Source organism: Numenius arquata, chromosome Z, assembly GCF_964106895.1.
Source record: "Numenius arquata chromosome Z, bNumArq3.hap1.1, whole genome shotgun sequence".
NCBI lineage: Eukaryota > Metazoa > Chordata > Aves > Charadriiformes > Scolopacidae > Numenius > Numenius arquata.
Window position 1 is genome coordinate 45,198,343 of NC_133616.1, and position 141,355 is coordinate 45,339,697.

Genomic DNA, 141,355 nt, shown 5'->3' on the forward strand with positions numbered 1-141,355 from the left:
TCATCATTCACTTCAAATGCAATATTGTGCACGTCTGACTGATCCTACAGACATTCTGCATGTACTGTTTAGTCAAGTTTAGCTAAAAAGAAAAAAAAAAAGAAGAAAAATTACTTCCAGCAATTAAATACTGGTTAAATCAAATACATGGTTAAATCCTGTATCCAGCCTGCACTTCCAATGCCTTATCTGTAAAATGATTACATTAAATACTACTCAGCATTTATTTCTAAGGATAAGGCTATAACCGCCGTATTACTGTACTATGCCAAAGGAATTTGAACCCACAAGTGGCTTTGGCAGGCAGCGAGCCAAGGCCAAGTGTCAGCAAGCACATTTCCCTTCTAACAGCTGACATCGGCAGGAAAGTGGTGTGAGAGGTCTGGCTGACTACAGCACCAAAAGATACTACCACAGGCACTATCCCACCCTCTGCCCTCCACATGGCTTTCTCTAAAGCTGGTTCTCATTCCTGGCAAGTGCTGTGAGTGCCTGCTACTGCCATACAGCATCTACAAGCATAATTACTTGACAACCCTTGCTGCTACAGACGTGTAGCAAATGATAATTAAAGCAACTGATGTTTGCAAAGCATTTGGGGAGCACTAAATGAAAGTCGTTATATAAATTTAATTACCCTTGTTAAGTTTTTTTTTCCTTTTCTATACAAACTTGATTTTTTTGTTGGTCTCCTGACTTGGATTGTAGAGCCTCCCTTAGAAAAAGAAAGAAGAAGAAACAGACATAAAGAGAGGACAGCAAATGCTACCCATCATCCATTACCTCTGGTAGCTTACTGATCCAAGTAAGTATGTTTTCATGGTGCAATATATTACTGATAGGACTGCTGAACTTCTGCATTTCAAAGCTGAGCGGCAGGAATTCTAGTGCATATTGTGCAAGAAGCTGATGCAAAGCTCATGATTTTGTGATAGTAAATGTTATAAATTATTATTATTAAATGTGCATATCACAATACTGATATGCAAGTCAAGTTCAAGGTTTATAGCGCAATATACTGTACAAGTAAGGCCTTCAATTTCCCTGTAAAAGTCTTGAAGTAGTTTGAGAATTACCAAGGACTTTCCAGCAAGTGCTTTCTTGATTTCTTCTTTCAAATGTAGGTTTGGAGTACTTTTTTGTCTGACTGAAGAAAATTTACCAAACACGCTGTTACATATTTGATTAGTTTTGTTTTTGTAGGAAATCAAAACTCTTTGAGCTCAGAATTAAAAAGCCAAAAATCCAAAGGACTTTCTCATGCTACTTTAGAATATATATTTTGTCTTATGGAATATGTAATCCTATATGCAACATAAAGATATAGTATACTATTAAAAGTAGTATTTTAACTAAATGTAACAAATTACACATTTACCTTGCTGAAATGACATGTTAACAAAGTCTTTGTCAAAATGTTTTGACTTGGAGTAAACCTTCTTTTCAGGAAGAAACAGTTCTGCTAAAAATTTAATCATTTGCAGTTTGTTTTCTATTAAATAAATATACAGTAACACAAAGACCGAGCCTACATGGGAGAATAGTTTTAGGAAAGCTAAGTCAAAGAGATGTAATTACCATCTAGTTCTGATTGTGGTTAGTCATTATTCCTAGGTCATTTGTCAGAGGCTTTCATAATTCAGTTTCAAGGAAAGACCCATCCACTATAGATGTGAGTCTTCCCTTTTTCATCAAAAGCTTGAGTTTTCCAGCGGAGAAAAGTTGCCCTGTTGAGGGCATCTTCACAGAAGGAATGGCATACAGCTTTGTAACCCAAACTTGGACTTTGATTCAGAGAGTTGATGAAACATATGCATTTAAGCCACCACGTAGTTCAGATAATCTGCTATTTTCTGGTCTAAATCAGCCGTTTAATTAATAGCCTTGCTAAACAGAGGCTTCGTTGGGGGATGTACATGATATGGGCCCCTGATGAATAAACACATAAATTAGCAGATCCTAGATTAGCTGTAAATCCCTTGGGAGATGAAATAATTTTTTTTAAATGAGGAACTGACGTAAGTACCTAGAGAGTGTAAGAGGCAGTTATCCTTCTGTGGTGCTTTCAGAAGAGTGATGCCGAAAATTTTCTATGAACTTAACTCCTATGTGGCTTCCAAAAGACAGCAATTAAAATGAATTTAGCAATTTTTAACAAAATAATGTTTTGTTTATTGATGAAATGCTAAAAGATTACTTTTTCAGCCTGCAAAACTTATTCTGCACCTCTCAGTTGAGTCCAGTTACAGTACTGAAAGCGTTGCCTTGTAAAGCTACAGATCCCGCCGCCTTTGTCAGCAGCTTCAGGCCTTTGTGAATAGAATCGATGGATTCAGTCTACTTTCTGAGGGATGTGAGCCCTAATGACAAAAGTCACTGGCACATCTGGAGCTCCTTTTGTAGGAAAACAATGCTTTCGGTTTACCAAAACTGAGTGGCTCCATGACGCCAATGGCCACCCTCCCATTCTGGTGTCATCCCTGGTTTCTGATGGATACAGAAGAGCAACTTTCAGTGGCAGTAATCAGATTGCCTTGTGAGAAATTAAAATAGGCATGAAAAAACTATGAATCAGCACACAGAACATCACACACAACCCAGGGAATTGCTTTTATAGTCATGTCAAAAATAAATTCTGATCTCAAAAAGAAAACTATACACAGAACAAGTAATAGCCAGCCTAAGTAATTTATGTTCTTTGCTGTCTTACATTATCAGGAGAGACATCTTACCTGGATGACAGAAACAAATCAGTCATCTTGAAAAGATTTATCCTGAAACAACACACTCAATACACCTCCTTGTCTGTAAACTTTGTGTAGAAATGGCTGTGTACATTCAATAGCAAATTGGTCAAAGTGTGCTATAAATCACTTGACTTGCAGAAATAATGTAGTTTTCCTTCCACTTAACACCACTTAGGAGTACGGATGCTTTCTGCAAATTTGAATTCTTTGCAACATTTGTTGAGAAAACGAATGTTTGCTTTTCTACATAGCAAAATATGCATGTACCACTTGACGTAGTAACCTGGCAGGCAGAAATCACTCCTTTGAAAACACATTTGTTGTTATGAATTTTGCTCCTGATCCTCTTTCACACTAAAATAATCTTACTGACATCAGTATCTCTCCTGATTTACAACAGTATATGTAAGGGGTTAATCTCACTTTATGATTTCTGTTATGTTACAATAAACAAAAAATACATTGGCTTGAAATCATGGAATCATGATATCATGGAGATTTTGCTACTGACTTTAGTGGGGTTGGATTTCATCCCACGTGCTATTAAATTTGTAAGTGCAAACCACAATCACAATTGCTGAATTACACTTGACAGTAACTTAAAATTACTCTTCCCCTTTACTATGTGTGCATTCCAATATCATACTCATGGAAGTCAGTGAGTATTTTGAAAGCACATCAACGGGGCTGGGTTTTCACTTAGATTAGGTGTTCCCAGACTGCAAGACGAGTGCCATCAAGAATAGGCAGGCCTTTTCAAAGTGGACTGCATCAAACACAACTGGTCGAGTATTTCCCTGAAGAAACAGGAAAGGTGCTTCAGCTGGCAAATGTCTCCTTTCGCACCTGTGTATGCCATGGCGTGGATATGCCACTGCAGCTTTCTTCACTCGAATGGAGGATGACCCCTCCTCATGCACACAGCATAGTGACATATGCTGTTGCTGCTGCCGCAAGGCTACTCAAACACAACTCTCAGGCTCACTGAGGGGCCCGAACAACAAAACTCAGGCATCCCAGACCCAGATGGACAGGCAACAGGAGCAAGATTTCTCCCCTTCAAATGAAAAGAGAAACATTTTAAGTAATTCATTTTTCTGTTGATCTTATGCATCTCAGTAATTGTCTCAGTTATGGTGCATTGATTCCAATGTGCGCCTGCTCTTACTTGAATGAATAGCGAAATTTCAATTACTTCATTTAAAGTAGAGCTGTGTCATAAGGAGTAATACTGACTTGTGTGTTTGAGTAGCACTTGCAACACAAAATACAGTCAAGCTGTAATGAATGTTACTCTTGTATGAGCTCAGGTTGATCATAAAAAGTCCTGAAATGAAGAAGTAAAAAACATCTGAAGACAAAGCAAAGTTAGAGTGCTTCAAATTCCATGGGCTGGCTCCAGTGATTGGCCTCGTTTCCAGCAAAGGAAGAATCTCTAAAACTAAAGTGAACCTGTATCCAGTATTTGTTAAAAACCTTGAGCTGTGTTGAAAATCTGACAACCTAAAATGTGTGAGTTATGACTTTGAAAACCTGTAAGAGATAAATATGTAGAAGATGGGCTGAAGACAAGGCACAGCATCATCTTCCTGCACGTCTGGCTACAAATCAAGCAGTGTGGGGTGCGTAGCTCTGAATGTAACTCAAGTCTGAGGAGATGCTGCCATGCGGCCCTCTTTGAAGATGGCTTTATGTAAGTTCACATCCAGCAATCCATTCAAATGCCCTCCCCTCATCTTACAGATGACATCAGTGAAGGCACAAAAATTTTTGACGCTCGCCCAAGGTCATGCCGTGACTCACTCAAAAAATTTCAAGGCTTCTGTACTTGCTGCCCTGTACCCAAAGCAGGCCAGGCTCTCTCCAGTGCTATATCAAGTAAGTGTAAAATCGTATGACTGCACTGAACTTTTTTTCACCTTTGATGAGCAATTCTGAGAGATCTGAAGTTCAGACGGAAGCTAAAAGCTGTTCAGTTACCCGACATCATGTACTCACTCGACGCTGAACAACACAGACAGGAGGAAAACAGAGCAAGTAAGAAAAAAATCCCCTCCAAACCGTAAGGAGCAGTCGAAGTTCCAACTTGGCATGGGACCAGCCTGGGACCACAGGAAACACCGTGCTGGGAAGCTGAACCTGAGCAGCAGCAGCAGCACGTGCAGAGACAGGAAACGTTAATAAACGCCAAATATAAACTGCAGCACTCTGCAGGGGTGATTTAATGCATTTAGAAAATCCTTACAGTTGTTGCCCGGTGATAAAAGAACCCCTGCAAACGGCACCTCCGCGCTCGCTTTGCAAAGGGCCCAAGGGCACTGACGGCGCCGGGGGCTCCTTGCCCGCTCGGTGTGCCCCCTGCGCTCCCGCCTGCTGACGGGGGAGCCCGGCAGAGCTCCGGGCGGCGGGCGATGGCGGCGGCGGCACCGCCCCGCTCTGTCCCGCGGGGACCCGCTTCTGTGACAGAGCGGTCTGGGCGCAGGGCAGCGGGAAAGCGCGAGCGGGCGCGGCCGGCGGCAGCGCACACAATGGCGGCGCCGGAGTCTCCGGCGGTCCCGCGGCAGGGAGCGGAGGGGCGGGGCGGGCCGGGCCGGGCCCGAGCGGCGGTACGCGGCCGCGGGCTCCCCCCGCCGCCGGGGCGGGGCGCACCTGGCCGCGGCGGCGGAGCGGCGGCGGGGGGGGCGGCGGCAGGCGGCTTCCCATTGGCCGGGCGGCGGGGCCCCGCGCGGTGCCTGCGCGCCGGCCGGGAGCGGCCGCGGCGCTGTCGCCGCCTCACAGGTCGCGGAGCGGCCGGGGCGCCGCGGCGGCGGCGGCTGTGGTAGCGGGTGAGGAGCCAGCGGGCCGGCGAGGGAGCGGGCGGGGAGACCGGGCGAGGCCCTGCTCGGCGGCGGCGAGGGGATCCCCCGTCTCGCCCTCCCCCGGGGTCAGGTGCAGGGATGCCCAGGGGCTCCCGCCGCAGGCCCGGCGGCACGTCCCGGTTGACCGGGCAACGGAGCCACGGAAGAATGCGGCGGGCGGGCGGGCGGCTGGGCGCGGTGCGGCCGCCGGGAAGGGGCGAGGGGCGCCGCTTTCTTCTCCCGCCGCCCGAGCCGGGGCAGGGGAGGCGCCCGCCGGCCCGCGGTACCGCTTCCTCCAGGGGTGGGGAGGGCCCGGGGAGGCGGCCGTGGCGACGGGCGTTCACCTCCGCACTCCTCCGCAGGGCGCGCAGCCGAGCGCGGGGCGGCTCCGGGGCGCCGGTGATGAGGGCGCCGACCAGGGGCTGAAGGCGGCGGCGGTGGCGAGGCGGCGACCATGACGGTGTTCAGGCAGGAGAACCTGGAGGAGCACTACGAGACGGGCGAGGACCTCGGCAGGTGGGTGCGGGCCGCGGGGGGAACCCGTTGCCTCGGAGGGGCGAGGTCAGGCGGGGCTCCTGTCGCTTGGGAATGGCCGCGCGTCGCCATGCCACCCCCTCTCGGGTGGCCGGAGTTGGGTTTTAAGGTGCGGCGTGTCTGGGTTTGTAATACGGGTGTGGTGGGATGTTGGGGTCGGGCAGTGGCTGAGCGGTACCTTCTCGCCGCGGTGCTGTGACACCGCCGGGCTTGCCCCGGTTCGCCAGGCAACAGGGAACCTGGAAACGTGGCGGGTGTGTAGGGCAGAAGTTTGCATTGTGTCGGTAGCAAAGGACTCCGGATGTAGCGCGTGTCGGTTTTGCTTTAGTAACGCGATTAAAGAAATGAGGGAAACTCTGTGATTGCGTTTCAGCAGTCCTGCGGTGAAGGTCGCTTTCCAGGCATCACTCTTGGAACTGGGAGTCAAGTCAGGGGATGTGTAGCAGAGCGCTGCCTTGCTTGAACCTTGATTCTTGAACGCTGCGTAATGATCTCCTCATGCCACACTATTTGTGTAAAGAGCTTAAGCTATTAGTCGTGCCTTGGTTTTTTTCAGTGCTTTCCGTGTTTTAAAACTGTTAGTTTAACACTGCCTTGTGTCATGTTCAAGCCCTTTTCATCTTCCTTACCCCTTCTTTAAGGGGGAATCCGATGGCAGTTTAGCACACCAGTATGGTAGAATGCTTTTCTGGTGTTCATTTTGGCAATTTCAAAGCTTACAGTCAGCGTTTATTTACCACAGGGTGGTGGTTTTGGGGCAGATGATCCCATGTGAAGGGATCAGTAATAGCAAATGTTGCAAAGAAGGTACTGGCATAGGCAGGAACTTAGACATACAATACTGTGTCTTAAAAAACCCCAACCAAACAAAAAGTCCCCACGTTTTCAGAAAGTTCATTGGACTGTATTTAAAATGAACTTCACCCCATTTGTGTGCAAGCTTGTTGCCATGGCTTGTACAGGTACATGATGAATGCGTACTTTTATTTTCACATAGTGTTCTGGGTTGGCTTTTTCATACATCTAGAATGACATGCTGTGTTGGACAGCCAAGTTGTATTCATGTATTGGATGTCTAGTTAGAAAGATGTGTTATCCTCCTAAACCCCAAGTCTAGGCTGTGTGTTCTAAATATTTTGTTCAGTTACGTAAAATTGTTTGATTTGGTTTCCGTTTTTTTGGCAAGAACATAAAGTGTTCTGAAATTCAGGTTTAGGTTTTTGGACTCTTAAAACTATGCTTGTGCTTACAGACACTGATACATAAGTTACTTCATAGAAGAAAATAAAGACACAGATCTAGACATTATCTATCATGTTTTCTTAAGGTTCTTCAGGGAGAAGATGATGTCAGTATGCTAGTTCAGAAAGTGTTAACGTTTATGTAACCTCTCTTGTGTTTATTTTAAAGTGAAAGTGTCAACAACGGTGTTTGGTCCCCAATACATATTTATGAAATAGAACAACTGCCCTTAGGCCAGTCATATAAGAAATGTTCCAAACAAACATGCTTTGGAAGTCACATGATAGCTCCAGAACACAGCAGTGAAGACAAAGCACTTCATTTTTACGGTACAGGGAAGTTGTTAGCTTCAGAACACAGCAGTGAAGACCAAGTCTTTCATTTTTACAGTAGGGACAACTGCAAACACTGACTAATGCTATATAGTAAAAAAATAAAATAAAATTCTTCCAATTAGCAGAATATTAGGTAATGGAATTCAGTAAAAAAAATGGTATATTAATGTGATCAGTTACAGAGAAGGTATTATAGTACTGAGGTTGTTTTTATTCATCTTAACCCTATATAAGCTTAGCATTGTCTAAACCTAACATATTTTAAGAATTTAAAAGAATTTTAAACTCAGGCTTTTCCTTGAAAAATGTAAAGAAAACTAAGAACCTCATCAATTTTATCTACTTTCGTGAGAAAATGCCCGTGGACGGTAAAACATTGCGAAATGTTTGACAGGGCTTTTGCTTTAAAAATGGAATGCAGTTATTTAAAAGGTCCAAAGCTTTCACTTCAACATCACTTTGAGAAACTGGGATTATTCCGCTGTGAAGTGTTGCTGTAAAACATAAGAATAAGCAAATCTCAGGATAGTTGTTATATGGTTTAGTTCAGTGGTGTTTTTAACTTCTTTTTAAACTTAAATTTCTAGGGTTGCTTCAAATATCCTCTTGTAAATCCCATCGCTTTCCATTCCTCCTTTACCCCTTAGGTGGGTTTCTCACTGTTATGTTTGCATATAAATGTAGTTGCAAATGTCAACCCTGAGGCTCGAAACTCAGAAAGCGTGAATATTAAGAACACCTTTGACTTTAAAATTTCTTGTGTTTATTTGGGAACCTGGTAATTTAATACTTGAGTTAAGCAATGATGAAAGATGCCATCTTGCAAAATCAACCTAGTTTTTCCCCTTCTTAGGGAAGAATTCTTTTATTTCCTCTTACTTAGCTGCAGTCATGCAGCAAACAAGGTGAATAAATGAACAAATGAGTTTTTATTGACAGAGGTGTGTTTGAGCAGATCATGAAGTTCCTAGGCCAACCTGCCTTTTGAGAAAGCACACTGAGGATGCAAATACTCAGAAACTTTAATAATCTTCACTATTTTGCCTTGTAAAATATTTAGCAGTCTTTATAACCTTATGATATGTCTGACTAGAATAAAAAAATCTTTTGAATAAGAAAGTAATCTAAGAAGGGTGTCTTGAAGAGAGTAAATGGTTTGTGCAAATGAAGTTTTTCGTTGAAACTAATAGAGGAGATTTAAATGTTGCTTAACATAAAGCCTAGAGTTGTTAGAAACAAGGAGAAGGGACGTGGGCCTGGGTTGAAAAAAAATGCACTTACTTGTTTTCTGGTATTTCACAGTATCTTTGCATAAAAAGTAATCAACGGTCCTTATCCTTTTACCAAAACACTTTTGAGTTTTATTCCATTTTTTTGTTTGTTTTAATTTATGCCTGGGGAGAGTAAGAAAAAAGGGATTTGGGATTGTGTATACTGACAGGATCACCCTTACTTGTCCTGCCTGTTTGGGATTTCTTTTGATACATTCCTGACTGTTCGAGTTGGTTTGTCTTAAGCTTTTGTACCAAAACAGCTTGTGAGACTGGACCAAATGTTGTCTTCCACTGAATTTCACTAAATTTTTAGAGTTGGAAGGGACCATAAAGATCATCTAGCCCAACTCCCCTGCTGAAGCAGGAAACATCTAAGAGGAACATCTAAGAGGATTGTGCTCTAGATCGTGGTGTACATTGCATTGCTACACTTCTTTTTGTCTTGCACATTTGAATTGATTACATATTACTCACATTGTTCAGATGCAGGCTACCTACCAATGTGTTAAGCAGTCATCTAACCATGAAATTTCAAGGGGTGGTAGAGATTGTCATGAAAGAGCAACACATTTATTAAAGCTGTTTTGTTCATTTTAATTCTGCTTGCAGTGGCAGGCAGTGTGACTGTGCATTTTAAATACCCTGCTGCATTGCTTTTACATCAGTCTGCCCAGAAGACAGGATTTCAAGTTCATCAGTATTAAAAACCTCACTATGGTGAGCATGCAAGTAAAGACCTTGAAACCAGATCAAACTCATAAAAATATTTTTTACCCTCCTGTGACTGGCATTACTTGGGAGTTGCTACAGACTGTGAGAAATGCAGCATTGCTTAAATCATCACAGGGAGAGGTATCCAAACAAAGCTATGATATAGATGCATACTGTTGTTGACTCAAAAAGCAGGAAGAGGTATCTAACAATTTTAAACTTCAGGCTTGTTTGGAGCTGTTAGAATTACTAGGGAAGCACTTGAAACTTGTTGAATAAAAGCTATGATGAATCTCAGCAGTTTTGGAAACCCATTTCTGTTTCTGCTTGGTAGCTCACTAAGCAGAGATGCTACCAGTAAAAAGTAAGCTAACACTGCTATCTAAGGTGTCTAATTGCTTTATCAGTTGAGAGAGAAGAATGCATAGGGTAACATGCTGAAGATGCCGATAAGAGAGAACAGGGAGTTGTGCAAATGTGTATTTACAATCTGAAAAATGTTCTTTTACCTTTGAATGCTGAGTGAAGAGAGATTATTTTTTTTAATCTTTTTTTTTCTGAATGCTGGAAATGGATTTCTGTAGTAAGCAGGGAGAAAATGTAGGCAGTACATACACACACACACACATATATATATGTGTGTGTATTTTTGGTTATTCACATACCAGTTTTCAGAAATGCTGCTTTTTAGAACTGTGAAAGCTATCCGTCATCTATCCACACACAATTACTGTAACTACATCGCATCCCTTTGTTGGGAGGGAAGTGAAAATCCCAAACAAAAAATACTTGGATGACAACTAGAATTTGACCGTTGTGGTGCTTTTCAGACTTGACAACCTGAATGAATCTAGCCGATGTACTAAAATTGTGTTAAGTATTGTCAGTCTCTGTTGTAAGACGTATAGGATGTGAAATTTGAGGCGATACTTCCTTTCAAAATGGTCACATTTAAAACCCATGCCAATGGTCTTTAATAATGTTATAGTGTAACATTTTTTCCTATGAATTATCATATTAGAAAGTCAAATGGGGAGGGAGGGATAATATGAAAAATTATTTGGTAAGGCTAAAAGTGTTGCATGTGAGGTATAAAATTTTAAACTGTGATACACTGAAACTTCTAATTTTCCTTTTCTTCGATTTTCATGCTGTAACCTCATCTCTGTTGCTCTATCAAAAGGCATGTGCTAACCTTCCTTTTCATACAGAGGTAAAATGGTTAAGTACTGAAGATGCAGAAGGTGCAAAGCTCTGCGGTACCTTTCCTGTGTTATTTGTACAGGCACAACAATTAATAGTGTAAAGTGTGGAATTCACTGCTTCTATAACTAGGCATATGCAAATTCCAGTAGAACATGACAATTACTTACAGTAAATTGAACAGCCTATGTAAGTTTTTTAGGGACAAGAATCTGGGAAGGTATCCTGAAAACAGTGGCCACAAAGCCACTGTTTGAGCAGGAAACATGGTTGGTTGGGATCTTTGTGTTCTTTTTTTTTTTTTTCTTAAGAGTTGAAAATTGTGAAATTCGAATTACAGCAAAGAACCCTTTCTGTGCTGTTTGTGAACGGTGAAAATGTATCAGTCTTGTCAGCTTTCAGAGGAGATGTTGATTATTCCAAGCTTATCTGCAAGTCCTGGCCCTGGTGGTTGCGTGGGAACTGAAGAAGAAAGTCTCTTTACTGTGAAGCGTGGTGGCAGGAATTATTTTTCTGCATCTCAAGTCACTTTACCTTGCAGCCGTGCCTCAAAATGCTTCCTTTTCACAAACATGTAATAACCTGCAGGCTGCTGATTGCACAGGCTGTGTGAAGCTGTCACCATACAGTGATACTGGTGACATTTACTGCCTTATAAAATGTGCTGGAGGTTCGCTGCGTGAAAAGCACGAGAGGTGCAGGTGCTTTTTGGGTATAACAGCTTGGTCCTGTTTAGTTTATTACTTGCTGTGGGGGAGAATAATGCCTCTTTTGTAGGTCTTTTAAAAACAAGTGTAATTAAAACTAGAGCTTGCTGATTATTCTGTGCTTTCAGTTTAAATGCACAAATCTTTGTAAATCTAAACTTCTCAGGAAGCAGATAAAAATGCTCGTCTTTGATTTCTCTTCTAGCCAGGCTCAGTGAGGCAGAATCAGTACCAGAGCTGGTATGTTACAAGTGTGATGAAACTTTCATTCTGCCTTCCCGGGCTTCGCTTTTTTTGTCACGTGTGTTTGTGAGGAGTTTTTGGTGTTCCTTTTCTTTTTCCTCACCATTATCTTCCTTTACAGATGTTCGAGTATGTTATTTCCTCTGCTGGCACCGTGTGTACTGAGCAGAAATTGGCCCCTTCAGCTTAGGCAAAGGGAGGCTGAGGCTGTGTTTTCATGAGAGCTGTGTGCTGAGCTCCATCCACTCTGTCAGCAGCTGAAAGGGGCAGTATCACTTTCCTTTGCTGTGTGTTTCCGAGTGGTTTGGGTTTTTTTGAGGCAGCAGTACTGTCAAAGGGGGCAGCAGTGCACACTCAGATATATCTAATTTATGGCAGCAGCACACACTCAGATCACCTGAAAGCACTGTGAAATCTCAGCCTACATGGAGTTGTGATTGCCTCCATAAATCTACCTCAAGTTAAATATGTAGGAGGAGCAGAGATAAAGAGTCGCTTTACTACAAAGGCAGAAGGACATAAACCAACAACAAGGAAGTTAAGCTGGAAATTAGGAGAACAATTGCTGGTGCAGACGTTCTGGGGTAACCTTGACAAATGGTTGTTGCAGTTGGTCAGAGGTACTCAAAGGTGTATCAGTTTTTGGAGGAAATGGCATGTTGCCTGTGAGACCCACAGCTGGGCTTAATGGCCAGGTGTCCTTCTGGTTTTGACTGGCTTGGTTAGCAAACCAGTGCAACTTGTTAGTACGATTTTATATTCCAAAGAAAAGGTGCCACCTAAAGCAGTGGCTCAGTTTCTGTTTCCTGGACGGTAGTGGCTTGCATGAGAGCTCTGTCTCACATAAGACTGTTGTTTCTCAAACTGTATTTTGATGGTTTCTCAAACTGTATCTGATTTTGATGATCAGAGGGATGGAGCACCTCCCCTATGAAGACAGGACGAGAGAGCTGGGGTTGTTCAGCCTGGAGAAGAGAAGGCTCCGGGGAGACTTCCAATATCTGAAGGGAGCCTACAGGAGAGCCGGAGAGGGACTCTTTGTCAGGAGATGTAGTGACAGGACAAGGGGTAATGGTTTTAAATTGGAAGAGGGGAGATTTAGATTGGATATTAGGAGGAAATTCTTTACTGTAAGGGTAGCAAAGCACTGGAACAGGTTGCCCAGAGAAGTTGTGGATGCCCCATCCCTGGAAGTGTTTAAGGCCAGGCTGGATGGGGCTTTGAGCAACCTGCTCTAGTTATTGTGGTCCCTGCCCATGGCAGGGGGGTTGGAACTCAATGATCTTTAAGGTCCCTTCCAACTCTAACCATTCTATGATTCTATTTTGACCCCATTGAAGGAAGATAGGTGATGCAATGGAGGATTATCCAACAAAGCCGAAAAACGTTCACTGATTCAGCCTGCAGTATGGTAGATCCTACTTAACCATCACTATTTCATGGCTGAGCTAGACAGGAGCTGAGACAAGTGTGGACAAAGCCTGAAGGTCTACAAACCTAAAGTATTTTGTTGCATGTCTTTGTTATGCAGTGAATTTTGGAGTAACATAAATGGTGTGAAATTTAGTAGACTAGAATACAGAGGCCTGTGCCAAGGATTCCAGTTTAGGCACTGCTGTTAAACTCTTGAGATCTCATCACCTAAGGGGTCGTACAGAAGGAGTGGAACCTGCATGTTTTGGTCAGTTCTTGGGTGACATTCCTGCTGGTTTTGGTGCAGTTATGGAACAAGCTAATACCAGAGATGAACTGTAGGGGCATGTATGTCCCCGTATCCTTGTGCAATACCTTGCTACATCCTCCTTTACATGGTACTTGCAGCTCTCATCCCTCCATTTCAAAGAGCTGTTGAGCTCTAGAGTGAGGAAGGGCTGCTAAGGTGGTAAAGCTGTGGGAAGAAGCTTCTTCGGAGAGGAGACTTAAAACTTTGGTACATTTAGCCTTGCACCACAACGCTTGGAGTGGTATGGGTTTTTTATATACACTGGAAGAATGAAAATGCTTGGGGAATCAAAGAAACTTTGGAAACTGGATTTACATTTATGGTGTTTACAGATGAATCTGCAGGCTGGAAGTTGAAAGGCTGCTTGCCTCCAGAAGGGTGAACTTTGGGACTTTTCTTTGAAATGAAGCCAATGTGATCAGGAAACCTAAATTGTATCAAGTCTGAGCTTCTAAAATTAAAGGAAAAGATTTCATGATCCTGTCCAGGGGAAGAAGGAAGCTGATAAGGATACAGTCATTGTAGATATCTTAGATCAGTTTTAACACTCTCTTTCAGAGTTTTCAGGCATATTGTAGTTCTTGAGGATGTTGTTCTTTTTCACTAAAGCTGTTATATTTTTACTGTGTTGGGGTTTGGTGGGTTGGTTTGGTTGTGGCACACATTGATGTTGGGGAGAATGTCTTATAATAGATGCCTTTCACCCAAATCCGGAATAGTTCACATGGTTTAGGATTGCTGTAAAACACCACACTGAGTAATCCACATGATGGTCTGCAACTTTAACTCTTGGTTTTGATGTTGTATTTCCTTCCCCTTATTCCCTTCTGAAAACGCAAGCAAATGTGACAGACAATTTCCGCTTGAAGAGGGAGTACTGTTGAGGAGGAAGCATCATTGCACAGCTCCCCAGACGACACGCGTGTGTTCACCACCAGCAGCAGGGACCTTGCGGTGCAGCGGTGTGCAGCTCTTGACTAGAGCGAGTCTTCCCTAGTATTATCTGCCTGTAGGTACAAGTCTGTTTGTTTGTTAGGAGGCTTAGATGGTCTTGCCTGTACTTAACCTACAGGAAAGTACCTCTTATTGGGTGGTTACGAACATAAGGGAACAGATCTAAAGCTTGGAAGAGTTCACAGTCAGTGTAAATTATAACTGTGCATACAGCCTGATTGAAAGGTATGGTTTAATTGAATTTTCTGCTGAACTATGCAGAGGAGTAAGCCTTTGGAAAGGGAAAAAAATTGCTTTGGGCAGTAGCATTCTATGTGATTCTTGCTTAAACAGGATGCTAAGTTAGTCTGTAACTGAACTGGTGTACCTGAAATATTTACTTGTGAGCAATTAATACTGTGTTTCTAATTTCTCACAAGTTACTTGAGGATCCCGATTTTATGCCTGGCATGTAAATGGGCTTCTGGCCTGTTGTCCCTTTCATCAGTTTTCTCTCAAGTGTCATTAAGTAGTTGTAAGACTTCAGGCACTGGATGGGTGTGCCTGCAGAAGTGTTCACTTAGAGTACCTCATCACGTGCCACGGGAACTGATACCACAGGGATGTTTTCCCCGGGTCACACAGTCTGTTGAAGCTGTGGTGTTTTGCAGTTGTTACTCTTGCGGGACAGAGAAAGGGTGTTGGGCTTCCGGAGTCTTTGGTCTTGTGATTATAGAGAAGTGGTATGAGGCCTCTCATCTTTCTTTGTTTTCTGAAATTTTTAGTTTCATTGACTGTTGCAGTCTCATCTGCAGCTTAAGAGGATTGGACTTCATTGCTGAGATAGTCCTTTGTAGTCCTGTATTTCTAAATTAGATTAAGAAATACAATGCTTAAAACTTACGATCGTAGTACTCCGTGTGGTGTGTGTTACTTGGTAGTGTTTACTTTGCTTAGTAGTCATGTAGGTATAACTAGGTGGAGCTAACTTTTGTTAATTGATAATATTGTATTCTGTTCTGGCATGGTGTAACATGCCAGTAACAACTAAATTATTCTGCCAAGTTTAAGGGAGATTGAGGTGTGGGGTTTTTCCCCTTTTCGACAAAGGAACATAATATTAGTGGGTATTTTACTTGGGTCTAACAACTTTGTGGCCAAGAACTCAGCACTTTAAATAGCTCCATCAACGAAATTGGCAGTTTATAATTTCCTAAGAAAAAAAAGTACCTGGGAGTCTTGAATGGTAATAAATTTTAGCTTTCTTCTTGCTGACTCTGATTTCTTTATTGGGACACTTGTCTCCTGTTACCTTTAATTAAGATGATGCTGATGTCCCAGAGATGGATATTTCACCTTGCCTCCTTCTGCTGTCTTTATCTTCTTGGAGGCTTTTTTGGGGGGGCAGGGGTGGGGATTGATGTGTATTTGCTTGTTTTTTTTTTCTGCAAGCGTAGACTTCTAACTCCCATACCAAAATGTCTGGACTTTTTTTGGTGTATTATCTCTCTGGCAGTATTATCTCCATGAGCAGGGCCATCTGCAGAGAATCGCTGTTGATACCCTGGGAAAGGAAAGCACATCAGGGAACAGCTTAGTTCCTTATGTCTCATCTTTTCTGATTACTTTTTATTTGAAAAGGCCTTCTGATACTATTTGTTGGCAGTCCTGCCTAAAAGAAGGATCACTTTTCCTGCTTTTGTTGCCAGTTATAACATTAACTGGGGAACAAACCATTCCAGATTATATCTTATAAATCTAGTGCACTTCTGCTGCCCCTTTTGTTCCTTTAAAAAGAAAACTTTATGTTACTGTCCCTTCTAAAGGTGTGTTAGTTCCTGGTCAGCGATGCCCTACCTGCCTGCTGGTCTGCCTAGGTATTTTTGTGGCTAAACCGGCCTAAGGAGAGGGCCGGTGAATGCGCCGATCCTGTTCTTCACCAGCTGAGCTGCATTCTCCTTCTGCTTCTCCCGTGCTGGCACTGGCACCGGCACCATCCCGAGCACAGCCTGGAAGCAGAAAGGCATTACAGATTGAGCTCCCTGAACTGGGTCACTGCAGGCACATTGGGGAAGTACCAGTGCCAGCTGCTGGCATGGTGTAGGAATGCACGGACAGAGGGATGGGGAAGCCTCTGGCTGTGATGGCTGCTGGCTCAGTCTGCTAACTCATACCATAAAGCCCGTGCCCGGTGTGCTCTGCGTCAGTGGTGTGCAGGTGTGGCCGGTTAACAGCACATGGAAGAGCTGCTCTGAACTGGGAAGCAGAATCTGACTCTCAATTAACCCTGGACAATGAGATCCGTGACAGCACAGTCTGGGTATGTTTTCCGGCGGCAGCAGCCGTAGGCTGGCCAGGCAAGCCGTCTTCCACATGGAGATCTGAGAGGACAACTTAGAATGTATATTTTTTTTTCAATGTTCTACATTCCTAAGTGCCCAAGCTTGTCTGCAAGAATGAGTAGTTGTGAATAAAGGCTGACGAGCTGAGGAAGCGGACAATTATTTGGCTGTAAATAGCAGCTCATAAAACCATAATGTATATGGACAGTTACTAAGCCACTTGTGTATGTGACACAAACTGTGCTTTGTTTGTCATGTCATATCTTCTTAAAAAGCTGTCTTCAGTCAAGGAAAAGAAGTCTTTTCATGACTGGCTTAAATTTTTTATAGATTGTATTGCTTGGTGAGTTTCTTACGTATTTAGCTAACATCAAATTAATAACTGGAGAAGAAAACCTAGAAATTTTCCCATGCAAAAAATGGCTCTGCAATCTTCTGTGGAGTATAAGCTTGAGGCTGTATGTTTCTCCTTGTGCTCTGGTACTGAAAGGTTATTAAGATACCTGTGGATTTTACAGTGATTCTTCATACCTGATGGAAATTAATGAAATGTGGTAAAATCCATTCCACACTTTTAACTCTGTTGTTGCTTGGGAAAGCTGTGTCATAACCTGTTTGGGGCTCTGCAGTCCATCCTCACTTCTGCTTTCAGTAATCAGATTTTACCCTTTTTCTAGCAAGTGTTTGGTGAATGATCCATACCCTATCACCATATTAAATGATTTTTCAAATATACTGAAAAAACATTTTCTTGCATTAGTATTGTTTAGTGTATCTAACAGGTGCAGCTGTCCTGTGAATGTCATGCATTTGTGTATTTTTGTGTCCATTCAATGTAGATATCTTCCAGAGTCAAAATCTGCATAGAAATGCTGGCTAGAGGCATATTGTCACTGCTCATTAAGATCATAGGTCATATGCTATAAAACAGGGAGGTTCTGAAAAGGTGAAATAAAGGGAAGCTGCTCATTGTGATGAAAGAGGGGATGGCATAACTGAGATCTGATAAGCATTATCAATAGGCTCTTCCTCCCCAAGCTGAAGGACTAAACACCCACTTCAGTATGTTTCAGAACCCATTGCTACAGTAGAGAAGCAGGAAACTCAAAACATTTTAATTTTGAAATAGCAGCAAAAACAGTCTTAAGCATGACTAAAATCAAATGTTTATTGTGCTCATATGTTTTCATACTCGGCCCAGGCTCATCATTGATTTTTTGAGCAAGTGATGACTAAGCTTTTATGTTCCAAGTCAGATGTACTTCACATACATCTTTTAATATTTGCAAGATTAATTTATGATTTAATGTTAATTGCTGAGCTGGTTTACAAATTTCGCTAAAAGCCTAACTGAAGGAGGAAAATTAAGTACTAAGGAACAATAGAAGCATTAAGACTCCAACTCTAGCATTAAGTACTGTCACAGTATTTATTTATATGACTACATATTTAGGTATTGATCCTTTAAGTACCTGGATGTGCAGGCTCCTTTTTAATACCATAAATGGCAGTAAGGGTAGCACTTTGCTTGAAAATCTGTGCATTTCTCTGCATTACCCCACCTTCTTTCTGGCTTTTTCCTTTCCATCATAGATGAAGTTATTACATGAACTGTTTATAACTGTGAGTACTCTGCTTTTCACATTCTAAAATAATTTCTGGAAAGGCTTTAGCAGATACACATGTGTTCAGACCAAAAGGGTTTGAGCAAGCTCCAGCCCAAGCATCATTAATGGGAAATGGCAGACATCCAGCTGCCTTGGAAGCTTTACAGCCATACATATTCCCCCAGTTTATACATTAAATAACCACTACATCTCAGCATGGACTTCACATTGGTAATTTAAACCACTGTGTCTATAAGTAGACTTCTGTCTGAAGCATTTTCTTGAGTACTTGCTTGGGCAAATAAGATAATACCTACTTCTTTGCATTCTGTAGCTTCACAATCACTTAAGTGCTTGTGTTAAGGGGCTTGAGGCATGGGACCTTCCACGTCACTTTCTTCTTTGTTTTTACCATCTCCAAGTCTTACAAGAATGATACATGTGTGCTTAGACTGAGTTCACTTTCATACTGGTTGGGTGTATCTTATGTTTGTTACGTGATATAATGGACACCACATTCAGTGACTTTTTTCTTTCCGCTGCATCTTGACGAAGAACCAGCTCCAAAGTATTCTAGAATAGGTCAGTACTTTTTCCCATTTGTTACAGTGTTATCAATGCACCTGTCAAAGATCAGTGACTTGGAAGTGTTCATTCCGAGAGAGCCACGGGATACCCAGATTTGGTCAGTCTGGCACTCCACAGTGTATTGTGAACTGTAGAGTACATATGAGAGAGACAGTGAGAATGTTAAAGCGTGGTTTAGCGCTGCTGTTGTCTACATACTAGGAAGCTAAGGACTCTTGAGCTTTGTAGTGTGGCTTAGTGTCATATTAAAAATAAAATTTAAAAAAAAAAGGGATTGAACATACCATAGAGGAGACTGTTTAAAAACTAACTCTAAAGTCAAATTGTACGTGTAATACCTTTGCACTTGGGCCATCTCACATTGAACTATATTAGATTAAAAGTGAAAAGTAATCATATGGTAAAATGAATTCTCAACAAGCAACCATGAAAACCTCTTTCTCTCTTGAGCAGTGGGAAGTTTTACAGCTCCTAAAGAGAGCAGGTCACAACATATAGGTATTATGCTTTTGCTTACAAAGGAATAGCCAACAACCTGACTTCTTAAATTTTTTTCCCTAATAATGTTGTAATTGCCATTCCTGCCTAGGCAATAACTGGATCAGAGAACAGAAAAAATAAATAAATGAGTGTCTGGCCATTGCTCAGCCTCCTGTCTAAAGTTTCAGTCATGGTGATAACTTGCATTTCTTGTCTCGTCTACTGACACAATGACAAGCACGCATGTCTGGTGTTACCCAGACTGTACAAGTGAATGCTGGATAGATAGTATGAAACTGAGGACAGAGCTGAATTGTTTATATACATACAGGAAGCAGGGAAGGTTTTGTCTGTGCCTGTGTGGTGTTTGCCTTTCACCCACCTATTCAAAGACTATAGCATTATAAAGAGCAGGCAAAAGAATTTAGTCTTTGTTTGGCTACTTTCAGACTTAAATAATTCAGTGAACTTCTTATAGCAATCTGTAAAGTTGTTAGTATGTCTTTGTTTTGTATCTCCAGTAATTTATGGGTTTCGAGGAGGACAGAATCATCAAACCTTTAGTAATGCTTCCAGCTTTTTCAGTGTGCCTTCTCTACTGAACATCTGCTGCCAGTGAAGACCCAGAGTACTTTATTCATTCAAATTTGCATTCCAAAACCCAAATGTGAATAGAAAGAAAATCTGACATCAGAATTGCTGCTCATGCAAGAGACTCTGCTTTAAAAAAACAGAATTACAGAGCTCTGTCTGTAATAAAAGCATATAATATCTCTTTGTTCTGGTTAACAGGAACAAAAATCTGCTTATTTACCTGACTGTTGAGCCACATCAATGCATTGACAAAAGCGTAATTTAAAATGAACAAGACAGTACTGGTGAGCACATTGATATAAAGGAGTTCCTTTTTGTTTCTGTGTACAGCTTGTAACTTGGAACAACACTTTTTCTTTTTGTACACCGGTGCCAGATTTTTCAGTGCCAAGAATGTTCCTTTCATACACTGAAGTTCTAGCAGCAGTGCAACTCCTCTTTCTGGCAAGGGCTTTATACGTGCTTGAGAGTTAAAACAAATCGTTCAACTCCTTTTCTGCCTCATCTCGTCCACGACATGCTTTCATTCCTTGACCTTCAGCTGTGCTAAACTAATTTTCAAGAGCATGGTTTGACCTAATTGCTTAGCAGAGTATGATCGTGGAGAAATCCCCATATATTGTCTGATAACCCTGTGGTCATAACCTCTTTAAAGTCATGGGCTCCTTTGAAAGAAGATGACCATATTGATGGTCGGGAGGGCTGTGTACTGGTGCTGTCTGTGGAGGATTTCCTGCAAGATCTCTCTTTTTCTTTCATTGTCTGAAATACCATTGTCAGTGCCACCTTTTCTTGAAAACCCTTGCTGCACAGCACTTAAGAAGGAGGCACACTCTTGAATCTATGCCTGACTGAATCATGAATTTCTACTTTGCTCAAATGTAAAATATCTGGGCATGTGTTCCTGCGTGTTGCTCCTTAGAAGCCTTATATGCAGGCATTGTGTAAATTTGAAATGCTCTGATGATTTGAAAACAGGTAAATAATGAGACCAGAAGACAAAGTAATGACAGGTATTAGCCTGCTTGTTCTAAAAACCTTCAAAGCACAGCAGCGAGCAAACTTAGTGGGGAGAGAGGGAGTGCAACTTGCTCCTGTCTGTGTGCTCACACTTTGAGAGGGTCACCTCTCAAAAACCTGAAGCTGAAGGCTGCTGCAGAGCGAATCCTCCATCTCTTAAAACCTGTGTTTCCTGCCATCATTCGTTACAGGGATGAATGTAAGACTACGCTACACTCTGAAAACTCTCTTAACACACTTCTGGTTTAAGCTGTGCATAATGGTGACATAAATGAGTCAAGCGAAGAAATGTTTTCTCTGGCTCCTTTGTGAGGCAGATGGAAGTTATTTCTGAGTTTCTTGAGTATGTCTATCTGTACTAAAACAAGCCCCAAATTATAAGTGTGGATGTAGGAGTTCTTCTGGCCTGTGGAGTAAACCAGTGACAGGAAAAATCCATTTTCTAATAAGAAAGACCTTCAGTGTCAAGTGTGAAGTTCTTAAGGATTATTAAAGTTAATGGTCTGCAAACCATAGTGCAAGGAAAAGCAACAGTGTTTCCTAGCTGCAGTTGGATTTGTTAGCTAAATAAATTAATTGTGAGCTATTAATTTTTATCTTTTTGTGGAGGAATGATTGTAGGAGACTTCTCTATCATTGTGCAACTCCTGCTGAATTCAAAGCTCATCTGTTGTGGCAGAGTAGTATCCTTCATGCTGCCATCATGCCCCTTTTCATGAGGGGAGAAAGAAGGCTGAGGGGGGAGAGCTCTTCTGAGTCTCACTTTCAGTTGACAATTAAAATGAAAACTATGTTGATTTTTTTGTTTGTGTGTTACAGTATTAGTGATCCCATTTTTAATTTTTTCATAACTGCTTTAAAAAAAGTCAAATGTCACGTGTGTACTGTATGCCATGTGTTGTTAAGAGTGTCTTTTTAAATTAATATTATTTTTTTTATGCAATCCTATCTGTCTGTATTTTATACTGTAAAGGTGTAATGGCCCAAGGTCCTTGACCATACAGCCTGAAGTCCTCTCTAGCAGGTCTTTTGGAGGTAAGGAGAGATAAAGGCAAATAAGAATATATTTGAGGAAGCTTACTTGTTTTTTTCTTAAAAACAAGGGTGGAGGGGAAGAGGAAGAAGACTTTGTGTGCCTGTTTGTGGGAACATACAGGATGTATGTATGGTATTTGGGTTTCTGTACTTGTTTTTTCTTCTGTTTTTACCCCACAGATAAATTGTATTGTGATTGGCGTGTTTTGAGAGCTCTTGTGTTTAGTCAGCTGGATAAAATGGCTTAATAATAAAGTTCTGTTCCATCACCCAATTCTGTTGCTCATTTGGGGGGGATTACGAGTTTTTAAAAGCTTTTTGAGCTGTCTCATTTGAATGCAGCTTTCTTATATCTATTAAGTAATATTATCTTTAATAATGTTTCTGTGCTGGTGGGTTTCATACATCCTCAAGAACGACAAACTCTGCTGATGCAGAGAAAAAGAGGTATCTTATAGACATAGTTTCTCACCTACAGTTAGAGCTGAAACACTGGAAAAGGCAAGATAACGTAATGTGATGCTTCTTGAACTGAGAATTGAACCCATCCTTTAGGGGAAGGGGATGAGCTTTATGGATCTTGTAAACGTCACTCTGGTGGTTATAAAATGTGCATGCCTGTGTTTGGGTGTCAGGTACCTGCATGGAGGTTGTAGAAAATGCACATTTATCAGATGCACCATATAGTGGAGTGAGAGCAGGTTTAGAGCAGGTTTTTACAGGTTTTACACCAGGGGTGTGTAATGGCTGTGTCCTTGTACAGTGTGATTCCGTGAAGTGTCAGGTGCTGCCTGGAGTGGTGCTGCTCACCTTCTCTCTTCAGTAGCTTCCCTATGTTTCAAGGTTACACAGAGAGAGGCTGGTTAATATTTGTAAAGCTCAGACCAGGTTGTTAAATACATTTGACAGCTTGTTAGCTTCGTTTAGATCAATTGTTTTCCTCCCTTCTTTTGCTTCCTTGTTATATCAAGGTTTGGTTGTTTCTATATGCCATCAGAAACAGCATATCACTGCATTCTGGTCTATGTCTTGGCTGTTATCTTTGTTTACATTTGCTTTTTGTCCTTTGCCAGCTATTCAAGCTCAACATGATACTTGTTGCCTGTTGGATTACTTTTTTTTTTCTTGCCTGTATCTTGGTGTGTCAAAATGCACCATGCTGTCCTTAATCACTTAATAAACACCCAGAAGCTGGAATTTTACAGGATGTTCATAGTCATGAAAGGATGGCAACATCTTCATTTTTACTCTGAAAACATGTCCTTCATTTGTCATGTGCTCTTAGCCTGTCTTTGTCCAACCACCTGACTGTTGTCATCTCCATCAGAAATTTGTGTTGTGTGGTAACAAGCTCACCTTGATACGTGGTGAATTCTCATCTGTTGATTTTTGTGGGGTTTTTTTATGCAGTCATAGCTGTTTTAGCCAAAAGTGACAGGAATACTGCTACTTCAGCAGTCATCAAACAAGAGTGAAGCTGGGATCACTAGTATCAGAAGACATCTTGCAGTGAATTTTTGCATCCACCTTAATTAAAATTGCTAATTATTATTTGTCTTGTGTATGTAACTGATAGAAAGTTTCATTTCTCCACAGCCATTTAGAAGTTTTATTCTGAAAATTGTTAAGATAACTCTGTTTTTACATAGGGTAGGTAGATATTGAGGAAAAGAATTGGTGTAAATGCCTTAGTGTTTTTCACCTTCAGGTGTCTCTTCCTTGCCATTTGCAGTAGCTGCATTGCTTTTAAGCTTTTTCAGGTGTTTAGGATGTGCAGTCTTTTGCATTTTAGGCTAGAGGAGGCTACTCTGAACCTGAATGAGGAACTGTTTGAGAGATGGGGCTCTATCGTGGCCTTTTTATCTGCTCATAATGAAGCAACTAGTTAATCACTTGGTGTTGGAGACACCAGAGTTGGTGGTCCTGCAAACAGCCTCACTGTCCATACAAACCTTCCTGCTGAAATTCCCAAGTGTCCAAGCTTCACACGGATACTTTTCTGGAATGAGATGATTACATGGTAAAGGAGAGTATTTATTATACGAAGCATTTCTACTGGATTTTAGGTTACAGGGCCAACAGTGTGTTCTGACCATTCTGCTTACTTGAAGTGACCTCCACAACCACTGCCATGTGACCCTTTTGTTTTTCTGTGGAATTTGGGTGTAGTTTGCCAGGAGTGGAAGCTGCTGAAAACATTTGGCATTAACATGGCACTCTTTAACGTAGGTGTTTTGATGCTACTGCTGGAAAGTCAGCGTAACAAAGTGTAATCTTTTCAATTCTGTCCACTCAACTGTATAATTCAGGGAGGATGTCATCTACAGGGAAAATTTTCTGACCTGTTTTGCCTTTTTTTGTCTGTATTGTTTCAAAACAGTGAGCTTATGTTTCATTTTAGGTAATCCATCTCTGTAACTGCCCTATATAAAAATCAAATTTGGTATTTCTAGAATAGTATCCCAAATGTAGTGAACTAGCTATAATTTCTTTCAGCTTTGTTTCTTAACCTGGCAGTAATTAATTTTCTGTAGTTGGAAGAAACTGAGCACTGTGGAAAAGTACTGGAGCTTCTGACTGAACCCTGCATAAGTCCTAGTAAATACCTCCTTACTCACATCATATTGCATGACAAATAACCTCATCTTTGTCTTCACGGAGCATCTTAAAAGAATTAAAATACCAGAAAATTAAGGTAACTACTAGTTGCTGAGAAGCAAAAATGAAACAAAACAAAGGCTCTCACATGCTACCCCAAAAATACTAGTTCTAACTTCTCTGGCTAACATTAATGATTGGGATATGGCTGGCCAAACAGAAGAATTACGTGAGATGTTTTCTATCACAAATGAAAACTGGGGGAATAGAAAACAAGAACTCCATAAGTAGTTGCAAGCCACCTTTTCTTGTTCATTAAAAAGTGGTATAAAAAGTTGAAAACAATCTCTGATATATTCATGTTATAGTCTGCCCACTTCTCTAAGGTCTCTCCTGGCTTTAGAGTTCTGTCTTCCCAAGTCTAGTTGCAGGACACAGGGCAACACTGGATTCAAGAATTTCAGCTGATGGCCCTTGCATCCTAGGACTTCATGACTTGTGTGAACACTTTTTTTTTTCTAAATTATCTTTTAAATTGGATCGTTGAGCATTAATGGTTAGCAGTAAATTTTAATTCTGTGAGATCGGTTGAAGAAAAGGTGCGACAACAGGCACAAGCAGTTGGGCATGCAGGAGGGTGGGTAATGTCTACGCAGATATTTTTTTGAATCAGCTTCATGTTGAGACAGAGGAGGAACATGTTAGGAACTTTCTGCAGTGCCATATGCTGCAGAATTGCTACCATGCTAGCAATCCAGCAACAATTGTGTGTAAAATATATTAAGTTAATGTGAAAATTAATTAAACTGAATTAGGGAAAAATACAGTGCAGACTGAATGGAGAAAATTATAAATTTATAATAAATGGCATACTCTCTGACATAGTTGTTCTTCATAGTACTGCTTTTTAAAGTAATCTTATGCACTCTCCTGACTTACTGATGTCTGTTTAAAAGGCTCTAACTTTGGAGCAGAGCTTTAGAATTCCAAAAAGCTGCTACTTTCCCTGCTTTTGTTTTTAGAGTTCCAGTGTTGGCCTTTTTTATGCTATCCTGGTTGTGTTGACTGAAAGTTCCTTTTTCTGCTAGTCACATGGGGAGAAGTGTTTCACCATTATAGCATGAAAAATCATGTGAGGCCAGAAAGAGCGACTATTTCTTAGTGGTGTTCTGGTTTCCACATGGTTGTGGGTTTTCTGTAATGTCTTTGGAAGATGGCAGTCTCCCTTATGCTCACCATAATTCTAGTACCCACTGTACTTGCCGTCATGAGAAGAAAGCTGTGTTTGTGCTTAGGTGGTGCTAGCCGTAGTGTCTACAACCTGCTCAGCACAGATCATGTTATCTTTCCTGTGGGTGCTGCTTCAAGCCATTCTGTCATCTAGTTTCATGTTATCATCATGTTTCTGTCTCTGATAAACCATCTTCTTTCAGCACCATGGTGAAACGGTTGTGTGCAGGGTTGTTTATAGCTGCAGGGTAACTTTTCCCGATGTAGCCACTACTGTGTTGGGCCTTCCAAAAGGACGTGTATTTTTGAAGAGCCTTTGTTGGGAGGAGTTTCTACTCACTGTGACGACAGTTTATCCCCGCATCCCTGACAAAGGTTGTGTCTGGCTGCTTGAAGCAATGCCCAGGCTTACTGTGTTCACTACCTAGTAGAAGCCTGAACCCTATCAGGACTTCAGCTTGTTTACGCAAATGTTCTTTGAGACAATGCTTGAGATAAACTTTCTCTGATGCTTTGAGAAACCTTTCAAAAAAGAGCAGTAAATACCCTAAGTTGTACCTAGTGAGTGCATTGAGAATGGCAGTGAATTTAAGCCTGAGAGGCATTATAAAAGAGCTAAGACTCACTGGTGTGTCTGTTGTTGTTGCCAAGATAATGAAAAATAATTCAGAAGCTTTTCTGACTCTTCGGATGTGATTGTACTGTTTCAGACTGGAAGGTGTTTGGGGATTCCCTAATCCTTTTGACAGATTTCCACATCACGCCTGCAAGTTGATGTTTGACTGCCAACCCCGCAGTAGTTACTATGCTCTATGGCAGATGAGCTTCACTCTCTTTCTCTGTCACCACCAACACACTATCACTTCAGTGGCGCTTCTGCCAGCTAGACAGTCTTACGGTTACACTTGGAGTAACACCTGTGCAAACTCATTAATTGCAAGAGAAATTTCAGTGGTGTCACTGTAAGAAATAGGCAGGGAGCTGTCTTTATTTGGTGACCTAGCACTTTTCCATTTCTGGCAGTCTTTTTTTGGTTGGTTTTTTTTTTTTTTTTTTTTTCTAATTTAGTTTTTCTTCTCCAGAACTTGTTTTTCTTCTGGCACATTGTTGATCTTCAGTGAGGAAGCTGAGAGGCCAAAGCCTCTCTTGCTGTGAATTTGAAAGAAACACCTGACCTGTGAGGCAAGAGGGGCTTTGCCACGCAACTGTTGCTTTGCAGATGCAAACTCGGGTGCCACCATGTTTTCTGGGCGGGCTACCAAGACCACAAGTGGCTTTCATTATTTATTTTTTTTGTGATGCTGAGGACTGTGCCACATATGGTTGCTCATAGCTGGTCACAGTGGATGTACCCCACAGGATGCCGTAACAAAACAGTCTGTCCTGCAGTGGTGGACAGTCCATCCAAAACACTATTCACACAGTAGCACTCTTGCCTTCCTGACATGTTGTGACGCTCTTCACCTCCAAGCATGAGGCAGGCAAGGACAGTGGAAGCAAACAAGATGTTTTGGGGACCAAGGCTTATTCTCTTGAGCAAATGGGGTTTGGTTTGAGGCCCCATACCCTTGAACTACATTGTGATAGAGATGTTCCCCCGGTTCTGGGAGATGTGTGCTGCCTTGGTGCTGAGGGCTGTGGTCTGACTGCGGTGGCAGTGCTTGCGGAGGGCTGCTGGCTGGACATTTGCTGGCCAAACACTTAGTCGTGTTCCTTAGTGCATGCCAGGCTCTCTGTGGTTGCCCTAGTGGGAGGGAGTGATTTGGAGGTGGTACTGACCCCATCTGCGTATCATCTCCCTGCCATTGGTGGAGGGCCCTGCCTCAGGACCACCCCCTCAACCAGGGGTGATGCTGGCTCCACCAGCTCCCTGATCAGTGTCAAAAAAGGGCAACCTTTTCTGGCACCCAGGTTTTGGTACTTGGTGAAATTTACTGAGCAGCCAAAATACTCCAGAAACATGAGGTAGAGGGATTCAAAAGGCGGAGTTCCGCACACTGAGCAACTGAGAAGCGGAAACACAAAGTGGCCTTGAGGCAGGTTACTGAGACACCATTGATAGGGAGGGAGCCCTTCTACAAAATGCCAGGCTGTCCCCTGGCTTGACGGAGCTGCGTTCGAGTGCTGGCCTCCTAAGGAGCAGCCACTGCTGCCTTCTGTGGCTGAGTGTGAGACCTTTACAGGAGGTGAAACAAGAAAATGCTGCTTGCCAGACTCTGCCTCTGGCAGCATAGGTTTTCTTTCTGAGTACAGTAAGTTCTTCTTAAAAGAACTCTTTCTCCAGGATGAAAAAGGACAATTAAAACTTGTTGTTCTTCATAAAACTATTCTGCAAGGTCAGTTGTAGCAAATACACTATCACGCTGATCTCATGCACACTTGTAGTTCCTCTTTGATGTATTTTCCCTGTGCAAAGAGCTGAGAGAAATCCCCCATCAGAGCAATTTTTCTTTGTCAGACATTTCAACATGAAAAAGAACAAAACGAAGCATGACACTGGGAGAGAGCACATTGTGCTGCCTCCCTGAGACAATTTGTATTGAGCTGAAAAGCTGGTGGAAGGCAGCTTCAGTAGGGAAGACAGGCTGCTAACCATTTAACTGGTACAGGCGGGTACCTGCGGAAAGCTGTCAAGAGGCACATGGTCATCTGTGGGAGACTGGCTAGCTGAGAAGGGTCTCGTAGACATGGTCCAGCTGGCTGAGTGGGAGCTTGGGAAACATCGGACTCAGCTCCTGTAACTGCTGAGCTGGCAAGGACACCCTGTCCTTGACTGTAACTGTTGTACGATAACAGGGAGATTGCAGCTGCTCAGGCATGGGAAAAGAGGATGAAAGTAACTGTAAAGAAGGAGCTAAGGGCAGGGTTGAAGTTTGGAGGACAGGCCAATCAGAAAGATGTATTGCAGAATATGTATTAGCTAATTATAACGAAGCATAAAAGACGGCTGTACTATTCAATAAACGAAGCTTGCTGATCACTCATATTGAGTGTTCCTGTCTTCCCTCCGTCACGACAGTCATCCAACACAGTGGGTTTTGGAAGAGATTCGAGCTTCTGTGAGAAACAATAGCAGTCCCTGATAAGAGAAACCTTGCTCCAGGTTATGTTTCCAGTAGATGCAACTCTTGGAGGTGAATGCCAGCAGGGTTAGGTAAGTGATTTTCCCCCTGTTCTCGGCACTGGTGAGGATGCACCTCAAGTACCTTGTTCAGTTTTGGGCCCCTCACTACAGGAAAGACATTGAGGTGCTGGAGTGTGTCCAGAGAAGGGCAACAAGGCTGGTGAGGGGTCTGGAGAACAAGTCTTATTGAGAAGTGGCTAAGGGAACTGGGGTTGTTTAGCCTGGAGAAAAGGATGCTAGGAGAGACCTTATCGCCCTCTACAACTACCTGAAAGGAGGTTATAGCGAGGTGGGGGGGGTGTCAGTCTTTTCTTCCAGGTAACAAGCAATAGGACAAGAGGAAATGGCCTCAAGTTGCACCAGGGGAGGTTTAGGTTAGGAAAAATTTTTACACTGAAAGGGTTGCTAAGCATTGGAACAGGCTGCCCGGGGAAGTGGTTGGGTCACTATCCCTGCCAGTATGTGAGACACGTGTAGCTGTGATGCTTAGGGACATGGTTTAATGGTGGACTTAGCAGTGTTAAGTTAGTGGTTGGTCTTGATGGTCTTAAGGGTCTTTTGCAACCTAAGTGATTCTATGATTTTATGACAGAAAAAAGAAGGAAATGCATAAATGGAATTTGTGTTCTTGAGGCCAAAATAAAATGCCTCTGTGAATTGGTTTTGTAACAAAAAATGCAGCAGAAATTAGTCTCAGTCTTGTTTGCTTTACTGGAGCTTGAGTTGTTTCCTTCTGTTTCCTTTGGGAATACACATTTGTCAAGAAAGCAATAGATGCAAGAAAATTTCAGGAATTAGTGCTGTTTAATATTTAAAGTTTTTACTTGAAAAGTCTGTATCTATAAAATCAAAGATAAAAGTAGGCTATGGCTTGTGAAGTGAAATACTTCAGGATTGTCTGCCGTTTATTTCCATGCGCAAAACCACGTAGTAACTAGAACAAATATATATCTTCCATAAGGCAGGCTGTCATTTGTAGGCAACTTTTTAAAATTAGAATACCATGTAATACAGAAAAATCTCACCAAAACTTTCCGAAGAGAGCTTTGATGCAGAGTTAAAATTAACTGAAAGCCCATTGTACCCTTCCAGCATGTCAAGTGTCCCTAAGGCTCTGAAATTTATTACATAAAGAGTTAATGCTCTTAGGAAGTGAATTTCTTATATTATTTTTGAGGAAGTTGTGACAGCAAAGAGAGTGCAGTAAAATACATCTTGAAGGGTGGAGGGGGAAGTGATGTCCAGAGAAAGTGTATTGGAAATACTGAAATGCTGCTGGGCGACTGGTTCTGCTTTTGTTTTCTGCTGTTTTGTTTTCCAGGGATCTGCCCATCTTCAGTTGGGATGCAGGGAGGTCCAGAGTAGAGGGAAGATGAGGAACTGAATCTAGGAAGCACACTGCTGGTGGTAGCAATGGGGAAGAAGTACAGATCCCCTACTTGCTCATTTGTAACTCTGTGAAGCAGAGCACAGCTGAGGGATGGACTCAGATACTGCGCTCTGTAGGGGTTGTACCCTCTAGTTTGCCAGCTCTAACCAGAGTACCAGCTTTCTGGAAAAATATTCCTGTTACAGCTCCATTTACGAAGTCACTTGTGAATTCAAAAATCAGTGCTTTATATTGGAGCTGTGTTGAGGTGTGATACATCTCTTAACTTGGGGACACTTTGTTATCCCCCTTGTGTTATCTCTGGTGTAGTATTCCGTGTCCGTAATGTATAAAGCCAGAGGGTGGAGGTGGGCAAGGACAGGTTATGTATGACAGTTTCAATTCTGAAGTGCCTGCAGTCTGCATAAGTGCCCCTTGACTATAATTTCTGTAGTGTTTCCTATAGTCTGTGTACTCCTTTACTCTCAACCCTTGTAACAGGGGAGGAGAGGATTTAAATTGCAGCTTGCAGTGGCTGTTATGCTGATGTCCATGTGACTGCATTTTTATTCTGATGTCTAACTCTTAGTCTGAGTAAGAGCTGCAGTCCTGAAAGCATGTGAGTCTTTTGTAGACTGGCTGAATTACTGTAGAAAGTGAAACATTTCCAATGCAGCATCAGTGATTATAAATACACAGCTGTTTTGAATGACAAATCTGGCATCCTGTTAGTTAAAACCGAACTTAAAAAAAGGCTTTCTGTTTTGGCACAGAAGCTGAGTTTTAGGAAAACTCTTCTTAGTAACGCTGGTATGGACTTGCAACTCTCTTTTTTCTTTTTCCTCTTTTTTTCAGTTGTATTTCTTCTCACTGTTCATATTCATTGACCATACTGCTTGTATTAATAGAAACTATATACATTGTTTACAATGGCCCCTGACCTTTTGTTCAGTGTAACAGTTTTTGGAGCTTTCGTAAAGGTCACCAAAGTACATGTGGATTTTGGACTGCTTCAAAATACTGACCAAGTAAAAAATCAAAGTGTTGTTAGGTCAAAGCTCACAGAAGAGAGTTTCTGTGCACAACATCCACTTGCAGAAATGCGGATGGATTAGAGGAGGCATTTGTGTCCGCAGAAGATCACCAAGAGACAGCTACTGGTTCAGATGTATGGCTGCCTGCGCACATGCGGCCTTGCAGCATAGCCCCAGTCCTGCTGTACATAAGCTTTCTCTAGCAAGTTTAAGCTTAGGAGCTACAGAGTAGATTAATCTTTCATCCTAAGTACAGCTTGAAGCGAAAGTAAGGCATGGCTTGCCACTCGAGGAACTTAGCCCTTAAGTAGGTTGTATTAGTATTGGAAATATGAAAGTCTGAATCCCAGATCATCAGATTCAGGTAAGTTGTGGATGCTGCAGAGTGCTGCTGTCTCCAGAGATCCTTTTGTTCAAATGACCATAAATCTGGATCACTGCATCCTCCCTGATCTTTCTTAAGGCGCAGTAATTTTTCTACCTACGTCAAGTAAAATACAGATTTAGAGCATTAGGAAAAAATACACATTTTTGACAGTGAGCTTGTTTATGTGAAGTATAAAGCTGGAACATGATGACATCTCTAGAAATCAATCCACGTCTCTGCTTCAAAAGAAGAACAACTCAACTGCATATAAGCATAGAAAAAATGTTTATGGTATTCTCTGCATAGCAGCACTAACACTGAAAAATGAATCATTTAATGTACTTTTCTTAACTAAAGGCATATTGCTGGCTTTTTCATGATGGGTCAAAGTAAGTGCTTATAGGCAGAAAGTGTGTTAAAAGCTGTGCAAGGAAAATTAGATGTTTTTTGAGAGGAAGTCAGTATCACTAAGAATCTGGAACACAAATGAAATGGTGGTGGTGCTGTTACTTTAGTTCAGACAATTAAAGAGAGCCAATAGATGACTAAAATGATGGTGTACCTATTTCTCTTATCAATTTGATACAAGCTTTTTAATTTTCAGTGATCTGCTGTTATTTGCTGGAAGAAGTTAGGCAATCAGCCCTCTAAAGACTTTTTCCCCTCTTTTCAAATTCCATCTGAAGGTCTAACTGGAAGCCTCATTCTTGTTCCACAAGGAGCACTCGTGAATAAAACGCACGCTTAACCTGAGCCCATGTAATTATTCATTGATCGTGCTCCAAATTTGCCATCTCTAGTGCTACACAACAGCACTTTCAAATCCTACCAAAGGAAGAAAACACTGTGTTTTTAATGAAAGGAGCAAAGTGGTTGGTTTTGGCACCAGTGGTTTTCATCCGTTGCTTTTACTGTGATTGTTATTATAGCACAAAGTCCTAAAATGAAGTATTTTCCCTGTTAAACAAACCAATACCAAAGTAACAAAGAGCAGCAGTGTTCGGTTCAGCATGTTTCAACGTAAAAATGTATAGGTTTGAGTTGCTGGGTCACAGGCTCTGTTTTCCCTGGAAGGAAGGGGGTTTGGAGTGTTACATGTTACGTTACAGAGTTACAGGCATTTGCATAAAAATGGTTCAAGAAAAAATGCTTGTCACTGTCTTTCCCCTTCTCTCCCTCCCCCCAGCTGGTGAATCTGTACTTTGCACTGAGACTGGAGAGCATACGAATGCCCCAGCCCTTTCTGTCTTTAGAATAATTTTTTAAAAATTGTTTATATGCTCTAATTTAGAGCTTATATGCAGTAAGCCGAAGAAAAATTAATTTCCTGTGTTTTCGGATAATTGTTCCGTTTAGTTCAGTTATGGTAAGACTGTTGATACCAATACTTAAAATAATTGGGGGTGAGAGAGAAAGGAGCTAAAACACCTAAAGCAAACCAGCGGAGATAATGTTTACATCTTTGGAAGAATAATGGATTGGAATTATAAAAGAGATATGAAACTTCATAGATAAGAAAAATCCTGGAAGGGAAACATCTTGGCAAATACAGGAACTTCAGATGGTTTGTACTTTAAATGGGCCTGCACTTAAATGGACTGGCCTGGGCCCAAAAAGCAAACAGAGTAAATGTCCAAGAATTACCTACTGGAATACCATTGCCTGAGGAACAGATTTTTTTTTTTTTTTTTTTGTGCATGTGGGATGGGGAGGAGGAGAGAATACAGGGGAGTGAGGAAGGAAGGCAAATACTTTCTATATTGGTGCTGGTTATGCAGCAGGATTTGTAGATTAATCCTTTTGCCAATGCTGCAGATTGATGGGTAACCACATGATGTGCCATCTGCCACTTAGCTGTTAAGTTAAATTTAGACTTTGTGCATACATGTTTATATTTTTTATTTATTTCTTAGAGTACTTGCTATAAGTGTTACTCAGTTTATTAAGTTTAGGTAAAAGAGAGGAAATAACTTTGAAAGTAGTAGATCTGTATTTTTTTAATATGAGCTATGTAGAAGCTTTAAATTACTAACTCACAGTTTACTATTTGTTCTTTTATTTAGATTATAGTAAAGAATATGTTTAAAACTGTGTTTTAACTTGAACATGCTATGAGTTCACAGTTTCAAACATCCATAGTCGAGAACTCGATAGGTTCTGACTAATTGTTTTTCTCTAAGTAGTAAATAAGCTTCACTGAGTGTTAAAGGTGCAGGGAAAGTGTTGAATGCCATGTTGGGGGTGCAGCACTCTGTTTAATCCAGAAAGGAGGCATAATTGTCAGGGTTGGGTTGTTGGGTTTTTTTCCCCGAGTCTGTTTCTTTGATGTGCTTTGCCATTTTATTGCAAAGGTAAACTAGGCAAGTTGGAAGGAAACAAGTGTTTTGCTTAGGACATAGTATATGCAGCAAGAGGGTGAGGTGATTCGGAGAAGGGCGTCTCTGCTAGGAGAGACTTTGTGGGGAGTACTAATGCATTTCTTTAATTGTGCCTCAGGAAGAGACCTGAGTATGTGGACATCCCACTGGAGTCAGCTGAATGTGTGTAAGCACAGCAGTAAAGAAGAGAGCAGAGTTGGAAGGAGTGAGGGGGGGGGAATTTTGAATTTTTCCAAGTTTCGGATGCGATGGCTTAATTACTTAGACCCAGCGAGGTACAGCAGAGGTGAACTTGAGAGTGCTTAGGTTGGAAGCAAAGGTGGAGATGATAAAAATCTGGAATTAAGGGAGAATAAATACAGTGGGCTGGCAGTTGTGTAAATAATGAGAGGGAAACCTTTCAATGTTACTAAAAGAACTCAGTGAATGGGGTGAAGAGGGCTGAAGGTGATGAACACCAGAGATAAACAGCCTATGAAACTATGCAGCTTATTCAAAAATTAGTGTTTCAAAAAAAGTGAAAGGCAAATAAGCAGTGTTTAATTTGTATTGCAAAACTTTGACCCAAAAAGACTACTAGCAATAGGGCAAAATGAGTGGTGCACATTGCACCTTGTCTCATCATGTGTCCATAGTGGGCCGCCTGGTGACAGCAAGCCTCGGGCCCATTCATTGGATGTATTGTAACCAGGAGATAATTCACGATTGGGGTGGAAGAAAGGAAAGGAGGGTGAGTAGCAGGAGGTACCGTGCTCCAGACTCTCTTATATCTTGGACTTGTCAGTTTGTTGTCCCTGCCGTTACTTCTAATCAGGAGGAGTAAACTCATGACATGGTTGCAGCTGTATGTTTAAAGCAATATAACATTTTATTGAAAGCTCTTCACTGGAAAGCAGAGTGTAAATAGTATTACATTTAACACATGGGAGGTATTTCCAATAATCTTGAAGTGCTACCCAAATTACTTCATCGTATTGCTGCTGAAAAGAGAAATGCTACCCAGAGAAACAGTTTGAAGATTTCTGTGTGAATGCTTAAATCTTCTAAAGTATGTCAGTAATAAGTCTTAGGCATTTACATCACATTTTGTATGCGGTTGTTTTCTATCATGTCTCAATCATAAAGTAATAATTTCACGTGTGGATTTTTTCACTTATTTTGCATCTGAATTTTATAAATCCCTCTTCTGCTGGCTAGGAAAGAAAATTATAAGGGTTATTTTTAATGCAGTAAGAAATTCAAAGGTAATCGGGGAAAATAAAACTGACTCATAGCTATCTAAATTGAGGGAAATTGAGTCATAGGAAGTTTTTCTTTCCCTTAAAAAAGGTGAAAAATCAATAAAAGTGTTAAGCTGAATTTAAGACTGACTGATGTAGTAATTATATAGAAACACAGGCAGCTTCAGAGGTTACACTTAAGGACTGTTCAGAGGCTTTAAGATGCATCTTTCTTGCAAAGCATTTTCTTCTGAGCAGGCAGCTTCTGAAGGACTTACCGAAATCTTTCGTACATTATTGCATTATCATCTGCCAGTTTGAGTTTACGGATGTTAACTCTTACTTAAAGTCCTAGGTAAACTTAGTTATTTAGTCTTTTTATACAATGATGAAATGCGTTGGTAAGCCTTGACTGTGTCTCACAGTGACGTGCTTTGTGTGGCAGCTCCATTTAGATAATAAATATTTGTTGAGCTATTGTATATACAGAAGACTCGCATTTAGTTTTGTCCTGGGTTGAGAGACACAGGATTAACTTTTCTTCTAATGCTGGGGAAAATTACACTTTTAGAAGACTCTAGTGTCTGAATTGGTGAAAATATTTACTTTATAGCCAGCCAGGCTCTGTGGGATTCAAGGCTAGTGTTTTTGAGCCTTGCCAGGTGCAGGGACAAGGAGGAGCAAGGCCTGGGCATTTGACCCAGGCTGGCCAACAGGAGTATTTCATACCATGAATGTCACATCCAATATAAATTAGAGAAGTTTGCTGCGTAGCGGGCTCTGTCTCCCTGATGGTGGCGGTCCGGACAACTCCTTGCCCCGGTGCCGGAGCCCTGAGGCCTTCCCTTTCCTCCTGAAGCCATTGCGCTCCCAGTGTCCGATACTTGCTATCCACTGCTGGGAGTGCACAGCTTCCTGCTGATATAGATGGCTGAGTATAATTTCTGTATATCTTATATCAGTATCGGGATTAATACTGGTTCTTTAGTATTACTGTTAATTATTTAGTCTTAGTCTATTAAATCTATTTATACTTCAACCTTTGTGTTTTCTTTGTGTTCCCCGATTCCCCTTTCCGGGTGGGGAGGGATCATCGGGTGATAGAGTAATTGTCTAACGACAATAGATTGTTATGGGCTCTCTCAAACCATAACAAGTTTGTACAGAGCTTTCCATTCTTCACTGTAACTCCTGTATTATTGTTCCTCATTTTTAACTGTGACCAGTGGTATCTTTAAATAGAAACAAGTTTGTGTTCAACATAGAGTAAGTCTTCCAAAGTGATGCTCTTCATGTGATTTGTTTATATTAAAGTTGCTATACATGTTTCTGTTCTAGTGCTTGGTTATAATTTAATATCTTTGCCTTTATTTTGGGTAATGAAAGTGTTCTTCAGCACTATTTACTTTTTCCTTTACTCTGTGTGATACATCGTGACTCAAGTTAAACATCACTTTGAAGTAAGACACAGTTCAGTCACATCCAGTTAAATGCCAAGGAGGTGGACTACGTAAGGAAAATAAAAATGGCCTCTGTTTCAAAAAGAACCTATGCTGCTATTTTTTCAAGTGTTTTTGTAACTGTTTTCACATCGAATCAAACAATAAAGCATCTCTAACTTTGCTTTTTGTAATTCCTTCCGCTCTTCTCACCACTCTGAGGTCATATGCTTAACGCTTGGGAATTGCACAGAGCAGACCCATTTACAACTTCATGGGGAGATCTGGTGTTCCCTAGTCAGTACACATTTTGCACACTGAAATCCCATTCAGTTTAGAGCCCTGACTTGAAACAAAGCCTTCCTTAAAGTGAAAATATGTGAAGGCGCCCTCCTCGGATAAAAGGTAGGACCGAACTCTCATTTAGTTACATAGCAGCCATACTTGGCAAGGACTATGCATTAACCTTCAGGCAAAGTCATCAGCATGATGCAAATGTTGCAGGCTTTTTGGCTTTTCAAGGTGTTATGTTTCTAATTAAAACCCTTTCAAGGACAGCAACTCAGTTACTGCTCACAAAGAATATACCAAATATCTATCAAGTCACTCCACAGTGTAGTGTGTATAAAATAAGCTATAAACAAAATATCGTGCAGTTGTATTTTATTTTTGTATCCTGCTTCTACGGTGCTCTTGTCATGATTTATAGAGAAATACTGACATACGTACACAGAGTTTACATGTATTGCATGTAAACAGGAGCGAAAGAGCTGGATTTTTTTTTTAACTTGCCCTTTCTTCCACTTCACAAAATTAAGGCTAATCATCATGAGATTTTTTCTAAACTCATTGTTTCTAATTGTGAACAATTCTTTAGTCATCTGCAGTTGAAGTTTACTGTCAAACCGCTGATATGTAGGATCCACTTTCCACCATCTCTGTGTGATGGACTGTACTAGTCAATAACTGCTTTTCAGCTCAGAAAATATATGCACAGGTGTGTGCATGCGTGCATATTACAGCAGTTTAACTTGTTTCACATAACTGTGTTGGAAATTTTTTGTCGTAGTTCTCTGAGTAGAATGAGAAATCATCAGGTCCCAAACAGATCAGCCCTTCTCCCTTAGGTGAGGGCATTGGCGAAGGACTACGGGAAGGTGTACTGGTGTGCTTGGTCTTCTTTCAACATGTGAGTACAATACACTAAAAGTATTCCAAACCTAGCTCTCCTCATCCCTGTTTCTCGGAGTCAGCCAGAGCTATCTGATTAATCTGCTTGTGTTTAACAGCAGTTACTATTCTGGGGAGCTGTGTTCAGTGAGATGAGATCTTGACTGAATCTGTACATGGGTAATGGTATGGGCAATGTCAGTCACACCCTTGATTCACTTGCCTTTTTAAATGTTTGGCCCAGAAAGCAACGTTTAAACATACAGTTTTTCATAACGTTTTTCAGTATCATGAAGTATCATGAAGGCAATAGCATAGTCTTGCACTCAGTACTGGATACAAATACATACATGTACACAGATAAAGAAGTAGTCTTCTGTATTTCCATCTCTCTCTTAGTCCATCATCCCATGTAATTCTTCCTTTGAAATCTTTCATACATGACTCAGAGCAATATGAATAAAATAAGAAATAATAATAAACAGTAAACAATGTGGTATCTTTCTTGTGCTCTGCCATAAAGTTCTTTATCGTGCTGTTAGGTCCTCCCTTAGGACTGGTGGCTCCTCTGGGTTTGTAAGAATACCATGAAGAGACTGAAAAATCTCTTTTCTGTAAGCTTAGTAAACATCTAGCGTAGTCTGTTAGCAGCCTAATGAAATTGCAGAAAGGAACAGAGACTTCCGTTTTCATCAGTGTAATGTGCTGAGGCTGACAGTACAAGAGGATTTCTCCAGGAGATAAATAAGCTGAAATGCATGATGAGTTGCTTTTAAAATAACCAAACCACAAAAATATGAGGCATGAGCTTATAAAATGCTGGAGAAAAGAACAGATTAAACAAATTCCCTGCTTCTTTGATTCTTCACTTTCTGGTCATTCCTGCAATCTGACTTCAGTTATACAAAGTTAGGGTAGGTGGTATAGCCTATGGATATGCTTAAAAAGTTAATTTAGCCCACCTGCTTTTTCCAGTGATTTGAAACCTCAAATTCTGACTGCTTCATCTTGTGATACCATCTGTTATAGATACTATCAGAGTGTTTCTATTATTTTTATTAGTAAGTTTACAGTTACACTGTTCAAACTGTATTTGAATAGGCAGTACAGCAGAGTTTCAGCTGATTATTATACAGCCAAAAAATGGTATCTGATAATGCAATGTTTTTTCTAACTAGAAGTATTTCATAGAGTAATATCATAGATTTTAAAAGCTGTTGAGTTTGGTTTTTCTCTTAAAATACTACATAAGGTATTCTACATAAGGTCTTCTTAAAATATTACATAATACTACTACTACATACTACTTTTTAAACTTTGGATGTAAAATAATTTAAATGAAATATTCGTACTGAAAGATGATCAGACTATTTTATTATCTCATACATTGGGTCTCTATGTTGGGATCAGGCTACTTCTGAAACTTGATAATTTGACACCAAAAGATACTCTTAAGTCAGAAACGAGGAGAGGGAATTTAGGAGACAGTTAAGGAGTTCAGAAGTGTATAAACACATCTGTGCATAAGAAGAGATTCAGAAGTTATGATGTAACAGTTGTCAGTACATTTGTTTACATTTTCTTTATAGATCTGTCTGATTTTCCTCTCTGCTTCACCTTCCTTGCTGTCCTTTCTTTTTTTGGCTTGCTTTTCCAAAATATTCCTAAGTGTATCAGCATGCACTTTACTGATAGGTATGAATTACAACTTGTTTTAGACTCTGTACATGTTGGAAATGGACTGCACAATTGCATAATGTGTGTTTCTCTTCTGCCTTTGTAGTTACAGTGCTCTACTATTTGTAGTTTCATGGTCAAGTTTAATTAAGTCCTTCATATTTGCTTTTCTATATTAGTAGTAGTTGGAAAAGACGATCTCTGTGGTGCACCATCAGATTTCAGCTGGCTTATTCTCCTGCTTAGTCACTCAAGCAGCATTTGAGGAGTATTTTTCTCTTTAGCTTAAATCCTGTATCAAGTTTAACTCCTCTTTCACTTATTTTCTTTAGTACTGCTTTTTTCACACATCTCCCAAAATTGCTACTTCTATTGTGCTATGGCTAGTGTGCCCTTTCCTATAACAAGTGTTTATGTGCAGCTGAGACGTGTTTACGGTGATCAGTAGGCTTCAGGTGCTTGCTGCTCTTTCTCCTATTAAGTAGTGAGGGGCTGTTCCTTCATGTTACAGAGTGGTCAGGCGCTTTGAGTGCTGCCACTTAGACTCACTGTGGACTGTGAAAATGCGTTTCTCTGCCATGGGTGCAAAGCAGACACTTCGACTGTCAACTGAGAGATCTGTGTCTGCACTTAAAGTGTAAACTTGCTACTTACCTGCAAAACTGTTTTGCCAGAGCTGTTGAAAAACCAAGCAAGCAAACAGCCTAATGGTCTCTCCAGGTTCCATGTATCCTTCAGTTATAGGTGTCCTGCGATATTCTCACCTTTGTGGTGTTTGCCATTTCTTTTCAAAGCTCTACAGTTCTTGGAGGGCTTGCAGCTAAACCATCCTTCTGGAATGCTCTCAGCATCTGTGCTAGAAAATTAAACATTTCAGGGCAAAGCAAGGTGTGCAAAAAAAAAAAGGAGCACTCTTCAAGTATTTTGACTTTGCAGAGCCTAAATAAATACGGTACAAGCTCATCAGTCAGTTCTGCATTCATTCACTATTTGCCTGTCCTCTTTGGTTGACTGCAAAATTAAAAACATGATCTAGGGAAAGGGCCCTGATCTTCCGTAGAATGCCCTCTGGGGAATAAAAAAAGATGTGCATGCACACTTGAAGAAACTCTGCCTGGCAAGTTACCTTGTTTTAGCATATCTCGGTTTCTTTATCTGTTGAGATCAATGAATTATTTTTTTTCCTTGCAGGCCTAATGCTAGTAGCTAGCACTAAAGCTGCTATCTCATGAAACAGGTTGTCTTTTGAGCGTGGAACACATGAAACACCACCACTTCCCAGTCACATCTGCTTGGAGTGCTCTATTTGCCTGTTAGCTATGGTTTACCCCACCCTGTTAATGCTGATAATAGTTTATCTTAATGGGCTAAGTATAACACTTCGTGCTAGTGACTCTCAGCTGCGGTACTGTAAGAGTTTACATGCGAGAGAGGCTCTCAAGTGCCTCATAAAGTTTATTGTCTTTGGCAAGACCATAAACAGGGAGAGAGGAAGGAGGAAGAGGTTGCCTCCAATTTGGCATTGCAGCTGAACTGAAAATGTTGTTTTGCTTGAAGTAGAAGGTGCCAAAGGACTTAGTGTAGCTATAACCCTTCAGGTTGCCCAGGGAAGTTGTGGATGCCCCATACCTGGGCATGTTCAAGGCCAGGCTGGATGGAACTTTGAGTATCAACCTGGGCTAGTGGGAGGTGGCCCTGCCCATGGCAGGAGGCTTTAAGGTCCTTTCCAACCCAAACCATTCTATATCTCTGTTTCGCAGTTTGTGGAGAAGTCTTCCTTTCCTTTGAAAAAGACTCAGGTCCTGCTGCCGCACTGAAGTGTTTTGTGCAAGTTCACCTGTGGTGGGTTGACCCTGGCTGGACACCAAGTGCCAAGCCACTTTTATCACTCCCCCTTTTCAGCTGGTCAGTGGAAGAAAAATATGATGAAAGGCTCATGGGTCAAGATAAGGACAGGGAGGGATCACTCACTAGTTACTGTGGCAGGCAAAACAGACCCAACTCAGGGAAATTAATTTATTGCCAATCAAATCAGAGTAGCATAATGAGAAATAGAAACTAAATATTTAAAAACATCTTCCCCCCATCCCTCCCATCTTCCTAGGCTCAAATTCACTGCTGGTTTCTCTTCCTCCTTCCCCCAAGCAGCACAGGGGAATGGGGTATGGGGGTTGTGTTCAGTTCATCACACATTGTTTCTGCCGCTCTTTCCTCTTAACTCTCTTCATTTGCTTCAGCCTGGGGTCTCACCCACAAGGATCACAAGTCCTGCCAGGAAATCTGTTCCAGTGTGGGCCCCTCTGTCCACAGGTCCTGGCAGGAGCCTGCTCCAGTGCAGGCTTCCCACAGGGTCACAGTCTCCTTTAGGCATCAACCTCATCTGGCATAAGGTCCTCCACAGGCTGCAGGTGGATATCTGCTCCACTGTGGACTTCCATGCATGGGGACAGCCTGCCTTACCGTGGTCTTCACCACAGGCTGCAGGGAAATCTCTGCTTTGGCGCATGGAACATCTCCTCCCTCTCCTTCTTCACTGACTTTGGTGTCTGCAGAGTTTTTTCTCACACACATTCTGACTCTTTTCTGGCTGCTGTAGCGCAGCAGAGTTTTTTTCCCCCTCCCTAAATACATGATCATCATAGGTCCTGCCACCATCACTGATGGGCTTGCTTTGGCCAGTGGCAGGCCTGTCTTGGAGCTGGCTGGCATTGGCTCTGTCGGATGTAGGGGAAGCTTCTGGCATTTTCTCAAAGAAGCCACCCCTATAATTCCCCCCACTACCAAAATACTGCCACACAACTTCAGTGCGTAACCTTATTAGCAGAAGCAGCTCAGATGCCCTTGATGGCAAGCAGCAGTACGTGTGTGATGGTGGTGACCGATGGGCCTGATTGATACTGAGATGCTGCTGGGGGAGAAAATAACCTGCTCGATCAGCCTTCCCTGCTGCAAATCTCTAAGGAAAGACACAGATGTCCGCAGTCTGCTAGTAACTGTTTTATTGGGGAAAATAAATGGCTCTATGGTTGAGTTGCAGTTTCTTGCACAGGCTAATCTAATAGTATTATGTAAGTCTCTTTTTTGCTGGATTAGTATAGTTTTAAAAAGGAAAGCAGTCAAACAAATAGTAAAAGCAGTTGGATCTTAATATATCGCATTTTCAGAGTTGAGTAGTGAATACCAAATTTTTAACATAGAAAAAAAAGTGCCTAAGTGTCAGAGATATTACCAAGATGTCTTATTACTCTGATGTCAGTGTAACACCTTTTCCTTATTCCTGTGCCGTGCTGCCATTAAACTTTGTCTTTTGAATGCAGCCCTCAGAAGATGGTACAGCGAATTGCCCCATGCTTGCCCTGTTGTGGCAATAAATACTAGAAAACTGGTCCCTGAGGGTTACTTACCCTGAGGTTATCTCTGTGTCCGGCTTGGACCTCTTTGGAGGGTTCTTGGGGCAAGAGTTTCAATCCTCACAGAAGAAGCTAATTGGGAAGAGCTGTTGTAGAGGACTGGGGGAGGAATACAGGGTGTCTGACACCTCTAATCACTGTGATCATCCTTCTGGAAAAAATGAAAAGACTTTTTTTGGTTTTTCCCCTTTCATTCAAAAATGTCCATCTCCGTAGTTAAAACTGTCCATAATTCATGCTAATGAGTAGTTGTTTTGTGATCCTGCTAAGCCAGGACCAATAAAGGGTGGAGGATTCCATTACCTCTCTGCGTAACTTTTGTATACATATATATATATGTATTGCAAAGGGCAGTCTGTGTCGTCTTATGATGTAAAAAAGACAGAAATTTAATGATTAGGTAATGGGATCAATACTTGTTCTGAAGCTAGCCTGAAAAATCACTGAAAGTGAAGATACCATGCCAAGTGTCCCAAAAAGAGTGGATTTAGGATAGTAATTAACTGCTGGTTGGGTAAGGATTAAGAGATCACAAAACAAATTACTGTTATTAGCAGAAGTATTTGTTCTCACATCGAGCTGTCATCCTGCTTGGCTGTTTAACCTGATTCTGCCACATGGAAAAAAAACGATGTCATATACTTTATTAAGTGTGAGTTTGTGATTTACTTTTGTAATTTTTTTTTCAGTTTAATTGTCTCCTAAAATGGCAATCCTTTTTTGACTCCACTCACTTTAAATCAAACCTGAAACCTGAAAAAAGCAAGGGAACTTAAAAAACTAAAGGGCTTTTCTGGCTTTGAAGATGCTGTATGAATGAATGCTGGTTCTGAAACTGTAGGATCTGTGGGAGAATATTACTGGATATAAACACAGGCTTGACTTCTAGCAGCTCGTCACTGCAGTTGTACATGTTGAAGCCCAGTAAACACCATTTGATTTACACCTCTCCTCTGCTTTTAAAACAGGAGTTCAGAGGGAGTTATAAAATAGTGTGGCTTAGAGATCCCAGGCATGAAATAGCCCTTTTGATTGCAACTTAAATGTGATCTGCATGTGCAGCATTTAATAACAAACAGCTAATTAGGGGGTTATGTGCTGAGTACCACAACAGCAAGAAGTTTATTTGGTGTATAACTGCACTTACTCTATATACCTGTTAGTTGATAATTTCTTGCAGTCCTGAGCAATATCCAAGATTTCTGGAGCCTAACATCATAATAAACTGTGGATGAGACCAATCTATAAGGTCATGTGGTTTTAAACAACGTATTTGTCTTCTGATAACATTTTTATATTCAATTGTGGAAGCTCAGGATATCCTTCAAACAGGTGGTTGTATTTGGTGAAAGAAGTAAAAGACTGAAAAAATAAAGCTACGTTGCTCAGAAAGGGAGGAGAGAGGAGATCTACTTGTCTTACCTGGTCCCCTTTGTTTCAGTTGGTCAGCCTCATTCTGTAATGTCATAGTTGACACATTGCTAAAATAAGATTAAACATCCTTAGCCTTAAAGGCATTGGAAACAATGAAGTGGCTTTGGGGAATGGTGTAATTGAAATATGAATAATACTGTGGAAAAATCACCTTTCTTTAGCTTATCATAGAATGGTTAGAGTTGGAAGGGACCTTAAAGATCATCGAGTTCCAACCCCCCTGCCATGGGCAGGGACACCTCCCACTAGACCAGGTTGCTCAAAGCCCCATCCAGCCTGGCCTTAAACACTTCCAGGGATGGGGCATCCACAACTTCTCTGGGCAACCTGTTCCAGTGCTTTGCTACCCTTACAGTAAAGAATTTCCTCCTAATATCCAATCTAAATCTCCCCTCTTCCAATTTAAAACCATTACCCCTTGTCCTGTTACTACATCTCCTGACAAAGAGTCCCTCTCCGGCTCTCCTGTAGGCTCCCTTCAGATATTGGAAGGCTGCTATGAGGTCTCCCCAGAGCCTTCTCTTCTCCAGGCTGAACAATCCCAGCTCTCTCAGCCTGTTTTCATAGGGGAGGTGCTCCAGCCTTCTGATCATCTTCGTGGCCCTCCGCTGGACCCATTCCAACAGGTCCATGTCCTTCCTGTGTTGAGGACTCCAAAGCTGGACACAGCATTCCAGGTGGGGTCTCACGAGCGCAGAGTAGAAGGGTAGAATCACCTCCCATGACCTGCTGGCCACACTTCTCTTGATGCAGCCCAGGATGCCGTTGGCTTTCTGGGCTGCCAGCGCACACTGCCGGCTCATGTTGAGCTTCTCATCCACCAACACCCCCAAGTCCTTCTCCTCAGGGCTGGTCTCCAGCCATTCTCCGCCCAACCTGTATTTGTGCCTGGGATTGCCATGTCCCAGGTGCAGGACCCTGCACTTGGCCTGGTTGAACTCCATGCAATTTGCACGAGCCCATCTCTCAAGCCTGTCCAGGTCCCTCTGGATGGCATCCCTTCCCTCCAGTGTGTCAACCACGCCACCGAGCTTGGTGTCGTTGGCAAACTTGCTGAGGGTGCACTCTATCCCACTGTCCATGTCTCCGACAAAGATGTTGAACAGCACTGGTCCCAGTACCGACCCCTGAGGAGCTCCACTCGTCACTGGCCGCCAATTGGACATTGAACCATTGACCGCAACCCTTTGAGTGCAGCCATTCAGCCAGTTCCTGATCCACTGAGTGGTCTGTCCATCGAACCCATGTCTTTCCAATTTTGAGACCAGGATGTCGTGCGGGACAGTGTCAAATGCTTTGCATAAGTCCAGGTAGATGACGTCTGTTGCTCTGCCCTCGTCCACCAAGCCTGTGGCAGTATTGTAAAAGGCCACCAAATTTGTCAGGCACGATTTGCCCTTGGTGAAGCCATGCTGGCTGTCTCCAATCACCTCTTTATTTTCCATGTGCCTTAGTGGAGATTCCAGGAGGATCTGCCCCATGATCTTGCCAGGCACAGAGGTGAGGCTGACTGGCCTATAGTTTACTCTATAGTTAACTATAGGCCAGTTATATAGTTATAACTTATAACTATAGTTATAGTTAACTATAGGCCAGTCTGGCCTTACACTGGCTTGTAGCTTACGCGTCCACAGCTAGTGAATGTTTTAAAACATTTGCAGAATGTTTTTTATTTAGGAAGTAGCCCAAAAATGCATTCCTCTCTTCAGTGAAGAAGCATTGAAAGAAAAATTCTGTCATGGGCTAAAGATTGGAAATTCAAATACCAGAATTTTCCAAGAGTCAATGATACATGCTTTGCCAGTGAAACATAGATAACTCTTAATCCCAGTCAACTTTTATAATTGCATATTGGATATCAAAATGTGTTGTATGTCCATGTACTTTAGACTTACTTTTCAGTCCCAGCCTCTCCAGAGCTGATGTTAGCAGTAATTCTGTTTTTAAGTCTTTGGGGATTTTTTGTTGTTGTTAGGTTTGGTTGGTTTGCCTCATGGGGTTTTTTTTGTTTTCTTTTCTTTTTTTAAGGAAGCAGTAGCTGTTACCAGACTAACAAAGTGAGCATTGTTAAGAAAGTGGTTAGCCACGTAGCATTCAAGCCCATTGATGAATCATAAGCAGAAATATTTTTCTTCCTCTGTCAGGCAATTTAGGCTTCTAGCCTGAAAGCCAGCCAGGTGGCCCAAAAGCAAGCAATGGCTTTTTACTTCCTTCTAGTCCATGATCTTGAGTAGCTGTTCAGAGTTGTGGTGGTGCCTACGTCTGTCTACTGCCTGACTTTGCAGTTTCTCTGGAACCGTGAACTTTCTGAAAAGCTGGTTGCTTTTTAAACAAAGCTGAATACCTCTGTGAAGATGTGCATGTTGTGGGGGAGAACGTGAGAGAATCGCTGCTTTTAACCACCACACCACCAGCAAGGCCCAGAAGACTGTTTGTGTTTCTCTGCAGCAGTGCAAATACTTAAGTGCATGCTTCACTCTGGCCAGCTGTCCCACAGTGCGAAATTGCTCAGAGATCAAACCGAAAGCCACTGCTGCAGGAAGAGTCACTGTGGACCTGGACTGAACCAAGCAGGGAGGGTTGATGTACTTTAGCATACATTGTCTAGTTCTCTGCTGCCAAATTAGAATGACACAGATCTTCCAGAGGTTCTGTGCCTTATCTCCCAGTCTCATATGAATGCCTTAGAGCATCTCAAGAGCACTAGCTGACCAAGTTTAGGTAAGTGAAGCAGGTCTTCCAGCCTAGGTGTAATGGGGAAGAGAATATGGTGTGGTCGAAAGCACCGCTCTGTCTGGGGCTGTTTGTAATAATCACACGTTGGGCCCTGTCTGGTGACCGTGGCCGTTGATGACTTAGTGCAGAACTGGGGGGGATGGGTGCCCAGAATTTAAGGCAAGGATTTTTTTCATGCAGCACAAAGTCATCTTACAAGTTCATAAACTGATTTCATGAAAAATGGATAATAAAACTTGAAGACTGATCATAACATTAAAATAAAACCAAGCCAACCAATAAAACTTAAGACTGTTGACTACTTCTCTCAGAGTTTACTTCTCTCACTGCTTGTGGCTGCATTCAAAGGCTTCCCATCTGGTGACAGCTGCTTTAGAGGCCCTTTCTAGGAGATCACAGGAGAGGATTTGTCTTTGCCCTGCCTTCTGCAGGTGGCAGTTATTTATGTCCCAGTTCAAGACAGTTTGTCACTCAGGGGCTCTCTATGGAGTCAGCATAGTAATGGTGACAGTGATGACCCAGAAGCATAAAGTGATCTCAGCTCTTCAGCCCTCTGAATTCAAAAATCATGAGTGTGATATTCCCTTATAGCATTTTATTATCTTCATTTATTGCATAACACTGTTGCTGATCAGTTATCATCTTCTATCTGTCATGCATTCCTTAATTGCTTAATTACTTTGTTGGCGTATTTGGCACATGTTCATTCTCCAGTAATAAAGTAGTATTGTGCATTGAGTTCATGCATGAGATGTGTAGCTTTCAGTGATTCCCACTTGGCACTTTGTCATTATGTGATGCCCTTTTTACGGGTGATGCATCTTCCTAGATATCTGTCAGTTGTAATTAATTAACCACTAATACAAGTTAGCTCCTCATCCAGGTACTGGGTGAAATTATACATGCCTACGTGTTACATCACTGTGTAGATAGTGAAGCCTACTAGGCTTAGCTTTGATTTAACCACTGTTCTAAGTCTACTTCAGTGGACACCACTTCTCCAGTTAACAGGGTAGGCTAACTTCAGAAAATTTTCTCATTGGTATCATTCTATAATTCTGTGAATCCTTTGTACAGTGAGATAAACCAAGAACAGAATTGCTACAGAATCCTCAGTAAGAGATTAAGAAAACCTAAAAGGAAAACTCAACATTGTTAGAAGTACTGTTCTTGCTTTAATTCAGCATTAGATTCTTGGAGATTTCTGATCTGAATCAGTGTGTGCATTCATCTAGCAGTAACAGGCTTATACATCAATGATAATGTGCTGGAGTCAGCAGCTTCCTGGAGTTTCTTCTGGTTTGTAACACAATCACAGGCTTTTGTTCCTCAGTACTTTTCTCAACTTCAAAGTCTTCCTACTTAACAAGGTGATACAATAACTGTAATTCTTGATACTGCTGTATTTAGTGAATGCTTTTAAAAATAAAACCAAAGCAGTGTCCGGAAACATAGGATTATTTTTAAAACTTTAAAAAACCAAAACTTGAAGACAGAAGAAAGTGAATATTGACTGATCGTATAGATTGGAAGAAACTAAGGACTGTCTGTCTTGCAGATCAGAAACAATTATCCTCAGCATGCATGTGGAAAGAGAAATCCAGAAACCATTACTTTTCCTCAGTAATCCCGGATGCCCGTATTTGTCAAAAATCCAGTGGTCTACACAGGCGTTGTCTTTTACTCACAGATATGCTGAAATATGTGTGTATATGTATGTATGTACATTTGTGTGATGTAAAAGGGATAGCTTAACTTACCTTTTCTGCCTCCTCTAGGATTTTCTTCAGGTATTATTCTAGATTGCAGAAGAAGCAGTAACGCACTTCAGTTGAGTCAGCAATTCAGAAGTACAGCTGTTTTCTCCCATAATAGTAAATAGAGGTTACTCTAAACTTCCCTGAACTAGACACTCATCTTTATTCTTTCCCTCTTTTTTTTAAGTGGGCAGTTTGCTGTAGTGAAAAAATGCCGTGAAAAAAGCACTGGTCAGCAGTTCGCAGCAAAATTCATCAAGAAACGGAGAACAAAATCCAGCAGGCGCGGAGTGAGCCGGGAAGATATTGAGCGAGAAGTCAGCATACTAAAAGAGATTCGACATCCTAATGTGATTACACTGCATGATGTTTATGAGAACAAAACAGATGTCATTCTTATTCTGGAACTGTAAGTATCTTTAGAGACTTGGGGAGGAGTAACAGAATATTTGTTTGTGTATTCACTTGTTTTAAAAAAAATAGACACTTTCTCTGAGAATCGCACAAATTTAATGGATGCTCCTTATCACCCCAAAAGAACGTAGATAATAGCCTGAGAATTCTTTATTTTTAAGTCAGAGTTGTAGCTTCTTGATTTCTACACCTTTTTCACTGTAAATGCACTACAAAGGTTAAAAAAAAAAATCCAGCATATTTAGGAATCTTTTCTGCTTGTTACTTTAATCATTGTTGATGTTATGGATCCAAAAGAATAACCTGGAGCTGTATAAACTGATTTGGAGATAACAGCAGAAGGAAATAGAGATTCTAATGGAAGTAAGTTTAGCAAGTTTTATTGTGCTATATGTTGGTGTAAAGTAAAGTAGCATCACTGAATGCTTTTGCTCTTTTTAAGCCACATAACAGAGAACAGAATTTTCCCCGTTCTGTCCTAGTGAAATGTAAACTGAACTTTCATATCCTTGTTTTAGTTCCTATTTTTCATCCAAGGTTATTGTTAATGGATTGAGGTAAATATGTCAGTAGAGAACACTTCTGCATTGTTTCAGGTCTGGCTTCAAGTTCCTCAAAGATTGCAAGTTTAGAAGTTAACCATTACTCACCCATTACAGTTTGGCAGTGTCTGCTGGTGGGACGTCCATGTGTTTACATTGTTTGCATGCCTGACGCTGGATTATTGCCATACTTGCTCTGTATCAGTTAAATGTGCTTTAGAATAAGTATTTTGTGCAAGCAAATGATTTGGTACCAGAAACTTGGGCAGCACTTGTGTCCTTGCCTTGGCTGTTCATGTGATTTTTTTTATATAGGATATGTCTTCCTGTTGTTAGCTTTGGTAAATGAGATGCCCACTTACCTTATAAGTATACTTTAGTGCTGCATGCTTTCAGTAACACATGTATAGATTTAAAAAGAAAACTGGGAAGTAACTTCTGGAGTTTCATCTTTGCTATGGTATATATATGCATGATACTTCTTTATTACATTAAAACATATTTTTACACTTCTAGTCCAGCATGTGATTGTTTACTGTAATACTTGTTGTTGTCTGGGTTGGTTTTTTAATTCCATAAGTATACATTTATATTAATTTGTCAACTTTGGATAATTTAAGCAAGTATTTTTTAAAAAGAGCTAAATTATCATTCTGTGTGATGTAAAACTTCCTTATATTCCTCTCGAGAGTATCTACTTATGGTTTTTGTTCAGAATTCTTTAAATATGTCATAAATACAAAACAAAATGTGTGATGCTTCTTTTGCACCCACTTGATACTAGCTTTCACATTCTTCCCATCTATAACCTTACTGTCAGTGTATCACTGCTTTTGCAGTGCTTGCTTTCTGCTCTGTAATCTGTCCAGATGAAATTAGGCCAGTGTATGGACTGTAAAGCCCTGAGGAAGAAACTCAGTAATCATGGACAACAGTAGGAGGAATGGGGCCACTCTGCCCCAGCCCTCCCTTTCTACATGAGATAGGAGCTCTTTTGGCAGCTCTGTTTTGCTGTGTGTGTCTGTGTGTACCCACTAACATTTATTGAACGGAAACAGATACTGCTTCTGACAACGGGTGTTAATATTTTTTAAGCTTGATAGTGTGAAGCTCGCCACACTGTTTGCATTGCAATTTAGCTAATTGTTTTGCCTACTTAAAAATCCCCATATAGTTTCAGTTGGAGACTTTTTTTTCACTTTTCCAAACTTTTTTTTCAAGTTGAATAAGTGCTATTTGGGGCATCGCAGTTGTTTGTGTAGAGGGTCGAAGAGGAAAAGATTACACATTAGCGATACCTTTGTGAACTGAATATAGTAATGGCTATAGTTTTGTAATTCTCAAAATCACTATGATATTATGTAAAGCTATTGAAAAGGCAAAAGATTGTCATTTTAATCGCATGGTTAGACACTTACGTATGTAATCCCTTTCTCTTAAGGTTCTAACATTCACATTTTGCCTAGAGACCTACTCCCCCGACATTCTATGTTCTTACAGAACGTCTTCAAAGAAAACAGAAATAAAGCTGAAAGCTCATTAAATAATCTGTTTTGCTCCCTCAGAATCCATCCTAAGTGACCATTTTTCCTTCAAATTAGAACATAGCATTGTTCCTGGGACTTGTGTTCCTTTATGACTATAAGATGGGACAGTATACCACATACAGACAGGATTCTGTGTAATTTATCATTTCTAAAATTTAGAGAGAAACTAAAAATCAACATTCCAGCTATGTATGGGAAGTTCATATCAAAACAAAAACCCAGAAGAAACACTGATTTCTTATTAAGTGAATGTAATAACGTGAGCAGTGATGGGGAAAAGTATCTCTGGTTTCTGTTCTTCATAGAAGTTGCAGGTTAAAGACCTCAAGCCACTGCAGCTGCCCTTTTGGTGGCTGTCAGTAGATGTGAAGGTCCACAGTCTCAGGACAACGGTGTCTGTTGCCTGTTCACTATTGATTTTTGTCCCCTGGTTCACGAAGAGGTTTGCAGTATTGCATGCAGCCTCCTAAACGTTTTTCTGTGTTATCGATCATCTGTTTCTCAGAATGTAGAAGTGAGAAGTCAGAAGTTTCTGTGACTGTAGAAGTTTCCCCTTCATTCACTTGTAGCAAATACTATATCAGCCAGCAAAGTATTCAAGGTGGGGATCGATATGCAGAAATATGTAGACAGTTCATTAATTATTGCAGTGGCAAGGTCCTCAGAACACTGAATGCAAAACAGAGCTTTTTCCAAATAGGTGCTCAGAGGTTTTTCTCTCAACTACCCTATTGCAGGAAACTGACTAAAAAAAAATACATTTAATTTCTGAAACTTTTAAAATCAAATGCTTCCTTAAAAGATTCAACAGTCACATACAAGCGTGAGATATCCTTGAAGAGCCTTTCTTTATTACAATCTGTTGGTATATTTAGAGAAATTGAGCATTTTTTTGTATTTCTATGTCTCAGTGGCAAGTATGTCACTGATTTGGAAATAACCTTTGAAATTCCCACTCTCTGGACTCTTTTATCATATTGCAAGGAATGCTGTGCATAACACGTATCAGCTGGAGGACACTGTCTCTTCATCATCTAGTTTGAAACTGTAATAGGTATTTTTTCTTATCACACAAATAATTGAAATAGTCAGAATTTTGTAGTACTTTTTTCTCTCCAGCTGCAGTAACTAGTCTCTGCTATATGTTAGCAATATTAAGCTATTTGCAGTGGGCTCTGCTGAAGCCATCACTTTATGAGACTTCACAGACTTGAAAACACAGATGCCTCTGTTGCACAGTGGTAATTATTTTCTTTCCTCAAGCAGATTTTGCATCTGCTTGGTTCCCCTTTTGTGGCCTGCTGGTAACCTTAGATGCATAATCTCTGTTTCTTCTATTTTATTTTTCTTTATACTTTATTATATCTTCATTTAGACTGCAGACCTACAAAATACACTCAGTAAATACTGCTTTGTAGAGACTTGGTTATGGTTTCTGGGTGCAACGACAAAGAATAAGTACCCTTATCCTGAATTATACAGCAGTTCCTTAGAATCCTTAAAAGTAATGCAGATGGTGTCACCTTTTAAAATAGCTTGATAGCAGTAGCTGACTTTTCACTGGGAAGCTATAGATGGAGTTAGGTATTCATACGTTTCTCTGCAAAAAAACATACCTTCATTTCTGAATTAGAAATCTTTAAGACCATTAGCTCTTCTGTCATAATTCTGAATGATGAATATCTGTTTCTAAAATTCAAAACAGAGAAGAAAGCTTTGAAAGTCTTAGCTTAGAAAGAGAGAAATTACATTAACTTAGGAGAGATTGTGCATTAAATTCTAGGTTTTGTGCTTTTTTAAAAAGTTAATTCCTGTATGCTTTCTTTAAAATTTAGTCCTGTGCATCCCAGTGTCTCAGAAAGAGTTTCCATGTTATTGGTACCTTCATAATGTTAACCAAAAGAGAACAGAGCAAGGAGAGGATGATAGATCCATGTAAAAAATTCTGATGATGTCATGAGTTGCTCATTGAAGAGTAAATAACAGTAAATAAGGATGAACTCTTTGAATTCCTCTTCTGTTATAGTAGAGTTGATCTAACTTGTTACATTTATGACAGCTTGGCTTCCAGAGAAGTTTGAAGTCTACACCGTTTCTTTGCTTTTTAGTTGGCTTTTGATAAAAATAGCTCAGATGTTTTTGTTAGTTTTACCTGTAAGTCGTAAGAAAGTTGTTCTTGAGTGGCCTTGTACTGAATTTTGAGAGAAGGACTGAATCTTTAGTGCTTACAGGGATGTAACAGCAGGTAAGCAAGCTATGCACTGCTAACTTGTAGATGTTGTGTCACCTTTTGACTTCAAAATCCTGAATGGTAGACCTGCGGATAGATGCACAAAGGATGTGTAGTCAGGTAAGAGTGAAGGCTTGACAGGTCTGAAAAGAAAGAAAAGCCAGTGTCACTGTTCTACACACTTGAGCCTGCCTGAGAGGGAGAGCACTTGGCTTCTGCGCTCTGCAGCCCCTGAGCAAAATGCATGGTGATCTTGTATGGTAGACCTGAATGCTCTTCATATGTTAAATTTGAACATCTGAGGCAGGATCAAAATACTAAGGCGCTCCACTGGGCTGAAGTTTCGGTAACCATGTACCTTATCCAAACCCTGGGCGCTTAGGGAAATTCAGTAATGAAAACCTAAATGACAGCCATGTTTGGGTGCAGGAAAGATTCGCAGGAGTGTTCAGGTGTCCTTCTTAGTGAGACTTAACTGCTTAAATCTTTTGGTGCCTATGTTCTGTTCTGGCTGGCCATTCTAAGGCCAATGCTTCTTGTTCAATGTAATTGAAGAAATTAGGCAACTAAAAAGAGGATTTCATGACAGTTGGTGTCTCTAATAGAGGCTGGACAAATGAAAATGACAAGGCATAGTTACAAAGTAACATGCTGTGATTTTTCTGGTAGCTAGATAAAGAAAAAACAAAGTACAGTGTTGTTCAGCGGGTAGGTGATGTAACGAACTATTAGCCCTATTCTGCTCTTTCAGAATATTTGGTACACTGTACTTCTGAGGAGTGGGTTGGTAAGAGCACAGTTCATAAAGGCTGTGAAATGAAATGGATGTAAAACTCCGTAACCTTACATAAAACAGAAGTAGCAATATTTCAGTCTAGTTGTGGGCTGATAACTTCTGTTTCGAAATAATGCAAGGAGTCATACAAGAGACATTTGGCCACGGAATCCTTAGTGAAAACATCTATTTTGCAAGTTGACAGAAGAAAATTTTTTATTAGAGAAGAATTCAGATAATTTATGAAATTGAATCTGCTTTAAAATGGAATTAATTGGTTCTGGAATTCTTCCTTAACTTGACTAGTTTATGTTGTTTTGAAATCTAAGCAAAGTAAATTAAACCTTATAACTTCAAGGTCAAGTTTCTTCAAACAAGGAGTTTGGGCTTAGGTTTTGGGGTTTGTTTGTGTTCTTTTAACTTCATCAGAAATCCTTAGATAGTCTTTAATTATCATTTAGTGCTATTACAATATGAGCAATGTGATCAACATGGCATGTGACTGAGTTCTTACAAGGTAACTACGCTGACTTTGAAGGTTAATTGGTTCTAAGTTCCCTGGGTAGGTTCCCATAATGACTTCATCTGAGATCTGGTGATCGGTTCTGTAGTATAGTTGAGAAAGCCTGGCAACTTGTAAAAGCACTATCCAGAAATCCTTTTTCTACAGGCGTGATGTATTTTCTTTCCTAGAGGGAGATGTGTGGGTTGTAAACACATCTGTCAGCCTTCCCTTCAGGAAGGCTGGGAAATGCTTTTACCACTACTGCATTTTGTAAGAAAGAATGCAGTTGATCTGAAGCTTTATTTTACTTGTATGAGTTCAGGAAAGCTAGGACCTCTACCTAGAAATACCAGGGAAGCAACACATACCAGCTTTGTTCTTAGTGAAAATGTTCATACACAGTATTTTTAAAAACATGTGCTCTGCTACTTAAAAACAGTGCAAAATGTGGTCATGTTATAACAGTGAAAATAGATTTACTCAGCCCTTAGGGTTTTTTGTGTTATAACGTGGTCAATAATGTAATGTGCCATTTAGGGTTAAGATGTGACCTCCACCAATCACAAATTCTTACTTTATTGAGCAAAATATTTGAACAACCTCTTATGACTGCAAAGTATGACTGTGACTTGATAAAGGAACATTAAAGAATTAGTGCTTTAAAGGAAAACAGTATGTGAAGGTGAATATAGAGGCTTTGCAGGTGCAAAGGAATTTAGCTGTGACTTGAGTGTAATCATGTTCCTCTGTTAATCTGAAGGAGTATAGGTTATTGCTCATCATTTACTTGCTAGCAGTTTGGAGGTCAGAGTTGCGTAATAGCACAGATGAACTGCTCAGAAAGCTGTCTGGTAATTCCTACCAGCAAACAGAGAAACGGAACAGAAGGAAGCTCTGCACTTCAGGGGGTACTAGGTACAGACACTCCACAGTGCTTTACAGGAAGAAACACTCATGCTTGGTGAACCTCTTGCCTCTTCTCTTCAGGAAGCAGTCTTTATCCAGCTGGTGGCAATCTGTTAGACAGTGGCTGCATGGGCCCCCCTGCGGACCCCCAAAGGCAGGCTGGGAGTGAGTTTCCATGGCTCTGGAAACCCACACAGTGGTCTTATTTCAGACAGATTTCAACAGGGTTTTTGTGCACCAGAAACCCCAAAGCTCGCTTAGAAACAAGGCTGGGGCATTGTAATGGAGGTGGAACCAGTGTACTTCTTGGGAGAAGCCTTCAGAAAGATCAGTCATAGGGGCTGATGTACGGAGTTGTCTGCCCCATCTCCTTTAGATTAAGACTGCCTCTGTGTGTGCGATGTTCACGGGTACTTGGTGGAATGAGACTTTCTGCTTGGCTTCTGGCTCAACCTCAGAAAGTGACCATGGGGTAGTAAAATGTGCAGTGTTTATTTACCATGGAACTGTGTTATCTTGGCTGAGGTACAGGGCTAGACTTGAAAACCCAACAGCATTTCAGGAGGTTTGTGAAGACTGCAGTAGCTTATGTAGCCAGTGTCTTGGTGGCTTGTTCTAGCCCATTTCTTGTACGTGCTATCTAGAAGTCCAGTCAAGATCATCTAGTGATGCTCGGTGTATGATCTGGTTATGAAATCCATGAAAGAAGACTCTGCTGATAGACCTGGGGCAGTACAATCCAGTGAATTAATTGTGGAATTGAAACTTGTAAAGGATGTTGAGTGTGGACCTGTATTAACCCTCTGTGACTTGCTTGAGGTAATTGCTGTGCAGCGATACCATGGGTTTTTGTATACCTGTGTTGGTACAGCTTAATATCAGACCTGCCAGAGTCAGCAGGAAGGTTGGGAATAAGCAGTCTTCTGAGAAGCATGAAGAAGGAGCTAAAAACACAACCTGCATTCCTGAGCTCCCATGAGGATGTGGGTCGCAGTCCTTCATGTACGGGAGGGCCCTGGAGGCCGTCTGGAGCAGAGGGACCTTTCCGGGAAGCCAGACTTCTGTGAGCTTCAAAGTCATCTCATATGTGCTAGTTTAACACTTCGGTCATCGTTGCTATAAAACCCCATTTGTCTCATGCCTTATTTCCCTGCCAGTAAAAGTAAGCAGCAGGAGAAGCTGGCTGGGCACTGGGCTTGCCAGCAATGGCAGCACCCAAAGGGAGAACATGGAGTACTGAGCTTGCCCACCGCAGCTGAGGAGTTACCAACAGGAGATCACCGTGGCCTGCCCTCTGAGATGAACCCACATAGGATCTCACCCTAGGATTTAAGGGTGAGGTGAATAACGTGAAGAGGCACACAAAAATCCCGCAGACCAGAGGTACAGCTGCTTCTGGAACAAAGGTTGGAGTGTGTTACATCCAGTCCCTCCTTACTCACCTACTCCGTAAGCAAGGTTTGCCAAGTCACTAAAGAAGCGCACAACACTTCGGAAAGATCTACTACTTTTGCTAATTAACTTCCAATTTTAAGGGAAAAAAAATTGTATTTTTTTAACCTATTAGCTTCTCTGGACCTCAGTTTCAAGATTTGCAAGCACTAGGTATATTACTTGTGAAATACAAATAACATTTTATTTTGCGCTATGATATAATCATAAAACAAATGGCACTACATCTAATCTGTGGCACAGACAGGAGGATAGTACTCAGCAGTGCTAGAGAAGAACTATGTGTCATCTCATGCAATTAAATATTCACAAATGTGAATCTTTGAGATGCATGAAAATGAATGTACATCAAACTTGCAATTTCACATGGTCTAAACTTCCAGGATATGAAATTACATAAAACAGAATGGTTGCAGATAAGAAGCTGAATGTGAAGTGGTTCTTCGCATTTTACAGAAATATAGTTATGTTTCTTTCTTAGATATCTCAAAAATAAGTAAACTTTGGGAATTAACTCTTTCTTTTGGATCTTAAAGGAACTTGTGTAATCAGTGCTGCTGTTCATAGAGGGCTAGTAAGTTTCACAGAGACTTCTTCCACAGGATGAGCGATCTACATGAAAAGCAGACTGGATAACCGTGGTTTTGGTGCAGTTTTTCAGCTTCTTCCTCAGCCGAGGGTCCGGCTCCGCTGGCTCACCAACATGTGTGATGGTTAGCCCAGTGCCAAACCATGCCAAGTGCATAAAGGTGCTGGGTTTTTCTGTGACTGCTGCCACGGCTGGGGAAGGAGCTACAGTGAGTCTGACTGCTCCACATGGCATGGCCATGCTCCAGTTAACAGCCTCCTGGCAACTGCAGCAGACATCCACTTGGAAACATGTGGGCAAAAGTTCCATGTGACCTCTGCATCCCTTAGTCCAGTAGTTGGAAATGAAGAGAAATGCCAGCACTGTGTCACCACCCAGGTTTCTGTTCATCATCACAAAGTGCTGCAGAGGTACAGACCTTAGCCCAAAAATCTGCTATTTTTTCAGTCAGGAGCAAAGAATGAGAGAATATGCATGTGTATCCATTTGAAAGATGTTTCAGACAAGCCTCTGTAAAATAATGAACTGTATTTAATCTTTAGGAATTCCATTTTAATGTCTATACAACAACAACAAAAAAAAAGATTATTAAAATGACCTCTCTTCCTTCCAGTCTATAATTCTTATATTTAATGGTGCTTTGTTTCAATAATTGCTCTCATGCAGAAAATATTACAACACAAATAATACTCAGAACAATACTCTCATTATGGTCTAGGCAGCTCAGTGAAAGCTCCAAGAACTCATTAAAATACACTTTTCATGCAATTTGCATTACAGTAATGCAGATTAAGTCTCTTGAAAAGTAGACATGATAAAGAAGTCAAATGTATTTCCAGAAATTTGCCCAGACTGTTTAGCTGTTGTTATATCTTAATCCCATTATTTTTCATAAGCAGAACTTTAAATCATTAACTGATTATTTTTTCCCTACAGAAAGGCAACATAAATTAGGGTGTACTTTCTGAATTTTTTTAAATATCAATACAGTGCAAAATATAGCAGATAATATGACCATCTTTGCAGTCTCCAAGGCATTTCTATGTAATAATGTTGCTTTTATGAACAGCAAAAACGGTTCTCCCCAGTGGACAGTCATCTCAGTATATGTCCTTAAACTGAAAGGACATTGGTTGTTTTTTAAGAATAGCTTAAGGTCAGGTTTCCTATTTACTTCACTTCAGAATCTCTTTTTCTCTTGACAATTATTATCATCACTACTGCCAGACTGCTGACTGAGCTGCGAAAAGGGGTGTCTTCAGTTTATTCCTCTCCCTCAAATACAAAGTCTAGATGTGCTTATGTACTCTCTTCTTTCTGCCTGGGCAGCTAGAACACTTACTGGAAATACTCTTAAGGGCAGTAGTGGCTTTTCCTTGTAGGAAAGGTGTGGTATTGTTCAAGTACCACACACATGCTGAATGTAATGCACTGTTTCAAAGAACAGAATATATTTGCAAAGAGTTGAATGCTTTGTGGAGTTTAGAAACTGAATAGTAGGACAGCTACCAGTAACTATTTCAAAGAAAGCTTTAAATTTTTTATTTTTTCAATTGGGGGGGGTGGAAATCTGATGCTTTACTGGTAGTATGAGCTAATTCATGTTTTATTTTCTAGATGTCCCATCTAGTATGCTTTGAGTATACTTCATATTTAATTTTATTCTTTTAAATGTGCATGCAGAGGGTTGGTGGGTTTTACTTCATTTATATTTAGATACAGCCAGCCCTGGTTTTTTGGTTTTTTAAACCTTTTTTTTGTTCAAAAATAAGACTCTTACTGGATTCTTTTCAGGGGAAGAAGGGGTAGTTACTGTTTTGGGTATTGAATTGAGTAATTTTCATCTTTTTTGATACTGACAACATTTAAAGCATCTGGATCCTTTTCAGCGCTGGTCTGAGAATATCTATGCTAAAAGAAACCTGTTGGTTAAAATAAGCTCATTAATAACTCTGCTTTTGCTCTTCAAGTGTTGCAGGTGGAGAGCTCTTTGACTTCTTAGCTGAGAAAGAATCTCTCACGGAGGAGGAAGCCACAGAATTTCTCAAACAGATACTTAATGGTGTTCAGTATCTCCACTCGCTGCAAATTGCCCACTTTGATCTCAAGGTACGTTGAGCAGATAAAAAGTTTGACAACTGTAAGCAACATCCACTGAAATCCTATGTAACACCAGTCACAAGTCTGCCATCATGCAGATGTTGACTGTAGTTTTGTTTTGGTAGCTTATGTAGATGGGGGAAACCTCAGCCATTGAAAAGAAATTACTGAACCATAAATGAACCAAGCTCCCAGATGTTTTTAATGTAAGATTTTTCATGGAAAATGGTGACTTCCAATGAAATGAAACCATTCTGAGGAAGCAATCTGGAAATAAAAATTGTGATTATGATTTTATGGAATGCAAATGGGATCTGGATGGAACATTCTGAACAGGATGCCCTTTTTTCACCTTTTTTTTTTGTTGTATACATTTTATGTTCACGTGAACATTATAGATATTAAATTGAAACAGTACAGGCTTAAGTGGAAAAATTCTTGTGGAGCAGACAGAGCAGATAATTTCCTCTTTTTTATTTTTCAGGGCTTTTTTGTTTGTTTTTAGAATAACTGTTTATTGCATCCTCTTGGTAATGATAAGACAGGTTTTGCATCTAAACTCAGTTATTGCTTTTTTTAATGTTTTGATTTTAGAATGTTTTATTCTGTAAGATTTTTTTCAGAGGTAGACAGCTGGACATTTCCTGAAGTCTGCTGAAGTCAGCAGCTACGTCTTTAACAGGAAAGGGAGGCGTAATTATTCTATTGCAGTACACTTCTGAAAAGAGTGCTGTGTTCTGGGGATGAAATCGGAAAGGGAATTGTTTTCAGATTAAGCATACCATTTCCAGTCTCATCTTCATTACATACAGTAACATATTTGTGTGACAGCAGGAGACAAGAATTATGAATCTAGTAAGAAATAAATTTCTTACAATATGGAATGTAAACATGCTTACAACAAAACAAAAGCATCCTTACACAGGATACCAAGAATATATGAATTACAGTATGCAGAACAATACAAGTATGCAATAGAAATGCAGGGAGGGAAGGAAAAAAATTGCATTTGCACATTTCAGCCCCTATAACTGGGGAAGAAAGGTAAAAAAAGGATGATGATGAAGAGCTGTCCTTAATGACTCCAGAAGTCCTTAACAATGTGAGCAGGATTGATGTAGCTCCAGGAACTCTTCAGAGGATGCCAGCTAGTGGGCTAAGGTACATAAGAAGGTACATAAGTCCATGGGACCTGATGAAATCCATCCACAGGTCCTGAGGGAGCTGGCAAATGAGGTTGCTAAGCCACTTTCTATTACATTTGAAAAGTCATGGCAGTCCAATGAAGTTCCCACTGACTGGAAAAGGGGAAACATAACCTCCACTTTCAAAAAGGGAAAAAAGGAAGACCCTGGGAACTACAGGCCGGTCAGTCTCACCTCTGTGCCCAGCAAGATCATGGAGCAGATCCTCCTGGAATCTTTGCTAAGGCACATGGAAAATAAGGAGGTGATTGGCGACAGCCAACATGGCGTCACCAAGGGCAAGTCGTGCCTGACAAATTTGGTGGCCTTCTACCGTGGTGCTACAGCATTGGTAGATAAGGGAGAAGGAACAGACATCGTCCACCTGGGCTTATGCAAAGCATTTGATGCTGTCCCACACAACATCCTGGTCTCCTGGATTTGATGGATCAACCATTTGGTGGATAAGGAAGTGGCTAGATGGCTGCACTCAAAGGGTTGCAGTCAACGGTTCAATGTCCAAGTGGAAGCCAGTAATGAGTGGCGTTCCTTGGGGGTCAGTACTAGAACCAGTGCTGTTTAACATCTTTGTTGGTGACATGGACAGTGGGATTGAGTGCACCCTCAGCAAGTTTGCCGATGCCACAAAGCTGTGTGGCACAGTCAACATGCTGGAGGGAAGGGATGCCATCCAGAGGGACCTGGACAGGCTTGAGAGGTGGGCACATGCGAACATCATGAAGTTAACCCAGCCCAGTGCAGGGTCCTGCACCTGGGACGTGGCAATCCCAGGCACAAATACAGGTTGGGTGGAGAATGGATTGAGATTCTATGATTCTATGACAGGATGTGGAGACTGAGTAGCTGGTTCTGTGTGCTAGTTAAACTGATGGAGTGCAGAAGCAGTCTCCATTGATGATAATCTTGACATTTTATCTTCTTTATTCTAGTTTTGCAAATCTTTATTGTAAAATAATCCTAAATCCATATTCTAAAATACAGCTAAAAAAGACATGTGAACCTGCTCTTAATCCTCTTTTGTATGTTGAGCCTTAAAGTCTGGGAGCTGCACCATTCCTAAAGTTTCTTTTGGAGAGCCAAAGGGAACAAAATATACCTCGCTGATTGCTTGTGCATTGTGAAAGAAACCACTTTCAGGGAATAATGTTAACCAAGCCCAAATGCTAGTTTATAGGACTTTGTTTCTTGCAACCTCCTAGCACTGCTTGAATGGCCATAGCACAGGGGCTGTGGTCTTTACTGAAGCCAGCATGTTACATTTAGGACCTGTCCACATATAAACAGTAACTGTTTTATCTACAAGAAGTAAAATCTTGGCCTTGTGGAAATCATAGCACTTTGTCATGAACATGAAATCCTAGTTTACTGGAGTTAATTTTTAGCATATGTTAGATCATAATAGGAAAAAACAGGATTTTTCTGCTGAAGACACAATTCAAGAGGCTGAAGGGAGGTAAAGAGAAGTGTCCAATGCAGAAGAGTGCTGGTACGTGTCAGACATTTTGTACCTATGTATAATCTCTCTTTCTCTCCCCCTTCCTCCTTCTCAAAGCCTGAAAACATAATGTTGTTGGACAGGAATGTACCAAAGCCTCGAATCAAGATCATTGACTTTGGTTTAGCACACAAAATTGACTTTGGAAATGAATTCAAAAATATCTTCGGAACACCAGAGTTTGTTGGTGAGAAAACTGTTGTTTCTTCTAACTATTATTTCTCAGTCTGTGAAACGGTGTATGTGGCTTAGCTTGGTTTGGCTGAGTGATAGGTTATGTAATTTGGGTGTAATTCATGACATGAAATTTAAGTAAGCAATTTGTAGCATTTAGTTCCAACTTAGACCCCCATTAAGATGTTTTCATCTATCAGCATCTTAGCTTATTATCTCTGATATATGTAGGCTCAGAGTGACATAGCTCTATTCTTTGACTAGGTACTGATCTTCCTGCTTTCTCCTTTAGCTCCTGAAATAGTAAACTATGAGCCTCTTGGTCTTGAAGCAGATATGTGGTAAGTTATTGGATCTTACTTGAAATAAATCTCTCAGGTTTATTCTTATGGTCTAACCTTTTTTTTTTTTTCTCTCCTCTCTCTCCCTCCATCTGTTTCTCTCCCCTCTCCCTCATCCTTTTTTTTTTTATCTCTCTTTTTCCCTTCACTCCAGGAGCATTGGTGTAATAACTTATATTCTGTAAGTACCAAAATCAATGGGTTGTTCTTGCAAATGCTGTTTTTTTAATTCTGATTGTATCTTTTGGGTTTTTGGTGGTGTCTATACAAGTCAAACCCTTTTGGTTTCACTTCATGATTCAAGTTGAATGATTGTAAAAACAATAGTATAATTATTGAAAGAATGGCCATTAATCAGCATCGAGATAGCACAGGAAGCTGTCTTCAAATCGGTAGGTGATTTTCCACAGCGGCTTTACCTTAATATTTTCTGAAATTACAGCAAAGTTTTTGCACAGCTAGATCACATCTTCCTGATAGTACATTTGTGGTCTTAAAGCAGAAAAGAAAATGTTCTCTTTCTGCTGTTGTATCATCTCAGAGGATTGAAACAGCAATGTTACAACATGTGATGAGAGGAATATTCTGTCTTTCTTGCAGTCTAAGTGGTGCATCACCATTTCTTGGAGAAACCAAACAGGAAACATTAGCAAATGTGTCTGCTGTGAATTATGAATTTGAAGAAGAGTTCTTCAGTAATACCAGTGCCCTTGCTAAAGATTTTATACGAAGACTTCTAGTCAAGGATCCAAAGTGAGTTGTTTCTCTTGTGTATGCACTGTTGCAGCCTATGTCTCTAATATTTCAAATTACATCATATTTTGAAGTGTTAGTTTAATAAACATATAGCAGTATGATCTTTTTGCTATCTGAAATAGTTCTGTCTTTTATTCTGTTAAAGGAAGAGAATGACTATTCAAGATAGTTTGCTGCATCCTTGGATCAAGGTTAGCATGTAATTCATTCTTTGTTGTACTGTTTTTAATCATTCTTCATTTCATACTTACCTTTCACTTTTCAAGTTCCTTAACAAGGAAAATTAGCGTAATTGTTTAATATAACTTACTGTTTTTGAAAGCTGTCTGTGTGATAACTAATACATGCAGAATGTAGACTTCATTAACATATCCTCTATATAAGTTAGCAATAAGGAAGTAGTCCACTATTGAGATTAAAATAATGTTCAGGCAGAGAAGCTAATCCTCAGGGAGCATTGCACTGGCAAAGATACATTCTCTGAATCCAGTCCAGTTTCCTTTCATATTTGTCATCTTCTAATCACTTATTTAGATCGGGCAAAAAGGAGTCATCTCTCTTCTGTCCTCCTTCTTTAGACTGAAGAAAGCAGTTGATGCGGGGTAGTGGTACGCTTCTCCTTTCAGTGTTCCACAGTGTTTGGTTTGGATCAAGGTGTTGTAGGTTGAGAGGGAGTAAATGGGACCTATCTTTCTTCTTAATGTGTGCCACTTAATTTTTTCAATTCTATATTGGTTTTTAATAGTGAGTAGTAAACCTCTTCAGTGCCATTGATTTCCTAGGTCTTGGGGATGCATAGTGAGTATTTGACCTCATTCCATTTCCCAGAGAACCAGTTAGGATATTTATCTGTGCCACAGCTGCTTCAGTTCACAGTTCAGCATCCTAGGGCAGACATTTCTACACCAATATGCCAAACTACAGATTTGACTGTGCTTTGCTGACTTTCTGGCTGGGTAATCTTAAACAGTTGAAACATGTCGAACATATTGAAATGATCTTTTAAACTGCTGAAGCAAGTGTTAGTCTGTCAGGGACCAAGAACTCCACTCCTGCAGCAAGACATGTTGTTTCATACTCTGTTGTATTCCTTTATATCTTAATTTTCTGGGCATTCTCATCCCACTGGTCATATCCTCTTTTCTCCCTTTCCATCACTACCTTTATCTGCATTTCTCTCTAAAAATGACTTCAAGTATGGGACCATATTATGCAGAATTTGTTATGCTCCACCAGTAACTGGTGCTTAGTATTAGCTTATGAGAAGGTTCAAAGGGTGCAGCCTTAAAACTTGCTGTACATGTAGGTGGGATGTGATTTTTTTGGGTCTCAGCAGCATCCAGTTGATTACACTGACACTGAAACGAAGTTTGACTGCATTTAAAATCATCCGAGAAGACAAGATTTATCTAGGAGATGATAACCGTTTTCTCTGTCACAGAGGTGAAGGATAAAGCTGAATGTTCTGTTGGGTGTTGGCTTTTTTTATGTAAAAGGAAAAAGGACATTTTAGTGTTGCATGAAACATTCTTAGGTCTGGATTTCCTTTATTGCATTTTTTTCAAGAAATTCCACCTGCATGCCCCACTAGGCTGTGAATGTTAAAATGATGTGCTTTAATAATGTTATGTAATAATATTTTGTAATAATTACTTTATTATTACAGTATGATTACAGTGCTATTATACTGTAAGTGGAAGTCATCACTGAAGGGCAAGAGTCTTACGTACAGGAAGATGCTTTATGAAAGTTCTGTTTGTAATTGTGGGATAATTTACAACAGCTTTATTTTACTTTTGTGCATAGCCTAAAGACACCCAGCAAGCACATAGTAGAAAAGCATCTGCAGTGAATATGGAGAAATTCAAAAAGTTTGCAGCACGACGAAAATGGAAAGTAAGTTGTTCAATAAATCTTCAAAATGTTGATGACATACAGATGCAGTAACGTTACTTGCTCCAGGTACACGTCAGTGACTTTGAAAGTGGAGAAGAAGGAAAAAGAAACTCCTTCCTCTGTCATTTGGAATAAATTAGGTGTTTGAGTATGGTGGTATGGGAGAAGACTTCTTTATTACTAATCTGCATACAAATGCTTATGTGTGGATTGTTTGTTTTATGCATCTAGATGTATGCTGTCATCATTTGTCTTGGTAATGTTTTCAGAGAAAAGGCACTTCTAAGTGTAGGTGCGTGTTTTCGTGACAGTAATCCCAGTAAATCAAACATCCCTTAAGCAGGTCTCACAGAATTAATTATTCCAGTAGTTATGCCAACACTCAACAAAGGAAAGAAAAACTAGTCTTTTCTGCAAAGGATTTTTGGTCTACAACTGCCAACCTATGTAGAAGGCTGGCATTGCTTAATCTTTCCAGAAGTAGGGCAAGGTATTAGTTGAAAGCATTGATCTTTGCAAGGAGCAGTTGGGATAATGCAATTACCCCTTCCTCTTAAGCATCCTCCATGGGGAATTCATACTGATGCTAAGCAAGGGGAGGACTGTTGTACGAAAGATCTGTTCGTCGTGAGGAGAGATAACACGACACAACAGAAGCTGCTATTATTAGAAAAGGAGTTTTGTAACAGAGCCCAAGAAATAAGATGATTTTACTAAGCTATGGACCGAAGGCACAAAATATCCAGCTATGCAGTACAACTTTTTTGCCACAGTTAAGTGTCTGTGTTAGGTGAACATCTATGGTATTCACAAAATATAAGTACTATTCCGCTGCCCTAGATTGAAATGGTGGGTCTAGGAATATCTTAAACTGTTTTGTAATATGGCATTTAGAGGAATGCTGTCAGCTAATTTACACTGTTTAGGTTTTCTCTGTGTACATACTTTAAAATACATACATTTAAATATTTTAATGTGAACAAGAGGATGCAGTGCAAGTCTGTTTTGCTTTGTGAAATAGTAGCAACCCAAAAATATTATGTAGCTTTGCTTAGTGCATATGAATAGCCTATGTGGAATATTAATGTCAAAAGAAATTGACAGTTGAAATGCAATATAAAAAGGAGATGGAGGGCATTTAAGTCAAACCCCAGTTTGTTTTGCTAATACAACAGTATTCCTTTAAAATCTGTGGAATAGCACCGTATCACAAGTATTCTGTTTTGAGGGTTTTTTTACATGTAGCTTTTTTCTTCTTGTTTTTAAAAAGCAATCAGTGCGCTTAATATCTTTGTGCCAAAGATTGTCAAGATCTTTCTTGTCCAGAAGTAACATGAGCGTCGCTAGGAGTGATGATACTCTGGTAAGTGTGTACTTATATGCCTCAGAATGCTATATATGAAACTTAACATTTTCTGAAATTATTCTAACAGAAATACTGGGCTACAGAAAATGTGCATAATTATATCTCAGAAGAAATAGATTTTAAGGCTACATAGATCAGTTATCCATGGTCAGATCTTCCGCATGACACAAACCTCGAAATTTAATTTATTAATTACCATGGTGAGGCTGATAGCTAGTGCCTCAAAGTCATCTATTTGGGTTTTGAAGTTCCGAATCAGCAGGATTTTTTGTACTGTAGCAATTATAATGTGAAAAAGCTACATCTCTTTTATGGCACTGTGTACAGTACAATAACATTGCTTTTTTTAACATAATGTTCAAAATCCTTGAGACCCTCTTAGATGCTAGGCAGCAGTATTGCAAAAAGTAGTTGTTCAAGGAGGAAATTCTAAAGTTGGCCAGTATTCAGTTTGTGGTATTATATATGTCTACTAGATTTAAGTATTTAGGAGCAATTGCTGTATGCTTTATAATTACAAATGCTTGTAAATCCAAAAGCATTCTTACTTAGCTTACTCTCCAGGTTTTAATACACACTTCACAATTTCCCTGTGATCAGCAAAGTATGTATGTTAATATGGATAGAGCTGGGTAACCTCAGCTTTTCTGAACATTAATAGGATCAAACTTCAAAAATTCCGCAAAGCCCTTTTTATCCATATTAGGTTCCCTATGTCCCTTCTGTGCAACTCCACACTGCTGTTTCCATTTTTTCTCCTCTTACCTTTCTGCTTCCATGCTCTTTGTTCTCTCAGTCTTGCTCTCCTTTCCCTTCCTCCCCCACCTCAGTTGCTAGTTTGCCTTTTAACACTGGATAAGCATTCCACACCTGTGTTGCAGCAGAAAGGATCGTAGCCTAATGCTAGTGTTCTAAAAAAATCTGAAACCTCAGGAGAGAGGAGGTAAGAGTGATCGAAATATTTGGCTCAGTGAATTACAGTTATTTGACATTTTGGTGCATGAAAAACAAAGTTACACCTGCAGAGGTATCTAGGCTCACTACTGATGTTCTAGATTTTTAACTGGTCTGTTTCAGCCGTGGGAAGCTTGGTCCAGAGTACCTCTTCTGTGTCATATTCTTGGATGGCATGAAACCTGATACCCCAGCTTGTATTTGTGTGCCTCTTGGGTTTTTTAATGTTCACATATATGCATGGAATTCGTTTCATTTCATGCAAGTGTCGTATCTATTGAAAGTCCTAGGAGGAGAAAGAAAATACACCTAATAAAAGAAACCTGTTTGGAATCTCAGTGAGTAACGGGTTCGTGTATGAAGAAGAGAAAAGCACTAGGAAACTAGGAAAACGTGTGGAGGTTTTTGGTGTGAGTTTTCAAATAACATGCGTACATGTCAGCCATACGGTTTACAAAGGATTACAACTTGCAGCTGAAGCACTCTTAAACACTTAAAAAATTTTACTTTTTAAATTTTTTTAGATGTCTTGGCAGGTGTTGAGATGGGGATTTTTTTCTGTGAAGCTAACAATTTGTCTTTTTTCTCATTTAATTACAAGGATGAGGAAGATTCTTTTGTGATGAAAGCTATTATTCATGCCATCAATGATGACAATGTTCCTGGATTGCAGCATCTTCTGGGATCTCTGACAAATTACGATGTCAATCAACCCAACAAGGTAGTGTGGGTCTATGTTGAGGTGCGTGGGGGCTAGCTTTTACCCTGTTGAATAGAGAAACGTGGTTGTAAAATAGAATGTAACACCTGAAATGAAAAGGAAAAGACAAGTGGATGTGAAACAATTCTGACTTTCTTTAGGAGACATTTTAATGCGTTCTGTGTTCAGTCTTCTCAAACTACCTGAAAATGGAGCCTAATATTTTTTGCCCGTGCCTTTGAAAAAGTATTAATCAAATTTGTTGTCAGGAGCTGTGGTATATCGGATACCAGCCTTTGCTTTTGTTTGCAGTTGTTGTTTCCTGTGGCAGTTGAAGATGGCAGAGTATGTAGGAATAACCAGATTGCCAAAACTGACTTTGCAAAGCACTGTTAGAAACAAAAGTCCCATACTGCAGAAACTGGTTATGTGAACATAATGTTAGATGGTATCATTCATTTTCAGAAATGAAATTACTTGCCTACTACAGTATTTCAGTGCGGTGCTGCTCTACTAACGGGAGTATTGGAACTGAGACTAAGAGACCAGAGTTCTGTTGCTGGCTCTGCTGTTTAACCTTGAATAAATCATCTCTGCTCTAATTTTCACTTTTTTATATGATTATACTGACCTTGGTTATAAAGTACTTTGAGAAATATTCATGAAGAGCACTATAAAACATCTGTTATTTTAATGTGGTGAACTTTTTTATTTTTTAAAGATTTTTAATTATTATATTTTATTAAATTATATTAAATATTTTAATTATTATATTTTAATTATTATGTATTATATAAATTTTAATTCTTGAACTTTTCAAGAAATCACTGTATTTTGTGTTTTAATGGTGGACTTTCCCATATGTTGCTGGTGGCTTGTGTCTTTGAGGTGGTGTAGGAAACACCTTAGGTAATCTGTCTTAAAATGTAGATAGAAAGAAATTGCAAAGGCGAACATCCTTGCCCAATTGGGCTGGTGAGAGCTTAACATTAATATTCCTAATTTTAAAAGCATGCCTTTAATGTGTGGTGTCATGTAATAAATGTGAATTCATCCTAAAAATACGGAAAATTGCTGTGCAATAAATTTCTTTGTACCAAAGGGACAAAGTATTTTCTGTACAGTGTTCCCTGAAGACTTAATTTGAAACTGGAAATCCAGAGATTCCTCTCAATGCCTGCCTTCTGTTCCACTCTCTTTTCTTAATCCTTCAAAAATTAAGTATGTCATTCTTGCTTATATTTCACTGTTAGCACGGAACACCTCCACTACTGATTGCTGCTGGCTGTGGAAATGTTCAGATGCTTCAGCTGCTTTTAAAGCGTGGATCCCGTATTGATGTTCAAGATAAGGTCAGGGTTCTACTTTGTCACCGTTCTGTATAAGTTTTTCAGTACAGTTAGCAGAGGACAAACAGTTCAGACCAAGTTGTATTGGAAATGAAAAAATCTAGGCTGTAGAGCCTGTTTTTTGTCTTCCACAGCAAAAAGATAAAAGCAAATATGTAATAATGGCATTTATTACTAGTGAACGTTCTCTGATTTTGATCACTTCATTAGCCAAAGTAATTTGAATGATAGTAATCTTAAAATGTAGTTCGTGCTTACAAAATTGCCTCAATTAGTTTAAATTAGTAAGTGCCCTAAAACGCTGTGGTGAACTTTATTTAATATGGAATGATAAATGCACGTTTTAGCGATGGGGAATTTCGCAACAAAAACTCCTGTGTGATGGAGGGTAATCTTTGCAACAATATTTTGGTTTTTTTCAAAATATATTGTAATGGTTTGGGGTTCATTCAAAGCAAACTTGAAGCACGGTCTGATTCTCTATCTAATAGATGGTAAAGTAAGCAGCAGAAAGGTTTTTATCTCATGACTGTTCTTTCCAAAAAACTCCCTTACAAGGGAGAAGAGGATTATCCTTGCAAACTGTTAGTGATCCTGTTAATCATTGTTGCATAGAGGAGTTGGTGGTGGTGGTGGTGGTATGTGGTGTTGTTGAACCTATTTGACGCCAGGTTTTTTTTACAGTAAGTATGTTCATATAAGTTTGAATAGCTGTTCAATATGTCTACGTACATCTAAATGCATGTATACCTCAGTTGAAAAACTAGAATTAGGATTCTAAATTTGTTAATAACATCTGTAATCAAATATTTTTGACAGGCTGGATCTAATGCAATCTATTGGGCTTCTCGACATGGTCATGTAGAAACGCTGAAATTTCTCAATGATAACAAATGTCCTTTGGATGTTAAGGATAAGGTAAGAAAAAAGTTCTTTTCATTTTTCATGCAGAGAGCCTTTTTATTAATAGCTTTATCTTAGCAAAGAGAGGGGTCTTTCAACTGGAATGGTTTTCAACTGTGTCGTAATTCCAAAAATGTGACTGGATTTTGTTATTGTGGTTTTATAAACTGACATATAGGGCTGGCATACCACAGGTTTAAAGTAGCTGGATGTACTGATTATTTTCCTGACAAATGTTATCCAAGCGTGCATATTAAATGTGGTGAGTACATGGTGGGTAGGTGGGGAAGTAAAAACCTATATTTTCACTTGAAGACTAGATTTCTCATTGGAGCTCAGGGTAAAATCGTGATTCTGTTTTTCATTCCTCTTGATTGAAAATCACTTTTGTCTGACAAGTAAATTTGACTGTTATTAAGTTGAGTATAATGAAGCCTAGCAATTCATAGCTGATGAGCACTTACCTTGTCTCCAGCAGTCTTGAGCAACATTTGCCCTAGAAACTAGTTGCTGTTAAAGTCTTGTACCATAGCAATGTTTTTATACTAGCCAAAGCTCCAGTACAGAGGCAGTTATACTTGTGAAACATAGTTTGCTTTGTGCAGGGAATCAGTGCAAGGCAAGGCACACTAGCAAAATTAGTGTTCAACTCCTGATAGGGTTACTAGGAAAAAGGTTATGCTTTTAATAAAAATACCATTTCTTTTTCATATAATTTCAACAAAAGATTGCAAGTAATTACACGTAATGACCAAAATATGCCAGAATATACCAAGGTTTTAGGCCTGCTCCTTACATTTGTATGTACAGGGCAGAGGAGAGGCATATGGAAATAGTATGAATAGAAATAGGACTTCTGTTGCACACGCAGCTGCTGCCTCATGTTGTGCAGAAATCCTATTGTGGCTGTGACCTGGACTGAGCTAAGTTGGAAAATAAGTTCTGAAAAAGTAAGGCCTTTGAAGAAATAACCTGACAGGTGATGGTGTAACTGTCACATAACAGCTACAGTTTGTAAGGGGGAGATCTCTGCTGAACATGTCTGCGCTGCTGGGTTATGGGGAGGGGGTATTACCCCATGCAGCATACAGGCATTCAGGCTGTACACGGGTGGGTGTATCTAGGGCTGACATATGATATTATGCTGGCATGTTCTTCTGTAATTGCAGTCTGGGGAGACCGCTCTCCACGTCGCAGCTCGGTATGGGCATGTGGATGTGGTTCAGTTTCTGTGTAGCATTGGATCCAATCCAAACTTTCAAGACAAGGTGAGTCACGGACACTGTTTTTCTTCAATACTTAAGGCTTTAGTTCAGGTGATCAAAACTCCTAGTCTTGCCTTGCGGCCTCTGCAATGTTTGCATTTGAAAATTAACAGAATTATACAGGTTTCGGTACCTCTTAAAAGACTACTGACAAACCAGTGTGGATGAACCAACTGCTGTTATAAAACACAGGTTGTCTCAAAAATGAAAGCTTAAAGATAAAGAAACTCAACATCATGAAGGTATGGGTGGCAATGTGTGCTCTGTGAATTCAGCTAAAGCTTTTTATTAGTTTTTGCTTGACTTCAGCTTATTTTCAGCCATCATGGGACTTTTCTGAAGTCTCAAGAACTCATTTCTGAAAATGAGAGGAGGGCTCAGGGGGACTTCTTTAGAGCTCTGAGCTCTTGTGAGAAAACGGGAAAGAAAAGGCTTTTTTTTGGAGCTTCCTGGATTCAAGCAAAAAGCAAATTAGAACTTCAGTCACAACTGAACTCAACTGAACTCAAAATGCCTGCAGTTTCAAAGGCTTGTTATGGTGCACATTTAAAGGACTCAGGTTTCTAGGTATCCAAGTCACTGCCTACACTCCTAAATCATGAGAATGTGCTTTTTGAACATGGTAGGCAGTGATCTGCCTCAAACTGCAAGTCTAGTGGGATTTGCATCTCCTTGGTGTGCAATCTGTTTTAATGAGACCCCTCTGTGCGTGATCAGAGCAACCTGAGGGATTAGTCCCTCAGCACACAGGGTGTAGAAGTTGCTTATGAATGAGGATCAGTTTTCAAGCGAGAGAACCAAGTTAGTTACCTTCAGGAGCATCGAAACATCTGTACTAAGATTGCTGACGTGCAAGGTGTTGTCAGTAGATAGTTTTATGGCAAGAAGTACAGACTCTCAGAATCCAGGTAATGATGAAAATCTAGTGCATTACTGTAATCACTTAGTATGGCAGCAGGAATTATTCTTACTTTGAGAACGTTAGCATTAGAAATCACAACATCTTGTATAGGGCTTACTTAGTAGATGATCTTTTTTCTTTCATGACATTTTTCTGTCTAAGTTAAGCTGGGGAATTGTTCCTTCTCACATTTGGCTCAGGTGTGTTGTTTTTTTATTTACATGTTGATAGGAAGAAGAAACGCCACTGCATTGTGCAGCTTGGCACGGCTACTACTCTGTTGCCAAAGCACTCTGTGAAACAGGTTGCAATGTGAACATTAGAAACAAAGAAGGGGAGACTCCGCTTCTGACAGCATCTGCTAGAGGTTACCATGACATCGTGGAATGCTTGGCAGAACACGGGGCTGACCTTGATGCAACAGACAAGGTTAGTTTGAGTTGCTTTTGGTCAGCAATTAAGTTCAGAGATCACAGGTGTTGCAGAGCCATGTGTCTGAATTGCTTCATTTGAATGCTGCATGCTAGCATTGTTTCCGTGATGCGGGTTTTCTGAGCAGTTCGCATGGAGACTGTTGATGACTGCAGTAGTTTTTAAAATTGCCCACTGATTATTTTTCCAGGGTTGGGGTTTTGCTGATTCATTATCAATTATCACCTTGTGAGTGATGAAAAATGGCAGGAACACTGAGTTCTGTAGTTGGCAACAAACTATTAACTTAAGAGAAAAAAGATGGATTTGCTGTTTGTCTTTGATTCCTATGGGCTCAATAAATCAGACCTATTTCCAATAAGCTAATTTCCACCTTTTAAAAAATATAACTCTATTTGATTCAGAATCCTTTTTTGTCTTCCATGCTGTAGTCCCAAAAAATAAATTTTCCATTTCATTGCTTATACTTTTGGTATGCGTTTAGCTGCCTTTATTGCTCATACTTTTGAAATAGTTATTAAAGCAAGTTTAGAAAAATTTTTTTCTTCTAAAAAATTAAATTGCTTTTTCCAGGCATGTTGTCTCTGTAAGTTGTTCCATGGAGAGAAAAAACTCTGTCTCTAAAGTTACTGATCACTAAGCAGATCGCATGACTTTTGCATCACTAACTTCTGTCAGTAAACAGTAGGATGGTTTACAATATTCAGCTGGTTGTTAGAGTTGGTCACTTTCCCACTTCCTAGGGAAGTCATCAGTCGAGAATGTGTATTTGCATTTCATCCATTCCACTGCAAAGCCCAGTGGCTTAATATAAATTTGCTTTCATCCCATGGCTGATTTGTTCTGACAGATACTGTGCATCTCCCTGCCCCCACCATCAAAGTGAAAACAAAAAACATTCTGAATCTTGAGGCAAGGAGATGCACCCAGTTACATGACATCATTGTGACTCTGCAAAATGCTTTGATTTTTAGCATTATTAAATCTCACTTAGAAGCTGTCTTGTGATTTCAGGATGGTCATATAGCCCTACACCTTGCTGTGAGAAGATGTCAAATAGAAGTGGTTAAAACTCTCATCAGTCAAGGATGTTATGTAGATTTCCAAGACAGACACGGCAACACTCCCTTGCATGTGGCCTGCAAAGATGGAAATGTTCCTATTGTGATGGCGCTCTGTGAAGCAAGTTGTAATTTGGATGTCACTAATAAGGTAAATGGAATACGGGTACTGAACTACTTTGTTTAATAGCTCACCTATTGCATTAGATGACCTTTTCCAGTTCTCTGGTATGAAAAATGTTCTTCCTTTTATTTTTTCTCTCTTCAAGTGGCCAAATGCAAAGCATTAAATACTCACCTTGCAAATTTACCTGTTTGTTTCAGTTGCACAAGTGATTCAAGATCCATGAAGAAAGAACCCAAGTGAATTATCACAGTGTATTTTGCCACTCAATTTTAATGTTGAAGTATATGCCAACCTTCTTCCCTATCTGTGTAGCTTTACTTTGTGCAGGTTACAACTAGCCACTGAAGAACAGATGAAATGCATTGCTACTGGCACAAGCAGGTGTTGATTTGATGTGATTTAATAACAGTAATTTATAAACAGAATTGAAGACTGGTACATTTTTATGAAAAATCTGCTTTGAATTCTTCCAATTACGTGAAATGGTCTGCACTGTCATCTAACAAGGGATTTAAATCAATTGCAGATTCTATTCCTGATTATAAAATAAGTGTTATATTGGTTGATTTATGTTTTTCTGCATTGAATTGATTTATTAAAGTAAATCTTAATCAAACATTTATCTTAGAATAGAAAAACTTTATTTATCTGTTAAACAAATTGCCACTGGCAGGGTACTGGAAATCTCAGAATTAAAATGCGCTTCAGAATTAAAAAGCAGTTCTCCAAAGAGAATGTTTAATAGCTTGTCTCTGAACTGAGATACTAGTGCCTTGTGTGCTTCTTCTGTCGTGCTAGTGTTGCAGTGCATGGGATAATTGAATGTGATGCTTTACAGGATTAACATTCTGGCTTTCTTCCTAGAGATATTTAAGAGAAAAGTAAGCTGTTTCAGAAAACTTTCCTTTGGTTAGTTTGAATAGGTTAAGGTCAGCCATTGGACTCTGCTGACAGGCTATGGGGCTTAGGGCTTGATATTTAGCTCTGAATGCCTTTCTCTGCCTTACTTAATTTTTATGTGTTAATAAATTAAAAAGTTATTCATAGGAGTGTTTATATTGCTATCTATGATTTGTTTAATTCAGGTGTTGTAGCTTCTTTGTTTTTCTGGAAAAGTACATATTCTGGCAATAACATTTTGGTAGTTAACGCTTCCATTTATTACCAAATCACTGACCTTCTCTGTATTAGCCAACTACAGAAAGTTGTGTTGGCTTGAGGGCTGTCCAGTGCAATCACTTTTGGTTTTAATCATTAAAATCATCAGTTGTCAAGTGAAAAAACTTACAATAATGAGCTCTCCAGTCCTGCCTCTTAGGTTAAACCTGATTGACTAGGCAATTAAATCTAAATCCACAGCCGAGAATACATTTTGGGGAAGGTGAGTTAATGCAGCACAAGGCAGGATTAGCACCTTTTTTCATAATGGAGAATGCTGAGCTGGGATCTGTGGCCTGGTTGCAAGCATGCTGTGGGAAAAATAATCTTCAGGTGTTCAGTGGGGGTAGGATCATGGCTACAGAAGCTGTGGTTAAATTTTTTGTTCTGTTTTTATTTTAGGGGTCATGTATACTAGAGTGATTTTAGAGTGCTTTTTATCTGAAAGGGTGAGTTTGAGTCTTACCAAGTAGAGAATCTTTATTTCTACTGGTTGTCTTCAGCAGTGAGTCCTGTAATGGGAGTGCATTAACATAGCAACCATCTGTCCTTGGTCCTCATATCTGACATTGTCCCACGTGCCCATAAAACTGACCGAAGGCACCATTTGTTTCTTCCACATACTTACATGCAGTAGAACATCATACACATCTATTTGAGTTGTGTTGAAGGGCTTTGAGGAGTCAGGCATATTTTCAGTTTGCAGCTGTCAGAAAGTTAGCTTTGCTTTCAAATACTCTTTTGTGAAGTAAGTTTGTGAGTTTGTTTCTGATTCTAGGGTTGGAACAGGGAGACCAGTATTGAAAGAACAAAAATGTGTTAAGGCATAGTAAGAAGAGTTACAAGCAGAGAATACATGGTAGTGATCTTTATCAGTAGCTCTGAACATGAAAGACCAGAAGTGGATGTTATGAGGACCTGTCAGTGGAGAGATTCAGGGGGAAAAGCAAAAATTGGGGCAGCTCTTTCCTCTGTCATTGAAAGCACAAATTCCTTCAGGCTGACTTCTTGCGTTTATTCCTTTGGGTGGAAGTGGGAAGACTGCCGACAGGTAATCTTCAGTAATACTTGGATTGAAATAGAATCTAGAGTTTTAAAGGTTAAGGACTTAGTGTTGCTTAAGTGGTTCATATTTAATTAAGGAAAATGCAATCAAATTTACAGGGAATTAGAAAGATATCCTGAAATATAGCCAAAAAACTCTAAAGGATTCCTTCACAGTTGTGAGGGATTTAGCTATAAAATTGTTTCCCATTTTTGAAGTAGTCAATCTAGCCTTTGTTTTCAATTGAGCTTTAAGCAGCTCTGCATAAGCTTTTTTCTGCAGTTTTTGCTTTGTACTTTTTCTTAGAGTTTTTACAAGGCCTTTGCTGTGTATCAGTATGTATAATTGTACAATACGTTCAATTATTAGTCATAAAATTTGGAGTTACATTCTTTGACAGATGTAATGACACTTTTTTCACCATGTTAGTATGGAAGAACACCTTTACATCTGGCAGCAAACAATGGCATTCTTGATGTTGTCCGGTTCCTGTGTCTCACTGGTGCCAATGTAGAAGCTTTAACCTCTGTAAGTATTGAGAGATACTGTTACGCTTCTTGCTTTTTGTGTATGATAGCAGGAAACAAATTCATCTCTTCAGGACGGAGGTTGGGGGAGGCACATGTGGGCAATGGTCAAAGCTAATTATGTGTTGAAAATAAATTTAAAAATGTTAGGCTCTTAAGTGTCCACAGCTTGAAAGCATTCTCTGTTGTCAGCTTGTTCCCTTTTTACAAATGAATTTGAAACTGATTAAGGTACAATACAGCTATTGATTCATCTACATCTAAGAATTCCTTCACCTAAGAAATAGTTGTAGAATTGTGTTTTCTGTAGGCACAGTGAGCCATTGTCATTAAGATGTACATCATTTCACATCAGGTACTGTTACCATACAAATGTATTGTATATATCATAGATATTTTTCTTCCTTTCAGGGGATTAAAAAGTTTTATTTTCATGGTGGGAGATGTGGGAGTGAATGGATGGGTGAACTAGTATGCACGTATCCTTATGAAACAAATAATTTATGTCAGATCAATCAGCATCACTGCTTCCAGTTAGCACCACTGAAGGTATTTTTCATTCTCACTAAAGTGGGAAACATCGTCCTAGCTGACATATCCAGAGCAGGATTGAAGTGTCCTTCATCATGCACACCTCATACACACATATGATACATTGTAAGCATCCTACACACCATGAGCTGGGTTTTGAACAAACTAACCAAGTTTTATTTTCAGATCCATTGGATCGGGTTGCTACTCCCTAACCAATGCATTCTGCATAGAAATATCTATCGCTCTGCATATTGAAATCATGTTGTGATTAGACTTCAGTCCATGTTTTTCAAAGTTCTTCTCCTTACAAAGTATCCCTAAGACAGCTAAGTGGAGGGAAAAAGGAGAAAACCTTTGTTTCATTTGCTTTACCCATTTGGTAGAAAATACAAATATTTTTGTTGTTTTCCTGTACATTTAGGACTGTGTTTTTTCCCTCAAAATGTGTGTCATGTGGCAGGAGGAAGCCTTAAAAAAAGCAGTCATTAAAACCAGTGAACTTGGAATTGTAGCTTAAATGAGTTTAGCATCTGAAAATGACTCTTAATAACTACTAGATTGTAGATTGCCATGTCCCCTATTGATCAATAATAGTGAAAAGTGCATGCAGTGGACATTGTGGGGTGTTACAGATTGTCACCTGGTTTCGTCCCTTTCCTTTTTTTTTTCTTCCTTTTTTTTTTTTCTTTTTTTTTTTTGTGTGTCCCATTGTGTATCTGTATTTTCAGTACTACATACTGTAGAGATAAGATATAACAAAAAGGTGATGGGGGAATTCTTGAGCAGTATCACTTCATTTATGTCATGACAGCTGTGTTGGTATAATTGCCTGTATGGACTCTGTCCTTTCAAGGTAAACGTACTTTTTATCTCTTTAATCAGATCAGTTTGAAGGAGGTAACGAAATAAATCTGATAAATGCTGATACTAAATGTGGCAGGAGAAACAGACTGAATATACATATCTATGCATTATTCCAGCAGTGTTGTGGCAGAGAGAAGGGAAAAGGAGAAGAGGAAGGGAGGAAGTGCATGTGGTGATTTTAATAGAATTTCAGTTTTGCATTAGTTTGCTAGGTGAATGTTAAACTGTTCTGAAAAGTCGTATTAACAGCTCTTTCCGAGCCAGTGCAGTAGAATTGATTACCTTTTTTCTTCTCTCAGAATGCCATTTCTGAGGACTTAACTTTTTCAGCACTGTTAAGTTAACTGGGCTGCAGTACAATTTCCCTGCCTCCTCCCCAGGCTAAAGCCCATTTTAGGACTAGTTTGATTTTTAATTTAATTGCATAAATTTTGTGAAGTGACCTTAGAAAACATTATGGTCCTGGAGTATACAATCATTTCCAGTGTTTGAATATCCCCCAAAAAAATCGCTGGCACCATGTCCTTGGCTTCTCCTCACAGAAGTTTCTAAAATCATACCAAGTTTAAAATTGTCAGATTGCTTAAAAACATTGAATGAAGTTGTGGATGCCCCATTCCTGGAAGCGTTCAAGGCCAGGCTGGATGGGGCCTTGAGCAACCTTGTCTTGTGGAATGTGTCCCTGCCCATGGCAGGGGAGGTTGGAACTCAATGAACTTTGAGGTCTCTTGCAGCTCTAACCATTCTGTGATGGTTGCAAATGGCCATTTAAACTCAGGACCAGCTGTTGCAGACATAGCTGTCTGATTTGCAGCAAAAGAGCCAGTCAGCAATTGCAATGAAGTATTGCCACTAGGTGCAAAACATGCTTTTATGAATCCTGTAACCAAGCCCTTTTGAGATGCTGGCTTCGCTTACAGATTGATATTCTGGTCTACAGATACCTTGTATTTTTCAGGAAAACTTGAACAGGAAATAACTTGCTGAAACTCATTCACTATTTTGCGCGTGTATGTATTTTCTAATTCTTTTTTGCTCTACAGTTCATCCTGCAGTGGACATCCAGAGAATTAAACAGCCTCATCTTGTTCATTGTTTTGGACAAAAATAGGGAACCTTGTTAAATTCTTTTTTATGGAAGCAAAAGGTTTTTCAACCTGTTATCTCAATCAATAAATAGAGCTTCCAGATCTGAGTCTAAATTTTCAGCAGACATGTGAACTGAATTGCTAGCATCTGTTAGCATAAATATCTCAAAATGCTTTTTTGAGGTAAATTGGAGATAGAGCTCTCTCTGCTGTTCTTGGTGCTGGTTGCCAACCTTCTGGGGTATCCTTCATCTACTCCACAGGCCTTTCTGCCTGTCTTGTTTACTGTGTGGTCTGATGACCATGGACTTCAAAAATGATGCCTGTCAGGCAATGCCTTTGCTAAGGTATTGCGCCATAAGGGAAGGAGAGCTAGGAGCCAAGAGTAAGCAACAAGGCAAGCAGGGACAGTGACCTTGCCAACAAGGGCCCAGTCCCACAGTACCCAAGCAAGGCAAGCAGAGCAGATCCACTGATGGCAACCAGCTTCAGCCAGGAGTCTGGAACACCAGACAAGTCGGTAACAATGGGACAGGTCTGAGGTTAAGTCAAAGTCATGAACTGGGCTCAGTGACTATGGTCAGCCAAGGGTCTAGTGATCGCCAGGCAAGTTCATAGTCAAGAGACAGGTTCAAGGTGAAACCTGGAAGTCAGGGGCTGGGTCAGTGGGATACATGGTCACACGCAGGCATATAGCTTAGGTGAGGACCAAGGGCAAAAGCCTCAGCCTAAAAGCAACACCTGAACAAAAGGTAGCATGAAAGCCCCCGATGGGACTTCTTTTCAGGTCATCTCCCTTCACTGCAGTCTGAATCAAGATTAGACACCTGTATCAGACAGCTGATCTTGAGCTCAAGAACCTGTTAGGAAGTGGGGAGGGAGCTCTGGGCCATGACAGAACAGAGATGACAGATCCGTCCCACTGTTACGGGTAGGCTTGCTCTGTGCACATATTTGTTTAGACTTAGCATTTTGAACCATTCCTGTTGCTATTTTTGTAGTTTTGGGAACTGTCACCTCCATACCATTATAACCATGCTCACCAGTCAGGCTCTGGCTGGGCCACTGCCATCTGCACTCCTTGCCAAATACACACCAGGTGGTTATTTCCTTTATGTTTGTGCCCAAATAACTGTGACTGAGTTAAACAAATGATGTATCAGCGTACAGCTGCTTAGCCAAAGCCAGGCTTGGAGCCAGAACAAACTCCTGTGGAGAATGAGACACAGCAAACAACAGTGGCAAGTTACTGAATCCATGCCACAGCAGCTGTGCCATACCCATAAAGAAGTGTGGGACCTGCTCTGATTCAAAGGGACGACGGCCATGGAGGGATATGTCGCTGCGTATGTGCTTGGTGCTAGAGTTTGCCTGGCCAGCTCCAACCTTATGTTGCAACAGGAATATACTGCACTCTGGAAGAGCACAGGGTCAGGCTGTAGCAGTCCTACGTTGGATTTAAATGGAGGCCAAAGATTTGGGGATCCAGCTAAAATTCATGCTTTTGGGTTGGTGAAGGCTGCATCCTGTTAGCACAGGGGTTATTAGGAAGAGGATCAAGGTTTCCCCTTCATTTGAAGGTTTAGGATTCCCTTGGATGTGCCCAAGACGGGAAACTCAGGAAATACTGTAGGAGTTGAAGCAGTTCTCCTGATAGCAGCTAGGCTGAACCACTAGACTACTCTTACTCTTGTACAGCAGGCAGTCAGGATTAACTGGGATTTGGAGGGTGGGGTCAGCACAGACAAAGAGATTCTTGCCCTTTGATACATCTTCTTTAAGGAAAATTAATTTTAAAAAATACATTCAGATGTTTCTTTAATAAAGTTGTGATTGCATGTCAACTACGGAAGGAATTTAAGCGTAAGGTATTGGTTCAGATTTAGTCAGTTTGTACTGTCGGTTACAATTTTGGCTTCTTGCTCATGTTCTGTTCCTGTTCTGTCTGAATTGTCTGTACTTCTGGAGTATGTAATAATTTTTGTGGAAACCTGAAAATGGTTTCTGTAGGTGGACATTCAGTTGTCAAAGGTATTTATTTCACGTGTAGGGATAAAAATTACAATAACCTCAGGAGCTACATAAACCAATGCAGATTTCACATGAAAAACCAGTAAAATCAAAGATAGAAATCCAAGAAAAAGATCTTAGTTTTTCAGTACTTCTTAATACTTGAAAGCTCCTATGAGTAGTGAAAGAAGCAAAGTGCTTGTAAATCATATACCCGTTACCAAAATTTAAAACAATACAATAGCATTAATGTAGTCATAAGAGTGAAAGTTGTGAGCAATTTTTCTTTCAGCCTATTTAACATTAAACTGCTGACCTGTGAAACATGGGTAATTAAATGGCAAGACCAGAATGCTGAAGGCAGCATTTTTAGCTTTCTGGAAACCTCCAGTGACTGGTATGCCGCTGTCATTCTTTACCCATTAAAATTCACCTGCTATTCGTGTGAGTGAATATGCTGATGTGTTCCCTCTTTGTGAACTGTTGAAACTTTCAGATCTGTTCAGTATGTAGTATCTAGAAATCGGTGTCATCAAGTTGGTGAGAAGAGAAGAGAAGAGAAATTCAGATGGGATCGCTCGCAGGCTCTGAATTCCAAGTATCTTGTTACAGTGGCATCCAGATGCCAATTTAGGAAAGAAATGTCATTGTTCTGCATTATACTGTATTTTTTTGAACAATTGAAAAAAACAGGGAGTCTGGTGGGGGGTAATTGTTACTGATTGTTGGTTGGTTGGTGGTTTTTTCCTTCTCCCTATTTCAATCACATCTGACAGCAATTCTATAACTGCCTTGAGCAGCTGAGCTATGTTGTGTGTGATTTTTTTATTATGGGCAAAAGGAAGGAACTGCTGCTAATAGTTTGTGTTCTAACAGGATGGGAAAACAGCAGAAGATCTCGCCAGAGCAGAGCAGCATGAACACGTAGCAAGTCTGCTTGCAAGACTTAAAAAGGTCGGGAGTGCATTAATTTTATCTGAGGTTTTTCATGTTTTTAATATACGGAGAAGAGTTTGACTGTGGGAAATCATATGATAAGATAGTCATCAAAGCCATTCTAAAAAGCTGTTCCAAAAATCCTTAGTGGAATGGTGTCTTTTTTATTTTTCCCCTTCTTTTTTTTTTTTTTTGAAATGATGCCCTTTGTTAAATCTAGTATGTACATATTAACGAAAATGGCTAAGCTAGTCTTCACCACTGATCTATTTTATCCTGTCTCTAACAATGCCTATTCAAAGCATTTAAGGTGCTTAGAAGAAACTCAAAAATAAACTATGTAGAATTAGCACATTCCACAAGAGGACTTACTTCCCCACCATCACCGTTTTGGTTAGATTAGGTTTATGAAGTATGAGGTGTTTGTGCCCCTTCTGGTCACTCTAATACCGTGTGCAATAGTTGCATAAGGTCTCAATGCCTTTTTTTAATTCTGCAATTTCGGTATCTCAAAATCTGACAGCTAGAATGCAAAGCTGACCTGGGCTTGTTGTAAGGCAGTAAGTCTGACACGTCTGATATGCATAGATTATTTTGGATAGGCAGAGTCACTCATGCTGTAATGGTTCAGGGACCACTTGGCTGGAGATTACATGCAAGAGCCAGACCAGTTAAAACAATCCTGGTTTAATTCTGCAGACGGGTCTGTGGAAAACTGAACTAAATGACAACTTCAGAGTAGCAATAGAAGATGGTGGGTAGCAGGCATTGCCAAAGTGGAAGTAGAATCATGTCCTTTTGTTCTGCCAGTAAATCCATCCACTAGGATTGTAAAATGTGTTAGTGAAGATGTCAGAAAGTGCCAAAGTTCATGTTTTCTTTGCAATGATAGCTTTTCTGACTGTTTGTCATAACAGGATCCATTTTGCATATTTGTATGACTCCACCAAACCCTTGCCTGGTCCTGCATGCAGGTGGATAATTTTGTGTTTTAGTAACATGACGTAAATATGGAACAAGTTGACCTAGAACAAAAAGTAGAAGGTCAGATAAATCTCTTCTGGAAGAGATGTTAGCAGCTGGTAACTCTCTTCTTGATAGCAGAGTATACTTAATTATTGAAGGCATGCCTATATATATATGTATGGGAAAAATGTATGATAATTATATACTTCATCAGAGTGTACTTTGCAATGGAGAATCTGATCAACTGAAATTAATGAACTACATCAAACCACTGAAAATGCTCTAGTACTTCTCAAAATGGTCAGTTTCATCTAGTACAGAGTGTACCTGACACTTTTTTTTATTTTTAGTGCCTGTGGAGGGTTTTGTCCCTAATAGCACACATATGAAGAACCTGTTGTCACCACGGCTCTGGCAGAGGATTCAGTATTAGCCATGAGGGTGTGCAGTATTTGCATTGTGACTAACTTACTTAATAAATGCCTGTTAGTGAGAAAGGAACTAAATTATATGCACTCCTATTTCTGTCAGATTTCTCAGCTTAATTGCTGCATGCTTATAATTTTGGGAGGCTGTAGGTGCTTTTTTAATGAGTCATCCTACATGTTAAACTCAGTACAAATGCAGAACAACAGACCTTTCTCTGAGCTCCAAATGAGGGAATGAAGGAAGGGAAGAGGAAGCTACTTCCTTTGCCCTTCCCTTTTTGCTATCTCCCTGTTTCCTTAAAACAGGTCTTTTGTGGTGAGAGACAGTTGCTAGTTTGCTGTCCTGCACTGCATCCCCTTGCTGAGTTGACCTTTCAAGCTTGGCTTGTGTGGGAAATAGAGCCTCCATGTCCGATAGCCTATTACTGAGCAAAGAGAAAAGACTTGATTGTTCATTCCCAGCTCTGTCTTTGGTGGGAACAGAAGAAGTATAGTTCAGATACTACAAGATAAGATGCAGAGGGGTAATGGAGGAGCTCAAACTGGAAAGCTCTTCTGTCGGAGATGTGATTGTGTTTGAGGAAGGTCTGTGTGGGAGGATGAGATTGCAGCTGTGGAAGAGACAATGAATGCACACAGAGGGCAAACTGTGAGAGGAGAATTAAGTAGAGGCAGATCTATTGAGGCCCAGTAGTAAAGACGGAAACCAGTCAGGAAGTTGTACACTTGTAGTAGAGGGGTAGAAAAATGGAAGTTGAATAGTATTTGAGAGGTCTTTTAAGGTAAAGAGGAATAAGGGTGTGGGAGAGATAAGATCAGTCTGGGAAAAACAATATTTACCTTGAGCAGAACTGAAGTGGAAATAAGCAGAGAACTGGGTGGGAGGAAGAGGGAGAGGTAAGAGCAGAATTCTCCCAAATAGGAGAAGTACAGAAAAAGTTTATTTAGAGAAGTGGGGAAATGCACATCAAGTTTTGGATTGCTCAGGTGGTAGCTGTCACTTCAAAATTCTTCAATGCTGCATGTATATTATATAAGATTATAGATATTGGTTATGCTAGTGAGATTCACAGGTAAGGAGAATGAGTGCTGCAAGAGGCTAGTTTTCTCTTTTGCCCTGTCCATCAGAGGTCAAAAGATCCCATTCACTGATGTTGAGCCTGAAGTCATGTGTGATTTGCATGAAGGCTCAAGGTGGCTCTTGAGAGCAAGCACTCAGCTGTGCCTTGTCTACCTGTCTCTGCCCTTCTGCCAGTAACTGATGATTTGCATGATGAACCAGATAGGGGAACTGATGCAGATGAACACCAGCCTGGCAAGAAACTGTTATCTAAATCCAGTGTTTTGAGTTTGTTGGGAGTCAGAAGTTCCCTGCCACACGTTCTGATTTCTTCTTTACGTTGAATTTTAGGATACACACCGGGGGCTTTTTATCCAGCAGCTGAGGCACACGCAGAATCCACAGCCGCGGATCAAACTGAAGTTGTTTGGACACTCTGGAACTGGGAAAACCACCCTCGTGGAGTCTCTCAAGTGTGGCCTGATACGAAGCTTTTTCCGAAGGCGTAGGCCTAAGCTCTCCTCCACAAACTCAAACAGATTCCCTCCATCTCCTTTGTCTTCCAAACCTTCAGGTAGGACATCAAAGCTGTAACGTTTGAACAAGAAAACATTTTCCTTTTAGTCTGTGTAGCTCCTAAAGGAAGAGCTATTGGCTGTACTGGAAAAGGCAGGATAAGCTAATTAAGTGTGTAAGAAACGAGAGTAAAGCGGAGAAGGTGTTGAGTTCTCTATGCACAGGCTCATACCTAAAGTAAGAGTGAAGAGGAGCAGCAGATGTGGAGGGTGTATGAGGGGTTAAGGTTTTGTTTACTCACGTGCTGCGTAAGTGAACATGGAGAGTGGAGGACAGGACTCGTGAACACTGGCATTTATTTTTCACAAGAAGTCATAGGCGATGAATGCCAGTGTTGCGACTAGATTCCACTGTTGTTGGTTTAGGCATTATGTTTTGTCAGCCTTTTTGTTTGAGTATCTTCATTAAACTCCATGCAAAGTTGAAACAGTTGCTGCATCTTTATGTGATCTTTAAGTAATAACAGGGGATTCAGAACTGCCTCTGATGGCTTGGAGTCCTTTTCCATAAGGTACAGGAGTGGATTAGCCCAGTTAGAGATGTCTAAAATTGTCTCCAAACAAGGTGAAAATGAAGGTTTTCTAAACTGAAGTAAATGGGTCCGAATAATAGGGAAACTTTGCCCATGTAGCACCAGTTAGCCTGTGTGAAGTGGGAAGAGCTTTAGGATGTGGAGGAACTAGCTAGGTTTATACTTCGACCCACAGTTGTGGCAGGACACTCAAGAGAGTACTGAACTATTAGTCCAGCTTCCTTTTATAACACTGAGGGGCTGCACAATGTATACGAAGCTAAGCAGGCACATCAAGGAGCTCAAGTTTAAATTGATTTTTATGTTTAAAAGTGGTCTTAACAATGTAGGTTTTAGATGGTGTCAGGGTTGCCTTTGCCTTTAAAAATGTTTGGATAATACCTGCGGGTTTAGGCTTCATTCATCATTTTTTAAGTAATGTTAGATCAGTGCTAGTAGTAGATTTCATATCTCTCTCCAGTTACCCCAGGAAGCTGTGACCTAATCAGATAAACATTTAAACCAGCACCATTTGGTCTATACTTGATCATCTGCTTAGGTTTGTTTAAATTCTGTAAAAATAAGCATGTGAATTCACCATGTATTTTTTTACAATAGTGTAAAGATTTAAATATTACACTAGAAGATCAAACATGAAGGTATAGTTTTACAGCTGGTAGGTAGTTTTTTTCTATATTAAAACCCAAATATTAGAATTCAGCATCTAGTGGAGGAAAGAAATGTTTACTTTCTCCACTAGATGGTGCAAGTCAATTAAAAAGCCCTTTCATTTCTCGTTTACTCTTAGGGAATCTGAATTAAGCGTGAACTAAATAAATTGCTTATTAGTTAAATAATTTTGGTGAAGGGCCTGCCTTTCTCCTCCACCTCCACAGAAACAGTTGTTACACAGTGATATTTTTATCCTTCCTTGCAGGAATCAACTATATGAATATGTTGCATTTCCATGCCAATAAAAATAGCCTATGCTATGAAATTGCATCACTTAGGTAAAAAAGCAGTATATCTTTGCAAAATAGAAGAACTTTAACTACTGAAACCTTTCATTTCCAAATCATTCAATACTTTTCCTATATGCTTCCCACCCAGCAGCGTATCTGCTAAGGGCCGTAGGTGTTATATGGGATCATTCTAATGTTTCCCTTTTCTTCATTCAGAATAAGGATGTATTTGTGTATGTTCACAGCTTGGTAGTTATCTCCTTTCTTTGAAGAGCAGTTTGGGTTTTTTTACTCAGCTTTTATGCTTTGCGTACTTATTTTGAAGTGATCTGGTTGTGATTTTCACATGGTTTGTAATCTCATTTTCCTTTCCCTGACCCAGTTTCAGTAAGCATTACAAATCTTTATCCTGGTTGTGAGAATGTCAGCGTAAGAAGCCGTAGTATGATGTTTGAGCCGGGCCTGACCAAAGGAGTATTAGAAGCTTTCGTTTCACCTGCTCATCACTCTCCCTTCTCTGCTGATGACCAGTCCACCAAGGCCATTGACATTCAAAATGCCTCCTTGCATGGTAAGCCGAGCCCTGGGCTGGCATGCCTTAATGCTGTGGGACAGTTAATGCCATGTTGCTTGGTTATTTTTAAATAAAAATGAAAAAAAAAATCTGACTTGGTATCTTAGTGACTGTGGCTGAAAATCCAACAATGCTAGAGTGTGATTTGTTTAAGCAGAAAGTAAATCTACATGAAGTTCTCTACCTGTAATACACATAGTAGTCATCTGTGTCAGATCCTTATGGTATCACATAGAAATGTTTTTGGGATGAGTAAGTGGGGTAGCAGAAAGGAGGGATTTCGTGTAATAGGAGTGGGCTGGCAGACCAGCTACTACTGTGAAGGCTTCTTCGCCTATATACTGTATGTTGTTTGGAGATTTTACCAGATTCAGTCTGGTCCCATACACCCAAGCACCCTCACCATGTAAGTGGTTCCCAGCTATGTGAAGGACCTACCATTCTTACCCCATAACAGGGCTGGAACATGTTTGGTGAGTCCTGGAGCTCACCAAACATGGTGAGTGGAGCTTCTAATTTCATTTTTTTTAAAAGGAGGCTATTGGCTCTGCAGTTGAAACCAGTTAGCAGTAAGAGGGATCAATCAGAGAAGTTGTCATAAGTACATATATGGCTTTTGACTGTGAAGACCATACAAATGGTGCATATACAGCTCCAGCCATACTAATTGTTATACAAATGGTAAGATCTATCCCAGTAGGATCTCTTCTTAATAAAGACAATGCTTTGCACACCTTAGCAGCTGCAATTTTGAGGCTGAGTTAGGATTAATCAAGATTTTATTTTGGAGAGAGAAACCTGTTATGAATGCAGTATATGCACTCCAACACATGCAGTGACAAAATATTTGTCCTAGATGCTGAAGAATTTGGCATGTAGCTAAAGCTCCTTCTTTGTCTAGGCTAATTTCCTCTTTCACTGTAATTTGAAACCAAGTCAAATTCTGTAGTGAAATAGAGTTATGCAACAGACTGGCAGGAGTTTCTTTTCTTTTTCTGTGCTGTTTTGATATATAAGGTGCACATGGGTGAACTCTGAACAGCTGTACTCATCACAGCAGATTTGAGGTTTCTAACTTCTTCTAGAAGTTTGAGGTGCATCTTCATCAGAATTTATTTAAAAAGAGATAGTACAAGTGAATCAGACTTCACCCTAATCAGATGGTGAGACTGGGAAGTGCCGTACTGTTGGGATCCTTAACATGGTGATTCTTCAGTCCTGACTTAACATGATGTGAACAGTACAATTCTGTAAAGCTTCTTTGAGAATGTCCTTCAGCTGTTTTTAATACCAACAGTGGCATGTTAAGAAAAGTTAATAAAATGTTGAGCTTTTTGGGGTAAGCAAGAAAAGAATGGGAGCCCTTATTCTTGTTTTTCAAGGGAATTACAAAATCCGTTGCTGTTGTGCAAGGCGAAGGTAAATTTAATACGTAAGGCTGCATGCCTTTAACACACAGGTGTTTCCACGTGGCATCCAGCTGAACGTCCTAGAGAAGTGAATGTGAGAGAGGAACAGATTGTGAGGACCCAACTTCTCAGCTTCTGAGTATGACTGAAACCCGTTCACTTTGTTCATGATTACATTTACAGTCTTGCTTTCTCACATGCATACGGTCTATCTTCGTGAAAGTTTAAATCAGATAACTCTTTTGTTTGTCTTTCCGTAGCTGAAAGATGCTTTGTGCTTACTGACAAAGTATGGTCTGATCTCTTCATCTGTTTGCCTGTTTTGCAGGAGTTGGTGATTTCAGCATCTGGGAATTCTCTGGGAATCCTGTGTATTTCTGCTGTTACGATTATTTTGCTGCAAATGATCTCACTGCAATTCACATAGTGCTTTTTAGTCTCGAGGAGCCTTACGAAATCCAGTTAAACCAAGTGACCTTTTGGCTCAGTTTCCTGAAATCGTTAGTCCCAGTTGAGGAGCCAATAGGTATGCCTTTATGCCTGTTAACAAAATATTAGAGGACTATAAGATAAAGCTTCTTGTTTCTCTGCAAGTTTGAACATCCTCTGTGTTGAGTGCTGTTATATGTCTTCATCCCACGTATTCAAACAAACTTTACACCAGATTTCTTACGGAAAAAGAATTTTATTATGTGGAACAGGCCTGCAGAGTTGTGCATAGCACTCAGTCCATGGTCATGACGGACAGTGCAGCCTCTTGTGGCACTTGGATTTACACCTGTAAATGGCAGATGAAGTTTTATGTCAGATAAGCTGTGGGGAAAAGTGCTTCATACAGTTGGAACCATTTAAAAACATTTTCAGACACATTGCTGAAATTCTCTTACATCTAACTCCAGTAAACAGTGTTTCCAGCACAAATTAGTCTTGTCATTGAGAACAGTACAGAACAAGATTGTGGAGTGATGTTACCTCTCAATATGTGCCACCTTAATATACTTAGCTAGAGTTGTATTTGGACTTCAAATATGTTAACCTTTTGGTGCATCAGGGAGTACAGAAACCAGTATTTCTAGTAAATTTCACTTCACATGTTCTCAGACTTCACACAAGTTTTAAGTAAGTTTACGTGTTTTACATGCAAGCTTTGTAACAAACCAAGTTTCTTGGCCAGCAAACAAATAACTTTTTTTTTTTTATTTAAAGTGTCTGTAGGTCTAGGTATATCTACTATATAACTTACTTGTGTTTGTCGCTGAGCATTGGTCTGCAGACTGTGAGAGTTTCACAGACGAGCCAAGCTGTGACAAGTGTCTTGGTTCTATGAACCAAAATATCATTCCAGGCTGCTAGGGACTCATCAGACAAGGAAAACAAATACTTAAATAGTGCAAAGAGTATTTCCCCTCTCTTTTTTGTTTCTGCTCAATTCTGCATGCATTATCTCAGCCAGATAATGATAAGGATGAGCCAAAGCAGGCCTTCAGTTTTCTGTTCAGGTGTCTGTATGTCTTTCATTTTCCATCTTAGGTCTAATCACAAGGTTAACAATATGAGTGTTTGGATCTAGCTGACATAAAATTACTTCTGGAAGTAAAAGCTTAGAAATTTGCAGAAAAGTATCAAAGCTTAAAATACAGCTAATTTGCAATTACTGAAGGCTTTTCATGGTTCCTCAGCCTAGTGAGGAAACTTAGTTCTCTGATTCTCAGAGTTAATATTTGAGTTAATCATTTCTTCTTGCTGATCTAATTATCAGCATTATTTAGATACTTTGCTTAAATCAGTCTTTATACTGGTCTGCTCAATTTGGGTACCCATGCCTTCAGCTGCCAAAAAAAAATACTTACAATTTTAAAATACTTACCTTGAAGTGCTATGCAGAGATTTGGGAAAATTTGGCATTTTATGAATGAACCACGATTCTGTAGCTCTCAATTAAAGAAAACTGAGAAGTGATGTAAGCATATTTCTCACATGTGAAGTTTTGTCAAACTGAAACAGCAGGATTGGACATAGTGTCTTTTTTAAAAATAACTTAATGATGTCTCCCCTGTTCTGGAAGATCAGTTTGAGAAAAGATTGAAAACTGTGTGTTCCATACTGTCACCTCATTCATACCATTTGTTTCTTTCTTTCTTTCTTGTTCTTTTCAATGGTTTCTGCCAGGCTTTCCTACTTGACTCTCACCTAAGTGAGAGGTCATTGTTTGTGTAAGTACTGCAAAATAGCATTCATACCAATGTATGAATGTTGTAGACATTTTGTGTTCTACTTATAATCCTCTACTCTGCACCTGTAGTATTAAGGACCATCCAAGGATTATGAGAAACGCTTTCAAGAAGCTGTTATTTTTAATTACTTTTCCTCACACTGTTGTAGTTTGTAGTTAATAGATATATTATCAGTGTTACTGTTTTAACAAAGACATTAATCAAAAAAGTCATGTAATATCAACATATCTGATGTTATTGAAAGAGTTTAGCTATTCAAATTGGAATATATATGGATAATCTTATAGGCCAATAACAGCCAATGCACCAGTGGTGTAAACACAGCACGGCTATGCTTAGATCCATTATCCACTGGTAAATCCACTGCAAAAGTGGTTGCTAGAATCACTACCAATGTAGCAATGTAAGAGAAATGTAAAATGTATTGCTACTTTCCCAGGTCAGTAAGACAGCCATCACCATGTCTCATAGTGAGGGAGTGCTGCTGTTTCTCTTCTAGCATTTGGTGGGAAGCTGAAAAGTCCCCTGCGTGTTGTTTTGGTCGCCACACATGCTGACATAGTGAATCTTCCTCGGCCCGTTGCGGGAGAGTTTTGGTATGACAAAGACATGTCGTTGTTGAAAGAAATCAGGAACAGGTAAGTGGGGATTACTTCTATATGTACTGTTTAAACATGACAATTGGAAAGGAAAAATACATGCATAGGAATATGTAAAAGGTTTTCATGTGGCTTATGCTTTTATGGTATTATGATATTTTGAGTATGTTCAGGAAGTTTATATTTTGCAAAAATTACCAATATTACAGTGAGCAAGCTGCCGTAAGTGAGCTAAAATGAGCCAAGTGGTGCAACAAGTGAGTTGAGGCTCAGAAAGTCTCACCCTGTGTGCACTGGTGTACATCCAAAGACCTGTATCAGCCATCTGTGTAACGTCTTGGTGTTCAGGTTTTGCAGCAGTCTCAGAAAAATGGGCAGTTCTTAGCTACAACCTCTGGGTGCAAAAGAGGAATCCTTACAGGAGAGCGACCCTTTGATTTGAATTGATTTAGGATGAGTAGGAAAGAACCTAAACCAGGCCTGGAGGTACTCTGTACACAGTTTGTGAAGAGCTGGACGTTGTAGAGTCACACAGGTGACAAGGTCACCAAGAGGTACCTACAAATTAAGGAAACTTGTAGCCTTCTTCAGCAAATGTTTGGAGAGCATGCTAATTGTAGATGGAAATCGGGATTTTTTTCACAAACTTACAGTTGTATATAGTACGTTCATAAAGACTGTACAAGAAGCAGTTGTAGGAATTCCAGCACAGTAGTAGCAGAGCAGTATCTTAATCAATTGAAAATAAACCAACAGAAAATGCCCGTGTGTAATCTTCAGTGTTGGAATCCAAATCAGTCCAGAGCTAAGAAAACAAGTGCAGTTAAAAAGTAAAAAGGAAGTGAGAAACAGAGATGGTGTCAATAGCAATGATAACTGCACTATTTAAAGTGAAAAGAAAGAAAACAACAAACATGAAGATCTTAAAAATATTTAATTCCTGCTGTCCCTACTTTATTAAAAAGGTTGGGTTTGGAATTACAAGCACTGTGATGCAGTTGTAATTTTCTTACACACCTTCCTTAGGAAAGACCACAGTTTTCTCTCAGCATCTCTGTCTATTTTCAAGAAAATTTGAGAGCAGCTCTCTGTGCTTATAAAATATCTTAGCGTAATCAGTGCTTAAGTTTTTTCATCATTCCTTGAAAAAAAATAACTCTTGTGTAATTTAAGATTGGAGCACAACAGGATTAAGAAATTAAGAAAAACAGGATTTGGGACTAAGTAAATAATTGCTCCCCTTTTTTAGATTTGGAAATGATCTGCAAATTTCAGACAAGTTATTTGTCTTGGATGCTGGAGCATCTGGGTCTAAAGATATGAAGCTTCTCCGAAATCACTTGCAAGAAATAAGAACCCATATAATCTCTGTAAGTATTGTCTAATGGTCTGGGTTGGGCCAGCCAAAATGTGAAAAACTTGTGTAATAATTTACTGTAAGTTTAGTACTTACATTATGAAACATAAAGAAGCAAGTGCTTCTTTTAGTTTTTTGGCAGCATGCATGACAGACCTGGTGATAAACAAACTCCTGACATTAAAGAGTCAGTCAGCATTTTCAAAATTGTATGTGTTCTATACAGGTCACCAAAATTATCTCTCTTGAAAAGAAATTATATGAGAATTTCAGTTCCAAGTTACAGTTCCCTGTTTTAAATTGACAGTGATTGAATTCCAGCATTGACCATCCTTTTTGTTTGTTTGTTTATAACTTTTTTTTATGAGTGTATTACAGAGAAACAGAATATATTTCAGGCAAGTACATTTTTCATTTAAAAAACCCACCAGGCTAGAAGAGTTGCATCAAATGGTAGAGGGATAATTCCCAATATAGATGTGTGGACTGAATATGTGTTAACTTTTGCTGCACTTTTTTACTGAAAAATATGTGCTTGGAGTTGTACGGATATGTGTAGGTGTATATATATATATGAGACTAAAGGTAGAATAGCCATGGTTTGATGTCATCACCATGAATCCAGAAGCTTCCATACTGAGGGTGACCAAGTCAAGTTGTTATCTAGCACAGACAACATGGATTTAAATTTCTTCATACCAAAGGCCCTTTTACTCGTGTGACACGCCAGCAAGACTTTCTGCAGCTACTTCTGATAGGTACTTTTTTAAAAAATGAATTAAAAATGAATGTATTACTAAGTTCATTCTGTAGTTCGAGGAAAATGTTTGGTTTTATGCAAAATTCAGCCTATTCTACATTCCCAATGGTCTCTTGATTTAATAAGCTTTTTTTCTTTGACAAAACTTTATCACAGCTGTGGTCACTAGCTTGAAATCTGGAGGGCATTGCTGCATAAGAAACGTGTGCTGTGGCTTGAGAGTGTGGGTTGAAGGCATCAGTGAAGTCCAAGCCAACCAATAGATAAAAGTACCATCTTCTTATCTGGTCCTCTGCAGTCTCACCTGCTGAAGTAAATCGGTCCTGTACAGATACTGATGAGAACAGATTTTAATTAAATGTTGACAATTTCTGAATTAACTTCTAGATGCATGAAGGCAATTGATACATCTTGAAGTCACTGTTTCAGGTGGTCAGCACATTAGACAAGGCAGGACTACAAAAACCAAACTTTGTTCCTTTGTAATCGTGATGATGTTCGGAAAGTTTGCTTATTTCAGCAAAAAAGTTGTTTCTGGAATTCACTCTATTAAGAAACGTTAGATCTTATGGCACATGAATGCCAGATGGAAGAGTAAGGGTCCACCATAAGGGGAACTCTTTAGAGACGAATGTACATCATGAATGCATTAGACCTTCTAATTTCGATTAAAACAAAAAACCCCAAAATTAGTACTGTTACTATCAGCAGAGTAGAATTACAAAGAGATGTTTTCTGTGCTTTTGCAAGACTTGCCCACCTATGACTCATCTGTGTGAAAAAATAATCTCCACGCTGCCTTCATGGAGAAAAATGAATGGACCCAACCAGCTGATGTCCTTGCAGCAGTTTGTATACGATGTACAGGAACAGCTTAATCCACTAGCAAGTGAAGATGACCTCCGGCATATTGCGCAGCAGTTGCATAGCATTGGAGAAGTAAGTGGTTTTATCTGAATTGTCTATCTTTATTAGCCAGGTACTGCTCTGGTAGAATATTGCTTAATGGGATTTGAGCACATGTCTGTAGTTACTTTTTTTTCTCCTTCCTCTTAAGACATGAGAAGTAGAGACCAGTTAATAATGCTTTTTGTTATTGTTATTGTATTGTGGCTCCTATTTCATTCAACATTATTTCTTTAAGACACGGAGAATTACAGTTTATTGCTATAGTTGCAAGGATATAAAATACCCAGAAAGGATAAGTATGCTGTCATCTAAAATGAGACAGTGCCTCATGTTCACTGCATAAAAGAAATATATATGTGTCCATTAGAAATTGAATCATAGGATAACACCTTTGCATAAATAGCTTGCAAAGCATGTCTAGGCTTTACAGCTGTTGGGCTCTAATGGCTTCATTACTAGTGGCAATCAAGAACAAGAGTTTCTCTTTGTTCCAAATACTTGTAAGAAAATAAAATGCGCTGTTCGTTTTTCTCCTGTCAGCAGTGTTAATTAAATGATTTGGTCAGTAAGTTAGTAAGGAGAGAACATGGGCTATCACCTTGTACTTCACAAGATGTAAATAGTAACTTTCATATTTATAAACAGATTAACATTATGCAGAGTGAAACTGTCCAAGATGTTGTACTCCTGGATCCTCGCTGGCTCTGTTCAAATGTCCTTGCAAAAATCCTGTCAGTGGAGAACCCAAAAGCCCTCCATCACTATAGAGGTCGGTACACTATAGAGGACATCCAGCGTCTGGTGACAGACAGTGATGTGGAAGAACTGATACAGATTTTGGATGCCATGGATATTTGTGCAAGGGACCTTAGCAGTGGAGCAATGGTGGATATTCCTGCTCTCATAAAGACTGACAATCTCCACAGGTCTTGGACAGATGAGGAGGATGAGGTTCTGATTTATGGTGGTGTTAGAATAGTTCCTGTGGAACATCTTACCCCATTTCCTTGTGGAATTTTTCATAAAGTTCAGGTGAATCTCTGCAGGTGGATTCATCAGCAAAGCACAGAGGGAGATGCTGATATACGACTGTGGGTAAACGGATCAAAGATTATGAATCGTGGAGCAGAGCTTTTAGTGCTGTTGGTCAACCATGGTCAGGGTATAGAGGTTCAAGTTAGAGGACTGGAAACAGAGAAGATCAAGTGCTGCTTACTTCTGGATTCTGTATGCAGCACTATTGATAACTTAATGGCCACAACCTTACCAGGCCTTCTGACCGTGAAATACTACCTTAGCCCTCAGCAGCTGAGGGAACATCATGAACCAGTAATGGTCTACCAGCCTAGAGACTTTTTCCGTGCACAGAGTCAAAAGGAGACATCACTAACTAACACTATGGGGGGATATAAAGAGAGCTTTAGCAGTATACTGTGTTTTGGGTGTCTTGATGTCTACTCCCAGGGAAGCCTAGGAATGGATATTCATGTTTCTGATCTGAATCTGCTTACCAGGCGAAAACTAAGTCGACTTTTGGATCCACCTGATCCTATGGGCAAAGATTGGTGCCTTCTGGCCATGAATCTGGGCCTCCCTGATCTTGTTGCAAAGTACAATACAAATAATGGAACACAAAATGACTTTCTTTCAAGCCCAGTCCATGCCCTTCTGCAGGAGTGGAGTAATGCTCCTGACAGCACTGTAGGTATCCTGATGTCTAAACTGAGGGAATTAGGTCGCAGAGATGCAGCAGACTTTTTACTGAAGGCATCTTCTGTATTTAAAATAAACTTAGATGCTAATGGTCAAGAGGCTTATGCTTCCAGTTGCAACAGTGGCACATCTTATAACTCGATTAGCTCTGTAGTGTCGCGGTAAAAGCAGGTGTTTTGCATGGACAACTTTTCAAACTGCAGAAAAGATAAAAGAAATAGTACAAGAGTTTCTGTGCATTTTCATTTATGAGGTTTTACATCAAAGGATCTTTATCCTTTTCCAGCACCACCTTTTTGTGCATAAACTTTCTACTTCTAACTGTGAATTGTTGCTTTTTGTCTATTAAAAAGGCTGGTGTACTTCTGGTGTTTCAAAATTATTCCTGATACATAATGTGCTGCTTAATACTGCCATTTTAACTGGAAAGTCTTAATTTTTGGATAGCGTACTGCAGCTGTTTTATAAAACATTTTTATTCTCCCCATAAAAGGTAGGGGGAGAGGAATAGCACATATTACCTGAAATGTGTATTTCCTACACCCATTTTTTTTTCTTTTCATTGTGTCCTCTGCTTAACTTTTTTTATATTTGTAAGGAGAGAAATCCACCATTGTGGTCAGATTGTGGTCAATCTGACTGAATTTAAAACCACATTGTTTATAGCTGAAAAAGTGAGTGCCTTTTGCAGAAGGGAGGGTGCAGTTGATTTGAATGACCCTGCTGGATTTACAAGAACATGCTACCTCTGTTTCACTTAAATTGTCTGCATGCTTATCATTGCAAGTGGTGCTTGCCTTTTAATTTTTCCTGCACTTCTAAGACGTTGGTGTTCACTCACGCAGAGCATTCTTGTGCCAGTGCTATGGGTATGGATGTGTGATACCTAATCAATTACAGTCAAATCATAATGTGAAAATCTCTTAAACTTGCCAATTGTCATGCTTCATTATTTCCATGCACCTCAGGTAAAAGTTCATATCATTATAGAGTTCAAAAAACACAAGTGTTGGATACTGCAGAATAATACTGTATAGCTGTCATTGTAATTTGTGTATAACAAAGGTTTTCTACTATTAGATCCTGCATTACTTACTTCCTGTACTTGAAAACTTCGATGGGGATAAAAACAAAAAGGAAGCAAGGTTTCTTGCAGTGATAATTTTAAAATTTATATGAGGGAATATGACCCATTCTCTGTTTTAAAAAGCATGTAATTTCAATGGTGCGATGTGTGTTTGTTTATATATATTGTATGTACATATATTAATACTATTTTTTCCTTAATCTTACAATGTAGTAAAATTTTAAAGGATTTTTCTACAAATAAAACTGTTGCTTGTTGCATCCTTGTCGTTCATATTCTGTAGCTGAAAGGGACCAAAATCTGTCTTTTCCTTAGTGTCACAAACCCGGAGAGGCAGTGCCTGGCTCCTGAAGTTCTGGGAGCCTCCTGTTCCACATCAGGGGGATTTCTCAGTACACTGGAGGATATTTATTGGTTTGTTTACTGCAGAGGTGGTCCCTCTGCAGCAGGGAGATTTGCATTCATTTGGACAAATGGCAAGCCAAAGCAGATTGCTACATAGCTTTTCCTTTGTGGTTTTTTTTTTCACAATGAAAACCAGAACAGCAGATGTGAGTCCATCATCGGGAAACCTCCAGATTGTGCTGTGTTGCAAAGGGGGAGAACACTGCGTTAGAACCTGTGCTGCGGTAATGGTCCTTCACATTGAGGAGCTCCTCATCACACAAGGGACTGTGCTGCTGCTGCTGCTTATTTAAACTCTCAGCATCACTCACTGGTAGCTGTACAGTCTCTGTATGGCACTCTGTGCAGGCAGCTCTGCGCAGCACCTCCACCCGGTGTATACTGCAAGGGAATTAAAAGGGCTCTTCTTAAAATTAATGGGTTGGCAAATGCTGGTTGCCATTTCCCACTGCCTTTCTTTGCATATTTTACCCTTGCTTTATTAAATCCTTTCCCGGGAATCGCTGGGCTCCTTTCTTAAATATTTTTCAGAAGTCTAGTCCTGAGTGAGAAGTGTGGTTAATGAGCAGTCCTGCCCTGAGGTGTCTCTGCTCTGATACTCTCCTGCCTCTGTCAAACCAAGTTCAGCATCTTCCACCTCTGCTCAAAGTTGCTCAATGAAGAGCCCAATTTTCAGCAGCCCATATTTGCCTCTTTTGCTTTGTGGCCACCACCACACTTCACCTCTCAGCTGTGGATGTGTTCAGCACTTCTGTCAGATTCTGGTACGTGGGGTGGTCTTTCTCATCTCATAAAACTTTATGTTTTTCTAGCTGGTTTCTTTAGGTCTGTTCCTCAAGCATCAAACTCGTGAGTTACCTTCACCGAGTCTTATGTGCCTGCAGAGGTGTGGGACTTCGTATCAACAAGTCCTGTGAGAGCAGAGACTGCTGTGAGATGCTTTTCCCATGCAGAGCTGTCATCGGTGTCTGTTAGTTTGGGATTTGATTCACCACTGTACTGCATGTGGTGGAGTGGCAAGATTTTGAGATACCAGGTAGCTCCTCCCAGTCTGCCTCCCCAGGTGCTTTATGCATGCTCCAGATGCATGGTCAATTACCAATATTGATGCAGAAGTCTTTTCCTTTTTTTCCTCCCAACAGCATGTTTCTGACAATTCTCCTCTTCCGTTTACTGTAAAATGTAGCCCTGAGAGTATAAATTACTTAACAGATGCTATGATGGATCTTTGAATGGCAGTAACAGCCTATTGCGTCATTTGCAGTTTTCATGGTAATAGGTTCAGGAAGGTGAATCACAGTCATAGGGTAGGTTTGGATTGTTTTCCTATAAATCATGTGCCACTGACATTTAAAAAAAAAAAAAAATCATTGTTGTCCTAAATGACAATTTTGACAAAAAAGTTAGTAAAGTGATAGAACTGGGCATCCCTTCAGTTGATTCTCTTTTACTGGTTTTCTGTTTTGTTTTGTGAATGCAACTAGGAGCAGAGCTTCATTCCACAGTTTTTAGAACAGTGTTTAAAATGCACTGATTCTGCCTGACTCGCTCCAGAAATTGAGGAAATGCAAGTCTTTGCAAGATCAAAAAAGTTTAGCCATAAATGTAAATTTTGTATAGTTTGTGCAAGGAACTTGCTAAGCTCAGCTCCTGCTGGTGTAGTAAGTGAAGCTGGATACTAACCATTAGGAGACTCTTCTTGCACTTACATGTAGCTTCAGAGCAGAGCTTCTGAAACACAATTTTGAGGATAAAGCAGATTAGCTGCGACATTCGTTTTGTCTTCAAAATCTGTAATATAGACAAATTTCCAGGCTTGCAACACAGTTGCTCAAGGCCAAGATGCGTGACATGATCTCACAGTTTAGAAATGTATGTCACTGGCATCTGGACTCAAATTCTGCAGAAATTTTCTGAAGAAGATAGGGAGCAAAGGAGCATTTTGATGCAGAACATTTTTCCAATGTAAGAGTGTTTTCTCCTGGCATTCATAGGATAGGCAAGTGGTTCATGCTGTATTTGTATTAGGTCTGTGGGGGTTTGCTTCTGACCTGACTGGTGGGTTTGGAAAGCCACAAGAGATCAGTGGCTACATGCAAATGAATTTCAAGGGTGGTTCAAGAAGGGCATCCAGAGGTGACCTTGGGTGGAGGTGGATATATATCATGCTTCTTGCCTTAAGAGGATGTAAAGTGAAGATAGCCACAGGTTTTAGGATCCTTGTGATTCAGATGACTGAGAAAGAGTTATGAAACTACAGGGGTTTAGCAACTCCCAAGTGTCAAGAGACTGACAGTCAGGAGTCTTAGAAAGGAGCCAGATGACAGTCTCTTCAATGGTCAGGTCTCTAGAGACAGCAACAGTGAAGCTGTTAGAGCTGGCTGTGCTGGAGCCAGTTCCAGGTCCGAAACCTGTGCTGGTTGCACTGCCAACTCCAAGGAGAAGTGGGAACCTGTTAGTTCACTGCAAGCGTTGTATTCCAAAGATGCTCTGTTGCAGCATCATTGTTTAAAGCAGGTGCCTCGATTTGAATCACATCACTGTTTCAGTTTTGCCAATGAAACGAAGAAGTAATGCCCAACTTGTAACTCCAGACAAAGTAAATGAAGCGTGCTCTTGGCTGAAACCTCTCTTTAGTTCAGATGAGATGAAGTATCTTCTTTGAAGGTGGCCTGAAGGCACTATGTACAATATTAAAATTTATTTCTATTTGACTTTTTGTTTGTTAAACTCAGGTCACAATCACAGATTCACTCCCTTATCTTTTCAGTCTTTGTCTGGCTTGGAAGGCAAGGCAAGGTAGCAGGTAGAAAAGAAGAAGAAAATCAGGTTTTAACAATGACTGAGATACTTGGTTTCCAAAAGGGTTACAGCCAAGCCACTCAGCCTTTTAGGAGAAGTGCTTCGATCTCCAAAAGTCAGATGAGCTGTAGATAGAAGAGGACTGATGGTATTCCTCCATGTGGATGCATTGTTTATCATAACAACCTTTACAGGAACAGTGGGGCCAGCAGCTAATGCTGCCTCAAAGCCCAATGAGGATCTCGGTGGACCTGGGTCAGGTTTGCATTAACCAAATTGACCTAGCATTTCTGCACCAGCCAGAATACCCTGGGTGAGGTCCAAATCCAAAATATGCATATTTAAAGATCATTCCTCAGCATACAACCATGTTGCTGAGTCAGTTGGATGTGCCTTAAAAATCACAGCCCTGCCCCGAGGCGGGGCAAACCTGGGCTGTCTCGCCCAAACTCTGGGTCCTGCTGTCACTAAGCCTAGGATACCTACACAACTAATACGCACTCAGCATCTCCTAGGCAGAGAGGAACACTAACAAGAATCCTGTGCGGGGTGATAAGGTGTCTTGAACAGGAGTAAATGCCTGGGCATCCTGCATCTTACTCGCATGGGTTTGCTGGGAAAGAGATGTTGACAGCCTGAGCATGTACTTTCTCCTTCTGAAACATCATAGCACCTATTGCAGTAGTTTGGGCTGTTCTGGCGCTCTGTGTCCAGGTTCAGGAGTATGTACTGTCTCGCATCTGCACGAGATCCAAAGGGTGCAGCTTGGTGAGGCATCTTCCCTGCAGGCTGGAGCATTGTCACAGCTGAGTGCAACTGACCTCAAGAAGCTTCAGGCCACGTGTGTTGGAACTATAGTGAGGATGCTTCTGCTGCCTCTCAGCAGTTGAGGCTGGGGTGCCTTGGGGGTTGGGGGGAATTACACAGCAAAGGGGGTGGAATTTGTATAAGTGTGTAAGGGCTGAATGAGACACCACCAGCATGTGGTGCACAGGGAGGGGAGAATAAATTTGCGCTCTTCAAAACGGTTTCAGGGAACCATGAGGGAGAAGGGAGGGCACTTGCAGGCTTACTGGGCTTATGCATGCGGTAAAAGATTGCGTGTGATTGCTTTGAGTCACTGTGTGCCTCACCTCTCAAGCTGCTTATTGCATTGCAAAATCTGCTATTTTAGCCTGGCCACAAAGAAGTATACTTTGATCATTATAGTCTGTTTCTCCTCGAGATGAATCAGTCTCCCTTCCAGAGCCCCTACATGGCACTGCTTACAAGCCAAAATGTATGTAGCGGGTGAATCAGCTGAGCTGGGAGAAGGGTCATCTGCTGGGAACATTGGGGTAACATCAGCAAATCCTGCTATCACTAAATTTGCCTACGAAGCACTGTAGCATTGGCATCTTTTATAAGTTCTTTCTATTGGTTACAAATGTGAAAAAAAAATTGTTCTGCAGAGTGCTGACTGTAATCAGCTACTGCTAATCCAAAGCTTTTATTACTGTGGAAAACAGAGGGTACAGGTCTTGAATTTTGTGCTGAAGGCAATGTGTCATTGCACATGAAAACCAGTGCCAGACCCAGGTGAGTTGCAGGACAGAAGCAGAACAGGTCCTTCTTTCCTAACCCTATAGTGTGGATTTGTGGATTATTTCATCATTGTTAAAGTATATATTGGCAGAAGATGCAGGAAAGAGATTATTTTGGAGGCATTTCCACCCATGAAAGGTTTTGATAGCTACGATTAGATTTTTTGATTTGATTATACATAAGGAGTTAAACCACCATTCTCTACAACTAGAACACTTTGAATCAAAATTTTCTGCAGATCCCTGGGGATTGTGTTGGCAGCTGGAGAATGTTGTAGCAATTAGCCTGGATACCGTGGAAGGGGGTGAGTCACTGTAACCAAATTAGCATCAGATAGGATGGGCTAAATTTCCTTGGCTGCTCACAGTCAGAAGGAAATATCGCTTGCAGCTGTTAGACCTGGCAGTCGAGTGCCAGTAAGGATTTCAGAGGAAGCTTGAGGCCTGTAGCATACAGAGGTTCAGCAAGAAGCTGTGTGAATGTTTAAACTGTTGGATTAACACAGTTTCCATGTACGCTTCAGGAACTGAATCAAGGCATAGAGACTGGAAGTGCTACCAGGAGGACTTCCAGACCTTTTTATCCCAGGTAATATTACCTGGCTGAGAAGTGCTATGCAAAGTGGTTGTTGCTGCCTTCTCAGGAAAACAGGGTATGGAACCTAATCTACTGGTATCAGTTTGGGTGTATAGGATGGGCGTAAAGAATGAATACAAAGCCACCAAGTAACCTCTCCATTTGCCATTCATTCTCCAAGGGTCAGTGTTTATTTGTACTTAATGAAAGAGGGAGAGCATCTTTCCGAGAGTGGTCGAAAGTCAAGGAGTGCTACAGGAAGAACCACTTCCCCAGCTGTGACTTAGTGTTCTGCAGTTGTCTTGTTTCTTACAGCTAGAAAAGCTCTGTAGGAACTCTTGTAGCCACCAAAGGAAGGTGTAAGTGACAGAGAGAAATTCTGGCTTGCTTTATGTATTCTACTGCACTAACGACATTCATTTATTCAAATATTCCAGTCTTCCGTGCTGGTGCAGTAGTTCCACAGTTCCCCTACCAGACCTGCCTTTCTGCTTTAAATTACTCACCGCAGGAAAGAGTGTGACGTCACTGGTGTGAAATGCTGTCTGCAGCACCAGGCGAGCCAGGTCTTGCATGGGGGAAGAGCACAGCTCGAAGCAAATGGACGTGGCAGCTACTGTCGCTGGCCAGATAAATGCAGATTTTTTTATTATGGTGACAGGGCCTCCCTCTACTGTCACTCAAACCATGCTCTTGACTCCAGCTCAATTCAGCTGTGCAGTGCAGATGTGATCTCTCTGGATTTCTCAGGTCGTTAGCAGCAAACACAAAATATCACGTGTTTTAAAGGGAATAGAGGGGAAACTGTCTAATGCTTTTCTTTACAGTGTGATTGACTTGAAGCTTTCCCATTCCACCAGTGAGCTGAGGAACAGGCATTGTAGGCACAAAGTGATCTCTCTGAAACTTAGGTTTGACTTGTGTGTGTGTTTGTATGAAGCCCAGCACCACTGTGTTAAGCAGGAAGGGGGACGTTCCCACCTCACTGTGTTCATTGGGCTCCACTTTTTCTCGTTTTATTCCTAGAAGTGAAATTGGCATCTGGGCTGGAAACCACTTGTTTTCAAGTGTTTGCAAGCAAGTGTTTGTCATCTCCAGCTCTGGTCCACGTTGTTTCTAGGATGTGGTTTCAAGAAAATCTCTGAAAGAAAAGTTTTCCCCAACAGAGGAACAAACCCTTTGGCAGCAATTTTCTACTTACAGAAGCTACTAATAGAGACTGCCGCTGACTGTTACTTTGACTGGTAAGTGAAGCAGTATGCAAATTGTTTCTGTCATTAGAAGAATTAATTTCAAAACCTGATTGAAGAACCTCTTTTAATCTACTATCATTCTGGTGCCACAAGTCCTTGTTATGCATCTACACGGTAACTACCACAGCAGTCATGACTTCTGTATGCCTCCGCATAATAGAAATGAAATGACGACTACCCTCCCTAACAGGTATTTAAAGACTTGTAGATCCATGTGTATTCAGTAGGCATGAAGCTTGTCGTTCCTTCTAGAGGTGGTCAGACCTACAGGGACCGCTTCTACTATTGCAACCTTACTGTTAATATCCACCAGGCCCAGAGCCACGTTTTGCGTAAGCTGAAGCCAAGCTTTCCATTTGTAGCTTGGAGGAGCTAACTGGCAGACCTAGTCTCAGTCCTACTCAAGGGCTTGTGTTTCTTTGCCTATCCTTTTGCTTCTGTTATCTGCCCACAACCCCTCATGTTTATTCAGCTGAGGTGAGCCTCAAAAAAGTAAAGTGTGCAAACAGTGCTAATGGTGATTTTGAGAAGCTGTAAGATTGTTAAGGTCATTTCACTTGCAATAACAAGCTGCTTTTATTCACTTTCTGCAACTTCCAGTTAAAAAAAAAAAAAAAGCTGCCTAGTAAAGTCATTTGTCTTTTTTGAATCTAGGAAACATAACAGAGTCTTGAAAGCTTGTAGTGTAAGTGATTTGGGCTATGTTCTGAAACACGACTATTAAGAAATTGGAATTGTTCACTGGACACATTATTCAAGAACAGTCTCTTTCTCCAAGCGAGGGTCTGACTTCTGTCTCCTCTGCTTGGTAGAAATGCTTCCTGCCTTTGCCGAGAAGAGTCTCTACATTGGACCACTGCTGGCCAACAGAATAACCAGCAGAAACATGCATCGCCTCACAAGTATGATTATCATATGTGGCTCTGGGTCACTATCAATGCTTCAGGGTGCTTCCCAACACTTAAGAAATCCCAGCTGGAGATCTACTGTGTAGGTGCACATTTCTGTAACTTAAATAAGGCCTCTATTAGCAGTGCCAACAACAGAGACTTCTTGACATGCTGTGTTGCCATCAGGCAGGGTGTGGTGGTAGGTTATTAAACTGCCTCTGCCACTTAGTTTTCATCTGACACATGCTTAATTGTGAGGATGTCCTTCCTCTTGTTGGCGTTTGAATCAGTCCAACTGTTGATGAGGGATGTTGTCCAAATTGTGTTACAGTAAAAATTATTTACAGCCACAGCCATACTGTTATGGTAGAGCCAAGTTCAGACTCTTGATATGTTCTCTCCTCACATTTCCCAGCATTAACCAGGAGTGGCATCATCTTATTCCTAGTGGGCACAGATGTGGTAATTGGTATGGCCAAGAGACTGTCCTGGACGGTGAAGAGGTGTCCTTCTGTGAAGAGGTGAGAACTGCAGCTTAAGTCATGAGAGAGATTTTACTCAATGTTCTCTGTCACCTCAGGCTATTTCTATTAATTATATGAAAGGGGGCTGGAGATGAGAGTAGAACAGGAACGTGAAAAATAAGGAAATCTGTGAAATCAGTGGCTTCTTGATCTTGCCATACGGTTGGGGACATTAAGTACAGTCGTTGCTCAAAGATACGGTATTCAGATGCCAAGGACTGAAATTAGAGACTAGGGTCAAAAAAAGGTTGGTGTTCTTGCACAAGGAACAAATTTCACAAGCTATCTGCGTTTGCTATATCACAAATAGCTGTAGTCCTTTCTTCCGACTTGTAGGCATTGAGGCAACAAACTTCAATTTCAAATCTGGGAAGCCAGACATGCTCCTCCTAACCTCTGCTACCTGAAACCGATCTATGATTGCCAGCTTCAAGGAGCCAAGTAAATAAAACATTTGGGGGAGTGGGAATGTAATAATTGTGTTAAAATAGCCAGATTAGAAAGCATAGTGATGGCATTCACCTTTGCGAAACATCTACACCGCTTTCTGTAGGGAGCAGAAACAGTTTTAAATGACAGCAAGAGGCAGTGAAAAATCCTCTGCACTACTCCCCGTGACACAGACAGAGGCTTAGGAGAGCAAGGCCCTGGTTCATCCGTAGTCGTAGTAAACCAAAGTGCACCTGGGAAATAAGGTTAAACACTTTCTAAAGCCAGTCCATGTTCTGGTACAGGTTCCTGGAGAGCCCTGTACGTCCAGTTCTGGCAGAGCCCCTTTGCATCGATTGCGAGAGGAAATCCAATTCTGCCAGCTTCACGAGCATCGTGTTCAGCTTTATCTAAGCTGTCCTGGAAAAGAAGCACAGTAGAGGTTAGTGGGAAACAGTAAACAAAGCTAAGCATGCAGCAGCTAATGTAACTACATGTTTAGGGCAGAGAGAGGGGAGCAGGTGCTCTTCTGGCCGACAGCCACAGCTTAAAGCCTTCGTCCACGTATTTTGGTCAGGAGACTGCTTGGCAACTGATCAGCAAATCCGTCCAAGGCTGACATCTTCTATTTGCAGGGTAGTTGGTGTGTGCGGGTGGTGCATGTGTGTTTGTACCTACACTCAGGACAGCTGATGGGGGTTGAAGACCCTGTTGCAGCAACTTCTGTGTTCTGACATTTTGCTTTTTCTTCTTTTTTCTATATTTCAATCAAAAATATATACGCAATAATCAAGAGACATAAGTGTATGTAAGGGTAGGTGAATTTGATGCTGGATGGTCTGAATCCCTGCTCAGCTTGACACAGAAGAGACTTTAACCAAGTTCTGCCTTATCTCAAGTCAGCACTCTAGTCTCAACATTGTAAGATTTGACAGTCCATTTTCCCAAGTATCTTAAACTGATCTAAAGCTGTTTTCTACTGAAAGGGGAAGTCCTGTCCTCTCCACCCCTGTACTGCAGTCTTTTGGGCTTGCCCCAGTACTGGTGTGGTTGTGTGCTCAGCCAGTTCAGCTCCCTGATCCAGCAGGAAGCTATCACTGTTTTTTAGGCTTTGTCTGCAGCCTGATGAGCTTGCTGTGACAGCTTAGAGCCGTCACTAGCCAGAGCTGCTGGTGCAGGGAAGGGCCAGACTGCCTTTTTTCAGCAGTAATACTTGTTCAAATCTACCTAAGCTGCTCGGGAAACCATGCCCATAAATAGTTGCAAACCCTGTAAAGGTTTGACTTAAATATTTGTTTTAGTTAAAAGCATTTCCACAAGCTCTGATAAAACTCTGGGCAGTGGCCGTTGGCAGAAAAGACACTTAAAAAACGTTTACAGTAAGCTAAAACAGTCGCCTACCCCCTTCTAGGGAATCAGGAACTACCCCAAAGCCAGTAACACCAGAAAACATGAGATGTACCCTGGGGGATGTTTAACCAGGAAAGCCAGCCCCAAGGAATTACAGCTCCTCTGCAGTGGAGGGGAGGGCATTACGGCAAAGGCACTGCTGTGGGATTGAGCCCTCCTGACTCCCTCCTGAAGTACCAAGAATTGCAATGTGTTTTACTCCTGCTAGTGCATGAAGAATGCTATCCATAGCCCTTTCCTTCTCTCCTCAAGCTCTCTTTGGGTACAGCTAATTCTGGTCCATCTGGTGATGGAAGCAAGGTTAGTACCGAAGCACAGAAAAGGGAGTTTGCTCTGCTCCGGCCTGTGCCACAGGATTCCTGTGGCATTGCTGAAGTCGCAGAGTCCATCCTTGACTCAGCTCTCTGTGGGATATAAGCAGATAATAGCACTGCCCTGCCAGCGAGGGCCAGGCTGAGGCTTAGCACAGGGAATGTTTCTAAAACTGGTGGAAGTCTCAGTGCTGCAGGAGCTCTAGTTCAGCCTTCAGATGGCCATTGCTTTTGCTAAACTCCTTAGAGCTGCACAGGGCATGCTATGGTCCTACAGCACTGTCACAGAGATGTAGATGTCTAGGTCAGTGGGACTTGGGCTTTACAGGCTGCAACAAAACAAATGAGAGAGGAGAGAGGTTAGCTGGAGATGCAGATGGGAAGACACAGAACATGAAGAAGAAATACGATACTACTTGCCATTAAACACTTCTGAGTAAAGCTCATCTCTGTGTCATCTGACCCCTTTCATCTCTTTCATTATAACCAGCAGATATTTTCGGTCTATTGGCATTTGGATTTGTTGTTTTCCTTTCAGTCAGAAAAGAAGAAAAAAAAAACAAAACAAAACAAAACTGATTTTGTAAGTATGTAGCAGCTGCTGTAAATGCTGCTTCTTAAACCAACATAATGAACAAATTGAATTAAAAATCAAAGTACAGCCACAAAGCAAGGCTCAATCTTTCTTGGGTAGAAAGGCTTTGCAGAGGGATCTGGACAGGCTGGATCAATGGGCTCAGACCAACGGGATGAGTTTCAATAAGGCCAAGTGCCGGGTCCTGCACTTGGGTCACAACAACCCCATGCAGCGCTAGAGGCTTGAGGAAGAGTGGCTGGAGAGCTGCCTGGCGGAAAAGGACCTGGGGGTATTGGTCGACTGTCGGCTGAACATGAGCCAGCAGTGTGCCCAGGTGGCCAAGGTGGCCAACAGCATCCTGGCCTGTATCAGGAACAGTGTGGTGAGTAGGACTCAGGATGTGATCGTCCCCCTGTACTCGGCACTGGTGAGGCTCCACCTCGAGTACTGTGTCCAGTTTTGGGCCCCTTACCACAAAAAAGACATTGAGGTGCTGGAGCGGGTCCAGAGAAGGGCAACGAAGCTGGTGAGGGGTCTGGGGAGTAAGCCTTACGGAGGGAGCTGGGGTTGTTCAGCCTGGAGAAAAGGAGGCTGAGGGGAGACCTTATTGCTCTCTACAACTACCTGAAAGGAGGTTGTAGAGAGGTGGGGGTTGGTCTCTTCTCCCAAGTCACAGGCGACAGGACTAGAGGAAATGGCCTCAAGTTGCCCCAGGGGAGGTTCAGGTTGGATATTAGGAAAAATTTTTACACTGAAAGGGTTATTAAGCATTGGAATGGGCTGCCCAGGGAAGTGGTTGAGACACCATCCCTGGAGGTGTTCAAAAGACAGGTTGACATCGTGCTGGGGGACATGATTTAGTGATGCTTTTTTTTGTCAGAGTTAGGTTGATGGTTGGACTAGATGATCATGAAGGTCCCTTCCAACCTAGATGATTCTATGATTCTATTTCTTGCACACCAAATACCACTGTTGGGTTTAAGACCTACGTCTAGGTCACTCTATCTGGAAAAGCATGAAAAAAACCAACAAACCATGCTGATTCTGTACGTGAATTCTAAAGCACTCTGCCTAGTATTTTAACAAGCCCTCATGAATTTAACGGATGCTCTTTGATCCTGCTTCTGAAGAATAGCATTCATTTAATCTGATCATTCTTCACCCTCAAAGCAGGAGGGATTGCTATGCTGTGGCTGACACAACACGGGTTATTCACAGGGGCCACTCTACAGGACCAGGGTTCCCAGGATGGCACCACCCCAAGAGCCAGAGCAGAGGACAACTTGGACCCTGACACCAGGTCAGGTGTGACTGGGTACTGCTTCCAGTGCTTTCCCCAGGTACTGCAGCTGGATACCAGACTATATCACAGTGACAGTATCACAGCTAAACCACAACCATAGATGAGGGTGAGCTTTTCTGTGAGTGGTCCCTGTATTCTCACTAAGGTCACAGCACCTTTCCTCTCACGCCCTGACCATGCTGGCAGGGAAGAGGGGTTTTCTTGTGTAACAGCATCAGATGCAGAGATATCAATGATGCAGCCTCCTCCTGATTCTCCCTGTCCCATGTTTTCTGCAATGGGTCTAGCTCACTGAGAAGATTTGCAGATTGGGAAGGTCACACTGGATGTGAATCAGGGAGGATGTACCTTTCTACAACTTCCAGAGTCTACGTGTCTCTAAATGGTCTGTATAGGTAATAGAAGAGAGTACAGAAAGATGTTTGTAATACTATTTACCTGTAGGCTTTGTCTTTTATTTAGCATGTATGGAAAACACCATAAATTTAGCAGTGCTTTGGGAATCTGTATTTGTGAATTATTTTCCTCTTCATTTATAAAGCATGTGTGAGGACCCATGAAAATAAATAAGTAGGAAGGACAGGACTGTGCTGTGAGGAAAAGCTGTTAAGCTTAGGACAGGCAAGGGATCTGTCATTGCATCAGGTGTGGATAACACTGGCTTTCACACACCCGCTTCCAACTTGCAGAGGTACAAACTTCACCTTGCCAGCAGTAAAATAAAAATAATGCATTGGCTGTGATCTGAGATTTGCATTGACCTAGGAGATAAAACATCATATTCCTTGTCTGAAATGGAAATTAAAAGAAAAAAAAATTACTTCAAATGAAAAAATAAAGTCAAGTGGGAAGGGTAAAATGCCAGCAGGAAGGTTTCCCACAGAAAGCAGTTCTTCCAGGCTTTTGGATAGACATTCATGTATTTGAACAAACTGCTTTTTTTTCCCTAAGGGTGTTTTGTTTGAACTGTTCAAAACTACCTCCAGTGGTTGAGTACAGGGAAAAACCAACAAAAAAAACATATGTAGTGCTAAGCAGAAGAGTCATCCAACCAGCCTGTGTAAAGATTTTTCACTGCACTTTCAAGTATTTTAAGCACTTGTAGGAAAAAAACCTGCATACCCTTGAGGACAGAACTGAAAAGTCTGTGCATTCAGGATTTTGTTGGAAGCAAAGATCTTCTTGGAGTAAATAATCTTTGGACACTGCCTTTCCTGATGTCATTTTTCCCTGGTAAGATAGGCAGGAAGCCAGGTATTTTCACTAACTTGATATTTAGCAATGGTCTTCAGGCAGGAGTGGGAGTGCAGTCCCATATTCCGAAGCCTCCATGCTGTGATTCCGTAAAGAAATGGGAGCCTGACTTTTTGATTCCACCAGAAGAGCTGTTTTTCCAGCGTTAACACATGCAGCTCCCACAGGTTCCAACTGGAATATGGTGAGTTTCTAAAAGCAGATGCCCAAGCTGCCTTCCGACAGCATCAACAACCAGGCATACAAAGCAGTGACCATTTCTGACCTCTTCCTGGCTGTAAGAGTTTACTTATCAGTAGTGCTAAGAGAAAAACATGCATCTCTTCCAGCAAGGACTGCTGTAAGGAGGCTGTCAGGGGGTGCCTGGAGCCCACAGACACAGAGGCAGAAGCTGTCCCCAGCAATCTAGCGTAGACACAGATAAAACAGTTCAGATTTGTCATCAAGGAGGAGCGGGAGGTAGGGTAAGGGACTTTCTGAGGGCATCCTCGAAGAGCTCTAACGTGAAATGAAACACCATGTAAGTGTTCAACATAATTGCAATTACTACATAAAAGAGAAGAGAGACTGCAAGTGAACACAGAGAGATAGGTAACCGCGCAACCCCCTGTTTGTCATGAGTCAGTTATAAGCAAGCTGCACCTCACAGTGGAAAAACGCTCCCGCCATCTCTTACATAAGCTCTACTCTAAGTTAATGCAGTCCCAGAACCAAGAACACCCCTCACACTTGTTTTCGCATTCTGAAATGTTAGAACAGTATTTGCTTTTATCCTAAAAGTCATCCAGACTAAAACTGCAGGTGCTGCACTTCGGTATGAATCATAGCATAAGTATCGCCACAGTCACTTCTCATCACAAACAGGTTTATTTCAAAATGACCATTGCGACATTCCTCCTTTATTTGGCTGTTTTACAATCCTTCCTCAACTCCTGTCAGCACACTTGACTCTGGGAGGTGAGAGGGAGGGTCTCATTTTGACCCCGGTCACCCTTGGAGGCACAATCTGTTCAATTCACCTGTGAAAGGAGGTGAGGGGTCTCTCATCTGACCATTCTGTGAGATAAACAAGCCAAGTTCACTTCACACAGCCAAGTTTTTTCGCAACGTAACCACAGATCTATTACATCCGATTTCCTGCACTGGCTGTATGCGATGCATTCTGGTAAAGTAAGGGGAGGTGTCTGGTGCAGGGACACACTCAAATGCACCGCTGCACTGGCTGGAGTCTCTGCCTGCGGACATTTCATTGCACAATCACCAAACCACAGAGCACAACATGCCCTGACCCCCATCTCCCCTCACTCGCCTCCAGTCTCTCTGTGCCGGGGCTCCTGTAGGAGTACGGAGGGCGCTGCAGTGGTAGCTCCGTGACTGAACCGAAGGGATGTATCTCTCATTAGAGGACCTATAGTCATCCCGCTGCCCCTTCGCAACATCGTGCCTTCAGGCTATCTGTCAGCCAGGGGAAGAATCCAGTAAACAAGAACAAAAATCAAAAAACTATGTCGTGACCTATTTAATGGGAAAAAGACTACATCGACCCAAGCTACTGGCAGAACTTGTTTAATTGCTATAGCTGCTAGCCGAATAAGTCATGTGCGGACAAAGGTGTTAGGAGCCACCAAGCTAGCAGGGTCCTGCTTAACATGCTTAAACATCTCTGTAAATGCTTGGCTGGATGCAAATGAATCTAGGCACATGCTACTTCTGCAGCAGCAAAAAGAGTCTGGGAGTTACTTCGTCTTTCAAAGCAAAAGCATAATGCCTTTCTTTGTCCAGCACTCTGGTGCTGCATCCACCCATGTAAGCAAGTGGGAATTTACCCCCTTCTGCTCAGCCTCCATGCTGAAGAGGCCCCTGTAGAGGAGGCCATCTTCGACACCAGTTGCTGCCTCACACCGTGCTTTCAGTCACCTTCTCCACATAGAGAGACACCTGGGCTTTTCTGTCAGGGGAAACAACTTGAGAAGTAGGGAAGCAAGAGTTTGCAAGGATGTTTACAGCACAGGGGATGGCTTATTTAGTCAAAGAGGGGGAAAAAAAACAACAAACGTATTCCAGCCTGAGGAAGCTCACAAGAAATGAAGTTCTTCAAGTGACAAAAGAAACCTCTGCAAAGGCTGTAGAAGAACACATTTAAAGCAAGGCTCAAAGTCAAAAAAGGGTCTAACAAGGTCTATGTAAAACAGCAGCTCTGATCTTCTGCTCTCACCCTGCCATTGTCCATGTACAAGTAATGTGAGTGACCACTAATCTCATCTGTGAGTGGCGTTGCTTTCACCAACCTAATGAAAATGCTCAGAGCCTTCTCCTCCCCACAAACAACCTTTAAGGGAAGCAAACCAGGAGGATTTTAAGAGAATGAGAAGCACCCCTCTCCATGAAACACATTGTGCACAAACAGCAACACCACCAACATCAATTCACCACATTCAAGCCCCTTGGACTCTTCAGACACTGGATGTATATTACTATGAAATGCTGCTGTAACACTTGTACATGTTGGAACAAAACACTAATGATCCTTATACTCTGCATTGCAGAGAGTAACACCTGCAAAAACTGCTGCATGAGCTCACAACAGCTTTGGGGCAGGGAGAAAATTTCTTCTCACCAGTTCCACTTGGCTTCTGTAGCCTACACAGCTCTTAGAAAGTTGCTGTTTTCTCAAGTTAGAAGTTTCCACAGCAAAAATGTCAGGTTACTCTCCATTTAGTCCTCTGAAATATATAATCTTAAATTATACACTGTTTAAGACACGCTTTCTTCACTAAGACTGCATATAAGTGCCCTATAGTTATTTTTTATTTTACAGTCTTCAGGAAATTCAGTGCTACAGTGCTGAAAAAAAATGAGGCGCTGCATTGTGAGTGGACAAAAGACTTAGTATTATCAGGTATTCGCTGAGAAAAAAAATGCATTCCACCATCCTGCTGAAGCAGAAAACTTAGGTGTTTAGTGTTCGACCCTGCAAACATTTAAATGTGTGTTTAGTTTATTCATATGAATGAATTGACAGAGTTATATGAAATCACCTTTGTGGATATTAGAGGGCATGGTTTTTCACTGTCTTCAGAACTGGGATACCTGGAGGTTCCTGCCAAGTGTTTTAGAAGTGGGATCTATAGAAACAGGAAAGTGTTCTATTTTTCAAATTCATATTAGATAATGGATTCCTCATGCAATATGTTGAGCTTTAGTGCTAATCCTTTCAGTCTATCTGCTTTTCTAAGATGTTTGGTTAGAAAAATTATTGATGTTTATTATTATTGTTGGTTTCCACTACTGATGAGAAGTACATTGTCACATCATACTTGGCAGTCACAGTGTGTTCAATCTTTACAGTGATTTCACTTACCCCAGAAGACTTCACATAATCAAAACCAGTCAAACAGAAAAGCAAACCTCATCCTGCCTTTGCCTCCTCCTTCGCCTGCAGTTTGCCTGCTTGCAACGCAAAGGCTTCCTTTTCCTAGCCAAGGGTACGGCACTGACCTTCTGCTGCCACAGATAGTCTGGAGCTGTACATTCTCAGATGGGGAAGCACCGGCAGCTGCCAAGCAGTATTTTGTGGCAGCTGTGGTCTGCCTGGCTTTCCCCCAGGGGAGGCTCTGGTTTGGTTTTCTTCTCTCCTATCAAACTGCTGCCTTCCAGGCAAGCTGGAGACTTCTCTTCCCTTTCACACCTGACTTGTGATGGCCAATGTGCTCAAAAGACACACGAGGAGTGAAACAGACCCATAGATGATGTGATGCCCTATGTCTCATATTCTTAGGGGAAAAAAACACGCAGAAGGTACTGATGGTCTGACTAAGGGAGCGGGAGCAGGAGCAGGGCAAGAGTGAATCTCACCGTTTATTCTGCATTGCCTACCCAGCGAAACTCTTACTGCTGCTCTTTGAACTCAGCCTACATAAGGATGCAGGATAAGGTGCTGTGCGCTTTACTATGATTCACATGAAACTGGGTATTTTCTTATCTTTCCAAAACAGGAAAATGGAAAAAACTAGTGCTGAATTTCTGCTTGCACTCCCTGTTTATAAGAAGTCCCTGCTTCACAGCACACTCAGCAATTTAATCAGAAAAACACAGCGGTTAGTAACTTAAAAAAGCTGTTTGAGAAATGTGATGCAACCCTGGCTGTTCGCAGAAGCAGTGGGAGGGAGGAACAAAACGGAAGCACGGGGGAAGACAGCAGGCAGGTGAATTACGCAGGGCCACAACTGCAAGTACATGACCAAAGGCGACAAGAAGGTTGTCCAGGGACTTGAGGACAGAATTGTGCTGCTACGATATATCTCACCTACTTAGCATTCATAAAGAGCCACCTACAGCCCCACTATCTGCAGTCCTATCAGGAAAAAAAAGCACTGCACAGAGCAGCTGGGTTCCTATGAATATACCTTTGCTGTAGCACATGAGAACAAGTAACCAGCATCCTCCTCAATTCCTCTGCTTGAAGAGAACAGCAACAGCTCAGCCAAGACCTCAGTGGACCGTGATATTGCCATTCTGCTATTTTATTCTCCAGGTCTGTAGTGAATTCAGGATGCAGAATTACATCTGACATGATTAATTACAAACCTATTTGATGAATTCTTATAGTTTTTCCCATGTTTTGCTTGAAACAAATGGTTCTGGGCCTTTTTCAAGGAACACACTAACACTTTGTCTCAAGAAAAAAAGAAAAATCAGCTTGAGAATTAGCTTTCATCTTCTGCCCCTAAAGTTTAGGCAACCCTGCAGTGACACATACGGTAATTTGTCATCACAAGGAATTTGTCTTTGCAGCCAAGCTTTAGCTAGGAAAATATGTAGGATAGCATCCTGATAGCTGTGTGGATATTATATAGAGACACCAGTCCCAAATGATTTTCAGGATTGTTCCCCAACTCCCTCACAGGACTTAATTAACAAAGCATCATTAGTTAACATTGATGGAAGAGGAAGGCAACTCAATCAATGCAACGCATTACATTTAGTAGTGATATCATTACAGTGAGGTATTTTATTATCTGCTTTTTATTTTGTTCTGATTATCTCCAATCAAGATTTAGCCAAAAACATACAATGTGCATTAACACAGTATCTAGGGCGGCTGCTGCCCTCTGCTTCTCCCAACGCACAGTGATAAGGTAAGGCTGACACTTAAGGAGAGTGAGATTTACAGAGTGAATGGTCTTGTTGATAAAGGGTGGGAGGGGGGCTAATTTTTCCTCTTTTTTTATGTTTTTAAGAAGCTGTGGCATAAAAGAGCACTAAAAAGGACTATGAAATGACCCGACGGGTGGGAGAGAAAAAGCCACCCATGTGGAGGGAAAATGTTAAGAAATCCAACATATTCTACTTAAGCTTCTGGCAACTCTGTCCTCTGTCTTCATTTTCACTCGGTGCAAGGAGCCGTCAGCACACAACCTCTGTCACATGAGGAAAGGTTAAGAGAAAGGCCACTGGCAGCAGGGGGCCCACAGCTGAGGAAGTGGACTTTGACCCCACCGAGATGACCGCAGGAGCAGCAAACAACCTCAGCAGCGCTGGGTTTGTATGGGATCATCTGCAAGGCACAAAATTATCCCCGAGTCCACGTGGAAAGGGCATGTTACGGCCAGAGCTAAAACATGCAGACATATCTGTGCTAGCCATTCCGGTATCATTTAAAAACACGTGTTTATCGATTCCTGTTTAAAAGCAAACACGGAAAGCCAGAGAGTTATCTGAGTCTGAATTATCTAAGCTATTTTAAAAAGAAAATCTGTACCTACCAGCCTTTATTTGATAGCTCTTTAAAAGTTGATTTAATGCTTTCATTTAATGTTTTCAACCCCTTCAGATAAACCAGGCGACTGAAGAGATAATACTAGGCAACGGACATTTTAAACATAATTTTTAAATGTAGCCAAACATAAAAGATGTATAGTCTAGTCTCAGCTGGACTTTGCCACTTCTGCTTGGCTTGCCTTTCGGTGGGCAGTAAGAAGAGGAGGGGAAATAGCTTTCTATGTGGAATTAAAAATCTTTCTAGCCAGCTCAACAAAGTCTAATCGATAATTCACTAGAGAATTGCCTAGTTTTAGTTTCAACTACTGCTTCAAGGGAAGAAATTTTTAATACTCTTATGAAGAAGCATTTTGATTTAAATGATTATAGTATACTAAATGCAAAACATCGCTAAAGCATGTTTTTCCATTAATAATTTGCCCTTCTTTCTAGTAATTTTCATTTACATTCCCTGAATGGTTTAGGACAGTAAAGAATCAGCCCACTGAACAACACACAAACGAATGTGTGTGATGTTATATATGAGTTATGGATATATTATTTCATGAAACAGTTATTGGCAATGCAAAAAACCCAACCCAAAGCCAATTCCAAAAACACTCTCCTTGCTAGGAAGAAAGAATAATTAGGAAAATATTTTAGCGTGTATTAATATGTAATATTAATTATTAATATGTAATGTTTACATTGATCTTTGCCACTGTACATGTAGTCAAAATGGACACAAAATAAGGTTTTAGAATACTCTAGACTGCCAGTGTGTTGAATCTTTCATATGTTTCTTCCTTTCTTTCTCCCTTCCTTCCTTTCTGTCTGTCTGCATTGAAGTATTTGGGGATTAACCTTTTGCAGCCAGATGGTGAATGTACCTAGTTCTAGATCCGAGTGTGAGGACTGAGGGCCTGTGTAAATTTGCATTGCAACCTGCAGCAGGGGAACCCCCTCTCAGCAGAGATGGTAGCTGGAGCATCCTGCATTTACTCAGCAAACTCCCACGACGCAGAGGAGGGACACCTCAGTGGCTCCTGTGTCCCTCCAGCGAGGCTGCCCCAGCCTTTGCCAACTGAAGAAAGCCAAATGGAGCCCAAACTCTTCTCCCTTAAACACAGCCTGTGTTTTGAACAGATATTTGTTTAGTCAGACACAAAATCCTTAAAAAAAACTGGGAGAGAGGAAACAGCGAGCGCTATGTTTGGATTGCAGTATGTGCTCAGCTGTCTGCCCTTCATGATAATGGGAGGTGTTTGGAACCACTATCAGGGGGCAGGGGAGCAGAAGGCAACCCAGGCATGTGGCATTGGAACAGTGCCTGGGCAAAGGGGTTTCATCACCACTTTTCCAGCGATGGGCTAAGGTCAAATTTTTGCATTAAATCATGGGTATTGTAGGTAATGAGTTGGTTGCAAGCCAGTGTGTAAAACAGCTTTCTTGGCTGATGCTCAAGTCTCTGACTTGCAGAAATACTGCTCATGGCGAGAGGAATCTGCTAGTAAAGGATGCTGACACGTGAATGGTGAGGCTTGGACTTCAGCAGGTCCAAATTTTAGGCATCTGGGCCACAGTCCAGCACAGCTCTCTCTGTGCTACCATAGGTACCGCAGTGATCATCCCATGCCACCCCACTTTTCTAGCACTGCACAACCACAAACCAAGAGAGTAAGAGCAGAGGAAGGCTCTGGTGATGGGGATGAGAAGTGATTGTATGAATGTTGTTGTGTCAGTCACACACTGTGCTCTTCAGCAAGCCTAAGGGTAAGGTCTAGTGAAATCCCTGTGGATGTTCCCATATGGAGCAAGAGGAAATTGCACAAGCTAATAGCTGCTCATGAGACAAGTCAGAGAAGCAGCGTCCAGCTCTCAGCTCTGTGGCTGCTGCACTATGTATGGTCTTGCCATGGAGTCATCAGGACACCACTGCGATGTGAAACAGTTTCCCAAAATATCTTGTTTTGTGCTAACCACTTAACTAAACCAGCTTCATCTCACATCCAGATGCATGTCCCCTTGCACATACTCACTTCCTGTACCCCATGACGAACCAGTGCAGAAGTCCTTTTCCTTCTGCTGTGCTTTCCTGAAGCTTTGAGATATACATTTAGGATGGTCCACGAATTGAAGGTGATCAAAGAGAAACAGATCAAAAGAAACTCTCTGCTCTACTGATAGTGAGGAGATTCCAATCAAGCAGGTCCTTGGTGGCCACAAAGGTCCTATGAAAGACCTAGTGTAGTGTGTGTCTGCCACAGTGATTAAACAGTGATTAAAATATTTGAAATGATTATGTAAATCTGACAGCAATTACCAGCATCCTGGAGTTCAATGGGCTGAGTATGCTTCAACTGGCTCTGAGAGACAGGCAATGCAACACGTATTGCACTGATTTGTATCACATCTGTTCACATTCCCAGAATGAGCTGACCCTTGCCTTTAGTTTGATTAGTAGAAGAGGGGAAAAAGATACATTATGATTTACCATGGCTAACCTCTGTATTGAAGAGCCTAGAGTGATCATTCATTTGATTTCAGTGGCCACAGCAGCATGGTATTGCTTCTTTTTGCCTCAGTCTTCCAGTTTGTAAGGCAGGAATAAAGAGCAGTTGTGAGTCACCACTGCTCTTACCCAAAAAGCACATGCAGTGGTCTCTTTTTCCTCTTACCTGATTTTCCAGAAAACAAACTTTACACCAGATTGTTTCAATTGCCTCTCTCCTCTTCTGCAAGCAGCTTTGTTTAACCTTCCCTCACATGATCTGTTAATGAAACCCAGCCTGTAACTTTTAAGTTTAAAAATAATTCCTCGCAGTCTCTAACCTTATCATGGGAAATGCTTTCCAGCATGTCAGCTTGCCCTTTAGACGCCACTGCTCCAAGAACAACTGGAGACAAACAGATTTTTCTTTCATGCTGTGCAACTGTTTACAGCAGCTTGCAGAAACACAAATATTGCACTCAAGCACTTAAAGTTTTATACTTCTCTGGACTTTCTTACTACTTCCGTTTCAAAACAGAAATGTTGGATCATTGTTTGTTTAAATCAAAACATGATTTTCAAATATTAAATAGTATTGGAAATACTCCCCAAAGTCTTCTTTGAATTCTGTTAAAATGCCTTCATTGTGATCTTCAGAGATGGGCAGTAAAAAATTGGTTTTGGTCAGAGAGACAGGATTTGCAAATTTCAACTTGCTACAATAAAATTTTAAATTAAGACAATCAGTAAATAGTAACTACTTTTGAGTAAAAATTGAAAAAAAAAAATCCCTTTAAGTGTGAGAGAAAAAACAACCAATGTCCTTTAAGTTTTAGAGAAACGCCAACACAAAGTGGAAATTATTCTATATTTGTGAACTTCTACATCAGCAATTAACTATGGTACTTCCACACACCCTCCCACTATTTCCCCAGGTTAGCTTTTAAAATCACAAGTCTCCTAAAACTCAGAAATCACTACCCACCAGAAATCAGGAGGAGACACTGAGTAAAGAATGAGGAATCAATCGAATTGAGGTTTGAAATTTTAAATACATGAGTTAAACCATGGTGAAAGCTTCAGAGCTGACTTCAAGTATGACTCAGTTTTTAGCCTCTCTAAAAAAATACAAGTTAAGGTAAAGGCAAAAAGAAACGAAAATAACTGTTTTTTTTCCATGCATACAAAAATAACGTAATCGGAAAACATTACTGCTTTTGGGAAACCCTACCCCAGACATAGTGACGATTGTAGGACCCCCTACCCAGCCTTTCTTGCAATGCAAGCAGTCCCTTGCATCATCCCCAACTCCTGTGACCAGGTAAGACATTGAGATGCAAACGAAATCTTCTTTGCCTCGTGGGCCAGCAGAGAAGCTGGAATGCAGTTTCTTATCTGTCGCTTGGGTGAGGAAATGATGGTTCTGGGAGATCACAAGACTGCTGAAAACAAAGAGGTGTTTCAGAAGGGTTGTGTCACTGCTCCTCAGCCATCTCCCAGATCTTCAGAAAACTCACAGAACCCTATCTATGTTCCCTTGAAACAGATGCTGCTTCCTTTTTAACCTAATAATGTTAATGAATAACTAACTTCACTATGAGTGCACCAGCTGAAGCACAGTTTGAATCTGATTTTTTTACTATGGAGAATCCAAAACAAAGATTCTTAAGTGGGTACTTATGAACATCGTTAATGACAGAGGGACATTATAAACTCCAGAGCCCCCTCAGATCTTTGGTGAGGAAAGCCCAGGCTGAGGAGGAAGGCTGGTTACTTTTCATGGAGCTGCAAGGAAGAGAAACTGCTCATGTCTTTTTGAAAGCCTTTTAACCCACCATGTTCAAATCAAGTTAGGTAAAAAAAAATCTGCAGATCCTAAAACTTCTCTGAAACTGGCACTAAAAATAAGTATTAAAGTGAGCAGCATGTCTTAAGATGGCATGGGGATATCTGTTCTATAATCTTCTTCTCACGCCTTCCTGGTTTTATGAAACAGTCACTCTGGTGTTGGAAACTTACTGTGCTTTTTTTTTGTAAAGAGAAGACTCTTTACCATAAAATAGAAGAAAAACATTATTATTTTTCTGAAAAGAAAGTTGACCTGTTTTTATAAAGTTTTGTTTTCCTACACACAGATATGACTCTGGCATTTCTTACATATAAACCAGACACTGGCATGTAAAATCAGAACAGTCCTCTGAAATAAACCTGTGCTTTTCTTAACTGGATCAGTGTTTGGCTGAGCAGAAGTACGTACATGACTTGAATTTCTTTTTTTTTTTTGGTAGCACCTAATAAAAGTTGGTCAGTGAAAGCTTGCTATGAAATACAGTAATTTACATTTGTGGGTTGACAACACTTGAAGATACACCTTGACTAAGACCATGCTTCTGTAGAAGCCCATTCTTAAGTCATGGTGTAGTAAGGTAAAATGATTTTAGCCAGAGGACTTTAACATGGTATAAACAAACATGTTCACAGTCATAACCTTTTAAGTAGCCAGCTCAGTTTTTTATATTCCAGGAATAAAGATCCTGAATTTAGTCTTCATAGTAATGCAAAAATTAATGTTTGCCTAAATATAATGTCCTTCCTTTGCTTTTTGGAGAAATGGCATCCAAACAAAGCACTTGTTTCTACTTTGGGAAGGATCACAGTATACAAGTTACCTTGAGATAACTGGTCTGCGGGAGCTGCTTGTGCCACAATTTTGTGACATACTTCATTCTATTTATACTGTAGAGATGTTTTTAATACATTGCCAGCCAGCTATAGCTTTGCAAGTCAACTACCATTACAAAGGAGCTTTGCTTTTCTGATTTCTGGGTCTTTTTCTGGCAGATACAGGTTGGCCCTTTCCTCTGTGCTTTTGTACCAGGAGAACAAAGAAGAAAAAGGATTTAAATTACAAAAAAAGTTTCAGAAATCTTGGACTAAAATAAGAAGACTGGTTCCAGAGTAGGAGGATTGTCCTGCACGCCTGGATGTGCAGTGGCAGCTCAGTTTCATTGATGAGATGCTTCCCTGGAGATCAGTGTTGAGTTCACCCCTCCAACTATGGAAGCAGCACACCACTATGGAAGTTCTTCAGACTATTGAGAAATGCATGGCCGCTGTCACCTGGTAATTTGTAGGGCCAGATAGCTACAGGGCTGTTGGCAATCTTTTGGCCGCTGCAATGGAAACATGACCATTTATTAAAAGGTGTTGCTCCTGCATCTTAGAAGAGTGGTGCACTGCCTTTGACAAAATAGTTAGTTTTGCATGTATAGAGTTCCTCAAAACCTGTTTTTTTCAAAGCAATTTGGAAAGTTACCCTCCAAAAAAGGAGAGATTTAAATTAATGGACAAGGGTCTTTTTCCTTCAATGTTGTGATCTTTAGGTTATTGTGGAAAGGACTGTGACTACTGTGATTAGCGTGGCTCTCCAGCTCTCCTCTACATGGCACGACTTCAGCTGAGGTTTTACGCAGAGGAACTTGATTTCACCCCTTCTCTCTGCTAACCTGGAAGGAGTGCTTTGCAGTCAAGAACCCCACGCAGTTGCTAGTCCCTGCAAAGATGTTCTCAACAGAGCAAAGCCTGCTGTGGCTGGTGTGGTGTGACTGCAGCAGGGTGTCACAAGGCTGCAGTTTGACAGAAAATGCCAGCAATATCTCCCCAGTTACTACCTCTAACTGCTGCCACTGGCCCTCTGTACACTTCAGCAGACCACCACCATGCTGGCACCATGCTGTGCTTGCAGTTTAGCATGTAAACACATCATGGTGCACAGACAGGAGCAGCAGGAACAGTGCTGGGACAGAGGGATGTCTAGTAGCGGTGCTGTAGGTCATTTTTACCTTGACTGAAGTCGTGAACAGTCTCTGCAGCATGGCTGGCAGTCTTCACATTGATGACATGATAGAACAACTTTTGGAGACCAGATGTTCCCCCAAGAGTTGGAGGTAGTCCTAGACCAGCTTCCTATCACAGGTTTCTAAATGGCACTCTTGTGATGACCATGTTCCACCCATAAGTGATTTCCCTTGCATATGCTTACATTTCTGCACCTGGGCTCCCAAGCTTCCTTCCCAAAATACCTGGGGAACTGATATGTCCATATAACAGTTATGACTCAGTGCAAGCCGAAAGTCAACGTGCTGAAGATGAAAGTATTCCCATCTCCTTCAGGTATTTCAACAAGTTTTCAATTAACATTTCTCTGTGTACGGTAGTTAAATAAAAATTGTAGGGTGAATTTATCTTCTTAGTAAAAATGGTATCCGGCATTTGTGTGTGTGTGTGTACATGCTCTAAGAGTATTCAGGAGAAGAGGTAGCACAGTGTATCACATGCTAGCTGACTACATGGTAACTTCCCCAGAGACACAGGAGCTCATACCTTCTGGAAAAGCACCAGTTTGTCTTGGTGCATTTCAGGGCACATTACAGAGCAGCACACATGTGATTTATGGTGCAAGACCTTCTGTAATTTTGATGTTACATCCTGTGATGCCAGCTAAACATCTTGCCAATTTAGAAAAGAAGTCCTCATCCATAGTTCATTGAGAACTTAATTATAGCTTTTCAACGCTCAGTTGCTATCAGATACAATTGCAGAAACAAAGCTAACATAAATATGACTGAGAAGTCCCATTTCACAGAAAATACCAGAAAAAGCTGTGAAGGAAGCTGCTAAGCTTTTCAAGTCCCACACTAAAAGAAAAAACCAAAACCCAAATCCACAAAAAAACCCACCTTAATACGAGTTAGTCAAACCATATGAAGTTCATCTAACTCTCATGAGGTATTTACGTGTGAATTGGCTAAGTAGTGAAAAGTTTCATGCTGGAAAGATACAGTCTTACTCAGTGCATGCATTTCCATTTTCCTTTACAAATGAGGAAATGGGTCATTTTCCTTAGAAAAGGCTGGTCTTGAAAACGTTGACAACTGGAAATACAAATAGTTGAACAGAAAGCACAAGGGTATCTAGTTTAATTTTTCAAACCTACGCACACTGTTAATTATTCTGATGTGTGCAAGTATGCAGTGTTGATTGTTGCAGTGTATGTCACACTCTTTTTCTTCTTTTCAGAAGATGTTTCCATGATGTCTGTATCGTCAGTCAGCCACTAGCTGTGTAACACCAAGGCAAAACAAGAACATTCAGAAATTTCATCCACAAAGACATCTAGAAATTTGACAACACAGCTTTGCAAAGCAACTAAATAGTAAAAAGATGAGCAAGTAATTCCTAAAAATTGTAATGCATCCAGTGTGCATTTGCTGCAGTCCTATTTTGAAGAAGTCCTTTCCATGTTTTACGTTCCTGCTCAAAGTGACATGGCTGCACATGTATAAACCATCCTGACAGATCAGATCTGAGTGTTCATATGCAAGCTTTCACTTAACTAAGTAGTTTAGCTTTAAAATACCATCTTTTCTCAGAGGTTTTAACAAGGCTTGCTTATGCTTACTGCCTAATCAAGGAGGACCATTGCTGGTGCACATTTTTTGTGGAATCTACAGTATTTCAGTGGCAGGAGACTTGCACAGGTACTTTGAAAGCACAAGACAACCCCTCCAACTTCTCTTTATGTATTTGGCTCTGTGGGGCTTCCTTGGGGCAAAAACTGCCCCTGGGACAATCTCAGTAAGGAAACATGTATTGCTTGTTTTGACAACACACCGTGTGTCTTAAGACATCAAAAAAGGGAGAAGCACGTATCATATGATTTCTTCCTTTTTGCTGTTGTGCAACAGCCTACAAACCCTGTTTTTTCCTCTAAATACTTGCTTTCAAAATTGCAAGCTAAAGCCATCAGCAATGCTGGCTTTACAAGAGTTTAAAGGGAAACCTCATGCAGTTATTCTACTACTAGAGGCAAGTTCCCTGTTAAAAATGAAACTCCTGCCTACTCCTGGTTAGGTGCGGACCAAGTCCATGCGTAAATATTTTAATATCTCACCTGTGCTGCAACTCTCGGCATCACAGTGTTTTCCAGTAGATATTTCGAGATGCTAGGCATAAAAACACCAGCCACACTACTGGTAAAAAACCCAACTCCTACCAGGTTCAGGTCCAGAGGCAGGAAAAAGCAGTTTTCAGGTATTAAAACATGGGCGAATAAAAGGGACTTCCCTTTTATTGTTTCTCGTGTTTCTCGTGCCAGTGTAACCAACCACCACACCACTGGGACCCTGCGCAGCGGGAGGTGCTCCCTCATACCTTCCCTGGTGCCAGCATAAGAGAAATTTAAGGGGTAATGGCTTCAAACTCGAAGAAGGTAAATTTAGATCAGGTATCAGGAAGAAATTTTTCACTATGAGGGTAGTGAGGCACTGGAATAGGTTGCCCAAGGAAGTTATGGATGCCCCATCCCTGGAAGTGTTCAAGGCCAGCCTGGGTGGCAACCTGCTCTAGTGGGAGGTGTCCCTGCCCGTGGCAGGTGGGTTGGAACTAAAGGATCTTTAAGGTTCCTTCCAACCCAAACCATTCCATGGTTCTATGAAGTTGCCCTACCTGCAGTGCTTAGCAGAACCTGCTGCGGGTCGGACTGCTGCTCCTCCGAGGGAGCCCACGCAGCCCAGGCACGCACGCTCGCCCACCTGGCCCCGGGCAGCACGGCAGCTGCCTCCCCGGCCCGACCTGAGGCAGTGCCATCAACTGGGACAGGGCTGACTCCAACCTCGCCATTTTTGTCCTTTTTCCTCCAGACTGTATTTTTCTTTAATCTGCCCGTTCGCAGCTTTAAGTCCTCCCTAGGTTACGGTCCAGCTGGCTTAGCGTGCCGCCCCTATCTCCAGCCTCATAAGAAATATTTAGACGAACACTGACCAACGTAACGGCTTCGCCGGTGCGGGATGCCGCCAGCGCGGCCCCACACCGCCTTCAGGAGCGGGCTAGCCTGCGTTGTTGCCCCGACGGCGCGGCCGACGCTCCTGCTCTGCCCAGCGGCCTGCTCCCCCTCCCGCCCCCCTCCCCCGGCGCAGACCCCCGGGCCCCCGGCGGCGGCCCGGGCCCCGGCGGGAGGCGCGGCCCGGCGGGGCGAGGCCCGACGGCCGCCGCCAATCGTCGCGGCGGGGCGGGGCCGGTGGCGGCGGGTATAAGAAGGGCAGCCGGGGACAAGCGCCAGCCGGGCCGGGGAGTCGGGAAAGCGGTAGGAGGGGTCGAGCGAGGTGAGAGGGGCAGGGCGGGGGCTGCGGGGCGAGCGGCGGCCGGGTCTCGGTTCCGTCCGTGTCCTGCGGCGGGGCGGCTCCCGCCGGCAAGGGGCCGCCATTCCAGCCGCTTCCCGCGGGAGGCTGCTGGCCTCCCGCGGCGCGTCCCGGCTTCGGCGCCCGAGCTTGTTTACAGTCGCGGCCCAGGGCCCCGCTCCCCGCAGGGGGACGGGCGGAGGCCGGGTCAGCGCCCGGGGCCTGCCGGTAGGGCTCGGCGGGGGTGGGCACCGCCCGCCTCCCTGCGCCGCCGCCCCGGCGGCTGTGCGGCGCGCCGCTTGCGGTTCCCTGCCGTGATCAGCTTAGGAAGGAGCGGGGGGGCCGAGCTGTGGGTCGGCCAACAGGCTCGTCTCGGGTCTGGCATCCCCCCCGGGGCTGTGAGGCGGAGAGTGGCTCCGTCTGACCGCTGCCCCTTCCGTTCCCGGCAGATCCGCCAGCATGAACCTGTGTCTGACCGCCTTCTGCCTCTCCTTGGGGCTGGCCTTCGGCGCTCCGAGGGCCGACCCCGATCTGGACGACCACTGGGAGCTGTGGAAGTCGTGGCACAACAAGGACTACCATGAGGTGAGCGCCCGGGGGTCCGTGTGCCGCTCAGGGAAGGCTGAGGCGCCGGCTGGGCCCTGTCCGCTGAGTCATGTCTGCTTTGTTTTGACTCTGGCTGTGCACGGTCTGCGCTGGGGAAGGATAATCCCCCTCTCCCTAGATTCCTTTTCCTCTGTCGGTGCATCGACTCGACTGTGCTGCGTGTCGTCTTTGTTTTTGTTAACGAGGGTGGCAAAGAGACCATCTCTTCAGCAGCCTTCAGACTTCCCGTCCCAGTAGTCTGCGTTTTCCCTGTGTATGCAAGCCAGGGCAAAGCATGTTGTTGTGCAAGTGAACTTTGTTTGAACTGCCTCCCTGAAGTTTGTTGTTTTCTGGTCACTCAGAGAGAGGAAAGCTGGAGGAGAGTGGTGTGGGAGAAGAATCTGAAAATGATTGAACTCCATAATCTGGATCACACATTAGGAAAACACAGCTACAAGTTGGGAATGAATCAGTTTGGTGACATGGTATGTACCATGTACGAGTCATGAAACATACAGTTCTAAACAGCAGGGTGTGATAGATGGTGACTGCATGTCTTAAATTTTCTTCAGACAACTGAGGAGTTCAGACAGCTGATGAATGGCTATGCACACAAGAAGTCGGAAAGGAAATACAGAGGATCCCAGTTTCTTGAGCCCAGCTTCCTGGAAGTCCCACGATCAGTAGACTGGAGAGAGAAGGGATATGTAACTCCAGTTAAAGACCAGGTATTCTCTTGTGGTGGATTTTTAACCAGTTACAGGTCCAGTTTCCTGAATGCTACCACCAGTTCCATAGATGAAAAAGACTGTGGAATTGTTTAATGTAGCCTAGTGCAAGTTTACTAAGTTTAGAACCATTTTGATAAAATTGCTGTACCCCTTCAGGATTTTCTAAGTTCTTTACTAAACTTTTTAAGAACTGAAAAAGCTGTAGTATCTTCATTGTACATGCTAGGAGTGTGAAACAAGTTGGTCTTGTGAGTTTTGCATTTTTCATGTTTAGATCAGTGGTAAGGGAACTGTAATTGCCTAATCTGTCCAGATTTGTAATTTGTGATTTGTATTTCTTGCTTCAGGGTCAGTGTGGCTCTTGCTGGGCTTTCAGCACAACGGGAGCTCTTGAAGGGCAGCACTTCAGAAAAACTGGCAAACTTGTTTCACTGAGTGAACAGAATCTGGTGGACTGCTCTCGCCCTGAAGGGAATCAAGGCTGCAATGGTGGTCTCATGGACCAGGCTTTCCAGTATGTGCAGGATAATGGGGGAATTGATTCAGAGGAATCCTACCCATACACTGCAAAGGTAAGTGTAATAGCTGGTCTTGTATAGCAGGTGTCACGACTTCTGTGTGGACAAACTGTGTGTTGGGAAACTCATACCTAGAAAGGAAAATGCCTAAGTAGTAATCGGTACATCTGTTCTTCCTATTGCATCTTTCCTAAGAAAACTAGAATGACTGCTAGCCACAGTAAGGAATCATACTGCACTGGCCTTTGAGGCTGAAATCTTACCAGACCAGTTGGAAAAACTAGAGCAAATATTTTTATTCCTCCCCCTCATTGCTGCCCTCCTGTCAGATGTCATGCCTTATCTCAGTTGACATACCAAACCAGGACCCAGCCCTTGTCAACAGTGCTACTTAGTCGTAGGGGTGCAATTCAGCTTCCCATAACTGAGCTACTGGGGAGTTGCTGCCCATAGACAACTAGTTCTTGCAGCTACTGTGATTTGTTTTTTAACAGTAGTTGTGACAATGCTCTAAGCTCTATTTCTGGACTAAATCTGCATAAATGCGGATAATGGGCAGATTTCTAAAACACCTCTAATGGTCTACCAAAAGTTAAACAGACATGAGAGGACAAAAGAACAGTAGTAAATTGGGGTATCACATGAGAGCCCATGGTGTGGGCTTTTCACCACATGGACTTCCGCTCACAGTAGCGTATCTTACCTTGCAACTTTTTTTGTGTTGACTGAATGGGCAATAGTGGTGCCATTTGTGAGCAACATAGAAGCCTTTGGATTTGGGTTCAGGTTCACCTGCATGCCTGTAATATCAATTTTTAACTAATCTGAGCTCTTCCAGAGATCCCACTTGGTTATAGGAAGTGCCTAATTTGCTGGGTACAAAACTAAGCAACTGAGGTGTACTCACTGTTCTTCTAGCTGTGGGGAGGCAATTTAAGTACTAATCTTGCCACATAGGTAAGGGAGGGATGTGTTTACTTTAGTCAGTTTCAGTTTAACATGGCCTCGTTTCCAAACCAGGCTCCTCTCCTGAGGTAAATACCTGTGGAACCAACAGTTCAGGCTTCATTGCAAAAAAATGCAATAATAAAAAAAAATGTGCAGAAGCACAAAATACATGAATGCTGTATGTAAAGTTAAATAATAACAAATGACTAAGTTAAAAATCATTCTGTACAGTTCTTCAAACTATGTCAGAATAAAATTATGGATTTTAAGTGTTTGCTCAGTGAGCAATTTCTGGATTGCTTTGTAATTAATGAATACTTGGCTCTCTTCCATTGCCCATTAACTCATTCTGGGCTTCTGTCTTCCCTGAAAAGAGATTTGGCCTGCCCACCAAAGGGGGCAGGGTTCTAGCATGTGATGGTCCTCTGCATGCCAGTAAACCTTTCCTTTTGGGCCCCACTGGCCTTTGTGGTTTCTGTACCTCTGAGAAACTCAGAAGCAGCGTCTGTGTTGTCCCTCTGCTCTTCTCCTGTCCAAGCACTACTGAAGCAATTGGATCCTCTTCGGTCCCTTGTTTTCAATGCAGGAAAGTCACAGAATGTCTGGTAGTTCCTGTGCTCACCTGTGTGTTAAGTGGAGAACTATGTAATAACTAGAGCTTTTTTTTATTTAGGATGATGAAGACTGTCGCTACAAGGCAGAGTATAATGCCGCTAATGACACTGGCTTTGTTGACATCCCTCAAGGACATGAAAGAGCTCTCATGAAAGCAGTAGCAGCTGTGGGTCCAGTGTCTGTTGCTATTGATGCAGGCCACTCTTCATTCCAGTTTTATCAGTCAGGTGGGGATTTGTTAACAACTTGCATGCAGAGAACTCTTTTGAATACTTAGTATTCATTACCCTTCAGCTTAATAGGTAAAAAAACCCCAAACAATTATGATCTTGTAATATGATCAGGGGTCCCTTTAATTCTAATTCAGGTTCTCTACACATAGCACTTCTCTTGCATGTGTTTGTACTTGTCCCTTGGTTTCTGCCATGATATGCTTCACTTATGACTCCTTTCGCTGACTCCTGAGAAGCTGTGCAACATTTAATTTGAAATACACAAAGCTTCTGGTTGAGTGAGTAGGGTTTCGTGCAGGTGAGCTTGTTCATATGTGAACTTATGCCTTCGCAGGTATCTACTATGAACCAGACTGCAGCAGTGAAGACCTGGACCACGGTGTTCTGGTTGTAGGTTATGGCTTTGAGGGAGAAGATGTGGATGGAAAGAAATACTGGATTGTTAAGAACAGGCAAGATCTCTCTGTCTTGTCCCCTTTGGGGGTAGGGTAGAAGAGCAGGTAGTTTGTCACTTGCAGTTGGGGGTGGGGAGACAACAGTAAAAAATCTGCATGTGGAAAATATGGGAGACAGTTCTCAAACTGTATTGTGTGACAAAAGTTAACCTCATGCTGCTAGCAGCTCAACAAAGTAAGCCCAAAGCAGCAAACTCATTCTTCTGCTTTTTCAGTTGATTCAAGGGAGTTCAGTACTGGGACAGCCCATGAAGGTAGCAGGTGTTATAAGTGGTGGAGCAGAGGGGAGCAGGAGGAAACTGGGTTATGGAGTTGTAATGTGTTTTGTGTTTTTTTTTTTTTTTCTTGAAGCGGAGTGCTGCTCGCTTGTGTGAAATAGGGTAACACTTGAACTTTAAAGATTGAGGTACCTCCTAGGCTGGAGGGAAAAGAATAAATTAATGCCAAAGGGCACATCACATGAGCTAGTCTCATGTTCTCAGCATTACTGGGGCACCACCCTCAAATGCTGCTTGCAGTTGTGGTCCTCCCTTAAAGTTGGCTGGGAGTGGTGCCTAAACTTCAGGCACCTGTAATCCAGGATTGCACATAAAGGTCTCCACCTAGTGAGAAGATGGCTGTACCTTTTATTTCTGTGAGCTTGGGGGGGGGTGCCTCTTCAGTAGCGTGCATTTAAATGTGGAAGGCAGTAATTTTCAATTTAAACACTTATGGGGGATAAATAAGCATCTTCTGAACATGAAAACAAACTCTTTACTTCTGTTTTCAGCTGGGGTGAGAAGTGGGGTGACAAAGGATATATCTACATGGCCAAGGACAGGAAGAACCACTGTGGAATAGCAACAGCTGCTAGCTATCCGCTTGTATAATTTGAAGACTGAACATTTCAGTACAAAAGGGGATTTAAACTGAATGACCAAACCCATGTTCACACATGTGGTAAACTTGTATTCTTCAAAAGTCGACTTGATTTTTTTTTTTAAAACTTTTGAAGTATGTTTTACATGTTGGTGACATGCCACTTGTTTTAAATTAATGTAAATGTTGGTATGTAAACAGCTTGTAATATTGCTGGCTTTTGACTGTTTAATCTAATAAATTCTTCTATGTAGTTTTTTCCTTTTTTTTTTTAAATTGCAATGTGCCCAAAGGTTTACTTTTTAAATAAACACTTAAATTCCAGTGTGTACAGATGAGTTGGCTTTTTTGGTCTGTGTGTTTTCCACTTTGGACTTCAATCAAGTAGGCATCCTAAATCATATGCCTATATGCATATCCCTCTTTCAGCAGTTACTAAAATCCAATCCTATCTGGAAGTGGCTAACCTGTTATAAAATGGAGTGTAGTATTAGTGAAACAACTTACTTAAAATGGTAAAGTGGAAAAATGTCTATCAACTGAAGTAGAAGAGACTGAAAATCTAACCTTCATTCTTTGAAACTGTATCTGTAAGTTAATTTTGGCTTAGTCCTGTCATCCGCAGGCGATACCATCTCTGGTTCTTTGTACTTAATAACAAAGATCTTCAGTCTTTTCATGTCCTGTGTGCAGCATCTGATCTCCACTTAGCTTTAAATGCTGTCAGTGTTTTCTTATGTCACCTCAAAGTACCACACCTGTGTAGAGCAATTGTCAGTTTCTAAGCATTATAGGAAATAGCAGGAACACTTAAAGGATGTGGGCTGTTTACAGAGAAAGTTTGTTTCTAGAGGTATGTAGTACACTTAATAGTCTCTTCACACTACACCAGCTTTGTCTGGGGAAAGAAATCAGGGTAAAAAAGGAGTGCTGTTCCTATGGAAAGTGAAGTTGGGCCACTGTTAATCCTTGGATTCTCGGATGGCTGCCTGCACCGTGGTATCTTATACTGCTCCCTGTACTTCCTCTTCTGAGAGGACTTTTCTCCTTTGCGGGAGTCGGTGCTGCTGAAGCATCATTACTAGCTGTTACATGCTTTTGTTTAGATGTGTTTTGGGTACCAGTAGTTTCTGCAGAGGAGGATGAATTGGCAATAGCAAAAACAGGTGGGAGTTTTTTGGGTAGTGACTCATCCCCTCTTGTATTGGGCAGTAGGGGAAGGAGGCTAGTTCTGCAACTTAACTAACACCAGTTCAGAATTTATGGACCAGTAGGTATTTATGCGCAGTATCTTTTCCTGAGTCTGATAGCCATGCGCATAAGGGAACATTTCGACTACAAGTTATGGAAGCTGAATTTCCTTGTTGTAGACTAAATTTGAAGTCTTAAACTTGCATTTCATAAACACTTCTTGAAAGAAAAACAAGGTGAGGTATCTAGAATAATCAAAACTTAACTACTGTTCAGTTGTGTGTCTGTTCACATACTGCTTATAGATAAATTCTTTCAACCTTAACCTTATACAAAAATTGCTTTTTTTTTTTTTTCCAAAAGGAAATGCCTCTCATCCTAGTAGCTTTTTAACAAGCCAGAGAGCAGAAATACTGGTTAGAATTTTATTAAGCTGGCTTGCTAAGCCTGTTATGGAGAGTGTCCATACTGTTATGGAGGAAGTGAATATAGAGCTCAAATGCTGATCCTCTAAAGGCTTATGTTCAGAAGGAAATGGCAATAGTCTGTACGTTCAAAATGGGGGGCAAGATCAAAATGCTGCCAGGGAAGTGACTGCATAAGCTACTTATGGAGTAGCTACTTTTCATTCTTGCTGTCCCAGAACTGGGAGTGAACAGAGACCTGTCTCCCTAAATGCTTTTGAATCCTGGAAGCTGGCATTGCTGTGAGCTTGGTAGCACTTAAAGCGTTACTGATTTTCTGTTGATTAAAATAACGTGACAGTGAGAATATCCAGCACGGGGTGAGAGCAGTACAAAGCCTGCTAGGACTTGAACTGCTGAAAAAAAATGGGCATCAGGGAAAGGTGTTTGGTTACAAAGGCCAAGGTTAATAGCAGCTGCTGAGAAAACAAGGTATTTTTTATGAGTGGATGGGAAATGAAAAGGAAATAGCTTTCCAAAGCATATACGCATAAGTGGAAATATAGCTCACAAAAGATGCATCAGCCTCAGACTTTTTTTAGAAATAAAACGTGGTAATACAGCTATCTATGCATCAAAACTTGCTGACTGTTCTGGCTGAACATCCTCTCTTCCAAATGGAATAATCAAGAAGGGGACAGGGTAAGTGAGGTCATGCAGATAACTCAATATTACAAGGTCTTCTTAAGTAACAGCTTCACACAGAATTGTTTACCTGACACTGTAAACATTAAAACTTTGTATAAGTTGCAGTTAAGCACACTGGTAGAAATTTAAAACCTGTTACATTTCATGGTTTTGTGATTCTACTGCAGTGGCCCTATCTTCTGTTCAGCTGGTTCTTCTTTCATCTACTTTAGAAGTACTGTTATAAAGTAGTAAATGATTCCTATTGGGGAAAGTGTCATCTCTTCAAAGTAGCTCCTTTCTGAAGGTGCAGCAAATGAACATTATGCATGCACACACAGAAAGCTCCTGAATTGTTCCCAGAAAAGATATGGTAATTAAAGCTCTTGATGACTGTGTTCCAGGTTGTTTTTTTTTTTTTTTCCAGGCTTTCTTTGGTTTTATATTCCTGCTGATAGCTGAAGTTGCATTTATTGCAAGATACATTATTTTTAAGAAACTAGTGCACATGTATTACCAGTAAAACATCCTATCTAGAGTGCCCTGTTTAAGCCCTGTCTAAATTACAGCTACTATTGTGGTTAACGGGGTGTTATGCATATCTAAATGTGATTTGGGCACTATGTTACATGCATGGTAGATGACAGTTCTGTAAAGTGGTAAAGCTCTGTAGTCATTGCTTGCTTTCATCTTCATTGTGTAAATGAACTAGTTTATTTAAAGTTGGGAAGAAAAAGGGTTTGCATTTGGTTTCTGGGTGCTGGTGCTTCTTAGATAGACTCTGCTTGTCCTAAAAGTCTCGTAAGAGTAACAGTTTTGCTGACCTGCCTGGCAAATGACTATTTTTCAGTAATTTGACCATGAGTTTCTAAAAATGAGTACTCTAGAGGCAAGGAAAACCATGAAAAGAAATTATTGCACTTACACGTGAAGTGCTCTTTAAACTCCAGTAACAAATGAATTTTACTGTCATGTAGGAAACTATTTCATTTTCTCATCCTATCTGTGACTGCTAAGTAGAACAGAATTTTGTTTTTTTTTAAATGTGTGTTGGTTTTCATCTTTGCTAATGTCAAATCAATTTCCAAACATTAACAGTGGAGTAAATAAGCTTATTATCCCCCTACACAATCCATGCAGGAAAGTAATTTTCAAAATATTTTGAAGGACAACAGTGACAAAATATTTGTCATCTCACTCTGTTGAAACCTTACAGGGAAGCCAAACGTGATGGGCTGTATCGGTGAAGTTTTACTATAGTGAATTAACTGGTGATCTGCATAAGGGCACTCGGCAAACACATCATTCTGAGACAAGTGAAGGTATAGGAAAATGGAAATATTCACTTCAAAAAAACAGGAAGACAAGAACTCTAGCATCTGAACATCAGTTGTTCTGTATTTGCTCTTTAGTTTGTCTCCTTGATGAAATAAAAAATTTCTGACATGTATCTCTTAATACCAATAAATCAGTTTTTACATATTAGAGGCTAACTGCAGTTTCTGGCTATTAACCAAGGAATTGAGCACACCCTGATGACTGTCGTAATGTAAGCTGATGCTCCTGTTTTCTTTGCACTTTATTAAGGTATATGACAGATTGAAAGCCCATTTTTAATAGTAGTCTGTCCCAGTACCCTTTACTTTTTTTGTTGGGAAGTACTAAGCAGGAAATACTAAGACTTAGCTAATATACTGTTTTGAAGAAAGAGTTGATAAAGATGAAATCGCTAGTGGCGGTATTTTCTCTCATTCTGTAATCAAGGCTTTATCAAATCATTAGTGAAACTTCAGGTAAATGCAGGGGCACCTCAAGCATTTGTAAGAAAGGATATAATCAGACACAAAATTTCATTTGCAAAGATTCAGTTCACAAAACTGAACCTAGATGATATTCAGTAAGGCCCATCTGAAAACAGACAAGGAGCCCAACCGGAAACTTCAGTTTGGAAGGAGGAGTGTTGGCCACATGGTGGAGACCTGATCCATGGATTGATTAGTTTTGATGCATTAGAGGCCTCAAAGGAAGCCACCTTAACTTGCATTCACAGGGAATATGACTTTGCTTTATTTCTTTTTTTCGTGCTAAGTTGCATGAAGATTTATTTTCCAGTGGTCTTAAAATTTGATTTCTGCAGCAGTTTTTGGTTCCATCGTGCTAGTGTCTGTTGAAGAGCTACCACCAACCTTTGTGAGTAAAGCAGCAAAGAAACCATGAAGACAGGCATTTATAAACCACATACTGGGTTCTTTTTAAAATGCTTTATACTTGTTTTTTTCACTTGCAATTCTCACCACCTCCAGGGGATCCAAAACCTACTTCTGAGCAAAATGTAATAGCCTTTCCCAGTAAAGTGATGCTAAGGAAACACGTTTTAGAAATACCAACATGAGTTGCCAGGTGTGGTGCTGCAGCTCTGATACCTACTACTTTACCTTCCGCAGTCCTTCTGGTTTGGGGAGAAGTGGTCAGAGATGGAGCAAAGTCAGAGAGTGAGGTATTCACCTCCCTAGACATCCTCAGAAGATGGTTCTGGGTAAGGCGGGCTTTGTGAGTGCCTCCAAGGAAATACTGTGGTTGGGTTGAGATTTGAGCAAGGAGGAGATGATTTTCCAGCCTGGTGAGGGTTGCCCATATGCTTAGTGACATCTGATCCACTTTGGACATTGATCTGGAATTAACTTTGTGTTTCAGAGTTCTTTGTCTATGTTAATGTGTGTTCCTCCAGGGTGAGAGTGGTTTAGGTGTGGTCTCCTGGGGGTGGGATACCAAGGGCCCTCCGGGGCTACTACAGCTATTACTTCATTCATCTACTAGGGAAAATCAGAATCTCAGGAACCGCAGTGGAAATATTCTAAGTTATGGTTTTAATTATTTATAAGTTAATTTATTTTTCTTTTTAAATTACTAGTGAAAACTTCCTGCACAGCATGCATGCAGTGACATAAAAAAGTTTTAAATAAATGCTGGGCTGTTAGACAGTCAAACCGGCTTAGGGTGTCTGGGAGGTTGATGCTGGAACGAGATGTTGAGAACTCCTTGCAGCTTTAGCAGATGTCTTGGAACACACTTGCTTTTGCTTAAAATACAAAAGTCAAATGAAATAAAGGTAGCTTCAGAGCTGCAGAGTCAGAGGTGGTTTTCCCCACTTAGAAAGAAAAAGTATATGTCTAAATGTATCCCTGTAAAAGATCAGTTTATGAGGCTGGTAACAAGTTACAGAAAAAACCTAGATAGGGCCGCCCACAGAGCTCTCTATACAGTTCATTGCTGTGTATGCAGGTGCCTAGTTTTGCTAGATATGCATATGGCCAATTGCATACCACAATAGCACAGCAATGCAAGAATTGTGAATGCAAGTTCTTCTCAATAGCCCTCTTAACATTCCTTCTGCTCAGCCACGTTTACTAGAATTGCAGTTTGCTTTCCTCATTCAAGAATTGAAGCACTGGCTCACAGCAGGTTTTTTTTCAGAATGGGAAATATATACTGAAAACTTTAGCTGTGATGTGAAATTGCATTGGCTTTTGGAGATTTATGAGAATACTCTCCTGTAGTTGAAAGAAACTTCTCTCTGTGTAATAGAAATTACAATGCCTTGTGCAAACGTTAAGAATAAATACTGCTGCTGTTTTGCTGTTAGTTTCTCGCTAGTCACAGGAAGAATTGGAGGGGCCTCTGTTTTCTGATTCAGTGCTGTTACAAGGTTTAATCACATTACTCTCACAATATAATTGAGCATTTCAGAAGCAAGTCTGTGGTCATCAGGAATTGTTATGAAGTGTCATTTCAGTTGCAGTATTTCCAGATATTGAAACAAACTTTATCATCCCATTTTGTGTGGCTCTCTGTAAACCAAAAAGCAAGAGAATCTCCCTCCCCATGAAGTGTTTAGTCTAAACTGACACACCACTGAGGAGTGGGAGAGGAAAAAGGCCGAAAGCAGTGAGGCTGCCTGCCAGAGGCCGTGCTGCTTATTAGCAGCTGTGCATGTACATCTGAGAGAAAGCTAGCCTTCTCTGGCTTTGTTTTCTCCCAGTGTAACGTCAACAGAGCTAAAAGGTAAACATCCCCATTCTTTTTCTCTTACTGAGATTAAATTTCAGATCTACACTTGCCTGCATGTCCCTCTCCCTTCCATTTACCCTCCCTGCTTGCTTTTCATTTGAGCAATCTTCTTTTTCTCTTCCTGTGCTGTGTTAAAAAGAGGGAGAAAATTGTCCCAGCAGGAACAAAACAGGAAACCAGGCAATCAAAAGGGTAAATCACAGATAAGTGCGTCACTCGGTAAGTGAGCGCCAGGCACACCGGTCTCTCCGGGTTATGCTTTTGGCAGCACGTGATCCTGGGGCCGGTGCTGCAGCGACGGGGTGTGGGGAGAAGTTGACTTCTTTCTTTCCTGGGCATGTGCTGACAGTGCATTTGGGCGTAATGCTGAACTGATGAGACATCACGGACGGTCGTGCCCCGGGCTGGGATTAAAGCTAGTCTCGCACATTCAGCCCGAGCGCAGCTGACCAGCTAATCGAGTGGGTGTATTATCTCCTCCATGGAGGCATCCCTTCAAAAGGGATAACATATTCACCGGGTGATCTGCTCAGCAGCTGACAAGAATGCTTAGGCCAAGCTCCGTTTATCAACCTGAGAGCACGTAGCTGTCCTAGCCAACACCCTCTGAGAGCTGGCTCACCAAACTCCCATCATTGATTGTAGCGGCCAGAACTGCAAAAGCTGCTACCAGAAACCTGCTAGGCTTCTGGTGAGCAGGACCCCAAAAAACGCTGATGCAAATCAAGTCATTGCTTTGGGCAAAAGCAACCTCCTGCCAAGGGCAGATCTCAGTGGGAAAACCTATCTCCACAAAGTATTAAAATCAGTTCAGTTGAATCGGATCGCACGCTTGGTTTGAGGTTTTTATTTTTCTGTTTTCTGAAACCACATGTGTATTTGCAGAAAGCCAGGAACAAAATCTGAAAGTAGCAATGCACAGGGTTTGTGGGTGTTGTCCATGATGTCATGAAGCCTGAGTGGTAGGGACTGTCTCCTCAAAACTTCTGGGGTTCTGTACCTCTGGGTAACTGTTTGTGTGCAGATCCTCTGTCTCTGTTCATTTTGTTCCCTGCTTTACCCACATTTGGGACTTGGATATCTCTGGAAAATAGATACTTTTATCTTCACAGTCTTGCGGGAGTTAATGATTTTATCATCTTTCCTCGTGTTAATTCTTCTCTTCTGTTCCATAGGTACCATCCACCCTTTTCTCACAATAAGCCTAACTAGCTGGTATAATCTATGTAAATTAAGAGCTCTTTCTTTTCCTGTATCTGTAATTAGCCTGAAGTATACTGCTTCCATTTGATAAATGAAGTAAAGCCTTGCCTGATTTTTCCAGAAATATCAGTTGGCTTTATTAAAAAAAACCAACCAAACAAAAAAACCAAACAACAAAACTCCCTGTGCATACTTTTCCTGGAAAACATAATAACATACCGACTTTTGATACGGATGCTCAAAGACACGTTTGATGCAGAATTTCAAACAGCATCTCCATTTCAGCTGCCTTGCTTTCTTGGGGAAGAGTGAGCTCCCGCTGCAGAGTGCCTGGGAGCTGGGCTGGCTGGCGGGGCAGCAGCACAGGCGTCCGGGCGCCGCGAGGCTGGTGGGAAGCCTGCCAGCCACAGCCTGTTCTCTGATCCCCCGTCTTGTGATTGCAGTCACGAGGCCAACCCTTTGCGGCTGGCTGTTCAGGCTCACTTAATTTCCAGCCAAAGTAATTAGCAATCAACTGCTCATTTATTAGAGGCTGGTGGGGTTTCTGTGTTTTCTTGTGTTATTGAGTACCACCAGGTTTAGGTAGTTTGCTTTTATTTTACTTCTGAAATAGGTGTAAAGAAGCCCTGAATTTGGAACTAAGCATTAGGTTTGTCAACAAGTTGGAAACCAGTGTTTTAAGAACAGTCATGCTTGTTATATACCTGGTACAATACAACTAGTATACTTTCCTTTCCACATCCTCCCCCAAAAGTAATAGGAAATCAAGCTAGCATTGGTTTATATACAATTTTATGTCAAGAAACCATTAAATACTGATATCAAGGCAGACATGTGAACTAATATTTAAATACATGTCTGTTCCTTCATGTACTTGATGTTTTCACACATTTTCACTCTCGTGTCATGCTGATGAGTACCTGAGGAGTAATATCAGGCATCACTTTCTTCTTAGGCAGCAGCAGAATCAGACCAGCTTTGTTGTGAGCACCGGTCCACACCAACTTCGCTCCTCCTCCCGGAGGCATTGATGGCACCTTGTGGTGCATCCCCTTTCTCACCACTACAACCACTAAATACAGTTTCTTACAAAAAATTTAAAATGCTACATCTCGTTTTCTCAGCTGTCTGGATGCCCTCAGCCAGCCTGGTGGCGGACCACGGAGGGAAGTTGTGGCCCAGTTATCGCAAGGGTTTCATAGGTGGTGACTCCCCACCACAGACACCCTGCGGTTTGTGTCAGAGAGCTCTGGAGAAATGGTCTGAACTGGTATCACACCGGGAAGGGAAACTTTAAACTCTGCCATGAGAGTTTAAGGAGGACTCTGTAGAGCAGTCTGGTTGCAAGGTGCCAGATGTAGCAGAGAACATGCAAGTACTTAGGAAAACGGTACAGGTGCAGTAGGAAAAAGTGGGACTCCGGCAAAGAAAATCCACAGTTCACACTGAAGAAAGTTGCTGCTTTCTTAATCTGCATTTGGGGTTTGCGTGGGTTGGTTATACAGGGAAGATATTGATCTCTTTGTAGATACCAGCAGCCCACAAACTGGGAGCCTTATCATTTAAGCATCAACAGGCAGGCAAACTGCAGTTGTTTGTCAGATTGGTGACACAGCGCTAGTTCCTCTACTAACAGGTGCTTGTGGTGCAAAGTCAGGGGAAAAAAACCCAATGATGGGGAGGCTAGCAGCTGGGAATATATGCAGATTTTGCTGTGAAATC

General features: G+C 41.1%; 2 protein-coding genes across 3 annotated transcripts; both read left to right on the plus strand.

Moving 5' to 3' along the window:
• Positions 1–6,038: 6,038 nt before the first annotated feature.
• Positions 6,039–98,649, plus strand: DAPK1 (death associated protein kinase 1). The gene is made up of 25 exons (XM_074165667.1): positions 6,039–6,100; positions 49,286–49,507; positions 60,029–60,167; positions 62,916–63,045; positions 63,325–63,373; positions 63,528–63,554; positions 63,974–64,126; positions 64,275–64,320; positions 65,936–66,025; positions 67,296–67,388; positions 68,947–69,066; positions 70,299–70,397; positions 71,214–71,312; positions 72,467–72,565; positions 73,695–73,892; positions 74,910–75,107; positions 77,716–77,814; positions 83,186–83,263; positions 86,051–86,273; positions 88,131–88,319; positions 90,060–90,257; positions 92,465–92,603; positions 93,814–93,934; positions 95,432–95,620; positions 96,236–98,649. Exons 1-25 carry the CDS (start codon positions 6,039–6,041, stop codon positions 97,466–97,468), a joined length of 4,293 nt encoding a protein of 1,430 aa, XP_074021768.1. The 3' UTR covers positions 97,469–98,649.
• Positions 98,650–127,083: 28,434 nt separating this feature from the next.
• On the plus strand, positions 127,084–132,414 carry CTSL (cathepsin L). 2 transcript variants are annotated; one of them, XM_074165833.1, is made up of 8 exons: positions 127,084–127,103; positions 127,587–127,722; positions 128,085–128,207; positions 128,295–128,450; positions 128,801–129,025; positions 130,593–130,761; positions 131,102–131,219; positions 131,992–132,414. In XM_074165833.1, the coding sequence occupies exons 2-8, from the start codon at positions 127,597–127,599 to the stop codon at positions 132,089–132,091; spliced, it is 1,017 nt and encodes a 338-aa protein (XP_074021934.1). In that variant the 5' UTR covers positions 127,084–127,103; positions 127,587–127,596; the 3' UTR covers positions 132,092–132,414. The 2 variants fall into 2 exon arrangements, with proteins under 2 accessions (XP_074021934.1, XP_074021933.1); XM_074165832.1 differs by having other exon boundaries at positions 127,088–127,122; positions 131,992–132,412.
• The last annotated feature ends 8,941 nt before the right edge of the window (positions 132,415–141,355 follow it).

What these genes read in the sequence shown, in the direction of transcription:
- CTSL (XM_074165833.1), top strand. Translation starts at nt 127,597, where the DNA reads ATGAACCTGTGTCTGACCGCCTTCTGCCTCTCCTTGGGGCTGGCCTTC. An exon ending in CCTACCCATACACTGCAAAG is followed by an intron (nt 129,026 to 130,592) that starts GTAAGTGTAATA and finishes TTTTTTATTTAG; the next exon opens with GATGATGAAGACTGTCGCTA. An exon ending in TACTGGATTGTTAAGAACAG is followed by an intron (nt 131,220 to 131,991) that starts GCAAGATCTCTC and finishes TTCTGTTTTCAG; the next exon opens with CTGGGGTGAGAAGTGGGGTG.
- DAPK1 (XM_074165667.1), top strand. Translation starts at nt 6,039, where the DNA reads ATGACGGTGTTCAGGCAGGAGAACCTGGAGGAGCACTACGAGACGGGC. An exon ending in ACGGGCGAGGACCTCGGCAG is followed by an intron (nt 6,101 to 49,285) that starts GTGGGTGCGGGC and finishes CTTTTTTTTAAG; the next exon opens with TGGGCAGTTTGCTGTAGTGA. An exon ending in ATTTGGATGTCACTAATAAG is followed by an intron (nt 75,108 to 77,715) that starts GTAAATGGAATA and finishes TCACCATGTTAG; the next exon opens with TATGGAAGAACACCTTTACA.